Source organism: Pseudophryne corroboree, unplaced genomic scaffold (assembly GCF_028390025.1).
Source record: "Pseudophryne corroboree isolate aPseCor3 unplaced genomic scaffold, aPseCor3.hap2 scaffold_553, whole genome shotgun sequence".
NCBI lineage: Eukaryota > Metazoa > Chordata > Amphibia > Anura > Myobatrachidae > Pseudophryne > Pseudophryne corroboree.
The window spans coordinates 15,178-159,356 of record NW_026970153.1 but is presented as its reverse complement, the minus strand read 5'-3'; positions in this window follow the sequence as shown (position 1 = coordinate 159,356).

The window sequence follows — 144,179 nt, the reverse complement described above, 5'->3', positions numbered from 1 at the left end:
ACCAAGTTGGCATACTCCGCGGGACGCGATTCCGTGTAGCAAGCCATGAACACCAAAAACCCACGCAGCCACTGGTGAAAATTGCGAAACGCATTTTCCCCAATACCACCCGGTTTCTTGGCCGCGTCAAAACCCTGCCGCATTTCCTCTGTAAGGGTGAATATGTCTACATACTTCCCCTTACGTATTTTTTCCCGCATGCGCTTACGAACCCCTCTTGTCACTGCCGTGTTGGCGCAATGTACCATCTCGCCGTAACGGGGAGGGTCGGAGGGGACCACCTGCGCAGGAGCGGCCACCTTGTGCGCCTCCTTGGCCATTCGCCGCGCGATGAGCCTAGCTAATTTACGCGGGCGCCGCGGAGAGCCGGATGATACGCTGCTAGAAGACGAGGAACTACAAGTTGAAACGTGTAAAGGAATATTTAGCTCACCGGAGTTTGAAGGACCCGGAACCGCGTCGTCCGCTGCACCCGCCTCCGCTGATGGCCGTACCTCCACGTTCGCAGTCGCGCTTGTCCGTGACCTTCACCTCGTGACGGGCGTAGCCCCTGAATTAGACGGAACCTGCAAGGGAGAAAAAGAGGGGACAACCGGCACCGGGGGAACCAGAACATCATTAACACTTGTCCGCAAATGCGGAGGCGGAGAGCCCGTCCCCCCGTTCCGTGGCGGATGGCCGCCCGGCAGCTGCAGGGAGGGGGCCCCCGCCGAGGTGTACCCGATCGACTGCGTAAAGGCTGACCCGCTCACTGCACCGAAACTCGCGGGGTAAGACGGCCGCCACGCCGTATGCGGCGGGCAGCCGCCCGCCCCCGCCCATCCGTATGACGCCGGAAGGAACTGAGGGGGCGCCGCGAGAGGGGGCCAACTCTGTGTCACCTGATACCCACCGCCCGGTGCCTGCCCTGACTGCAGGCCCGCAAAGGCCGGCAAGGGCACCGCGACTCGGGGGCCACCGACCGACCACGTGGACTGCACGCCGGCGCCCGCGCTGGCCCCGTGCGGGGAAAACTGTGTGCCGGACACCGTCATGAAGCCCATGGAAGGCATGCTGGCGGCTAAGGGGAATGCTGGAGCCGGAGGCCACGCAAAACCCCCGGGGAAGGACTGGCTCCCCGCGAAGCCTTGCTGCGCTGCTACCGAAAGCGCCCCGCCGGGCGTCATATAAGCCGCCGAGACGGATGTCTGTGTGGACCCAAACTGAAAAGGACCGGGAAGGGCGTGGAGAGGGGTTTGAAAACCGACGAGCGGGGGCGCCGTTAATGGCGTCGGGGCGTCTGACACCCAGGAGGAGCCCGAGCAGGCCACCGAGGCCGGGGGAAAACCCTGCCATGTGACTGCCGCCGGGGCGGGTGTGGCGGCCGCCGCTGCCACGTCCCCCGCCCCGGCGACACTAGGCCCAAACGGCCCAATATTATTTAAATTGAGGTGCGGTGTGCTAAACCCCCCGCTGGAGGGGGGTAGTATGGGGCCCTGTATTGTCCCGGGGACAGCGGGAGCCGCTACCCGCTGCCCTGGGCTCATATCCCCCAGCTGCATATTGACCCCCCCCTCGCCCCCCGCAGCTCTGCCGCGGCCGTCCGGCACAGCTTGTGCCCACAGGACGCCGCCGAGAGCCGACCGCGGGGATGGAGGAGGAGGGCCGGAGGCACTTATGGAAGGAGGGAGGGAAGTCGTTTCGCCCGCGGGAGGCGCCGGGGAGCGCGGCCCAGCCGGACCACGCGCACCCGCGCCACGTGCAGAGCGGCCGCCGGCCGCCGGAGGGGAAGTGCTGCAGACGCCCGAGGCAGGAGGGAGAGGAGAGGCCCGTCCCGCTGCGAGCGCCGGGACGCGCGGCCCGGCCGAGCCGCGCGCATCGGCACCACGTGACGAGCGGCCGCTGGCCGCCCGTCTCCGTGCGGCAGGGGAGCGGGCTGTAACTGCCCGTCCCCGCCGCCTGTCTGAAACAGGGGGAAGTCCTCTCTGTGGCGCAACGCTCGGGGAGCGGGAGCGGAAGGCGCTCCCCGCATCCACGAGGCGCCGGGGGGGGGGAGCTGCACGTTTTGGACGAGGCATGGCAGAGGGGGGAGAATCTGCAAAAGTAGACAATGACACGCAGAGAGGGGGCACAGCACTGTATAATGCCCTAGAGAAGGCAAATGAAATTCAAAAAACAAAAAAAAACAAAAACAATTTACAGGCAGTGAAAATAAGCAATAGTACTTATCCTTCCTGGGGCATAAACTGAAAGGCAAGAGGGAGTCTTGCAAGATGGCCACCCCCTATATACTAACCTAAGACCCTCCTCTTCATCCTGATGCACAACCCCTTAAACCAATAGGAAAAAACCAACCGGGAAAACTGATCTGCCTAGCAACTGCTTAGTCATTTAACAACCAATCACAAAAAGTTGATCGCTTATATGGCCTCAGGCTTATGCAGCCTTCAGCTTATCAAAACAAACAATAAAAAAAAAAAAACAACAGGAAAAAACACAAAATCTCTCACTTTCTGATTCTCACACCCTATTACATTCCTCCCTATATATTTAAATGTTTCTATTACTGTATGTTCCCTCTTCCCTTCTCCAAACTATACACATCAACATTTTTTAGTATTTCCAGGTAAGTTTTGTGATGTAGGCCATGCACAATTTTAGTTGCCCTAATGTATTTACAGCCTTCTGGAGATATGGCTTCTGGAACTGAACACAGGATTCTAAATGTGGCTGTACCAAGGACCTATACAGTGGCATTACAGGTTGAGTATCCCTTATCCAAAATGCTTGGGACCAGAGGAATTTTGGATATCGGATTTTTCTGTATTTTGGAATAATTGCATACCATAACGAGATATTATGGTGATGGGACCTAAATCTAAGCACAGAATGCATTTATGTTTCATATACACCTTATACACACAGCCTGAAGGTCATTTTAGCCAATATTTTTTATAACTTTGTGCATTAAACAAAGTGTGTGTACATTCACAGAATTCATTCATGTGTCATATACACCTTATACACACAGTCTGAAGTTCATTTAATACAATATTTTTAATAACTTTGAGTATTAAACAAAGTTTGTGTACACTGAGCCATCAAAAAACAAAGGTTTCACTATCTCAGTCTCACTCAAAAAAGTCCGTATTTCGGAATATTCCGTATTTCGGAATATTTGCATATGGGATACTCAACCTGTATTACTTTTTTCTGCTACTGGTTCTTTAACCTATGCAAACAAGCATCTGACTTGCCTTTCCTATTGCTTTGTTACATTGCTCACCTGAAATAGTAATACTTAGATAGCTTTCCTCTTGCCATTATAATGCCCTTAATATTATAGTTAGCCTTTGCATTTTTGAGACGTGTATGATTTTGCATTTTTTGGCATTAAATGTTGCCATGTTCTTGACCATTCCTCTAGTCCAGGGGCAGAACTGCCAGAGACAACGGAGTCAGTTGCCGCCGGGCTCCAGCCCTGAAGGGGCTCCAGCCCTAAAGGGGCTTCCTCCATTGCCCCCCGGCTGTTACGTGCCCTTCCTACTAAATAGACAAAGGCGCTACCAGCAGGGTCTCGCAGTTTTTACATTCCATGCCGTAAAACCCTTCTTTCAACCTTTTTCAAGACCCAGCCCAGCAGCCTCGCCGCTGCCACCACCGCTAGCTGCAGCACTGCCAGCGGTGGGGTGCCCCTGCTTCTTCTCACACCACAGATAGCTGGGCAGCACTGCAACTGCCTGCCTGATTGCTCCGCCCCCTTCCGGCTCCCAAGCACCTCTGCTGCCCAGTGATCCAGGAGCCTGCTGCTAGGAAGAAGTGGCCGAGCTTCAGCAAGCGAGTCTGGACACTGGCGGAGGAAGCCATGATAACCAGATAATGGGGAGTGGAGAGCCAGTTCCAAGGTAATACTTTATACAGCTGGTTGAGATCCTGGTCGGTGGATATGGATTCCAAGAAAACCCTGGAGGTGCTTCCTTTCAAGGGAGACACTCTCTTTGGAGAAGACCTCAATAAGATTGTAGCTGATCTGGCTACTGCTAAAACAGCTTGCCTACCTCGTATGACTCCTACCACGCAGAAGGCTAAAAGTACTTTCCCTTGGCCCTTTCATCCCTCAGGTAAAGCGTACCCAAGGTCAGGCATACCCAAAGCAAGCTCATGCTTCCAAACCTGCCAAGCCCAGACTGAAGCAAGCCTGGGCTGCCCATCAGCCTGCTTCCAAAACGGACAAGCCTGCCGCATGACGGTACAGGCCTCCCTCTGGGGGATCCCAGGGTGGGGGGCCCGACTTCTAGGTTTGGCATAGAAAGGTATAATTCTAAGCTAGAGAATTCTGTTTGGAGCTCACCTTGTACTTTGTGAAGAAATAATCAGCATTGTGGCTGAGCAGATACATGTAGTGTGTGGCTGCAAACTGCATGGATCTGCTGCGTTGTAATGCTGATACTTTTTTTTTTGCAAAGTACCAATAGCTTCATATAATGTTCACAATTTTTATGCAGGATCAAATAGCTCAATAGGTAGGGTGTTTGATTAGAATTCAACAGGTTATAGGTTTGAATCCTGGGTATGGTAGTTTGAGATGTGTTATTTAATAAAGTATGTTGTTCTGACTGCTGGGATATCATACTAAATAAATGGAGTTGATCAATTTTTTTTTTTATTTTTTTTTAAACTAGGGACAATTTCCAGATACTTTTCTTTATAACTGAGATTGCCCCCTGGAACTTCACATCAGTTGACAACTATGCATGAGTGGGCAGTGCTTGCTCTGGATCTGCCCACCCATTTATGTGCCGTCATAAAAGAAAGCACAACTGACAGTTATCCTGGGCGTACACTACACAATTATCTGTCAGGCTATCTATCCAGTCTGGATGGGTGGAATGAAAATCTGGTAATGTATAGTAGCAAATGTCAATTAACCATTTGCTCCCAAACACTAGAAAAGTGGTCAAAAATGGTCATTACACAAATTGGTTAAACCCAAAATTTAACCAATTTGTTTAGGGGACCATGTTTGTCCATTTTCTAGTGTTTGAGAGTAAATCGTTGATGGTCATTTGCTCACATAGATAACCGGATTTCTATTCCAACCAGCCTGTGTTGGAGATATGGTCTGCCAGATTACATAATGCATACCAGAGCCATAACTAGACTTTTTGGTGCCCTGTGACAGAGAATTATATGCCCCCCCCCTCCCCTCCCCATTTTTGCAATATGGACAAAAGGCGCATGCCTTGTGGGGAAGGGGCATAACAAGATTGGGGTGTTTGTGCAAATGGCATATCAGCAGTCAGCACTAACTGGTGACATGCCATTTGTAAAAGTAAGCCATGTGTGACTAATATATAAACATACTTTATTAAATAACACCTCAAACTATCATACCCAGGATTCAAATCTATAACCTGTTGAATTCTAATCAAACACCCTACCCATTGAGCTACTTGATCCTGCATCTATTCTAACCTCCAAAAACAGATTCAGTTGCATTTTCCAGCGTGTTTTGTTTGCGCCTTTGCAAATGTCTTACATCGACAAACTTATTTAGTACTATTTTGCAAATAGGGTTACATTGTCGCAACATTGTGTTCCCTAATTGCTTGATTTTTTAAATGCAACAATTGATAAAGACACCTGATAATTGCTCTGTGGAGTGTTATTTTGTGTCTACTTCTTATCTACATTTAATTCCCTACCTCTAATCAAGGCATTTTTAAATGCTGGGGGCTGCCAGGACGTGAGGCCTACCTAGACTTTAGATCGGAATTTGAATGTACTTGTGAACTAACTTAATTTCCTACTTCTAAATTCATTCCTAAATTCACTACTTACATTAATCCTGTAGTTGGGCATTTTGAGCCTTCAATTGTGGGTATTGTTTTGTGTCCAGACCAGCAGCTGGTGGTGTGCATTTGCTGGAAAGGCATCGAAGACCTCCGATATGCTGCATCTCCTGATGTGTGTCTCCCTCAAGTGGCTGTCAGCAAATGCATGCTAGACACCCCATTCCAAGCTGATTGTGACATCACGGAACATGCATCATAGAACAGGCATGCTAGAATATGGGTCTTCAACCTGCGACCCTCCAGCTGCTGTGGAACTACATATACCAGCATGCCCTGCCTCAGTTTTAGCATACCTTAATAGCAAAACTGTGGCAGGGCATGCTGGGATGTGTAGTTTCACAGCAGCTGGAGGGCCACAGGATGAAGACCCATGTGCTAGAGCCAAGCCGCAGGTACATTGAATGCTAGCAAGCTGAATGTTTAAATCCTTTTTGTTCCGCAGCATTCCAATGCGGAAGATTCCATGGAACCAGAGATTATTCCATGGAGAAGGACATGCTGCCTGGATGACTGCACTGTGCAAATTAAATCACGGAGCCAGTTGGCTTGTGGGTGGCTCTGGTGACTGGGTGGTTGGGTGGGCGGTGTGTCAGAGGTGGAGCACATGCAAATGAATGTGTATCATCCTGCTAGTGAGAGTGAAAACTCATGCAGGAGTGTGCCTGCTTGTCAGTGGGTTATGCACCTTGCCAGGCGTCAAATCTACATGGAGCAGCTGGAGGGGACAAGAGCAGGTTTCCAAAATATAGATAGAAGAGCATATATGCTGGCGCATTCTCCATGATTGTGTCAGCTTATGTTTTGGTGCACTGCACTTTCCTCCACTAAGTTTTAGCCATTTTGGTTAAACGCAAGTGTAGTTGCTTCTCGCCCTTTTCGCTGTGATCTTGTATCGTGGTTGAAGAGTCTGCTGGAGGGATTGTTTTCTTCATTGACGAGAGACTGAAGATATTACAGGATGGACGGCTTGGGAACACTATCTGTTTTTCAGTTGTGGAAGAGTTGAAAGACAGCTTTTCCTTGCCAATATCTCTCTTTTGCAAAGAGCTACGCATTGGAAAATTCAGGGCTATACCGTGTAGATGAAGCACTAACAGGAGGCTTTAAAATTTTCATTCTAGTTTCCTTCGTTTGGGAGAAAAATGCAAAGGTACAAGACAGCTTTTCCTTGCCAATATCTCTCTTTTGCAAAGAGCTGCACATTGGAAAATTCAGGGCTATGCCGTGTAGATGATGGCCTAACAGGAGGCTTTAAAATTTTCTTTCTAGTGTCCTTCGTTTGGGAGAAAAATGCAAAGGTACAAGACAGCTTTTCCTTGCCAATATCTCTCTTTTGCAAAGAGCTACGCATTGGAAAATTCAGGGCTATACCGTGTAGATGAAGCACTAACAGGAGGCTTTAAAATTTTCATTCTAGTGTCCTTCGTTTGGGAGAAAAATGCAAAGGTAGCTTGTGCCATCGCCACTCTGCTCCTTGTGCCGCCTTGGCGGTTTACATGAGCCACTGCGGTGACGTTGTCTGACTGGATCAGAACCGGTTGGTCGCAAAGTAAGGTCTCCGCTTGACGTAGGGCATTGTATATGGCCCCTAGTTTCAGGATGTTAATGTGAAGACAAGTCTCTTGACTTGACCAAAGACCTTGGAAATTTCTTCCCTGTGTGACTGCTCCCCAACCTTGGAGGCTTGCATCTGTGGTCACCAGGATCCAGTCCTGAATGCCGAATCTGCGTCACTCGAGAAGGTGAGCACTCTGCAGCCACCACAGGAGTGATACCCTGACCCTGGGGGACAGGGTGATCAACCAATGCATCTGTAAATGTGACCCAGACCACTTGTCCAGTAGGTCCCATTGGAAAGTCCTCGCATGGAACCTGCCGAATGGAATGGCTTTGTATGATGCCACCATCTTTCCCAGGACTCGAGTGCAGTGATGCACTGACACAAGTTTTGGTTTCAATAGGTTCCTGACAAGAGTCATGAGTTCCTGGGCCTTTTCTATTGGGAGATAAACCCTCTTCTGGTCTGTGTCCAGAATCATGCCCAAGAAAGACAGACCAACTGCGACTTTGGGATATTGAAAATCCAGCCGTGTTGCTGTAACACTTTCAGTGAAAGTGATACGCTGTTCAGCAACTGCTCTCTTGATCTCGCTTTTATGAGATCGCTCAAGTACGGGATAATTGTGACACATTGCTTGCGCAGGAGAACCATCATTTCCACCATTACCTTGGTGAAAATTCTCTGGGCCGTGGAGAGACCAAACAGCAACGTCTGAAATTGGCAATGACAGTCCTGTACCGCAAATCTGAGGTACGACTGATGAGATGGATAAATTTGAGCATGAAGGTATGCATCCTGTACACAAATGCGGACAACAGGTGTCAAGCCGTGTGTTGCCTTTGTCAAGCTGTAATAAGTAGGGGTAAGGACGTTAACCACCTCAGAACATCCTCCCTTATACGTCACCTGCAGCACATTAATCATAAGTCAGTGACAAGTTCAAAAACTTTGGATGACAGCGGAAGCAGTCCACTGACCACTAAATCCCTTCCTCTTGTAACCAAGCTCCTGCAAACCACACCACCAACTCCCTCAGTGTCAATTTCCTCCTTAGACAGGAGAGCCAATAGTCCTGCAGGCCATGTCACTGGCAAGTCTGACGAGTCCTCTCCTGCCTGGGATTCCTCCGATGCATCCTTGAGTGTAACGCCTACTGCTGCTGGCGCTGCTGTTGTTGCTGCTGGGAGTCGATCGTCATCCCAGAGGGGAAGTCGGAAGACCACTTGTACTACTTCCAGTAGGCAATTGACTGTCCAACAGTCCTTTGCGAGGAAGATGAAATATCACAGCAGTCATCCTGCTGCAAAGCGGATAACTCAGGTCTTGTCAGCCTGGGTGGTGAGAAACGTGGTTCCGGTATCCATCGTTAATTCAGAGGCAACTAGAGACTTGATTGAGGTACTGTGTCCCCGGTACCAAATGCCATCTAGGTTCCATTTCTCTAGGCAGGCGATACCGAAAATGTACACAGACCTCAGAAAAAGAGTCACCAGTGTCCTAAAAAATGCAGTTGTACCCAATGTCCACTAGTCCACATGTCCGTGGTTAAGTGGAGCAGGGCAGACTCAGGACTATATGACTGTGACAGCCCACTGGGTAGATGTATTGCCTCCCGCAGCAAGAACAGCAGCGGCGGCACCAGAAGCAGCATCTCGCAAATGCCAACTCGTTCCTAGGCAGGCTACGCTTTGTATCACCGCTTTCCATAAGAGGCACACAGCTGACAACCTCTTACGGAAACTGAGGAACATCATCGCAGAATGGCTTACCCCAATTTGACTCTCCTGGGGATTTGTGACATCGGACAACGCCACCAATATTGTGCGTGCATTACATCTGGGCAAATTCCAGCACGTCCCATGTTTTGCACATACATTGAATTTGGTGGTGCAGAATTATTTAAAAAACGACAGGGGCGTGCAAGAGATGCTGTCGGTGGCCCAAAGAATTGCGGGCCACTTTCTGCATTCAGCCACCGCGTGCCGAAGACTGGAGCACCACCAAACATTCCTGAACCTGCCCTGCCATCCTCTGAAGCAAGAGGTGGTAACGAGGTGGAATTCAACCCTCTATATGCTTCAGAGGATGGAGGAGCAGCAAAATGCCATTCAAGCCTATACATCTACCCACGATATAGGCAAAGGAGGGGGAATGCACCTGACTCAAGCGCAGTGGAGAATGATTTCAACGTTGTGCAAGGTTCTGCAATCCTTTGAACTTGCCACACGTGAAGTCAGTTCAGACACTGCCAGCCTGAGTCAGGTCATTCCCCTCATCAGGCTTTTGCAGAAGAAGCTGGAGACATTGAAGGAGGAGCTAAAACAGAGCGATTCCGCTAGGCATGTGGGACTTGTGGATGGAGCTCTTAATTCACTTAACCAGGATTCAATCTGTTGAAATCAGAGCAATAAATTTTGGCCACCGTGCTCGATCCTAGATTTAAAACCTACATTGTATCTCTCTTTCCTGCAGACACAAGTCTGCAGAGGTTCAAAGACCTGCTGGTGAGAAAATTGTCAAGTCAAGCGGAACGTGACCCGTCAACAGCTCCTCCTTCACATTCTCCCGCAACTGGGGGTGCGAGGAAAAGGCTAAGAATTCCGAGCCCACCCGCTGGCGGTGATGCAGGGCAGTCTGGAGTGAGTGCTGACATCTGGTCCGGACTGAAGGACCTGGCAACGATTACTGACATGTCGTCTACTGTCACTGCATATGATTCTGTCACCTTTGAAAGAATGGTGGAGGATTATATGAGTGACCGCATCCAGGTAGGCACGTCAGACAGTCCGTATGTATACTGGCAGGAAAAAGAGGCAATTTGGAGGCCCTTGCACAAACTGGCTTTATTCTACCTAAGTTGCCCTCCCTCCAGTGTGTACTCCAAAAGAGTGTTTAGTGCAGCCGCTCACCTTGTCAGCAATCGGCGTACGAGGTTACTTCCAGAAAATGTGGAGAAGATGATGATCATCAAAATGAATTATAATCAATTCCTCCGTGGAGACATTCACCAGCAATTGCCTCCAGAAAGTACACAGGGATCTGAGATGGTGGATTCCAGTGGGGACGAATTAATAATCTGTGAGGAGGGCGATGTACACAGTGAAAGGGGTGAGGAATCGGAGGATGATGAGGTGGACATCTTGCCTCTGTAGAGCCATTTTGTGCAAGGAGAGATTGATTGCTTCTTTTTTGGTGGGGGTCCAAACCAACCAGTCATTTCAGTCAGCCGTGTGGCAGACCCTGTTGCTGAAATGATGGGTTCGTCAATGTTTTTCTTTTCAATCTAAGCCCCTGCAGTTTTCTGTAAGAATCTGCTTCGCTATGATGATCAACAAGTCACAAGGGCAAACACTCAGGGCTGGAGGCGTAGATCTTAGGACCAGCTGCTACAAGGATGGCAAAGGTGTCACTATCATTTGTGACACCCAGAGAGGCAGCGAGGGAGATTGTAATGCAGTGCGCGCAGATAAGCAGCGCAATGGTAAAATGGAGGCATGGTCTCATAGGTAGGGGTGTGGCCTGTTGGCCTGAATCTCCATTTTGTTGCTCCGGGTATCCCGGGGGTTGAGTGCTGCACCCGGGGACTAGTGTGTGAGTGGTGCTGGCTCCTGCACAGTGACAGAAACTGGGTGTTGCACGTAATGTCACAGTGAAACACCCATATTCTGTCACTGAAGAGGAGCCAGCACTTTGGTGTCACCCCCCTTGGCGGGTGACACTCGGGTGTGGGCCGCAACCCCGTTGTGATGCCACTGACCCATGGGAAGCTTTACGTGGCTTACCCATGTGTTAGTAGCCCCAAGCATCTTTTGTGTTAGTCCCTGAAGAAAAACTTCAAATATTTACAAATAAATTTTGTAATCAATGGGCCTAATTCAGTAAGGATTGCAAATTCTGCTAAGTAACAGAATTTGCAATCCTTTGGTTCGCATGCTGGGGCCACCCAGCATGCCGCCTCCCTTCTTGACCACGCTGAAATTGCAGTCGCAGTGCAGTTCAGCGTGATCATAAAAAATGGGTTAGCCTCCTGTTGGTGCAGACTGTATGTGTGCGCAGGAAGCCGCCACCATTTTTGTGATCGCAGCTGCTGCATGTGATGTCATGCAACCGCTCTGACCACGCCTCCTGTTTCTCCGTTGCCGACCCCATTTTGAAGCCCTGCCCACGCACCGCTCCATCTCCGACTTGGAAATGGAGTGTTGCTGACCCCCCCCCCCCCAGCACCGATTGACAGTCAGAGGCGATCGCATAAACTGCGGGGTGCCGCAGAAAATGCAGGCGCATGCGTATGCTCTTAGCAATTTTTGCAGTTGGACTGCTTATTGCGATTGCAATCCAACCTGAATCAGGCTCTATTACCTATCACAATGCACTGCAGGTAGTACAAAATGGGGTTAATATAAGAGAAAACCCCCCAGAGCTGTGCTCCTTAACTGTCCCTGGTGGCTAGTGGAGCAGCTGCCCAGTAATCAGTGTCCACGCCAGTGCGCACATGGCCCGCCCCCTACAGCCACGCTGGATCACGGTATAGTGTGGGCACAGAAGTCCCTTACCTCCCTTTCATCAGCGGCCTCGTGATCCCGGAGGGCGGTGTGTGTGTGACTGACCTTAGGAAGAAACCGGAGCCTCCGCTGCAGTGACCCAGCAACCAGGGCGCGGGAGTATACTGCGCCGCTGGGAGTTATGGAGCTGCAGTAAAGATGTCTATTAGACCTAGCCTGCTGCAGCCCTTGTAGATTCTTATAAAAAAAAGTTCTTCTTTTCTTGTCAAAATTAATAGCTAAGAATAGGCTGCCTGAGGCAGCCCCCTCTTAAGTGGCCTGCTACTGAAGGCACCAACTACAAACTGAGCTCCCTGTTCATGGAAGCGAGGTTATAGAGGAGGGGGCGCTGAGCATCTTGGGAACAGTCAAAAGCTTTGAGCCTGTTGGTGCCTCAGATCAAGATCCTACTCTACACCCCAATGTGAATCCTTGTGGAGTCCAGTGTACCCCACAGAAGAAATGAATGTGTCACACCCATTGGCAGCAACATTAGAATAGCTGCTGATGGGCACAATTGAGAAAGGAAGGGGGGAAAACATTTGAATCCAGCACATATATGTAATTTGAATATGTAATTTGTACCTTCCTACTTTAAAATGTAATGGATGAACCTCACCCTGTGAGAACTATCTTCATGATCAAGAGATCTCATACGCAAGAAAAGCATGTGCTGGGATAGGGCTGTGGAGGGCGGCTGCTCGGGCACACACCCGTCAAGTTAAGGAGATTCAACTGAGGAAGCACAAGGGAACTGCAGGGAGACCACATATTTTCAGATGAACATGAGAGGGCGGAAGGCTGCCTAATACTGAAGCACCCTCAAACATCAAACCATATGCAACAACTAGTACAAGCATTCCTGGGGAAAGGTCTGCAGCAGACGGATTTGCATACGGTGATGTCATCCAAGCAATGGGCATAGTTGGCTGCAACCCTCGTCTGCATATGAAAAGAGAAAATGGTCACGCAGGGCATGGCGGCCTTTGTGGGGTTGCGCTTGGATGACCCCTAGATCGCTTTATACACCCCAATCAGTGTGGGGCTCATGTTGGCCATGCCCAAGCCCCTGAAGCATTCAAGCTGATTTCTTGCAGCAGCTGGACCCAGTAACAGCTCCAGAGTTGCTCTACAAGACAAGTAAAAGGGTGTGAGCCCTGCAGCACCACCTGTAGTTTGCATACACACATATATAGGACAGCATCTCTTATATGCCCCAGGGGCAATAAAATAGTAGCCTTATCTAGGGTATCCGTCCATGCCGCTACAGCACTACACACCCAGGCCGACGCAATTGCCGGTCTGAGTAAGGTACCTGAATGTGTATAAATGGACTTCAGGGTAATCTCCTGTTTGCGGTCAGCAGACTCTTTGAGGGTAGCCGTATCCTGGGACGGGAGGGCTACCTTCTTGGATAAGCGTGTTAATGCTTTGTCCACCCAAGGGGAGGATTCCCATCGTAACCTATCCGTTGATGGGAAAGGGGAATCCTTTTGGAAATCTGCAGGAGATTCCCAAGCTTTTTCACATAACTCGTTCAGCTCGTGTGAGGGGGGAAAGGTTACCTCAGGCTTCTTTCCCTTGTACATATGTACCCTCTTGTCAGGGATAGGGGGCTCCTCTGTGATGTGCAAAACATCTTTTATTGCCATAATCATATATCAAATGTATTTTGCCAATTTTGGCTGTAACTTTGCATCATCGTAATCGACACTGGAGTCAGAATCCGTGTCGGTATCTGTGTCAACAATCTGGATAGTGGGCGCTTATGAGACCCTGACAGTCCCTGCGACATAGGATTAGGCATTGGTTGAGACCCTGACTGTCCCAAAGCTTCTGCCTTGTCTAATCTTTTGTGCAATGAGTTTACACTAGCATTTAAAACATTCCACATATCCATCCAATCAGGTGTCGGCGGAGACACCACGTTCATTTGCTCCCGCTCCTCTCTAATATAGCCTTCTTCCTCAGACATGTCGACACACGCGTACCGACACACCACACACACAGGGAATGCTTTTACTGAAGACATTTCCCCCACAAGGCCCTTTGGAGAGACAGAGAGAGAGTATGCCAGCACATACCCCAGCGCTATATAACCCAGGAATAGCACAGTAACTTAATGTTTGAACAATCGGTGAGGGGGAACATCTTGAAACCCCAGTTTGTACCCTTGGGACACTATTTGTAAAACACACGAGTCCATGTCCGAATGAATCCAGAACTGACTGAAGAGTTTTAGACGTGCCCCCACTGGTGCGGGCTCCTGCAAGAGAGCCCCAGCGTCATGCAGTGGATTTGGCAGAAGCAGAGGATGATCTCTGCTCCTGCGATCTTGAAGAGGATGCAGACCTCTTCTCTCTTCTCCTTCCTCTACCTGCAAAGAAAGGGGAATCTTAACTTCTTGCATATCTATTGGGCCGAAATGACTGCATCAGATAATGATGCGTCTTCATCCGTTGGGAGGGAACATAGGGCAAGAAGGTTGACTTACCTGCGGGAGCTGCCGAGATCAAATTAACTAGGCAGTCACCAAACAAGGCTTCACCTTCATAGGGAAGAGACTCCCTTTCTTCTTGGAGTCAGCATCAGCATTCTCTTGGTGAATCCACAATGCCCTCCTATCCGACACTGCCATGAAATTGGCCCGTGAACTCAAGAGTCCTATATCCCTTGCAGTCTCACGTAAGTATGCTGAAGTGTCCTTGATATGATACAACGTAAGGAGTATCCCATCTCTCCAGGGTATCTATATCGGATGACAAGGTATTCGACCAATTCTTGAATACTACTACTCACCCATGCACATGTAATGGCAGGTCTAAGTAATGTACCCGTGGTTACATAACTAGAAATAATGTAGCTTCCAGCATACGATCCGCTGGATTTGTGACAGGGCCCCGTGCAGAACAGGGGGTGACTCCCACTTTATTCTGTCCGCGGCGGGAAATGAATAAACAACCAGAATCCTTTTGGGGATTTGAAACCATCTTGTCGAGCTGGCCCAGACTTTCTCAAACAGAGATGGAGGAACGTTACATCAGCTTTCATTATATATCTATATATACATACATATAGACCCCTTTGTCAGGAACTGCAGGGTCTTCAGTGATTTTAATATGTCCTTAATATCCACAATCATGTACTGAATGCTCCTTGCCAATATTGGATCTAATCAGGAAACATTATGGTCGACATAAGTATCAGTATCCGTGTCAGTATCAGTGTGTAGTAACTGGGCAAAATAACATTTTTGCGACCCAGCGGGGCCTGAGGGAAAAGAAACATAGCCATGAATATCACATCTATTCTCTAAGTCTGTGTCTGGGACACAGATTTATCCAACCTTACTCTGATATTACTGAAACATTTACCCAGTCAGTTATTGGTGGTGCCAACAGGGCCACCATCATATGTCTGCATTCCTAATATAGTTTCCTCTTGGGAAAAACATTCAGCCACCGACATGTTGACACACATATACCAAGTACCCACAGACACACCGGCTTATGGGGGACAGACCGTCAGTAAATCTGTCAGAGGGACACAGAGGATTTTTCAGCTCACAATCCAGCGCCAAAAGTACACAGTCTGGGAAATAATAAACTCTATAGTGATAGACTTGTAATGCTCTAAAGATGTTCTGGTGAGGTGAGGAAGAAGCCCCGCCGCTGTAATGGCGCGTATCTGTCCCGCTCAGAAATAATTAATTACGCTAGCGGGGTAAGGACAGTGCCCAGGCACTAATGTCCACTTTTTCCAGCCTTTTGTGAGGAATTTATGCTGCCCAGGGTGCCCCCCCCCCCCCCCGTGCCCTGCACCCTGCAGTGCCTGTGTTTGTGTGGGAGCATGGCGCGCAGCGTTCCGCTCGCTGCTCGGTACCTCAGAATGCCGTCACTGGAGAAGAAGTCTTCTGTTCTTCTGCTACTCACCTGTCTTCTGGCTCTGTAAGGGGGTGACGGCAGGCTGCGGGAGTGTGCATCTAGGCGTACCCAGCGATCAGCACCCTCAGGAGCTAATGGTGTCCTGTCAGCCTGAAGCAGAGCCATTGAACTCACTAGAAGTTGGTCATACTTCTCTCCCCTAAGTCCCACGAAGCAGGGAGACTGTTGCCAGCAGCCTCCCTGAAAATAAAAAAAACTAACAAGTCTTTTCAGAGAAACTCAGTAGAGCTCCCCTGTAGTGCATCCAGTATCACTGCGCACAATACTAAAACTGGAGTCTGGAGGAGGGGCATAGAGGGAGGAGACAGTTCACACCCTTTGAAAGTCTTAAAGTGCCCATGTCTCCTGCGGATCCCGTCTATACCCCATGGTTCTTAATGTGACCCCAGCATCCTCTAGGACGTATGAGAAAACAAATAACGCACACACGAGGAGGAGAGAACTAAGGAAGCTATAAGGAGAAGAGGGGAGGGAGGGGGGGTTGAAAGGTAAGGTAGTAAAGGCATATTGGATAAACTACAACCTTATACATATTCATTAATGTACCAGTAGTTAGAAGTAGAAGAGCTCTAACAGAAACCACAAAGCTTATCTAAAGCCACACCACACTGGATATGCCCAATCTCATTTGATTTTTGAAGCAAAGCAGTATTGGACTTTGTTAATACATGGATGGGAGACTGCTTGGTAGTATCAGATTCTTTAGGTGTTTTTAAACTACCAACACCATTTTCTTGGTACATTTAATTTTTACATGTATTCTTTTATGTACCAGAAGTTAGAAGTAGAAGAGCTGTAACAGAAACCACCAGCTCATCTACAGCCACAGCACACTGGATTTGCCCAATCTCTCCTGATCATGGAAGCTGAGCAGTGTTGGTCCTGGTTTTAGTACTTGGATGGGAGACCACAAGGAAATACCAGGAGCTGTGTGTATTTTTACAATACTAACACCGTTCTCTTGATGCATTCCATTTTGAAACATTGGGGCAGATCTATTAAGCCTGGTGAACTGATAAAGTGCAAGGTGATAAAGTACCAGCCAGTCAGCTCCTAACTGTCATTTTTCAAACCCAGCCTGTGACATGGCAATTAGGAGCTGATTGGCTGGTACTTTATCACCATACAAATGATCATTTCACCAGGTTTAATAAATCGGCTGCTTACTCATTTATGTACGAGTAGTTAGAAGTAGAAGAACTCTAACAGAAACCACTAAGCTCATCTACAGCCACACCACACTGTATATGCCCAATATCACCTGATTTTAGGCCTGGTTTGTTCTTGGATGTGAGACCACCTGGGAATACCAGGTGCTGTAGGTAGTTTTATACTACCAACACCGTTCTCTTGATGCATTCCATTTTGAAACATTGGGGCAGATCTATTAAGCCTGGTGAACTGATAAAGTGCAAGGTGATAAAGTACCAGCCAGTCAGCTCCTAACTGTCATTTTTCAAACCCAGCCTGTGACATGGCAATTAGGAGCTGATTGGCTGGTACTTTATCACCATGCAAATTATCATTTCACCAGGTTTAATAAATCGGCTGCTTACTCATTTATGTACGAGTAGTTAGAAGTAGAAGAACTCTAACAGAAACCACTAAGCTCATCTACAGCCACACCACACTGTATATGCCCAATATCACCTGATTTTAGGCCTGGTTTGTTCTTGGATGTGAGACCACCTGGGAATACCAGGTGCTGTAGGTAGTTTTATACTACCAACACCGTTCTCTTGATGCATTATATTTTGAAACTTATTCATTGATGTACCAGTAGTTAGAAGTAGAAGTTAGAAACAGCAAAAATCATCTACAGCCGCATCACACTGGATATGTCCAATCTCATCTGATGTTGGAAGCTAAGCAGTGTTGTGCCTGGTTAGTTTTTGGATTTCAGGTCCTGCCTTCTGGTTTGGCCACGGCACCTCGGAATTTCACCAAGGTCATGGCCGTGATGACGACCCTTCACCATTGGTGGACCAGGGAGGAATCTCTCCTCCCGATAAACATTCTGGAATTGCGGGCAGTGTTCAATTCATTGACACTGGCCCTGCCTCTAGTACAGAACAGGCCTGTTCAAGTACAATCGGACAACGACACCACGGTAGTGTACAAAAATCATCAAGGCGGCACTCGAAATTGCATGGCAAAGCTGGAAGTATCAAAAATCCTCAGTTGGGTAGAACGTCATCTGCCAGCAATATCGGCAGTGTTCATTCCCGGAGTCCTCAACTGGGAAGCGGATTTCCTCAGTCGTCAGTACGTTCACGCTGGAGAGTGGAGAGGCCGCAGCAGAAATGTCTGCACTGGTGTCAGTAGGTGACTGAGGCAGGGATGACTGGGAGATAGTGGGTGACTGAAGCATGTATGACTGGGAGATAGTGGGTGACTGAGGCCGGGGTGACTGGGAAATAGTCAGTGACTAAGGCAGGGGTGATAGGGATATAGTGGATGACTGTGGCAGGGGTGACAGGGACAGTAGGAGACTGAGGCAGGGGTGACAGGGATAGTGGGTGACTGAGGCAGGGGTGATAGGGTGACAGTGGGTGACTGAGGCAGAGGTGACAGGGATAGTGGGTGACTGAGGTAGGGGTGATATGGAGATAGTGGTTGACTGAGGCAGGGGTGACAGAGATAGTGGGTGACTAAAGCAGGGGTGACTGGTATAGTGGGTGACTGAGGCAGGGGTCGCAGGTATAGTGGTTAACTGAGGCAGCGGTGACTGGGAGATAGTGGGTAACTGGGGCAGGGGTGACAGGGAAAGTGTGTGACTCAGGCAGGGGTGATAGGGAGATAGTGGGCAGCAGATCACTGCCTCGCTGACAGCAGCACATCCCTGCTTCACTGACAGCAGCACATCCCTGCCTCATTGACAGCAGCACATACCTGCCTCACTTATAGCAGCACATCCCTGCCTCACTGGCAGCAGCAGATCCCTGCCTCACTGGCAGCAGCAGATCACTGCTTCACTGACAGCAGCACATCCCTGCCTCACTGGCAGCAGCAGATCCCTGCCTTACTGACAGCTGTATATAGGGCCTAATTCAGACCTGATCTCTGCTGTGCATATTCACACAACAGGAGATCAGGTCTGAAGTGTGTGTGTGTGTGTGTGTGCGTGCTGGTGCCGCAGTGCGATCAGCATCTCTGCCCAGTGAGCGCCTCTGCCAACACATACTTATCTTGCATATGAGATCTCTTGATCATGAAGATAGTTCTCACAGGGTGAGGTTCATCCATTACATTTTAAAGTAGGAAGGTACAAATTACATATTCAAATTACATATATGTGCTGGATTCAAATGTTTTCCCCCCTTCCTTTCTCAATTGTGCCCATCAGCAGCTATTCTAATGTTGCTGCCAATGGGTGTGACACATTCATTTCTTCTGTGGGGTACACTGGACTCCACAAGGATTCACATTGGGGTGTAGAGTAGGATCTTGATCTGAGGCACCAACAGGCTCAAAGCTTTTGACTGTTCCCAAGATGCTCAGCGCCCCCTGCTCTATAACCTCGCTTCCATGAACAGGGAGCTCAGTTTGTAGTTGGTGCCTTCAGTAGCAGGACACTTAACAGGGGGCTGCCTCAGGCAGCCTATACTTAGCTATTAATTTTGACAAGAAAAGAAGAACTTTTTTTATAAGAATGTACAAGGGCTGCAGCAGGCTAGGTCTAATAGACATCTTTACTGCAGCTCCATCACTCCCAGCGGCGCAGTATACTCCCGTGCCCTGGTTGCTGGGTCACTGCAGCGGAGGCTCCGGTTTCTTCCTAAGGTCAGTCACACACACACCGCCCTCCGGGATCACGAGGCCGCTGATGAAAGGGAGGTAAGGGGCTTCTGTGCCCACACTATACCGTGATCCAGCGTGGCAGTAGGGGGCGGGCCGTGTGCGCACTGGCGTGGACACTGATTACTGGGCAGCCGCTCCACTAGCCACCAGGGACAGTTAAGGAGCACAGCTCTGGGGGTTTTTCTCCTATATTAACCCCATTTTGTACTACCTGCAGTGCATTGTGATAGGTAATAGAGCCTGATTCAGGTTGGATTGCAATCACAATAAGCAATCCAACTGCAAAAATTGCTAAGAGCATACGCATGCGCCTGCATTTTCTGTGACTGTCAATCGGTGCGGGGGGGGGGTCAGCAACACTCCATTTCAAAGTCGGAGATGGAGCGGTGCGGGGGCAGGGCTTCAACGGAGAAACAGGAGGCGTGGTCAGAGCGGCTGCATGACATCACATGCAGCCGTTGCGATCACAAAAATGGTGGCGGCTTCCTGCGCACACGTACAGTCTGCACCAACAGGAGGCTAACCCATTTTTTATGATCACGCTGAACTGCACTGAGACTGCAATTTCAGCGTGGTCAAGAAGGGAGGCGGCATGCTGGGTGGCCATGCCCTGTGATGGGTGGCCCCAGCATGCGAACCAAAGGATTGCAAATTCTGTTACTTAGCAGAATTTGCAATCCTTACTGAATTAGGCCATTGATTACAAAATTGTAAACAATATTTGAAGTTTTTCTTCAGGGACTAACACAAAAGATGCTTGGGGCTACTAACACATGGGTAAGCCACGTAAAGCTTCCCATGGGTCAGTGGCATCACAACGGGGTTGCGGCACACACCCGAGTGTCACCCGCCAAGTGGGGTGACACCAAAGTGCCGGCTCTTCTTCAGTGACAGAATATGGGTGTTTCACTGTGACATTACGTGCAACACCCAGTTTCTGTCACTGTGCAGGAGCCAGCACCACTCACACACTAGTCCCCGGGTACAGCCCCCAACCCCCGGGATACCCGCAGCAACAAAATGGTGATTCAGGCCACGCCCCTACCTATGAGACCATGCCTCCTTTTTACCATTGCGCTGCTTATCTGCGCGCACTGCATTACAATCTCCCTCGCCGCCTCTCTGGGTGTCACCAGTGATAGTGACACCTCTGCCATGCTTGTAGCAGCTGGTCCTAAGATCTACGCCTCCAGCCCTGAGTGTTTTCCCTTGTGACTTGTTGATCATCATAGCGAAGCAGATGCTTACAGAAAACTGCAGGGGCTTAGATTGAAAAGAAAAACATTGACGAACCCATCATTTCAGCGACAGGGTCTGCCACTCGACTGACTGAAATGACTGGTTGGTTTGGGCCCCCACCAAAAAAGAATCAATCAATCTCTCCTTGCACAAACTGGCTCTACAGAGGCAAGATGTCCACCTCATCATCCTCCGATTCCTCACCCCTTTCACTGTGTACATCCCCCTCCTCACAGATTATTAATTCGTCCCCACTGGAATCCACCATCTCAGATCCCTGTGTACTTTCTGGAGGCAATTGCTGGTGAATGTCTCCACGGAGGAATTGATTATAATTAATTTTGATGATCATCATCTTCTCCACATTTTCTGGAAGTAACCTTGTACGCCGATTGCTGACAAGGTGAGCGGCCGCACTAAACACTCTTTCGGAGTACACACTGGAGGGAGGGCAACTTAGGTAGAATAAAGCCAGTTTGTGCAAGGGCCTCCAAATTGCCTCTTTTTCTCCACCATTCTTTCAAAGGTGACAGAATCATATGCAGTGACAGTAGACGACATGTCAGTAATCGTTGCCAGGTCCTTCAGTCTGGACCAGATGTCAGCACTCACTCCAGACTGCCCTGCATCACCGCCAGCGGGTGGGCTCGGAATTCTTAGCCTTTTCCTCGCACCCCCAGTTGCGGGAGAATGTGAAGGAGGAGCTGTTGACGGGTCACGTTCCGCTTGACTTGACAATTTTCTCACCAGCAGGTCTTTGAACCTCTGCAGACTTGTGTCTGCCGGAAAGAAAGATACAATGTAGGTTTTAAATCTAGGATCGAGCACGGCGGCCAAAATGTAGTGCTCTGATTTCAACAGATTGAATCCTGGTTAAGCAAATTAAGGGCTCCATCCACAAGTCCCACATGCCTAGTTGAATCGCTCTGTTTTAGCTCCTCCTTCAATGTCTCCAGCTTCTTCTGCAAAAGCCTGATGAGGGGAATGACCTGACTCAGGCTGGCAGTGTCTGAACTGACTTCACGTGTGGAAAGTTCAAAGGGTTGCAGAACCTTGCACAACGTTGAAATCATTCTCCACTGCGCTTGAGTCAGGTGCATTCCCCCTCCTTTGCCTATATCATGGGCAGATGTATAGGCTTGAATGGCCTTTTGCTGCTCCTCCATCCTCTGAAGCATATAGAGGGTTGAATTCCACCTCGTTACCACCTCTTGCTTCAGATGATGGCAGGGCAGGTTCAGGAATGTTTGGTGGTGCTCCAGTCTTCGGCATGCGGTGGCTGAAGGCAGAAAGTGGCCCGCAATTCTTCGGGCCACCGACAGCATCTCTTGCACGCCCCTGTCGTTTTTTAAATAATTCTGCACCACCAAGTTTAATGTATGTGCAAAACATGGGACGTGCTGGAATTTGCCCAGATGTAATGCACGCACAATATTGGTGGCGTTGTCCGATGTCACAAATCCCCAGGAGAGTTCAATTGGGGTAAGCCATTCTGCGATGATGTTCCTCAGTTTCCGTAAGAGGTTGTCAGCTGTGTGCCTCTTATGGAAAGCGGTGATACAAAGCGTAGCCTGCCTAGGAACGAGTTGGCAATTGCGAGATGCTGCTACTGGTGCCGCCGCTGCTGTTCTTGCTGCGGGAGGCAATACATCTACCCAGTGGGCTGTCACAGTCATATAGTCCTGAGTCTGCCCTGCTCCACTTAACCACAGACAAGTGGACATTGGGTACAACTGCATTTTTTAGGACACTGGTGACTCTTTTTCTGAGGTCTGTGTACATTTTCGGTATCGCCTGCCTAGAGAAATGGAACCTAGAGGGTATTTGGTACCGGGGACACAGTACCTCAATCAAGTCTCTAGTTGCCTCTAAATTAACGATGGATACCGGAACCACGTTTCTCACCACCCAAACCTGAGTTATCCGCTTTGCAGCAGGATGACTGCTGTGATATTTCATCTTCCTCGCAAAGGACTGTTGGACAGTCAATTGCTTACTGGAAGAAGTACAAGTGGTCTTCCGACTTCCCCTCTGGGATGACGATCGACTCCCAGCAGCAACAACAGCAGCGCCAGCAGCAGTAGGCGTTACACTCAAGGATGCATCGGAGGAATCCCAGGCAGGAGAGGACTCGTCAGACTTGCCAGTGACATGGCCTGCAGGACTATTGGCTCTCCTGTCTAAGGAGGAAATTGACACTGAGGGAGTTGGTGGTGTGGTTTGCAGGAGCTTGGTTACAAGAGGAAGGGATTTAGTGGTTAGTGGACTGCTTCCGCTGTCATCCAAAGTTTTTGAACTTGTCACTGACTTATGATGAATGCGCTGCAGGTGACATATAAGGGAGGATGTTCCGAGGTGGTTAACGTCCTTATCCCTACTTATTACAGCTTGACAAAGGCAACACACGGCTTGACACCTGTTGTCCGCATTTGTGTACAGGATGCATACCTTCATGTCCCCATTTATCCACCTCATCAGGCGTAACTCAGATTTGCGGTACAGGACTGTCATTGCCAATTTCAGACGTTGCTGTTTGGTCTCTCCATGGCCCTGAGAATTTTCACCAAGGTAATGGCGGAAATGATGGTGCTCCTGTGCAAGCAAGGTGTCACAATTATCCCGTACTTGGGCGATCTCATAAAAGCGAGATCAAGAGAGCAGTTGCTGAACAGCGTATCACTTTCACTGAAAGTGTTACAGCAACACGGCTGGATTCTCAATATCCCGAAGTCGCAGTTGATTCCTACTACTCGTCTGTCTTTCTTGGGCATGATTCTGGACACAGACCAGAAGAGGGTTTATCTCCTGATAGAAAAGGCCCAGGAACTCATGACTCTTGTCAGGAACCTATTGAAACCAAAACAGGTGTCAGTGCATCACTGCACTCGAGTCCTGGGAAAGATGGTGGCATCATACGAGGCCATTCCATTCGGCAGGTTCCATGCGAGGACTTTCCAATGGGACCTACTGGACAAGTGGTCCGGGTCACATTTACAGATGCATTGGTTGATCACCCTGTCCCCCAGGGTCAGGGTATCACTCTTGTGGTGGCTGCAGAGTGCTCACCTTCTCGAGGGACGCAGATTCAGCATTCAGGGCTGGATCCTGGTGACCACAGACGCAAGCCTCCAAGGTTGGGGAGCAGTCACACAGGGAAGAAATTTCCAAGGTCTTTGGTCAAGTCAAGAGACTTGTCTTCACATCAACATCCTGGAACTAAGGGCCATATACAATGCCCTACGTCAAGCGGAGACCTTACTTTGCGACCAACCGGTTCTGATCCAGTCAGACAACGTCACCGCAGTGGCTCATGTAAACCGCCAAGGCGGCACAAGAAGCAGAGTGGCGATGGCACAAGCCACCAGAATTCTTCGCTGGGTGGAGAATCACGCAAGCGCACTGTCAGCAGTGTTCATTCCGGGAGTGGACAACTGGGAAGCAGACATCCTCAGCAGACACGACCTACATCCGGGAGAGTGGGGACTTCATCAGGAAGTCTTTGCACAGATTACAAGTCGGTGGGAACTGCCACAGATAGACATGATGCCGTCCCGGCTCAACAAAAAGCTACAGAGGTATTGCGCAAGGTCAAGAGACCCTCAGGCAGTAGCTGTAGACGCCCTAGTGACACCGTGGGTGTTCCGGTCGGTCTATGTATTTCCTCCTCTTCCTCTCATACCCAAGGTGTTGAGGATAATAAGACAAAGAGGAGTGAGAACAATCCTCATTGTTCCAGATTGGCCACGGAGGACCTGGTATCCGGATCTGCAGGAAATGCTCACAGAAGATCTGTGGCCTCTCCCTCTAAGACAGGACCTGTTGCATCAGGGGCCCTGTCTGTTCCAAGACTTACCGCGGCTGCGTTTGACGGCATGGCGGTTGAATGCCGGATCCTAGCATTCCGGTTGAGGTCATCCCTACGCTGATAAAGGCTAGGAAGGATGTAACGTTAAAACATTACACCGTATATGGCGAAATTATGTTTCTTGGTGTGAGGCCAGGAATGCTCCTACGGAAGAATTCCATCTGGGCCGTTTCCTTCACTTCCTACAAACTGGAGTGAATTTGGGCCTAAAATTAGGCTCTATTAAGGTCCAGATTTCGGCCTTATCCATTTTCTTTCAAAAAGAATTGGCTTCTCTTCCAGAAGTTCAGACTTTTGTAAAAGGAGTGCTGCATATTCAGCCTCCTTTTGTGCCTCCGGTGGCACCTTGGGACCTTAACGTGGTGTTAAGTTTTCTAAAATTACACTGGTTTGAACCACTTAAACAGTGGAGTTAAAATATCTCACATGGAAGGTGGTCATGTTATTAGCCTTGGCTTCGGCTAGGCGAGTGTCGGAATTAGCGGCTTTGTCACATAAAAGCCCATATTTGGTATTCCATGTGGATAGAGCGGAATTGCAGACCCGTCCTCAATTCCTACCAAAAGTGGTCTCATCTTTTCATATGAACCAACCTATTGTGGTGCCTGTGGCTACGCGTGACTTGGAGGATTCCGAGTTACTTGATGTGGTTAGGGCTTTGAAAATTTACGTGGCCAGGACGGCTAGAGTCAGGAAAACTGAAGCGCTGTTTGTCCTGTATGCAACCAACAAGATTGGTGCCCCTGCTTCAAAGCAGGCTATTGCTCGCCGGATTTGTAACACGATTCAGCAAGCGCATTCTATGGCTGGATTGCAGTTACTGAAATCGGTCAAGGCCCATTCCACGAGGAAAGTGGGCTCTTCTTGGGCGGCTGCCCGAGGGGTCTCGGCACTACAGCTGTGTCAAGCTGCTACTTGGTCGGGTTCACACACCTTTGCAAAATACTATAAGTTTGATACCCTGGCTGAGGAGGAACTCATGTTTGCTCAATCGGTGCTGCAGAGTCATCCGCACTCTCCCGCCCGTTTTGGAGCATTGGTATAATCCCCATGGTCCTTACGGAGTCCCCAGCATCCTCTAGGACGTTAGAGAAAATAAGATTTTAAACCTACTGGTAAATCTTTTTCTCGTAGTCCGTAGAGGATGCTGGGCGCCCGTCCCAAGTGCGGACTACTTCTGCAATACTTGTATATAGTTATTGCTTCAATAAGGGTTATGTTATAGTTGCATCGGTCCTGCACTGATGCTATGTTGTTTTTTCATACTGATAACTGGGTAGTTTATCACAAGTTATACGGTGTGATTGGTGTGGCTGGTATGAATCTTGCCCTGGATTAACAAAATCCTTTCCTCATACTGTCCGTCTCCTCTGGGCACAGTTTCTCTAACTGTGGCATAGAGGGAGGAGCCAGTGCACACCCAGAACTAAAGTCTTTCTTAAAGTGCCCATGTCTCCTGTGGAGCCCGTCTATCCCCATGGTCCTTACGGAGTCCCCAGCATCCTCTACGGACTACGAGAAAAAGATTTACCGGTAGGTTTAAAATCTTATTTTCTACTTTATTCTTTTCTATCCTAGTTTATTACGACCAACTCTCATCCAAGGAGTTTGATATTCTACTACCTGCATGCAATTTAAATTGCTTAAATTGTTTATATGGTTGATTTGTCCTTCACAATCCATAATCTGCAACTTGGATGTACTTGTGTCATTGAAAATCTTATAATAAAAATGTATATACAGATACTCAACCTGTATATTAAAAAAAAAAAAAAGTTATAAGACATATGCATTCAATATTTGAAGAAACAAAATAAAATAAAGCTATCTATTGGGTTTCACTAACAAGCACATTGGAAGACTTGACTACTGTTAAAAGACATGCATTACATGGTATAGAGCCACAAACCACAATGTAGTAAAATAAAAACAAACTTACATGTGTATCAAACCTATGTGAGGCTTACATTGATAGTGCAAGATCAACACTCTATCAACTGTGCAAACTAGACTGCACATAAATGCCATAAAATTTATCTGAGATTTTAGTAAATAAGGCCCGTTGCTGTCCGGGTCACGCAGCCGTCACGGCCCGCCCCCATACGGTCCGGTCATGTCTGCGTTGTCCTGACTGTGCCCCCAAAATGGCGGCACAACGCCGCTGGCCCGACTCCTCCTGCCCAGTGACCGCCTCTGCCTGTCAATCAGGCAGAGGCGCTCACTGGGCAGAGATGCTGATCGCATCTCTGGCATGTGCCGGTGCACTGCGGCACCAGCACACACGCACTTCAGACCTGATCTCCTGTTGTGTGAATATGCACAGCAGGGATCAGGTCTGAATTAGGCCCTATATACAGCTGTCAGTAAGGCAGGGATGTGCTGCTGCCAGTGAGGCAGGGATGTGCTGCTGGTAGTGAAGCAGTGATGTGCTGCTGTCAGCGAAGCAGTGCTGTGCTGCTGTCAGCGAGACAGGGATGTGCTGCTGTCAGCGAGGCAGGGATGTGCTGCTGTCAGCGAAGCAGGGATGTGCTGCTGTCAGCGAAGCAGGGATGTGCTGCTGTCAGCGAAGCAGGGATGTGCTGCTGTCAGCGAGGCAGGGATGTGCTGCTGTCAGCGAGGCAGGGATGTGCTGCTGTCAGCGAGGCAGGGATGTGCTGCTATAAGTGAGGTAGGGATGTGCTGCTGTCATTGAAGCAGGAATGTGCTGCTGCAGTGAGGCAGAGATATGCAGCCCACTATCTCCCTATCACCCCTGCCTGAGTCACACACTTTCCCTGTCACCCCTGCCTCAGTTACCCACTATCTCCCAGTCACCGCTGCCTCAGTCAACCACTATATCTGCGATCCCTGCCTCAGTCACCCACTATACCAGTCACCCCTGCTTTAGTCACCCACTGTCACCCTATCACCCCTGCTTCAGTCACCCACTATCCCTGTCAATCCTGCCTCAGTCACCCACTATCTCCCAGTCACCCCTGCCTCAGTCAGCCACTATCCCTGTCACCCCTGCCTCAGTCTCTTACTGTCCCTGTCACCCCTGCCACAGTCATCCACTATCTCCCTATCACCCCTGCCTTAGTCATTTATTATACCTGTCACCCACTTTCTTCCCATACTTACCCAACCCCTTCCTATCACCCCTCCCTCAGTAACCCACTATCTCCCTGTCACCCACTATCTCCCAGTCACCCCGGCCTCAGTCACCCACTATCTCCCACTCATACATGCTTCAGTCACCCACTATCTCCCAGTCATCCCTGCCTCAGTCACCTACTGACACCAGTGCAGACATTTCTGCTGCGGCCTCTCCACTCTCCAGCGTGAACGTCCTGACGACTGAGGAAATCCGCTTCCTAGTTGAGGACTCCGGGAATGAACACTGCCGATATTGCTGTCAGATGACTTTCTACCCAACGGAGGATTTTTGATACTTCCAGCTTTGCCATGCAGTTTCGAGTGCCGCCTTGATGATTTGTGTACACTACCGTGGTGGCGTTGTCAGATTGTACTTGAACAGGCCTGTTCTGTACTAGAGGCAGGGCCAGTGTCAATTAATTGAACACTGCCTGCAATTCCAGAATGTATATCAGGAGGAGAGATTCCTCCCTGGTCCACCGACCCTGGAGAAAGTGTTGCTCCAACACCATGGCCCAGCCCAAAAGACTGGCATCCATTGTCAGGAGGACACAGTTGGAGATCCAGAAGGGATGGCTCCTGCTCAACTGTTGGTCCTGTAGCCACCAGCTCAGTGTCAGACGAACCTCCGGAGTCAAGGAGATCATTTGAGACATCATCCGATGAGGCAGGCCGTCCCACTTGGAGAGGATTAACCTCTGCAGAGGGCGGTAATGAAATTGAGCGTACTCTACCATATCGAAAGCCGACACCATGAGGTCTAGTACTTGCATCGCCGTGTGTATCAACACTCTTGGGCGAGAGAGGACGATACTGTCCTGAATTTTCAGGACTTTCTCTGGAGACAGAAACAATTGTTGGCTGTGTGTGTCCAGCAGTGCCCCTAGGTGCACAATGTTCCGAGCAGGGACCAGCGAGGACTTTTTTCAGTTGATGAGCCACCCGTGGACTTTTAGGAATTGGACCGCCAGTTCCAGATAACTGTGGAGAACCTCTTGGGAGTTCACCAGGATCAGCAAGACGTCCAGATTTGGCAGGATCCTGATTCTCTGATGGTGAAGGGTCGTCATCACGGCCATGACCTTGGTGAATATCCGAGGTGCCGTGGCCAAACCAGAAGGCAGGACTTGAAATCCAAAAACAAACCAGGCACAACACTGCTTAGCTTCCATCATCAGATGAGATTGGACCAGTGGCGTAACTACTGCCCCCGCAGTCCTCGCGGTGGCTTGGGGGCGAGGGGCTGCGGGGGCGCCACTGATTTACAGCAGACTGACATGCGGACGAGCGTCCGCATGTCAGTCTGCAGTCTCCTTCCCTCCGCCGCTTTTTGGAGGGACACGGAGGGCACACAGCGCGCCTCCCTGTGTCCCTCCTGCTGCATCATCTCCGGCGGCCGCGGGTCTAATAGGGGGAAGTGCCGTCCGTGAGCTCTAATTGGCTCACGAACCGGCACTTCCCCCTATTAGACCCGCGGCCGCCGGAGATGATGCAGCAGGAGGGACACAGGAGAGACGAGCTGTGCCCTCCGTGTCCCTCCAAAAAGCGACGGCGGGGGGGGGGGGTAAATATCTGGCACTGGGGGCATATATGGCACGGGGGGGGAGGGAGGAATATCTGGCACTGGGGCATTTCTGGCACTGGGGGGAATATCTGGCACTGGGGGCATATCTGGCACTGGGGGGGATATCTGGCACTGGGGCATATATGGCACTGGGGGGGAATATCTGGCACTGGGGGCATATATGGCACTGGGGGGGGTATCTGGCACTGGGGGCATATATGGCACGGGGGGCATATATGGCACTGGGGGGAATATCTGGCACTGGGGGCATATATGGCACTGGGGGGGAATATCTGGCACTGGGGGCATATGTGTACCTGGCACATGGGGGGGACGACTATATTTGGCACTGGGGCATGTAAGTACCTGGCACCGTGGGGGAATATCTGGCACTGGGGACATATGTGGCACTGGGAGCACAGCCCTAGCAACAAGGACTACCTCCTAGCAACGAGCATGACACCCAGTGCATGAAACATCTGGCAACGAGCATGACACCCAGTGCATGAAACACCTGGCAACGAGCATGACACCCAGTGCATGAAACCCCTGGCAACGAGCATGACACCCTGAGCATGAAAACCCCTGGCACCGTGCATGGAACCAAGAGCATGAAACCCCTGGCAACGAGCATGACACCCAGTGCATGAAACCCCTGACAACGAGCAGGTAATTGAAAAGTAATTAGAAGCCTTACTGTAGGACTTAATGTGTAATGGGCATTACGGTGTGTGGCATAATGTATCACGGACATTGCGGTGTGTGTCATAATGTGTCGCAGGCATTACGGTGTATGGTATACTATATCGCGGGCATTGTGATATGTGGTATAATGTCTCAGGGTCATTGCAGTGTGTGGCATAATGTATCACGGACATTGCGGTGTGTGTCATAATGTGTCAGGCATTACGGTGTGTGGTATACTATATCACGGGCATTGTGGTATGTGGTATAATGTCTCAGGGTCATTGCAGTGTGGCATAATACATAACGGGCATTGCGATGTGTGGCATAGGGTATAACAGGCAGGGCATTGCGGTATGTGTCACAGGCATTACGGTGTATGGTATACTGTATCACGGGCATTGTGGTATAATGTCTCAAGGTCATTGCAGTGTGTGGCATAATGTGTCACAGGCATTGTATGTGCTATAATGTATCGGGCATTGCAGTGTGTGGCATAATGTATCACGGACATTGCGGTGTGTGTCATAATGTGTCACAGACATTGTATGTGCTATAATGTATCAGGGGCATTGCAGTGTGTAGCATAATGTATAACGGGCATTGCGATTCCTGTCATAATGTGTCACAGGCATTACGGTGTGTGGCATAATGTGTCACAGACATTACGGTGTGTGGCATAATGTGTCGGGGGCATTACAGTGTGTGCATATTGTGTCGTGCATTATTGTGTGCGGCATAATGTCTAAGGGCCATTGCAGTATGTGGCATAATGTATACTGGGCATTACTATAAGGAGGAAAAATGACAAATAATGTAAGGCGCATGAATCAGGATTATTTTTCTTTCCTGTGGTGGCCAACGTATGGGCGTGCAGGTTGCAAAACTGGGGTATAAGGTAGTCTTTTCCTGCAATGCCACGCCCCTTTATGCGAAACCACGCCCACTCCAACAAAACCACGCCCCTTTTTTGACGCGCGCGCCTTAGGCGCGCGCATATTTATCCCTTTCTTGCTCCCAATTATGGAGCATGAAGGGGGGGGGGGGGGCGCCGAAGAATTTTTTGGCTTGGGGGAGAAAAATTTCTAGTTACGCCACTGGATTGGACATATCCAGTGTGATGCGGCTGTAGATGATTTTTGCTGTTTCTAACTTCTACATCAATGAATAAGTTTCAAAATAGAATGCATCAAGAGAACGGTGTTGGTAGTATAAAACTACCTACAGCACCTGGTATTCCCAGGTGGTCTCACATCCAAGAACAAACCAGGCCTAAGATCAGGTGATATTGGGCATATACAGTGTGGTGTGGCGGTAGATGAGCTTAGTGGTTTCTGTTAGAGTTCTTCTACTTCTAACTACTCGTACATAAATGAATAAGCGGACGATTTATTAAACCTGGTGAAATGATAATTTGCATGGTGATAAAGTACCAGCCAATCAGCTCCTAATTGCCATGTCACAGGCTGGGTTTGAAAAATGACAGTTAGGAGCTGACTGGCTGGTACTTTATCACCTTGCACTTTATCAGTTCACCAGGCTTAATAGATCTGCCCCAATGTTTCAAAATGGAATGCATCAAGAGAACGGTGTTGGTATTGTAAAAATACACACAGCTCCTGGTATTTCCTGGTGGTCTCCCATCCAAGTACTAAAACCAGGACCAATACTGCTCAGCTTCCATGATCAGGAGAGATTGGGCAAATCCAGTGTGCTGTGGCTGTAGATGAGCTCGTGGTTTCTGTTAGAGCTCTTCTACTTCTAACTTCTGGTACATAAAAGAATATGTGTAAAAATTAAATGTACAGTACCAAGAAAAGGGTGTTGGTAGTTTAAAAACACCTAAAGAATCTGATAATACATGGATGGGAGACTGCTTGGTAGTAACAAAGTCCAATACTGCTTTGCTTCAAAGATCAAATGAGATTGGGCATATCCAGTGTGGTGTGGCTTTAGATAAGCTTTGTGGTTTCTGTTAGAGCTCTTCTACTTCTAACTACTGGTACATTAATGAATATGTATAAGGTTGTAGTTTATCCAATATCCCTTTACTACCTTACCTCCCCCCCCCCTCCCCTCCCCTCCCTTCCCCTCCTTATAGCTTCCTTTGTTCTCTCCTCCTCGTGTGTGCGTTATTTGTTTTCTCATACGTCCTAGAGGATGCTGGGATCACATTAAGAACCATGGGGTATAGACGGGATCCGCAGGAGACATGGGCACTTTAAGACTTTCAAAGGGTGTGAACTGTCTCCTCCCTCTATGCCCCTCCTCCAGACTCCAGTTTTAGAATTGTGCCCAGTGAGACTGGATGCACTACAGGGGAGCTCTACTGAGTTTCTCTGAAAATACTTATGTTAGTTTTTCTTATTTTCAGGGAGGCTGCTGGCAACAGTCTCCCTGCTTCGTGGAACTTAGGGGAGAGAAGTATGACCAACTTCTAGTGAGTTCAATGGCTCTGCTTCTGGTTGACAGGACACCATTAGCTCCTGAGGGTGCTGATCGCTGGGTACGCCTAGATGCCCACTCCCGTAGCCTGCCATCACCCCCTTACAGAGCCAGAAGTCAGAAGACAGGCGAGTAGCAGAAGAACAGAAGACTTCTTCTCCAGTGACGGCATTCTGAGGTACCACGCAGCGAGCGGAATGCTGTGCGCCATGCTTCCACACAAACACAGGCACTGCAGGGTGCAGGGCATGTGGGTGGGTGGGGGGGGGGCACCCTGGGCAGCATAAATTCCTCACAAAAGGCTGGCAAAAGTGGACATTAGTGCCTGGGCACTGTCCTTACCCCGCCAGCGTAATTAATTATTTGTTTCTGAGCGGGACAGAAGCGTGCCATTACAGCGGCGGGGCTTCTTCCTCACCTCACCAGCACATCTATAGAGCGTTACAAGTCTATCACTATAGAGTTTATTATTTCCCAGACTGTGTACTTTTGGCGCTGGGTTGTGAGCTAAAAAATCCTCTCTGTCCCTCTGACAGATTTACTGTAGGTCTATCCCCCATAAGCCGATGTGTCTGTGGGTACTTGGTACATGTGTGTCAACATGTCGGTGGCTGAATGTTTTTCCCAAGAGGAAACTATATTAGGAATGCAGACATATGATGGTGGCCCTGTTGGCACCACCAATAACTGACTGGGTGAAAGTTTCAATAATATCAGAGTGAGGTTGGATAAATCTGTGTCCCAGACACAGACGTAGAGAATAGATGTGATGTTCATGGCTATGCTTCTTTTCCCTCAGGCCCGCAAAAATATTACTACACACTGATACTGACTCGGATACTGATTCCTATGTCGACCATAATATTTCCTGATTAGATCCAATATTGGCAAGGAGCATTCAGTACATGATTGTGGATATTAAGGACATATTAACATCACTGAGGACCCTGCTGTTCCTGACAAAGGGGTCTATATGTATGTATATATAGATATATAATGAAAGCTGATGTAACGTTCCTCCATCTCTGTTTGAGAAAGTCTGGGCCAGCTCGACAAGATGGTTTCAAATCCCCAAAAGGTTTCCGATTGTTTATTCATTTCCTGCTGCGGACAGAATAAAGTGGGAGTCACCCCCTGTTCTGCACGGGGCCCTGTCACAAATCCAGCGGATCGTATGCAGGAAGCTACATTATTTCTAGTTATGTAACCACGGGTACATTACTTAGACCTGCCATTACATGCGCATGGGTGAGTAGTAGTATTCAAGAATTGGTCGAATACCTTGTCTTCCGATATAGATATCTTGGAGAGATGGGATACTCCTTACGTTGGATCATATCAAGGACACTGCAGCATACTTACGACTGCAAGGGATATAGGACTCTTGAGTTCACGGGCCAATTTCATGGCAGTCTCGGATAGGAGGGCATTGTGGATTCACCAAGGGAATGCTGATGCTGACTCCAAGAAGAAAGGGAGTCTCTTCCCTATGAAGGTGAAGCCTTGTTTGGCGACGGCCTAGTTAATTTGATCTCGGCAGCTCCCGCAGGTCCTTCTTGCCCTATGTTCCCTCTCAACGGATGAAGACGCATCATTATCTGACGCAGTCATTTCGGCCCAATAGATATGCAAGAAGTTAAGATTCCCCTTTCTTTGCAGGTAGAGGAAGGAGAAGAGGGAAGAGGTCTGTAGCCTCTTCAAGATCGCAGGAGCAGAGATCGTCCTCTGCTTCTGCCAAATCCACTGCATGACGCTGGGGCTCTCTTGCAGGAGCCCACACCAGTGGGGGCACGTCTAAAACACTTCAGTCAGTTCTGGATTAATTTGGACCTGGACTCGTGGGTTTTACAAATAGTGTCACAAGGGTACAAACTGGGGTTTCAAGCCGTTCCCCCTCACCGATTGTTCAAATCGGCCTTAGTCAGCAGGGAGAAGGTTTTTATTCAAGCCTCTTCGTGCTCCCGAAGCCGGACGGCTCAGTCAGACCAATCTTAAATCTGAAATCCCTCAATTTCTACCTAAAGAAATTCAATTTCAAGATGGAATCTCTCAGGGTAGGGATCTCCAGTCCGGAGGAAGGAGATTTCATGGTTTTGGTAGACATAAGGATGCCTAATTACATGTTCCCGTTTAGCCACTGCATCAAGCTACCTGAGGTTTGCAATTCAGGATTGTCATTACCAATTTCAGACGTTGCCGTTTGGTCTGTCCACGGCTCCGAGGATTTTCACCAGGGTGATGGTGGAAATGATGGTTCTCCTTCGCAAGCAAGGAGTCACAATTATGCCGTACTTGGATGATCTCCTGATAAAGGCGAGATCCAGGGACCAGTTGGTGCAAAAATCTACTCTCCCTGACAGTTCTTCAACAACATGGTGTTATGCACACCAGTGCCTGCAGGAAAGTACTGGTGTCAGAACTGTTATGCACTCCAGTGTCTGCAGGAATGTACTGGTGTTTGAACTGTTATGCAAAACAAATGGACTCACAGACAAACTGGGGAATATGACATAACGTACACAGAAGGTGATAGGGTAACAAAACACACACAAAGTGAACAGAGAAGCCCAGAGGCTAAGGAACTGGGTATCTCCCTTGTATTAGAACTGCTCAGATGGAAAAAAGCAAGATGTTGTGTTTTAATACGTAGAGAACCCGAAATGCTGTTGCTAAGGGCAACAGCAAAACCCTAAAGGGTTACCAACGGGTGTGGCAGTAAACTCCTTGGTCAGAGATGGAAAGATAGACACAAGGAGAATCTCCACAATCCTAATTCTCACTTGCAGTGTACAGGTTTTAGCTTACTGCCACTAAACTGACCCCTGACACCTAGCACAGTGAGACAGGATTAGACAGGCAAGTCTTAGAATACAGCCGCAAACTTGCTAAGTTCACAGAGTAGTAACAGAACCCCAGCAAGCTAAACGACTGACTCCAGTCTTACTGCTAGGTCTGGATTGGCAGAGTGTAATACCAAATCCCCAGGCCTATTTGCAGTAAGCAACAAACAAATACAAAGCTACACAGTACTGGCTAACTTTCATGAACTGACTAACCAACAAAGATTCAGCAGCATCTGCTCACCCTGAAAAGAGGCCCTATAAAGCAGGTGCTGTCCACGCCCCATTCAGACCTCACAGACTGTGAGCACAAAAACCAGCACCGGATCCCCTGCCGTGCACAGAGCCTATAACCACTGCACAGCAAAAGACCCGAACCGGAGTATCAGCTGCGCTCAGGTTACTCCACTAGCACTTGTCTTCCGGTTGCCATGACGACGTGGCAGCACAGGGCAGGAGACCCTAACAGTACCCCCCCTCTGACGAGGGGTCAAAGAACCCCTACCACCGGGTTTATCGGGGAACTGCGAGAAGAAAGAGCGTATCAGTCTGGGGGCATGAAGATCACAACTGCGCGCCCACGACCGCTCCTCCGGGCCATACCCCTTCCAGTGCACCAAAAATGACAGCCGACCCCGAACCACCTTGGAGTCAAGAATCCTTTCAACAACAAACTCCCTCTGGCCACGTATCAGAAGAGGGGAAGGTCTTCCACTGGAAGAAGGATTACTAATCGCCCGTTTTAAAAGGGAACAATGAAATGTTTTATTGATACCCAAAGAACGGGGCAGATCTAACTGAAATGCCACCGGATTGATAACCCTGGTGATCTTATAAGGGCCGATGAACCGGGGCCCTAACTTATGAGATGGCTGTCTCAACTTCAAATTCTTGGTAGACAACCAGACGAAGTCTCCTAATTTGAAGCTGCAGGGTCTTTTCCGCTTATCAAAAACCCTTTTGGTCACTAATGACACAGACACAAGGGCTTTCTTCACTTTCCGCCAAATACCTCTAAGGACCGAAACCACAGAGGAACCACCAGGCGTGGAGTCCAGGGGGTCAAAAGAATTGGCCTTAGGATGATGCCCATACACACAAAGGAAGGGAGAGATCCCTGTAGCAGAGTGAGCCGCGTTGTTATAGGCAAACTCCGCCATGGACAGATGAGCAACCCAGTCAGTCTGACACTTGGAGACATAACACCTGAGGAACTGCTCCAAGGACTGGTTCACCCTTTCAGTCTGCCCATTAGACTGCGGATGGTAGCCTGACGACAAGCTGACAGAAATCTGGAGATCGGAACAAAATGCCCTCCAGAATTTGGCCACAAACTGGGATCCGCGGTCAGAGACCACATCAAGTGGCAACCCGTGGAGACGCACAACATGCAGCATAAATAATTCAGACAGGCGTCTGGCTGATGGCAGCCCAACCAGTGGAACGAAGTGCGCCATCTTCGAAAACCTGTCAACGACAACCCAGATGGCTGTCATCCCCGAGGATTTGGGCAAGTCCACCACAAAATCCATTGAAATGTGGGTCCATGGCTTAGATGGGATAGAGAGTGGATGTAATGGGCCAACAGGAACCCCTCTAGGAGTCTTATTTCGGGCACAGATGTCACATGCCCGAACCCACTGATCCACATCCTTAGCCACCGAGGGCCACCACACCGCCCTAGATAGCAACTCCCGAGTTCTGGCAATACCCGGGTGACCTGCCGACTTCTTGGCATGGAATTCCAGGAACACTCGCTGTCTTAACCTAGGAGGCACAAACAAAAGACCTACCGGAAGGTCTGGAGGAGCCTGCTCCTGTGCTCTAAGGACTAATGATAAGAGGTCCTGGGTAATGCCCACTTTAATACATGATGGGGAAACAATGGGCAACGGCTCCTCGGTGGTCTCCTGGATTGGAGCAAAACTCCGCGAGAGCGCATCAGCCTTGATGTTTTTTGACCGAGGGCGATATGTTATCAAAAAATTAAAGCGAGCAAAAAACAAAGCCCATCGTGCCTGCCTGGCATTGAGACGCTTCGCTGACTCTAAATATGCCAGATTCTTATGGTCAGTGAGAATTGAGACCACAAACTTAGCCCCCTCAAGCCAGTGTCTCCACTCCTCGAGTGCATCCTTAATAGCCAACAATTCCCGGTTACCCACGTCATAATTCATCTCGGCAGGCGAAAATTTACGGGAAAAGTAAGCACAGGGATGAAGGCGATTATCAGACACTCCCATCTGAGAAAGCACTGCCCCAATACCCATCTCAGAGGCATCCACCTCCACCACAAAAGGACGCTCTGGATCTGGGTGTCGCAGCACCTTGGCCGAAACAAATGCCCTTTTGAGACGGGCAAAAGCCGCTTTAGCCTCACAAGACCAGTGAGCAACATCCGCCCCTTTCTTAGTGAGTGCCACCAAGGGCGCCACTATAGACGAAAATCCAGCGATAAATCGTCTATAAAAATTTGCAAAGCCCAGGAAACGCTGAAGCGCCTTCAAACTAGTGGGCTGCACCCAATCCAGGACTGCCTGTACCTTGGAACCCTCCATTTGGAAACCTTCTGGGGAGATAATATATCCTAGAAATGCGATTTGCTGAACTTCAAATTCGCACTTCTCCAGCTTCGCCCCAAGCCGGTGGTCTCTGAGTTTCTGGAGGACTAAGCGTACATGCTTCCGATGTTCCTCCAGGGAATGGGAGAAGATTAGGATGTCATCTAAGTATACAACTAAGAATCTATCCAAATATTCCCTGAGCACATCATTCATGAAATCCTGGAAGACTGCCGGGGCATTACAGAGCCCAAAAGGCATCACCAAATATTCATAATGCCCTGAGTGGGTATTAAAGGCAGTCTTCCATTCATCCCCCTCTCTTATTCGGATTAGATTGTACGCACCGCGTAGGTCAATCTTAGAAAAAATGGTGGCAGTACGAAGCTGGTCAAACAAGACCGAAATGAGAGGCAGTGGGTATGAGTTTTTAATCGTGATACGGTTCAATTCCCTGAAGTCGATGCAGGGTCGCAACGAACCGTCCTTTTTACCCACGAAGAAGAACCCCGACCCAACTGGAGACTGTGAAGGTCTGATAAATCCCTTAGCCAAGTTCTCCTGAATGTACTCTGCCATAGCCTGAGTCTCAGGACGTGACAGGGAGTACAACCTGCTCTTGGGAAGCTTAGCATTTGGCAACAAATCAATGGCACAGTCATAGGGGCGATGGGGAGGTAATACCTCTGCAACTTTTTTGGAGAACACGTCCGCAAAATCTGCATAACACCCTGGCAATCCTGGCAAACTTAGCTGCGAGAGCCTGACTGGAAGGCTCAAGCAACTCCTGAAACAATCAGTACCCCAACTAAGAATCTCCCCAGAAACCCAGTCAAATTGAGGATTGTGGGCCCTTAACCAGGGTAACCCCAACACCAATGGGGCAAAAGTACAGACAGTCACATAAAAGGACAATTTTTCAGAGTGTGTGGCTCCAATAAACAAAGAAATCTGGCTAGTGCAAGAGGTAATTTTACCTTGGGATAATGGTTCCCCGTTTAACCCACAAATCTCAATTTCCGATGCCAAGGGTACTAAGGGAACAGAGTGTTTCAGGGCGAATTGGCGGTCCATAAAAACCCCGTCGGCCCCACTGTCCACAAAGGCCTCAGTCTTGACAGTTTGACCGAGGATCTTCAAGGTCACCGGAATGATAAAAGTCTTCTTGGGAAATTCTGACTTCTGGCCTGACAGGATATTTCCCATCACCCTCAGGCCCTGAAGTTTTCCGGCTTTTCTGGGCATGATACTACCACATGACCTTTATTCCCACAGTACAAACACAACCCCTGCTGTCTCCTCCGCATCTTCTCACGCGAGGAGAGGCGGGTAGCCCCAATCTGCATAGGCTCCTCAGAAAATTCCTCAGAGTCTGAGGTTCCCTTGGGAAGGAAGGAAATCTCAGTCTCCCTTTCAAGCCTACGCTCTCTCAGCCGTCTATCCACCCGGATGGATAACTGCATGAGCTGATCCAAGCTATCAGGCAAGGGATATTGTACCAGTTGGTCCTTTATCTGGTTTGAAAGACCTCTTCGGTACTGGTGTCTCAGGGCTGGGTCATTCCACTGGGTATCATGGGCCAACCTCCGAAACTCCGTACAGTAAACCTCAACTGGCCTTCGCCCTTGCTTAAGGATCGAAATCTGAGCCTCGGCTGAGGCCGTCTTGTCAGGGTCATCATACAACATGCCCAGTGCCGTAAAAAAAGCATCAACACTTTTAAGCGACGGACAGTCAGGCTGCAACCCATATGCCCAGACCTGTGGGTCTCCTTGTAGCAAGGAAATCACTATCCCCACCCGCTGAATCTCCGACCCAGAAGACTGAGGCCTAAGCCGGAAGTATAGCTTGCAGCTCTCCTTGAAACAAAAGAACTGCGAGCGATCTCCAGAAAAACGATCCGGGAGATTTACTTTCGGCTCCTTAACCCCTGCAGGTGCTGCTGCTGCGGGAGCTCCGCCAGCAGCCTGGGAGGTGTGCATTTTAATGGACAAATCATTAAATTGTCGAGTCAGGACCTGCACCTGATCGACCACCTGTTGCAACGTATTTTGAGGGGTATGCTCCATATTCCCACAAAATTTCAACAGGAGTATTAGGCTGCTGAATATGTTATGCACACCAGTGCCTGCAGGAAAGTACTGGTGTCAGAACTGTTATGCACTCCAGTGTCTGCAGGAATGTACTGGTGTTTGAACTGTTATGCAAAACAAATGGACTCACAGACAAACTGGGGAATATGACATAACGTACACAGAAGGTGATAGGGTAACAAAACACACACAAAGTGAACAGAGAAGCCCAGAGGCTAAGGAACTGGGTATCTCCCTTGTATTAGAACTGCTCAGATGGAAAAAAGCAAGATGTTGTGTTTTAATACGTAGAGAACCCGAAATGCTGTTGCTAAGGGCAACAGCAAAACCCTAAAGGGTTACCAACGGGTGTGGCAGTAAACTCCTTGGTCAGAGATGGAAAGATAGACACAAGGAGAATCTCCACAATCCTAATTCTCACTTGCAGTGTACAGGTTTTAGCTTACTGCCACTAAACTGACCCCTGACACCTAGCACAGTGAGACAGGATTAGACAGGCAAGTCTTAGAATACAGCCGCAAACTTGCTAAGTTCACAGAGTAGTAACAGAACCCCAGCAAGCTAAACGACTGACTCCAGTCTTACTGCTAGGTCTGGATTGGCAGAGTGTAATACCAAATCCCCAGGCCTATTTGCAGTAAGCAACAAACAAATACAAAGCTACACAGTACTGGCTAACTTTCATGAACTGACTAACCAACAAAGATTCAGCAGCATCTGCTCACCCTGAAAAGAGGCCCTATAAAGCAGGTGCTGTCCACGCCCCACTCAGACCTCACAGACTGTGAGCACAAAAACCAGCACCGGATCCCCTGCCGTGCACAGAGCCTATAACCACTGCACAGCAAAAGACCCGAACCGGAGTATCAGCTGCGCTCAGGTTACTCCACTAGCACTTGTCTCCCGGTTGCCATGACGACGTGGCAGCACAGGGCAGGAGACCCTAACACATGGTTGGCTCCTAAACTTGCCAAAATCGCAGTTGGTCCCAATAACGCGGTTGTTGTTTCTGGGAGTCATACTGGACACAGAAGAGGCTTTCTTCCAGTGGAAAGGCTATGGAGTTCCAGAGTCTGGTCAAACAAATTCTGAAACCAGCAAGAGTGTTAATCCATCAATGCATTCTGTTGCTGGGGAAGATGGTTGCGGCCTACGAGGCCATTCAGTTTGGCAGGTTCCATGCCAGAGTGTTCCAGTGGGACCTGTTGGACAAGTGGTCCGGATCCCACCTACACATGCACCGGAGGATAATCCTGTCTTCCAAGACCAGAATCTTACTCCATTGGTGGCTGCACAGTTCTCACCTCCTAGAGGGGCGATGGTTCGGGATCCAGGACTGGATCCTAGGGACCATGGATGCAACCCTCCGAGGCTGGGGAGCAGTCACACAGGGGGAAAACATCCAAGGAAGATGGTCAAGTCAGGAAAGTTTTCTCCACATAAATGTTCTGGAGTTAAGGGCCATTTAATAACTGCAGACACAGTACGCACTGGGACGGGTGCCCAGCATCCTCTACGGACTAAGAGAAAAGGATTTACCGGTAGGTATTAAAATCCTATTTTCTCTAACGTCCTAGAGGATGCTGGGGACTCCGTAAGGACCATGGGGATAGATAGGCTCCGCAGGAGACATGGGTACTTTAAGAAAGACTTTAGTTCTGGGTGTGCACTGGCTCCTCCCTCTATGCCCCTCCTCCAGACCTCAGTTTGATACTGTGCCCAGTGGAGACTGGGTGCTTTTCAGGAGCTCTCCTGAGCTTTCTGACAGAAAGTATTTTGTTAGGTTTTTAATTTTCAGGGAGCACTGCTGGCAACAGACTCCCTCATCGAGGGACTGAGGGGAGAGAAGCAGCCCTACTCTCTGAGTTGCAAGGTCCAGCTTCTTAGGCTACTGGACACCATTAGCTCCAGTGGGATTGGTACGCAGGATCTCACCCTCGCCGTCCGTCCCAGAGCCGCGCCTCCGTCCCCCTTGCAGAGCCGGAAGATAGAAGCCGGGTGAGTATGAGAAGAAAAGAAGACTTCAGAGGCGGCAGAAGACTTCATGATCTTCACTGAAGTAACGCACAGCACTGCAGCTGTGCGCCATTGCTCCCATACACCTCACACACTCCGGTCACTGTAAGGGTGCAGGGCGCAGGGGGGGGGGGGGGGGCACCCTAGGCAGCAATATAAACATCTTTTTGGCAAAAATATAACACATATACAGCGGGGCACTGTATATATGTATGAGCCCCCGCCAATTTTACAGTTTAAGCGGGACAGAAGCCTGCCGCCGAGGGTGCGGGGCTTCTCCCTCAGCACTCACCAGCGCCATTTTTTCTTCACAGCACCGCTGAGAGGAAGCTCCCCGGACTCTCCCCTGCTTATACCACGGTAGACAAGAGAGTTGAAAAGAGGGGGGGGGGGGCACATAATTTGGCGCAAATTACATACAGCAGTACTACTGGGCAAACATTAAGTTACTGTGTATTCCTGGGTTATATAGCGCTGGGGTGTGTGCTGGCATACTCTCTCTCTGTCTCTCCAAAGGGCCTTGTGGGGAAACTGTCTTCAGAAAAAGCATTCCCTGTGTGTGTGGTGTGTCGGTACACGTGTGTCGACATGTCTGAGGAAGAAGGCTATATTAGAGAGGAGCAGGAGCAAATGAATGTGGTATCTCCGCTGACAGCTGATTGGATGGATATGTGGAATGTTTTAAATGCTAGTGTAAACTCATTGCACAAAAGATTAGACAAGGCTGAAGCTTTGGGACAGTCAGGGTCTCAACCCATGCCTGATCCTATGTTGCAGGGACTGTCAGGGTCTCATAAGCGCCCACTATCCCAGGTTGTTGACACAGATACAGACACGGATTCTGACTCCAGTGTCGATTACGATGATGCAAAGTTACAGCCAAAATTGGCAAAATCCATTCGATATATGATTATGGCAATAAAAGATGTTTTGCACATCAGAGAGGAACCCCCTGTCCCTGACAAGAGGGTACATATGTACAAGGTGAAAAAGCCTGAGGTAACCTTTGAGGGGGTCACACGAGCTGAACGAGTTATGTGAAAAAGCTTGGGAATCTCCAGATAAAAGACTGCAGATTTCCAAAAGGATTCTTATGGCGTATCCTTTCCCATCAATGGATAGGTTACGATGGGAATCCTCCCCTAGGGTGGACAAAGCATTAACACGCTTATCCAAGAAGGTAGCCCTCCCGTCCCAGTATACGGCTACCCTCAAAGAGTCTGCTGACCGCAAACAGGAGATTTCCCTGAAGTCCATTTATACACATTCAGGTACCTTACTCAGACCGGCAATTGCGTCGGCCTGGGTGTGTAGTGCTGTAGCGGCATGGACGGATACCTTATCTGAGGGGATGGATACCCTAGATAAGGATACTATTTTATTGACCCTGGGGCATATAAGAGATGCTGTCCTATATATGTGTGTATGCAAACTACAGGTGGTGCTGCAGGGCTCACACCCTTTTACTTGTCTTGTAGAGCAACTCTGGAGCTGTTTCTGGGTCCAGCTGCTGCAAGAAATCAGCTTGAATGCTTCAGGGGCTGGGGCATGGCCAACATGAGCCCACACTGATGGGGGGTGGGGGTGTATAAAGCGATTTAGGGGTCATCCAAGCGCAACCCCACAAAGGCCGCCATGCCCTGCGTGACCCTTTTCTCTTTTCATATGCAGACGAGGGTTGCAGCCAACTATGCCCACTGCTTGGATGACATCACTATATGCAAATCCATCTGCTGCAGGCCTTCCCCCAGGAATGCTTGCAGTAGTTGTTGCATTTGGTTTGTTGTTTGGGGGTGCTTCAGTATTAGGCAACCTTCTGCCCTCCCACATTCGTCTGAAAATGTGTTCTCCCTGCAGTTGTTGTTCCCAGATGAGAGTTCCCTTGTGCTTCCTCAGTTGAATCTCCTTAACTTGACAGGGGTGTGCCCGAGCAGCCGCCCTCCACAGCCCTATCCCAACACATACTTATCTTGCATATGAGATCTCTTGATCATGAAGATAGTTCTCACAGGGTGAGGTTCATCCATTACATTTTAAAGTAGGAAGGTACAAATTACATATTTAAATTACATATATGTGCTGGATTCAAATGTTTTTCCCCCTTCCTTTCTCAATTGTGCCCATCAGCAGCTATTCTAATGTTGCTGCCAATGGGTGTGACGCATTCATTTCTTCTGTGGGGTACACTGGACTCCACAAGGATTCACATTGTATATGTACACCAGAGTAGGATCTTGATCTGAGGCACCAACAGGCTCAAAGCTTTTGACTGTTCCCAAGATGCTCAGCGCCCCCTCCTCTATAACCTCGCTTCCATGAACAGGGAGCTCAGTTTGTAGTTGGTGCCTTCAGTAGCAGGCCACTTAACAGGGGGCTGCCTCAGGCAGCCTATTCTTAGCTATTAATTTTGGCAAGAAAAGAAGAACTTTTTTTATAAGAATCTACAAGGGCTGCAGCAGGCTAGGTCTAATAGACCTCTTTACTGCAGCTCCATCACTCCCAGTGGCGCAGTATACTCCCGTGCCCCGGTTGCTGGGTCACTGCAGCGGAGGCTCCGGTTTCTTCCTAAGGTCAGTCACACACACACCGCCCTCCGGGATCACGAGGCCGCTGATGGGGGCAGGCCGTGTGCGCACTGGCGTGGACACTGATTACTGGGCAGCCGCTCCACTAGCCACCAGGGACAGTTAAGGAGCACAGCTCTGGGGGTTTTTCTCCTATATTAACCCCATTTTGTACTACCCGCAGTGCATTGTGATAGGTAATGGGGCCTGATTCAGGTTGGATCGCAATCCAACTGCAAAAACTGCTAAGAGCATACGCCTGCATTTTCTGCGGCACCCCGCAGATAATGCGATCACCTCTGCCTGTGAATCGGTGAAGGGGGGGGGGAGGGGGGTCAACAACACTCCATTTCCAAGTCGGAGATGGAGCGGTGCGGGGGCACGGTTTCAAAATGGGGTCGGCAACGGAGAAACAGGAGGCGTGGTCAGAGCAGCTGCATGACATCACATTGGCCGGACTCTGCCAGTGGAGCCCCAGCGTCATGAGGTAGATTTTGTAGAGGCCGGGGAGGACTTCTGTTCCTGGGAACTAGCTGTGTTGTGCAGCTTTATTCCTCTGCCCCTACCTCTGGCAAGAAAGGACGCACCTCGCACTTTCTTGTTTCTTTGTGACTGAAAGGACTGCATTTGATAATGCGGAGCTTTCTTATGCTGTGAGGGAACATAAGGTAAAAAATTTGATTTTCCAACTGTAGCTGTGCGTGTTAATGCTTTGTCCATCCTACGTGAGGATTTCCATCGTAACCTATCCGTTGATGGAATAGGATACGCCATAAGAATCCTTTTGGAAATCTGCAGTCTTTTATCTGGAGATTCCCAAGCTTTTTCACATAACTCGTTCAGCTCGTGTGACCCCCTCAAAGGTTACCTCAGGCTTCTTTCCCTTGTACATATGTACCCTCTTGTCAGGGACAGGGGGTTCCTCTGTGATGTGCAAAACATCTTTTATTGCCATAATCATATATCGAATGGATTTTGCCAATTTTGGCTGTAACTTTGCATCATCGTAATCGACACTGGAGTCAGAATCCGTGTCGGTATCTGTGTCAACAATCTGGGATAGTGGGCGCTTATGAGACCCTGACAGTCCCTGCAACATAGGATCAGGCATGGGTTGAGTCCCTGACTGTCCCAAAGCTTCAGCCTTGTCTAATCTTTTGTACAATGAGTTTACACTAGCATTTAAAACATTCCACATATCCATCCAATCAGGTGTCAGCGGAGACACCACATTCATTTGCTCCTGCTCCTCTCTAATATAGCCTTCTTCCTCAGACATGTCGACACACGTGTACCGACACACCACACACACAGGGAATACTTTTTCTGAAGACAGTTTCCCCACAAGGCCCTTTGGAGAGATAGAGAGAGAGTATGCCAGCACACTCCCCAGCGCTATATAACCCAGGAATAACACAGTAACTTAATGTTTGTCCAGTAGCGCTGCTGTATGTAATTTGCGCCGAATTATGTGCCCCCCCCTCTCTTTTCAACCCTCATCTCTACCGTGGTATAAGCAGGGGAGAGTCCGGGGAGCTTCCTCTCAGCGGTGCTGTGGAGAAAAAATGGCGCTGGTGAGTGCTGAGGGAGAAGCCCCGCCCCCTCGGCGGCGGGCTTCTGTCCCGCTTAAACTGTAAAATTGGTGGGGGCTCATACATATATACAGTGCCCAGCTGTATATATGTTATATTTTTGCCAAAAAGAGGTTTATATTGCTGCCCAGGGCGCCCCCCCTGCGCCCTGCACCCTTACAGTGACCGGAGTATGTGAGGTGTATGGGAGCAATGGCGCACAGCTGCAGTGCTGTACGCTACCTCAGTGAAGATCATGAACTCTGTGGAGCCCGTCTATCCCCATGGTCCTTACGGAGTCCCCAGCATCCTCTAGGACGTTAGAGAAACTAGGATTTTAATACCTACCGGTAAATCCTTTTCTCTTAGTCTGTTGAGGATGCTGGGCACCCGTCCCAGTGTGTACTGTGTCTGCAGTTATTAAATGGCCCTTAACTCCAGAACATTTATGTGGAGACAACTTTCCTGACTTGACCATCTTCCTTGGACATTTTCCCCCTGTGTGACTGCTCCCCAGCCTCGGAGGGTTGCATCTGTGGTCCCTAGGATCCAGTCCTGGATCCCGAACCATCGCCCCTCTAGGAGGTGAGAACTGTGCAGCCACCAATGGAGTGAGATTCTGGTCTTGGAAGACAGGATTATCCTCCGGTGCATGTGTAGGTGGGATCCGGACCAATTGTCCAACAGGTCCCACTGGAACACTCTGGCATGGAACCTGCCAAACTGAATGGCCTCGTAGGCCACAACCATCTTCCCCAGCAACTGAATGCATTGATGGATTAACACTCTTGCTGGTTTCAGAATTTGTTTGACCAGACTCTGGATCTCCATAGCCTTTCCACTGGAAGAAAACCTCTTCTGTGTCCAGTATGTGTTATGATTCCAGCACTCTGGTCAGAGAAGATCTTATGGCAAGGACCGGAGCACTGGAACGGAATGCTGGGGAAGGGAGCAGGACAGGAAAATAGCCCCTGGCGCCCTAACTCTGTTGTCTCACCCGTGTTGTCAGAAATCCCCTGCGAGACTATGGTTTCTTGAGCCCTTGGCAGCCGCGTTTGAAGGGCGGATTATGTCTGCCCAACTTCGATGCCCCCCGGTCTTAATGAGAGACAAAGGGAAACCCGAGACAGGGTGATAACAAGAGGCCCTCTAACTAAACAACCAGGCCAGGGGATAAGCAAACTCAAAACTATAATATGTGCGGAGAAACCGCCAGGAAAAAGGACAACCAAAATATCCACTTGTCCAATTCTCCTACCCGGCACCGCCGAGTACCAGAGAGGACTTGTGGAAGCGGAACCCTCCGCAAATGCTCCAAACACAAAATATAAAAGGTAAAGCGGCTGAGCCGCAACACACGGCAAAGCCGCAACTCACGAACACCACTGGATATAAAACGGTGATCAGTCAGGACTCCAGGGAACCAAACGACCTCTTGGGATGAGATGACAACTCCCGAATACCGGACTTCTGCGGACTGGAATGACCGGATACAGCAGGACTGGAAACAGACTCTCAGCAAACAAAGGCAGCATGCAGGAAGCTATTACCGGCATCTGTGAGAAGCCCTGGGAGTGTATTTAACAAGGAGTACTCCAATCAGCTGCTAATGGCTGATTAGAATAAATGCCGTGCAGCTGCCTTGCTGCACGGCCAGAGAGCAGGTGAATATCTTAATTTCCTAAAGCCTAGCAACGGGGAACGCGGTCCGCCAGTGGCGTCCCCGTTGCTAGGGTCCGTGCGGCTCAGCGCGCCCGGCGTCTAGCGTTGCTAGGGAGCCGGCGGCTGTACGTGCACGGCATCTCTAGTTGCTAGGCGCCGGGCCGCGCAGACCATCAAGCGGACCCCGGCGCCTAACAGTACCCCCCCCTTGAGGAGGGGTCAAGGAACCCCTAAAGCCAGGTTTCTGAGGAAATTCCCGAAAAAATGCCCTCTTGAGCCTCGGGGCATGAAGATCCTTATCCAGGACCCAAGACCTTTCCTCCGGACCATAGCCTTTCCAGTGAACCAGAAAATACAGCCGATCCCGGGGGACAATTTGGAATCGAGAACCTTCTCTACCAAGAACTCCTGTTGTCCCTGTACATCCACTGGAGATCTACCCTGAGAGATCTTCCGAGGAAATCTACTGGAAGAAACGTATTGTTTCAACAGGGAACAATGAAACGTATTTCCAATCCTGAGAGATCTTGGTAAACGTAACCGAAAGGCAACTGGGTTGACTCTTTTAATAATAAGAAATGGCCCAATAAATTTGGGTCCCAGTCTAGCTGAGGATTGTCGAAGCCTGATGTTGCGAGTCGACAACCACACCCTATCTCCCACCTTAAAAGTGCAAGGACGTCGGAGCCTGTCAGAAAATTTCTTCTCTCGAAAGGCCGCTTTTCTGAGAGCAAGGTGCACCTTTTTCCAAATGGCTCTGAGATGGGAGGTTAAGGTAAGCGAGGAGACTGAGGAATGATGAAAAAAAGAATTAGCTCTGGGGTGAAAACCAAAAACTGAAAAGAATGGAGACTCTTTAGTGGAGGAATGACAAGAATTATTGTAAGCAAATTCAGCCAACGTAAGAAACTCGGACCAATCATTCTGGAGTTTGGCTGAATACAAGCGCAAATATTGTTTCAATGATTGGTTAACTCGTTCGGTTTGCCCGTTGGATTGTGGGTGGTAACCGGATGTTAACGACAATTTCATCTTCAATGAGGCACAAAAACATTTCCAGAATTGTGCGATGAATTGTGGACCCCGATCAGAAACAATATCAGTAGGCAACCCATGAAGCCTGAATACATGGCGGAGAAACAAAACTGCCAACCCTTGGGCAGAAGGCAATCGGGGAAGAGCAATAAAATGAGCCATTTTACTAAAACGGTCCACTACCACCCATATGACTCGGAATCCGGCTGAAAGGGGAAGGTCAACCACAAAATCCATGGAAATATGAGACCACGGCCTGAGAGGAACATTTAAGGGCATAAGTTGCCCGATGGGCAAGGAAAGGGGAACCTTATGCTGTGCACAAACCTGACATGAATAAACAAATTCCTTGACGTCTTTAGAAAGACCAGGCCACCATACTGAGCGAGAGACTAACTCCAATGTCTTAGAGACTCCTGGATGCCCTGAAACTTTGTTATCATGGAATTCCGTTAAAACAGTAACTCTCAAAAACTCAGGGACGTAAAGACGACCAGCAGGAGTAATTCTAGGAGCTTGGTGTTGAAGCTGTTTTAACTGGGTAAATAAATCTTGTGTGAGGCCCGCCCAGATGACCGAAGATGGAAGTATGGGGGTAACAGGATTGTTATTGTGAACCGGAAGAAAGCTATGTGACAGGGCATCAGCCTTAGTATTCTTGGAACCAGGCCTGAAAGTGATTATAAATTTGAAACGCGTAAAAAATAATGCCCAACGTGCCTGCCGGGCATTAAGCCGCTTAGCCGATTCAATGTATTGCAGGTTCTTATGGTCAGTCAATACCGAAATAGTATGTTTTGCTCCCTCCAGCCAATGCCTCCACTCCTCGAAAGCCCATTTTACCGCCAGTAACTCCCGATTACCAACGTCATAGTTGGATTCAGCGGAGGAGAATTTCCTGGACATAAAGGCACAAGGATGTAACTCCAGAGACTCCGGATCCTTTTGAGAAAGGATAGCCCCCACTCCAACCTCCGAGGCATCAACCTCCACCACAAAGGGCAATTCCGGATTAGGATGTCTGAGGACTGGAGCCGAAACAAAGGCTTGTTTCAAGGCCCGGAAGGACAACTCAGCTTCACGCGACCAGTTGGTAGGATCTGCTCCTTTCTTTGTCAGAGCTACAATGGGAGCAACCAGGTCAGAAAAAGAATGAATGAACCTCCTATAATAATTTGCAAACCCTAAAAAACGCTTAATTGCTTTTAAATTGGTGGGTTGCGCCCAACTAAGGATGGCCTGGAGTGTCTTTGGTTCCATGGAAAATCCCTGAGGGGAAATTATGTACCCTAAAAAAGATACTTCCGTGACATGAAACTCACACTTCTCCAGCTTGGCATATAAATGATTCTCACATAACTTTTGAAGAACCAGACGCACCTGGGTAACATGTTGTTCCATTGATTTAGAAAAAATCAGGATGTCGTCTAAGTAAACGACCACGAATTTCCCTAGGAAGTCACGGAGCACATCGTTAATGAGGTCTTGAAAAACTGCCGGAGCATTGGACAGGCCGAACGGAATCACCAGGTATTCGTAGTAACCCGACTGAGTACTGAAGGCCGCTTTCCACTCATCTCCAGATTTAATTCGGATGAGGTTGTACGCTCCTCTAAGGTCAATTTTAGAAAAAAATCACAGCAGAACGTAACTGATCAAAGAGTACAGAAATCAACGGCAAAGGATAGGTGTTTTTAACTGAGATCTTATTCAGGGCTCTAAAATCAATGCAAGGTCTAAGCGAGCCATCCTTTTTCTCCACAAAGAAGAAGCCTGCACTTAAAGGAGATTTTGATGGTCTAATAAATCCTTTCTCAAGGCTCTCCTTTACATAATCATTCATAGCCGCAGTTTCTGGCCCGGATAATGCATATAATCTTCCCTTTGGCAATGCGGCACCAGGAATTAACTCAATAGCACAATCATAAGGCCGATGGGGAGGCAGAATGTCCGCATTGCCTTTGGAGAAAACATCAGCAAACTCCTGGTATTCCACCGGAATGAGTTTATCCTTATTTTTTCCAGTGTTTCACTATCTCTCTGATGTAATGAGGATGTATGGTCTAGACGGATCAGTAATGCATTGTACTGTATAGAGGCGTCAGGGATGTAGCGTAGGGTATAGAGGCGTCAGGGATGTAGCGTAGGTTATAGAGGCATCAGGAATGTAGCATAGGGAATAGAGGCATCAGGGATGTAGCGTAGGGTATAGAGGCGTCAGGGATGTAGCATAGGGAATAGAGGCGTCAGGGATGTAGCGTAGGGAATAGAGGCGTCAGGGATTTAGCTTAGGGAATATAGGCATCAGGGATGTACTAGCAGGTATATAGAGGTCAGTGTACTGTATAGAGGGTAGAGATGAGCGGGTTCGGTTCCTCGGAATCCGAACCCGCCCGAACTTCAGGTTTTTTTACACGGGGCCGAGCGACTCGGATCTTCCCGCCTTGCTCGGTTAACCCGAGCGCGCCCGAACGTCATCATCCCGCTGTCGGATTCTCGCGAGGCTTGTATTCTATCGCGAGACTCGGATTCTATATAAGGAGCCGCGCGTCGCCGCCATTTTCACACGTGCATTGAGATTGATAGGGAGAGGACGTGGCTGGCGTCCTCTCCGTTTAGACTAGAGTACTAGAGAGAGACACAAATTTTGGGGAGCATATTATTAGGAGGAGTACTACTTGCTGCTGATAGTGTGACCAGTGACCACCAGTTTAATTAATCCGTTCTCTGCCTGAAAAAAAACGATACACAGTGTGACACAGTCACATACCATATCTGTGCTCAGCCCAGTGTGCTGCATTATATGTAATACTGTATATCATTATCTGACTGTGCTGAGTGCTCACTGCTCACACAGCTTAATTGTGGGGGAGACTGGGGAGCAGTTATAGCAGGAGTACATATTTTAAGTACAGTGCACACTTTTGCTGCCAGAGTGCAACTGCCAGTGTGACTGACCAGTGACCACTGACCACCAGTATTGTGATTGTCAGCTGACCACCAGTATATTGTGATTGTCTGCCTGAAAAAGTTAAACACTCGTCATGTGGTGTTTTTATAAACGCATTCTGCAGACAGTGTCCAGCAGGTCCGTCATTACATAATATATACCTGTCCGGCTGCAGTACTAGTGTGATATATATATATATATATATATATATTTTTTTTTTAATTTTATCTCATTATCATCCAGTCTATATTAGCAGCAGACACAGTACGGTAGTCCACGGCTGTAGCTACCTCTGTGTCGGCAGTCGCTCGTCCATCCATAATTGTATACCACCTACCCGTGTTTTTTTTTTTTTCTATCTTCTTGATACTAGTAGCTTACTTTAGGAGTCTGCAGTGCTGACAGACAGTATCCAGCAGGTCCGTCATTACATAATATATACCTGTCCGGCTGCAGTACTAGTGTGATATATATATATATTTTAATTTTATCTCATTATCATCCAGTCTATATTAGCAGCAGACACAGTACGGTAGTCCACGGCTGTAGCTACCTCTGTGTCGGCAGTCGCTCGTCATCCATAAGTATACTAGTATCCATCCATCTCCATTGTTAACCTGAGGTGCCTTTTAGTTGTGCCTATTAAAATATGGAGAACAAAAATGTTGAGGTTCCAAAAATAGGGAAAGATCAAGATCGATTTCCACCTCGTGCTGAAGCTGCTGCCACTAGTCATGGCCGAGACGATGAAATGCCAGCAACGTTGTCTGCCAAGGCCGATGCCCAATGTCATAGTACAGAGCATGTAAAATCCAAAACACCAAATATCAGTAAAAAAAGGACTCAAAAATCTAAAATAAAATTGTCGGAGGAGAAGCGTAAACTTGCCAATATGCCATTTACCACACGGAGTGGCAAGGAACGGCTGAGGCCCTGGCCTATGTTCATGGCTAGTGGTTCAGCTTCACATGAGGATGGAAGCACTCAGCCTCTCGCTAGAAAAATGAAAAGACTCAAGCTGGCAAAAGCACAGCAAAGAACTGTGCGTTCTTCGAAATCCCAAATCCACAAGGAGAGTCCAATTGTGTCGGTTGCGATGCCTGACCTTCCCAACACTGGACGTGAAGAGCATGCGCCTTCCACCATTTGCACGCCCCCTGCAAGTGCTGGAAGGAGCACCCACAGTCCAGTTCCTGATAGTCAGATTGAAGATGTCAGTGTTGAAGTACACCAGGATGAGGAGGATATGGGTGTTGCTGGCGCTGGGGAGGAAATTGACCAGGAGGATTCTGATGGTGAGGTGGTTTGTTTAAGTCAGGCACCCGGGGAGACACCTGTTGTCCGTGGGAGGAATATGGCCATTGACATGCCTGGTGAAAATACCAAAAAAATCAGCTCTTCGGTGTGGAAGTATTTCAACAGAAATGCGGACAACAGGTGTCAAGCCGTGTGTTGCCTTTGTCAAGCTGTAATAAGTAGGGGTAAGGACGTTAACCACCTCGGAACATCCTCCCTTATACGTCACCTGCAGCGCATTCATAATAAGTCAGTGACAAGTTCAAAAACTTTGGGCGACAGCGGAAGCAGTCCACTGACCAGTAAATCCCTTCCTCTTGTAACCAAGCTCACGCAAACCACCCCACCAACTCCCTCAGTGTCAATTTCCTCCTTCCCCAGGAATGCCAATAGTCCTGCAGGCCATGTCACTGGCAATTCTGACGAGTCCTCTCCTGCCTGGGATTCCTCCGATGCATCCTTGCGTGTAACGCCTACTGCTGCTGGCGCTGCTGTTGTTGCTGCTGGGAGTCGATGGTCATCCCAGAGGGGAAGTCGTAAGCCCACTTTTACTACTTCCACCAAGCAATTGACTGTCCAACAGTCCTTTGCGAGGAAGATGAAATATCATAGCAGTCATCCTGTTGCAAAGCGGATAACTGAGGCCTTGACAACTATGTTGGTGTTAGACGTGCGTCCGGTATCCGCCGTTAGTTCACAGGGAACTAGACAATTTCTTGAGGTAGTGTGCCCCCGTTACCAAATACCATCTAGGTTCCACTTCTCTAGGCAGGCGATACCGAGAATGTACACGGACGTCCGAAAAAGACTCACCAGTGTCCTAAAAAATGCAGTTGTACCCAATGTCCACTTAACCACGTACATGTGGACAAGTGGAGCAGGGCAGGGTCAGGACTATATGACTGTGACAGCCCACTGGGTAGATGTATGGACTCCCGCCGCAAGAACAGCAGCGGCGGCACCAGTAGCAGCATCTCGCAAACGCCAACTCTTTCCTAGGCAGGCTACACTTTGTATCACCGGTTTCCAGAATACGCACACAGCTGAAAACCTCTTACGGCAACTGAGGAAGATCATCGCGGAAGGGCTTACCCCAATTGGACTCTCCTGTGGATTTGTGGCATCGGACAACGCCAGCAATATTGTGTGTGCATTAAATATGGGCAAATTCCAGCACGTCCCATGTTTTGCACATACCTTGAATTTGGTGGTGCAGAATTATTTAAAAAACGAGAGGGGCGTGCAAGAGATGCTGTCGGTGGCCAGAAGAATTGCGGGACACTTTCGGCGTACAGGCACCACGTACAGAAGACTGGAGCAACACCAAAAATGCCTGAACCTGCCCTGTCATCATCTGAAGCAAGAAGTGGTAACGAGGTGGAATTCAACCCTATATATGCTTCAGAGGTTGGAGGAGCAGCAAAAGGCCATTCAAGCCTATACAATTGAGCACGATATAGGAGGTGGAATGCACCTGTCTCAAGCGCAGTGGAGAATGATTTCAACGTTGTGCAAGGTTCTGCTGCCCTTTGAACTTGCCACACGTGAAGTCAGTTCAGACACTGCCAGCCTGAGTCAGGTCATTCCCCTCATCAGGCTTTTGCAGAAGAAGCTGGAGACATTGAAGGAGGAGCTAACACAGAGCGATTCCGCTAGGCATGTGGGACTTGTGGATGGAGCCCTTAATTCGCTTAACAAGGATTCACGGGTGGTCAATCCGTTGAAATCAGAGCACTACATTTTGGCCACCGTGCTCGATCCTAGATTTAAAACCTACCTTGGATCTCTCTTTCCGGCACACACAAGTCTGCTGAGGTTCAAAGACCTGCTGGTGAGAAAATTGTCAAGTCAAGCGGAACGCGACCTGTCAACTAGAGATGAGCGGGTTCGGTTTCTCTGAATCCGAACCCGCCAGAACTTCATGTTTTTTTTCACGGGTCCGAGCGACTCGGATCTTCCCGCCTTGCTCGGTTAACCCGAGCGCGCCCGAACGTCATCATGACGCTGTCGGATTCTCGCGAGGCTCGGATTCTATCGCGAGACTCGGATTCTATATAAGGAGCCGAGCGTCGCCGCCATTTTCACACGTGCATTGAGATTGATAGGGAGAGGACGTGGCTGGCGTCCTCTCCGTTTAGACACTTGATTTACTAATTTTGGGGAGCATTAGGAGTACTCAGTAGTGTACAGTGCAGAGTTTTGCTGATAGTGACCAGTGACTGACCACCACTTTTATTTATAATCCGTTCTCTGCCTGAAAAAAGCGATACACAGCACACAGTGACTCAGTCACATACCATATCTGTGTGCACTGCTCAGGCTCAGGCCAGTGTGCTGCATCATCTATTATCTATATATAATATTATATATCTGTCTGACTGCTCAGCTCACACAGCTTATAATTGTGGGGGAGACTGGGGAGCACTACTGCAGTGCCAGTTATAGGTTATAGCAGGAGCCAGGAGTACATAATATATTATATAGTGAGTGACCACCAGACACACAGTGCAGTTTATTTAATATATCCGTTCTCTGCCTGAAAAAAGCGATACACACAGTGACTCAGTCAGTCACATACCATATCTGTGTGCACTGCTCAGGCTCAGGCCAGTGTGCTGCATCATCTATATATATTATATATCTGTCTGACTGCTCAGCTCACACAGCTTATAATTGTGGGGGAGACTGGGGAGCACTACTGCAGTGCCAGTTATAGGTTATAGCAGGAGCCAGGAGTACATAATATTATATTAAAATTAAACAGTGCACACTTTTGCTGCAGGAGTGCCACTGCCAGTGTGACTAGTGACCAGTGACCTGACCACCAGTATATATAATATTAGTAGTATACTATCTCTTTATCAACCAGTCTATATTAGCAGCAGACACAGTACAGTGCGGTAGTTCACGGCTGTGGCTACCTCTGTGTCGGCACTCGGCAGCCCGTCCATAATTGTATATACCACCTAACCGTGGTTTTTTTTTCTTTCTTTATACATACATACTAGTTACGAGTATACTATCTCTTTATCAACCAGTCTATATATTAGCAGCAGACACAGTACAGTGCGGTAGTTCACGGCTGTGGCTACCTCTGTGTCGGCACTCGGCAGCCCGTCCATAATTGTATATACCACCTAACCGTGGTTTTTTTTTCTTTCTTTATACATACATACTAGTTACGAGTATACTATCTCTTTATCAACCAGTCTATATATTAGCAGCAGACACAGTACAGTGCGGTAGTTCACGGCTGTGGCTACCTCTGTGTCGGCACTCGGCAGCCCGTCCATAATTGTATATACCACCTAACCGTGGTTTTTTTTTCTTTCTTTATACATACATACTAGTTACGAGTATACTATCTCTTTATCAACCAGTCTATATATTAGCAGCAGACACAGTACAGTGCGGTAGTTCACGGCTGTGGCTACCTCTGTGTCGGCACTCGGCAGCCCGTCCATAATTGTATACTAGTATCCAATCCATCCATCTCCATTGTTTACCTGAGGTGCCTTTTAGTTGTGCCTATTAAAATATGGAGAACAAAAATGTTGAGGTTCCAAAATTAGGGAAAGATCAAGATCCACTTCCACCTCGTGCTGAAGCTGCTGCCACTAGTCATGGCCGAGACGATGAAATGCCAGCAACGTCGTCTGCCAAGGCCGATGCCCAATGGCATAGTACAGAGCATGTCAAAACCAAAACACCAAATATCAGTAAAAAAAGGACTCCAAAACCTAAAATAAAATTGTCGGAGGAGAAGCGTAAACTTGCCAATATGCCATTTACCACACGGAGTGGCAAGGAACGGCTGAGGCCCTGGCCTATGTTCATGGCTAGTGGTTCAGCTTCACATGAGGATGGAAGCACTCAGCCTCTCGCTAGAAAACTGAAAAGACTCAAGCTGGCAAAAGCACCGCAAAGAACTGTGCGTTCTTTGAAATCCCAAATCCACAAGGAGAGTCCAATTGTGTCGGTTGCGATGCCTGACCTTCCCAACACTGGACGTGAAGAGCATGCGCCTTCCACCATTTGCACGCCCCCTGCAAGTGCTGGAAGGAGCACCCGCAGTCCAGTTCCTGATAGTCAGATTGAAGATGTCAGTGTTGAAGTACACCAGGATGAGGAGGATATGGGTGTTGCTGGCGCTGGGGAGGAAATTGACCAGGAGGATTCTGATGGTGAGGTGGTTTGTTTAAGTCAGGCACCCGGGGAGACACCTGTTGTCCGTGGGAGGAATATGGCCGTTGACATGCCAGGTGAAAATACCAAAAAAATCAGCTCTTCGGTGTGGAGGTATTTCACCAGAAATGCGGACAACAGGAGTCAAGCCGTGTGTTCCCTTTGTCAAGCTGTAATAAGTAGGGGTAAGGACGTTAACCACCTCGGAACATCCTCCCTTATACGTCACCTGCAGCGCATTCATAATAAGTCAGTGACAAGTTCAAAAACTTTGGGTGACAGCGGAAGCAGTCCACTGACCAGTAAATCCCTTCCTCTTGTAACCAAGCTCACGCAAACCACCCCACCAACTCCCTCAGTGTCAATTTCCTCCTTCCCCAGGAATGCCAATAGTCCTGCAGGCCATGTCACTGGCAAGTCTGACGAGTCCTCTCCTGCCTGGGATTCCTCCGATGCATCCTTGCGTGTAACGCCTACTGCTGCTGGCGCTGCTGTTGTTGCCGCTGGGAGTCGATGGTCATCCCAGAGGGGAAGTCGTAAGCCCACTTGTACTACTTCCAGTAAGCAATTGACTGTTCAACAGTCCTTTGCGAGGAAGATGAAATATCACAGCAGTCATCCTACTGCAAAGCGGATAACTGAGTCCTTGACAACTATGTTGGTGTTAGACGTGCGTCCGGTATCCGCCGTTAGTTCACAGGGAACTAGACAATTTATTGAGGCAGTGTGCCCCCGTTACCAAATACCATCTAGGTTCCACTTCTCTAGGCAGGCGATACCGAGAATGTACACGGACGTCAGAAAAAGACTCACCAGTGTCCTAAAAAATGCAGTTGTACCCAATGTCCACTTAACCACGGACATGTGGACAAGTGGAGCAGGGCAGGGTCAGGACTATATGACTGTGACAGCCCACTGGGTAGATGTATGGACTCCCGCCGCAAGAACAGCAGCGGCGGCACCAGTAGCAGCATCTCGCAAACGCCAACTCTTTCCTAGGCAGGCTACGCTTTGTATCACCGCTTTCCAGAATACGCACACAGCTGAAAACCTCTTACGGCAACTGAGGAAGATCATCGCGGAATGGCTTACCCCAATTGGACTCTCCTGTGGATTTGTGGCATCAGACAACGCCAGCAATATTGTGTGTGCATTAAATATGGGCAAATTCCAGCACGTCCCATGTTTTGCACATACCTTGAATTTGGTGGTGCAGAATTTTTTAAAAAACGACAGGGGCGTGCAAGAGATGCTGTCGGTGGCCAGAAAAATTGCGGGACACTTTCGGCGTACAGGCACCACGTACAGAAGACTGGAGCACCACCAAAAACTACTGAACCTGCCCTGCCATCATCTGAAGCAAGAAGTGGTAACGAGGTGGAATTCAACCCTCTATATGCTTCAGAGGTTGGAGGAGCAGCAAAAGGCCATTCAAGCCTATACAATTGAGCACGATATAGGAGATGGAATGCACCTGTCTCAAGCGCAGTGGAGAATGATTTCAACGTTGTGCAAGGTTCTGATGCCCTTTGAACTTGCCACACGTGAAGTCAGTTCAGACACTGCCAGCCTGAGTCAGGTCATTCCCCTCATCAGGCTTTTGCAGAAGAAGCTGGAGGCATTGAAGAAGGAGCTAAAAGGGAGCGATTCCGCTAGGCATGTGGGACTTGTGGATGCAGCCCTTAATTCGCTTAACAAGGATTCACGGGTGGTCAATCTGTTGAAATCAGAGCACTACATTTTGGCCACCGTGCTCGATCCTAGATTTAAAGCCTACCTTGGATCTCTCTTTCCGGCAGACACAGGTCTGCTGGGGTTGAAAGACCTGCTGGTGACAAAATTGTCAAGTCAAGCGGAACGCGACCTGTCAACATCTCCTCCTTCACATTCTCCCGCAACTGGGGGTGCGAGGAAAAGGCTCAGAATTCCGAGCCCACCCGCTGGCGGTGATGCAGGGCAGTCTGGAGCGACTGCTGATGCTGACATCTGGTCCGGACTGAAGGACCTGACAACGATTACGGACATGTCGTCTACTGTCACTGCATATGATTCTCTCAACATTGATAGAATGGTGGAGGATTATATGAGTGACCGCATCCAAGTAGGCACGTCACACAGTCCGTACTTATACTGGCAGGAAAAAGAGGCAATTTGGAGGCCCTTGCACAAACTGGCTTTATTCTACCTAAGTTGCCCTCCCACAAGTGTGTACTCCGAAAGAGTGTTTAGTGCCGCCGCTCACCTTGTCAGCAATCGGCGTACGAGGTTACATCCAGAAAATGTGGAGAAGATGATGTTCATTAAAATGAATTATAATCAATTCCTCCGCGGAGACATTGACCAGCAGCAATTGCCTCCACAAAGTACACAGGGAGCTGAGATGGTGGATTCCAGTGGGGACGAATTGATAATCTGTGAGGAGGGGGATGTACACGGTGATATATCGGAGGGTGAAGATGAGGTGGACATCTTGCCTCTGTAGAGCCAGTTTGTGCAAGGAGAGATTAATTGCTTCTTTTTTGGGGGGGTCCAAACCAACCCGTCATATCAGTCACAGTCGTGTGGCAGACCCTGTCACTGAAATGATGGGTTGGTTAAAGTGTGCATGTCCTGTTTTGTTTATACAACATAAGGGTGGGTGGGAGGGCCCAAGGACAATTCCATCTTGCACCTCTTTTTTCTTTTCTTTTTCTTTGCATCATGTGCTAATTGGGGAGGGTTTTTTTGGAAGGGACATCCTGCGTGACACTGCAGTGCCACTCCTAGATGGGCCCGGTGTTTGTGTCGGCCACTAGGGTCGCTAATCTTACTCACACAGTCAGCTACCTCATTGCGCCTCTTTTTTTCTTTGCGTCATGTGCTGTTTGGGGAGGGTTTTTTGGAAGGGCCATCCTGCGTGACACTGCAGTGCCACTCCTAGATGGGCCCGGTGTTTGTGTCGGCCACTAGGGTCGCTAATCTTACTCACACAGCTACCTCATTGCGCCTCTTTTTTTCTTTGCGTCATGTGCTGTTTGGGGAGGGTTTTTTGGAAGGGACATCCTGCGTGACACTGCAGTGCCACTCCTAGATGGGCCCGGTGTTTGTGTCGGCCACTAGGGTCGCTTATCTTACTCACACAGCGACCTCGGTGCAAATTTTAGGACTAAAAATAATATTGTGAGGTGTGAGGTATTCAGAATAGACTGAAAATGAGTGGAAATTATGGTTTTTGAGGTTAATAATACTTTGGGATCAAAATGACCCCCAAATTCTATGATTTAAGCTGTTTTTTAGTGTTTTTTGAAAAAAACACCCGAATCCAAAACACCCGAATCCGACAAAAAAAATTCGGTGAGGTTTTGCCAAAACGCGTTCGAACCCAAAACACGGCCGCGGAACCGAACCCAAAACCAAAACACAAAACCCGAAAAATTTCAGGCGCTCATCTCTACTGTCAACATCTCCTCCTTCACATTCTCCCGCAACTGGGGGTGCGAGGAAAAGGCTCAGAATTCCGAGCCCACCCGCTGGCGGTGATGCAGGGCAGTCTGGAGCGACTGCTGATGCTGACATCTGGTCCGGACTGAAGGACCTGACAACGATTACGGAGTCGGACATGTCGTCTACTGGCACTGCATATGATTCTCTCCCCATTGAAAGAATGGTGGAGGATTATATGAGTGACCGCATCCAAGTAGGCACGTCAGACAGTCCGTACTTATACTGGCAGGAAAAAGAGGCAATTTGGAGGCCCTTGCACAAACTGGCTTTATTCTACCTAAGTTGCCCTCCCACAAGTGTGTACTCCGAAAGAGTGTTTAGTGCCGCCGCTCACCTTGTCAGCAATCGGCGTACGAGGTTACTTCCAGAAAATGTGGAGAAGATGATGTTCATTAAAATGAATTATAATCAATTCCTCCGTGGAGACATTGACCAGCAGCAATTGCCTCCACAAAGTACACAGGGAGCTGAGATGGTGGATTCCAGTGGGGATGAATTGATAATCTGTGAGGAGGGGGATGTACACGGTGATATATCGGAGGATGATGATGAGGTGGACATCTTGCCTCTGTAGAGCCAGTTTGTGCAAGGAGAGATTAATTGCTTCTTTTTTGGTGGGGGTCCAAACCAACCCGTCATTTCAGTCACAGTCGTGTGGCAGACCCTGTCACTGAAATGATGGGTTGGTTAAAGTGTGCATGTCCTGTTTGTACAACATAAGGGTGGGTGGGAGGGCCCAAGGACAATTCCATCTTCCACCTCTTTTTTTCTTTCATTTTTCTTTGCGTCATGTGCTGTTTGGGGAGTATTTTTTTGAAGGGCCATCCTGCGTGACACTGCAGTGCCACTCCTAGATGGGCCAGGTGTTTGTGTCGGCCACTAGGGTCGCTTATCTTACTCACACAGCTACCTCATTGCGCCTCTTTTTTTCTTTGCGTCATGTGCTGTTTGGGGAGTGTTTTTTGGAAGGGCCATCCTGCGTGACACTGCAGTGCCACTCCTAGATGGGCCAGGTGTTTGTGTCGGCCACTAGGATCGCTTATCTTACTCACACAGCTACCTCATTGCGCCTCTTTTTTTCTTTGCGTCATGTGCTGTTTGGGGAGTGTTTTTTGGAAGGGCCATCCTGCGTGACACTGCGGTGCCACTCCTAGATGGGCCAGGTGTTTGTGTCGGCCGCTAGGGTCGCTTAGCTTACTCACACAGCTACCTCATTGCGCCTCTTTTTTTCTTTGTGTCATGTGCTGTTTGGGGAGTGTTTTTTGGAAGGGCCATCCTGCGTGACACTGCAGTGCCACTCCTAGATGGGCCAGGTGTTTGTGTCGGCCACTAGGGTCGCTTAGCTTAGTCATCCAGCGACCTCGGTGCAAATTTTAGGACTAAAAATAATATTGTGAGGTGTGAGGCGTTCAGAATAGACTGAAAATGAGTGGAAATTATGGTTTTTGAGGTTAATAATACTTTGGGATCAAAATGACCCCCAAATTCTATGATTTAAGCTGTTTTTTAGTGTTTTTTGAAAAAAACACCCGAATCCAAAACACACCCGAATCCGAAAAAAAAAATTCGGTGAGGTTTTGCCAAAACGCGGTCGAACCAAAAACACGGCCGCGGAACCGAACCCAAAACCAAAACACAAAACCCGAAAAATTTCAAGTGCACATCTCTAGAGGGGTCAGTAATGCAGTGATGGTTATAGAAAGGTCAGTGATGTAGTGTAGGGTATAGAGGGGTCAGTTATGTAGTGTGGGGTAAAGAGGGGTCAGTAAAGATACTAAGCTGAAGTACTTAGAACACTTCTTGAATTAAGACACAACCTGCAAGAAAAAGTATGCAATATGGGTGAAAAGGCAAATGTCAGAGGTCTGATACAAGTGACCAGCTCCACACCTTGCACCACATAGCGTTATGTTAAACTGGGATATGTTCTTTTTTGGTGTGTGTGTGTGTGGGGGGGGGGGGGGGGGTGCCAAAGGAAATTTTTGCCATTGGCTCCTTTGGTCTAGAACCAGCCCTGATCACAAAATATTTTTGTCTGAGCAGACTGGACACTGATCAGCGTTGGCTCATTCTCAGCCCCCCGCCCAGCCTCTGCTGCCAACAGACTGCTATTAGCTAGTTAACCTTCTGCCTTCCCTATCTATGACACAGACTGCTGCTAATGCTACCAGAATGTTCCCAGTGGCTTCACACCAACAGTGAATCCCAGCCGATGATGTAGGGCAGCGTGTGGGGGAGGGGGTCAGTTGCTGTGGCTCCAACATGGTAACCGCCAATGGACTGCAATGCTTTATCGAAAGGGGGGGCGCCAGTCCCTTACTTTGCCAGGGGCGCTTGGACCCCTAGCTACACCTCTGTTGACCCTAACCGATACCCCTAAACTAACCATAATTTCTGCAGTAAAAATCCATGTTTCTATGTATATAGGGGGTCATTCCGAGTTGATCGCTTGCTGCCGTTGTTCGCTGCATAGCAATCAGTTGAAAAAAAATGGCTAATCTGTGCATGCGCATGCTCCGTAATGTGCATGCGCATCGTACGGGTACAAAGTCCATTGTGGTTTTGCACTAGTTCTAGCGATTATTCCAATCACAGAACAGGCCACAAGGAGATTGACAGAAAGAGGGCGTTTCTGGGTGTCAACTGACCGTTTTCAGGGAGTGCTTGGAAAAATGCAGGCGTGGCAGAAGAAATGCAGACGTGGCTGGGCATTCGCTGGATGGGTGTGTGACATCAAAAGCCGTCCCTCGGTTGTTAGAATCAACGCACACGAAGTGTAACTACAGTGCTGGTCTTATTTTGAAACGATTTTGCAGGCGCTCTGCTACTCAAGTATTCGCACTTCTCCAAAGTGAATATACACTCTCCAGTGGGCAGCGACAATGCGTTTGCATGGCTGCTAAAAACTGCTAGCGAGCAATCAACTCAGAATGACCCCCATAGTGTATTGCAAGAAAATATCTGTAAATCCAATGGTACCGTAAGTGCGGTATATACTCGCACTTCTTTGCGGGGTGAGAACATCTCCCCTAAGTGAAGTCTGCCCTATGAATAGAGTTTGTGTGATCCCTGTGCAGCAGTCACAGAAAGGGTTCATCTCTGCAGTTTGTCACTCAAATTACATTGCTGCATTTTTTCTAGAAGTGGATCTGAGAGCTGTTACCCGCAGACCAGCTACAATAATTATCCTGGGTACTCACTAGACCAGTGGTTCTCAAACTGCACCCTGGGGTGCCTCAGGACACTTGCAGGGGTGCCTTGGATTGGTGGTCCAGGACCAATTCAAAATATTTATAGTTAGTGTTATAGGCAAAACCAGTGCTGTTGGCTGGCAATCATAACATATGTGCACAAGCAGAAGCAAATCCTGTCCCCTACCAAAGGGCCAGTGCTAGGGTGTTTGGCGCCTCCCTGCAAACTATTAATTTGGGCCCTCTCTCCAATACTTAATAAAGGGACAGTGCGAACCTTAAAAAAAGAAGGTGTGGTATCACAAGGAAGGGGCATGGCCACACAATAGCACCCCAAATCAAAATACGCCACACAGTAGCACTATCTTATTGTCATTACACCGCATGTAATAATAATAATAATAATAATAATAATACCCACAGTCGCAGTGCCCTTTATACACATAACCACCATATCAGTGCAGCTTACACACATAATGCCAACAGTAGCAGTGCCCCTTCTACACATGCCCACGGTGGCAATCCTTTACATGGCAAATATCAACCTGGTTTTGCCATGTAAAGGATTGCCACTTTAAAAACAAACAATCAAACAAACAAAAAAAAAAACAACAGGAAAAAACACAAAATCTCTCACTTTCTGATTCTCACACCCTATTACATTCCTCCCTATATATTTAAATGTTTCTATTACTGTATGTTCCCTCTTCCCTTCTCCAAACTATACACATCAACATTTTTTAGTATTTCCAGGTAAGTTTTGTGATGTAGGCCATGCACAATTTTAGTTGCCCTAATGTATTTACAGCCTTCTGGAGATATGGCTTCTGGAACTGAACACAGGATTCTAAATGTGGCTGTACCAAGGACCTATACAGTGGCATTACAGGTTGAGTATCCCTTATCCAAAATGCTTGAGACCAGAGGAATTTTGGATATCGGATTTTTCTGTATTTTGGAATAATTGCATACCATAACGAGATATTATGGTGATGGGACCTAAATCTAAGCACAGAAGGCATTTATGTTTCATATACACCTTATACACACAGCCTGAAGGTCATTTTAGCCAATATTTTTTATAACTTTGTGCATTAAACAAAGTGTGTGTACATTCACAGAATTCATTTATGTTTCATATACACCTTATACACACAGTCTGAAGTTCATTTAATACAATATTTTTAATAACTTTGAGTATTAAACAAAGTTTGTGTACACTGAGCCATCAAAACACAAAGGTTTCACTATCTCAGTCTCACTCAAAAAAGTCCGTATTTCGGAATATTCCGTATTTCGGAATATTTTGGATATGGGATACTCAACCTGTATTACTTTTTTCTGCTACTGGTTCTTTAACCTATGCAAACAAGCATCTGACTTGCCTTTCCTATTGCTTTGTTACATTGCTCACCTGAAATAGTAATACTTAGATAGCTTTCCTCTTGCCATTATAATGTCCTTAATATTATAGTTAGCCTTTGCATTTTTGAGACGTGTATGATTTTGCATTTTTTGGCATTATATGTTGCCATGTTCTTGACCATTCCTCTAGTCCAGGGGCGGAACTGCCAGAGACAACGGAGTCAGTTGCCGCCGGGCTCCAGCCCTAAAGGGGCTTCCTCCATTGCCCCCCGGCTGTTACGTGCCCTTCCTACTAAATAGACAAAGGCGCTACCAGCAGGGTCTCGCAGTTTGTACATTCCATGCCGTAACACCCTTCTTTCCACCTTCACAATGAAGCTATTGGTACTTTGCAAAAAAAAAATTATTAGCATTGCAACTCAGCAGATCAATGCAGTGTGCAGCCACACACTCCATATATCTGCTCAGCCACAAAGCTGATTATTTCTTCACAAAGTACAAGGTGAGCTCCAAATAGAATTCTCTAGCTTAGATTATACCTTTCTATGCAAGGGTAAATAGCTCAATTGTTTGACTGCAATGCCACAGGAAATGGTTTGGATCCAAGACAGTGTGACTGACTAATAAAGAAACCTTAAGATGAGTTCATGTATGTTGTATAAGTATTAGTGAGAGAAGGGGTCAGGAGCATGCTAGGCTGCAAAAAATAAGGTAGGCTGCAAGTGAAAGTAATGATCTCCTATATATTTTCCCAGATCTGTCACTCTGTGTGGCTAACTCTGGGGGAAGTCACAGCAATGGGCGGAGACGGCATCTGCAGGACGATACACCAGTGCCAGCAGCAGACCGTAACAAAGTGACAGATCAGGGAGAATATATAGGAGGTAGGGAGGTGGCCATGGTACATGGCTGGCCAAGGGACACTAGCTCATGTACCCCTTTACCACTGAGGCTGGCCACCAAGGATGGACCTGTCACCAGTGCACATGCAATAACCTCTTCTGCTGCCCTCTTTGCAACTCAGACTGCCCAGTGCTCCCCTTCGCTAACAGTCCACAAAGTTTCCCCATCTCACGATCTGCCTCCTCACCCCCACTTTCATCTCTACAGCACACGCGCATATCATACAAGATCCCATCATGCGTACGTAGGTCTGAAATGCAAGAGGGAGGTTGGGGGGAGATTGGCATGCGCCAGCAACACCACACAGCTCACTGTGACCACAGTGGAGAGGCGCTGCAACAGGACAATACACCAACCTCGGAGCAAGGAACTGCGTCGGTCAGGAGGAGAACTATTTCAATAGCATAAAAAGGTTAATGCGTCCCACCCTATGGACACCAGACTCATCAAGTCACTGTTGCCAGAGTCTCATACAATGACTCTGAACCTCTAAGCACACTATTTGACTGTCCACACCCTGCTGTGCCTATTACCCATCTCCTCCACCACCCTCAACACTGACCCACACATCATTCACCCACAGAGATACAATAAAGGTAGTTTGGATAAATTAGCTAAATGAAATGGATTTAACCAATTTATCTAAATGACCATTTTTGGATGTTTTCCAGTGTTTGTGAGCAAATGGTCAATTGTCATTTGCTGCCACATATTAGCATAATTTTGTTTCAACTAGAAAAAAAAAATTTGACAGATAATCTAAGTGTGGATCCAGTTTAAAGGTCCGTATTCACGGCCCGATTTTGGGGAGAGATGTGTGCTGAGCGAACTGCTCAGCACACATCTCTGCCCCCGCTCAGCACAGCGTGATATGTGCTGAGCGTACGGGGGGTGGGGGGGGGGGCGCTCATTTCACCCCCTGTGTAGGGCATTCTGTGTGTATCCAGTTTAACAGGTGTGAGCATCATACAACTACTGACTTGCGAGTAACTATACAGCAGCTCCATACCTTGTGACTTGAAGAAACACCAGTTAACCCCGGGAATGCTGCAGTCAAAGCAACAATTCCTCTTCTTACATTCCGCTGCACTTATTGTGGGGTAGCCGCAATCCCTTCTGCTGTACGGTTCCACATTACATTGTTTCTTGTCACTTCCTGTTGATGCAGTAAGGAAACATCCAGGAATTACAGCAGCTTAGTTTTTTTTTTTTTTAACTGGGGCAATTTAGCTAGATCACAGGGCAATTTAGCTCCTTTGGTCCTTTTTTAGGACCAGTTAATCAGACAGTTGAGCAAACTGAAAAACAGCTAACAGGAAATTTCCACTTAAATGGTATTTTCTAATCTTATCTGACCATGACTAAGAATAAAGGATACACAAGATAAACTCTTAGAGCCATGGACCTTATCCATGTTTAAGCTCCATCAAATCTGTAATCAATAGCACTACATGCTCCCACTTTACCACTGTACTATATACTCTACCTGTGTTTTTAAGGTAAAAACACCATTTAACCCCAGTGACACTTGAATTAAAGCAGCAGCCTCTGGAATAGCATTCCTTAGCATTAATCCCAGGAAATCTGCAATCTTCACGCTCTTTGATAGCCATGCTACATTGCTGTTTACTTGGATGGAGCAGAGAGCACAACATCAGGACATAGGAAATATTACAATGCATGATAAGAAAGGTGTGAGCTCTACAGCAAGGCCTCTAACCCTTTGCCAGTGCCAAATACATAGGGCTTAACTCAGATCTGATCACAGCAGCAAATTTATTAGCTAAAACCATGTACACTGCAGGGGGGGGGGGGTGTATAATATGTGCAGAGAGAGTTAGATTTTGGTGCGGTGTGTTCAAACTGAAATCTAAATTGCAGTGTAAAAACAAAACAGCCAGTATTTACCCTGCACACAAACAATATAACCCACCTAAATCTCTCTGCAAATGTTATATCTGCCCCCCCCCCCCCAACCCTGCAGTGCACATGGTTTTGCCCACTAGCTAACAAATTTGCTGCATCTGGGAATTACAGCAGCTTAATATTTCTTTTTACAGAAGGTTCAGCAAATTAAATTATTTAGTGAAATACTGTAATCATAACAGTTACAGGGATATTGTAGGTAGATTTATTGTCAGTGGATAAATGTAAAAATTAAACCCTTAGGCATAGTTCCAAAATGCTGTCATTGCAATCCAGATTTTAAGGATATCATGCTTGAGCACAGGTGACTTAATTAGAACTTCGGTCAATGTGAATTAACCATTGGACTCAACCATGGTTATCCTTAAAACCCAGGGGTCTATTTAAGATCGATCTTAATCGATGTTGGGCTTCCAGGTTGAAAAAAGAACACACATTTACTAACATTTTAAAATTTATATAAAAAATCATCTGTTCGTAAATGCAGTGCACATGGTTTTGCCCAACTGCTAACAAAAATCCTGCTGCGATCAACTCAGAATTACCCCCCATGGCCCTCATTCCGAGTTGTTCGCTCGCAAGCTGCTTTTAGCAGCATTGCACACGCTAAGCTGCCGCCTACTGGGAGTGAATCTTAGCATCTTAAAATTGCGAACGAAAGATTTGCAATATTGCGATAAGACATCTCTGTGCAGTTTCTGAGTAGCTCGAGACTTACTCTGCCAGTGCGATCAGTTCAGTGCTTGTCGTTCCTGGTTTGACGTCACAAACACACCCAGCGTTCGCCCAGACACTCCTCCGTTTCTCCAGCCACTCCCGCGTTTTTCCCAGAAACGGTAGCATTTTTTCCCACACGCCCCTAAAGCGGCCTGTTTCCGCCCAGAAACACCCACTTCCTGTCAATCACATTACGATCACCAGAACGATGAAAAAACCGTGAGTAATATTCCTAACTGCATAGCAAATTTACTTGGCGCAGTCGCAGTGTGAACATTGCGCATGCGCATTAAGCGGAAAATCGCTGCGATGCGAAGAAAATTACAGAGCGAACAACTCGGAATGACCACCTATGTGCACTGCAGGGAAGGCAGATTTAACATGTGCAGAGAGAGTTAGATTTGGGTGTGGTGTGTTCAATCTGCAATCTAATTTGCAGTGTAAAAATAAAGCAGTCAGTATTTACCCTGCACAGAAACAAAATAACTCACCCAAATCTAACTCTTTCTGCACATGTTATATCTGCCTCCCCTGCAGTACACATGGCTTTGCCCAACTGCTAACAAAATTCCTGCTGCGATCAACTTGGAATTACCCCCATCGATTGATGTTTTCACACTGCTCGTGTATATAAGACATAGGGCCTAATTCAGTTTGGATCGTAATACGCGTTCCAACCGCAAAAACTATGAAGAGGATGGGGGCATATACGCAGGGTCCATCCTGTGCGTGTGCCTACATTTTCTCCGGGTGCCCCGCAGAAAATGCGAATGCCTCTGCCTGTCAATCAGTAGAGGGCGTACCTTCGCAGGTATATCGCGATCATGAGCCATGTCTCCCATTTTTGTCATTATAGGTGCTCTGTGAGCTACTGGCCATGCCCCAGCCCCTCTGTCTCCCGTGAATAGACATTGAGGCTTATTCAGACCAGATCGCTTCAATTTATTTTCACCCAGCGGGCAATCTGGTTTGCACTGCACATGCGTATGCGCCACAATGCGTAAGTGCGACGGTCCGGAGATCACAAGAAGATTGACAAGAAGAGGGTGTTTGTGTGGGTGGCAACTGAATGTTTCTAGGGAGTGTCCGGAAAAACACTGGAGGGACCCGGCGTTTTGTGGGAGGATTTGTGACGTCACCTCAATGGCTGAGTAAGTGCTGAGCTGTGCAGCTCTTGTGCACATGTGATCACACACCTGCACAGCAAATTTTCCCTTCCGCTGTAGGCGACAACTACCTGATTACAGGGATGCAAAAAACACACCCTAGCGATCAGGTCTGAATTACCCACAATGTGCATATTTGTAGAGCAACAAGCTACAGGGAGCCTTCCACCCCCCCCCCCCCCCTTCCCCATGGGAAGGGGGGGGGGGGGTTGTTTGGGTTAGCTGGACATTCCCCATAAAAGTGACTGTCCTGCAAAAATTGGGATAGTTGGGAGGTATGTTCAAATACATTTATTGTTTTGCATGCAGGGTAAATACTGGCTTCTTTGACATTTAGCCACAAATGCTGCACAGCTGAATTACAGTATTACACTGCAATTAACAGTTATGCTAGGACATTCCCCCTCCCAAATCTACCTCTCTCTGCATGTTACATCTGTCCCACAGTGGCGTGCGGTGAGGTCAGTGGCTAGTGAGGCACTACAGCCATAATGTCCGCCGAATCCTGCCGATGACCCTTAGCCAATGCCCGCTACTGCCTCTGAGCCGATACCCGCTGCCACCGCCAATGGCTTACAAACTCGCCCACAATCAACTGACCCAGCCCTCCACCACTAATTTCTATCTCAGTCCGATGCCGCCAATGCCCGCTGCCTGCCTGCTCATTGTTCTCGTTATATATTATAAATTTTTAAAGAAAAAAAAAATGAGTGTTTGGGACTGGGAAGGGTGAGGGAGGAGGACATGAATGCAATTTTGTTGTCCAGGGCTTCCATTAACTTAAAGGAGAAGGGTCTGAATGGGTTAAAAAAAATGCGTGAGGTCCCCCCTCCTTAGTATAACCAGCCTCGGGCTCTTTGAGCCGGTCCTGGTTATTTAAATACTGGGGGAAAAATTGGACAGGGGTTCCCCGTATTTAGACAACCAGCACCGGGCTCTTAGACCGGTCCAGTTTCCAAAAATACATGGGACAATAGATGTAGGGGTCCCCCATATTTTTAAAACCAGCACCGGGCTCCACTAGCCAGAGAGATAATGCCACAGCCGGGGGACACTTTTATGTAGGTCCCTGCGGCCCTGGCATTACCCCTCCAACTAGTCACCCCTGGCCGGGGTTCCCTGGAGGAGTGGGGACCCCTTAAATCAAGAGGTTCCTCCCCTCGAGGCACCCAAGGGCCAGGGGTGAAGCCCGAGGCTGTCCCCAGCACCCCTGGGTGGTGGGTGTCGGGCTGATAGCCATGTGTGTAAAAAAAGAATATTGTTTTTTCGTTGTGGAACTACAAGGCCCAGCAAGCCTCCCCCGCTTGCTGGTACTTGGAGAACCTCAAGTACCAGCAGGCGGGGAAATAACGGGCTTGCTGGTACCTGTAGTTCTACAACAACAAAAAATACCCAAATAAAAACACAAACACACACAGCGTGACAGTAAAATTATTGAGACAGGCTGTAGCATGTGGGTGCATGTAACCCTATAAAAGTGATGGATTGGGTGACTATTACAATACCCACTGTTGCTGTCTGAAAAATGATGGATTTATAGATTGCTCTGCCGAGACATGTTTTTTTCTAAAATGCACCACAGGTATGGATGGATAGTATACTTGACGACACAGAGGTAGGTAGAGCAGTGGCCTACTGTACCGTACTGCTATATATTATATTATTTATTATTATTATTATCCTTTATTTATATGGTGCCACAAGGGTTCCGCAGTGCCCAATTACAGAGTACATAAACAAATCATCAAACAGGAAAACAGCAACTTACAGTTGACGACAATATAGGACAAGTACAGGGTAAATAAACATAGCTACATCAGCAGATGACACTGGAATAAGTACCAGGTGGCAGAAGACTGCTGAATTTGGTGCAGCTGAAGATTATTAAAGTAAGAAAAGAGTAAGCACATGAGGGAAGAGGGCCCTGCTCGAGAGAGCTTACATTCTAAAAGGGAGGGGTAGACAGACAGGGGTGAGACAGATGGGGTACATAGAGAGCATGGAACAGAGGTTTAGGATGAGATTTGGCTGGGTTTGGTGAAGAAGTGGGTCTTGAGAGCCCGTTTGAAGTTTTGTAGAGAGGTGGAGAGTCTGAGGGGGAGAGGTAGGGAATTCCAGAGAAGTGGTGCAGCACGTGAAAAATCTTGGAGGTAGGAGTGGGAGGAAGTAATCCGTAGGCAGGAGAGTCGGTGTGCATTAGCAGAGCGAAGAGGACGGGTGGGAGTGTAAAGCGAGATAAGATCAGAGATGTAGATGGGAGAGGAGTGGGTGAGGGCTTTGTAAGCAAGTGTGAGAAGCTTGAAATGGATTCTGAAAGGGAAGGGGAGCCAGTGAAGGACTAGTAAGAGAGGAGAGGTGGACGTAGTGCGTTTGGTGAGGAAAATGAGCCGGGCAGCAGCATTGAGGATAGATTGGAGTGGAGAGAGGTATTTGTCAGGAATGCCAGTCAGGAAGAGATTACAGCAGTCCAGTCTGGAGATGACCAGTGAGTGGATAAGAGTCTTAGTAGCATCCTGGGTCAGAAAGGGTCTGATCCTGGAAGTTTTTTTTAGATGAAAACGGCAGGTTTGTGAGAGGTGCTGAATGTGTGGTTTGAAGGAGAGGGAGGAGTCAAGGATTACTCCAAGACAGCGCGCTTGGGGGGTAGAGGAGATAGAAGTGCCATCAATAGATAATGAGATTGTAGGAGGTGAGATTATGCGGGAGGGAGGGAAGATGATCAGCTCGGTCTTAGACATGTTAAGTTTAAGAAAGCGCTGGGACATCCAGGAAGAGATAGCAGAGAGACAGTTGGAGATACGAGTGAGGAGAGTAGGGGAGAGGTCTGGAGAGGAAAGATAGATTTGAGTGTCATCAGCATAGAGATGATATTGGAAACCAAAAGAACTAATGAGCTTACCTAGTGAGGACGTATAGAGAGAGAAGAGAAGAGGACCAAGGACAGAACCTTGGGGTACCCCTACAGTTAGTGGAAGTGAGGGGGAGGTGGAGTCATGAGAGGAGACAGAGAATGAACGGTCAGAAAGGTAGGACGACAACCAAGAGAGGGCAGTGTTACGCAGACCAATGGAGTGAAGGATTTGCAGTAGGAGAGGATGGTCCACAGTGTCAAAAGCAGCAGAGAGATCAAGTAGAATAAGTAGAGAGTAGTGTCCCTTAGATTTAGCAGCATGGAGGTCATTGCATACTTTTGTAAGGGCAGTTTCAGTGGAGTGGAGAGGACGGAAGCCAGACTGGAATGGGTCAAGCAGTGACAATACGCTCAAGGAGTTTGGAGGCAAAAGGGAGGAGAGAGATGGGTCGGTAGTTGGAGAGAGTGTTTGGATCAAGGGTAGGTTTTTTAAGAATAGGAGAGATGAGAGCGTGCTTGAAGGCAGAGGGGACAGTGCCTGATGAGAGGGAGAGATTGAGAAGGTGGGAAAGATGGGAACAAGCAGAAGAAGAGAGGTGGCAAAGGAGGCGGGAGGGGATAGGGTCAAGTGGGGAGGTGGTGAGGGGACAGGAACGAATGAGGGCCATGACTTCCTCTCCAGATGCATGGGAGAAAGATGACAGAGTTGGTGCGAGGGATGGGGAGGGTTGGTAAGGGATGGGAGAAGGCTGGTTACTGATAGTCTGGTGTGATGTGATGTCCTGACGTATGGAGTCAATTTTGGATGTGAAGTAAGTGGCAAATTCAAGAGCAGAGAGTGAGGAAGGGAGACGAGGTGGAGGTGGGCAGAGGAGTGAGTTGAGAGTGGCAAAGAGGCGCCGGGGGTTGGAAGACTGGGAGGAGATGAGGTTCTTGAAGTATGACTGTTTAGCAAGAGAAAGGGCAGCACTGAGGATGAGAGCATAAGTTTGAAATGGAGGAAGTCTGCCTTAGAGCGTGATTTCCTCCAGTGTCGCTCAGCAGTACATGAGCATTTTTGCAGATATCTGGTGCATTTGGTGTGCCAGGGTTGAGGTGTTAATTTGCAAGGGTGAATAGTGGTTGGTGGAGCAACAGAGTCAAGAGCAGAAGTAAGGGAAGCATTGTATGTGGAAGTGGCTTGTTCAGGGCATGAGAGAGAGAGAATAGGAGAGAGAAGTGAGTCAAACAGAGAGGAAAGGAATGTGGTGTCAATAGCTTCAATGTTACGCTTAGTGATGGTAGCCTTAGGAGGTAGAGATGGGGAAGTCGAGAGAGATAGGTTGAAGGAGAGCAGGTGGTGGTCAGAGAGGGGAAATGGGGAGTTGGAAAAATCAGAAATATCACAGCGGTGAGTGAAGACCAGATCCAGTGAGCTCCCATTCACATGGGAGGGTGAGGAGGTCCACTGGGAGAGACCAAGTGAAGAGGTGAGGTTAAGGAGTTTAGAGGCAGGGGATTGTGTGGGGATGTCAATAGGGATGTTGAAATCGCCTAGGATAATGGTGGGAATGTCAGAAGAGAGGAAGTGAGGAAGCCAGGAAGCAAAGTTGTCGATGAATTTGGAAGCAGTGCCAGGGGGGCGGTAAATGACAGCTACTCTAAGATTGACTGGTTGGAAGAGGCATATGGCGTGGACCTCAAATGTAGAGAATATAAGGGATGGTTCTGGTGGTATGAGTTGGTAGGAGTAACTAGAAGGTAAAAGGACCCCAACACCACCCCCATGGCGACCCCCAGGTCGGGGTGTGTGTGTGAATGTAAGGCCCCCAGCAGAGAGAGCAGCAGCAGAAGTAGTGTCAGAGGGCATAATCCAAGTTTCAGTAATGGCTAGTAGGTGTAGGGAGTTGGAAATGAAAAGGTCATGAGTGGGGACCAGTTTGTTACAAACAGATCTGGCATTCCAGAGGGCACAGGATAGGGGGTATGAGTTTGTGGGAGAGATGTGAATTAGATTTTCAGGGTTGCTGTAGCGATGAGGTGGGATTAACTTTGAGGGCAGGGATGATGAGAGAGTAGTGATGGTACGGGTGCCTGAGCTAGGAGGGGAAACTGCAGGAGGTGGGCAGGGAGGGAGGTCAGTGTGATGTGGATGGGGGTGTGGGGAGGTGACAGGGAAGGGAGAGAGGGAGCAGGGCTGAGTTGTGGGGTAGCAGGACCATGGGGCAGAGGTGAATGAAAGTGGGGTAGCAGGAAAGGTGGGGGAAGGAAACAGAGGGATGGAGGGGAGACAGAGGAGGGGAGAGAGGAGGAGGTGGAGGAGACTAGTGGGGAAGGATAAAGATACATTATTAGGTAGACACTGAGTGATGTGGGGAGTATAAGAAAACCTTGACATAGTGTTAAGTAGGTAAATAGGTTGAAGTAGTGGAAGTAGGAGAGGAGACTGTAAGGCAATCCGAGCAGAAGAATTGCAGAAATGCAGGTGAGAAAAGCAGTGTAGGCTCAAGGGGTGTAGATTTAGTATGAAATGAGTCAAAAGCGTAGATAAAGTGGGTGCAGAAATGTATTTGGAGTGTAAGAAATGAAAGGATTGTGAGAGGTTTAAGAAGCAATGGTAATTATGTTAGATGTTTTAAGTGTTTGCAGGTAAAATTGCATTGGTGCAGCTGTGCTTATAAAACAAAATTACAATAATACAGATACAGGCATTTGTAGGTGAAATGGATGGTTTATGAAATGTCCAAGTAAGGTAGTTCTGTGCTATGTAATCAGATGCAACAATCAGGAGGTGAGTGATCTGAGGAGTAAGTGACTCACATTTGTTATTAGTTCTTCAGTTTTCTTTGTTTTGTTAGATTGGTGTGCTTCTGTTTTCCTTCTTTTTCACTTCGATTGAACGCTGATTGAACACTGCTGTTATGTGTCAATTTTATCACGCTTTGATAAAAATGCACGCTTAGATCAATAAATGCACAGCCAAATGGCTTTGCACAGCCTACACCATTGGACTTAAGTAGAAGACTATTACAAGTGAAACCAATAATTGAAATCTGTAACCACACCCCACCCCCTCAAATGCCAGGCAATAAATTACCTTAAAAACAACAACCAGGCATTCCACAAAGATTAAACTGGGTCTATATCATTCAAAACTTTAAAAAAGTACTTCAAAATCACATACTATGCAATAATGTTTCAATTTGCATAACCCAGCAGAATTAGCTTTGCATATATAGATATAGTGCAGCAGAATATATTGGTGGTTGTAGTCAATTGTAATTACCTGTAGGTGACAAGAAGAGAAGAAACGTCAATTCACAATCGATATCAGCTGAAGATAAATTAACGCTGATTGAACGCTGCTGTTATGTGTCAATTTTATCACGCTTTGATAAAAATGCACGCTTAGATCAATAAATGCACAGCCAAACGGCTTTGCACAGCCTACACCATTGGACTTAAGTAGAAGACTATTACAAGTGAAACCAATAATTGAAATCTGTAACCACACCCCACCCCCTCAAATGCCAGGCAATAAATTACCTTAAAAACAACAACCAGGCATTCCACAAAGATTAAACTGGGTCTATATCATTCAAAACTTTAAAAAAGAACTTAAAAATCACATACTATGCAATAATGTTTCAATTTGCATTACCCAGCAGAATTAGCTTTGCATATATAAATATAGTGCAGCAGAATATATTGGTGGTTGTAGTCAATTGTAATTACCTGTAGGTGACAAGAAGAGAAGAAACGTCAATTCACAATCGATATCAGCTGAAGATAAATTAACGCTGATTGAACGCTGCTGTTATGTGTCAATTTTATCACGCTTTGATAAAAATGCACGCTTGGATCCATAAATGCACAGCCAAACGGCTTTGCACAGCCTACACCATTGGACTTAAGTAGAAGACTATTACAAGTGAAACCAATAATTGAAATCTGTAACCACACCCCACCCCCTCAAATGCCAGGCAATAAATTACCTTAAAAACAACAACCAGGCATTCCACAAAGATTAAACTGGGTCTATATCATTCAAAACTTTAAAAAAGTACTTAAAAATCACATACTATGCAATATTGTTTCAATTTGCATTACCCAGCAGAATTAGCTTTGCATATATAGATATAGTGCAGCAGAATATATTGGTGGTTGTAGTCAATTGTAATTACTCAGCAGAATTAGCTTTTCATATATAGATATAGTGCAGCAGAATATATTGGTGGTTGTAGTCAATTGTAATTACCCAGCAGAATTAGCTTTGCAAATATAGATATAGTGCAGCAGAATATATTGGTGGTTGTAGTCAATTGTAATTACCCAGCAGAATTAGCTTTGCATATATATAGTGCAGCAGAATATATTGGTGGTTGTAGTAAATTGTAATTACCCAGCAGCAGCTCTACTGCACTCAACATCACCAGTGCTCACAATATATATAATGCTATATACTATGCCATAGTGGTGCTTACTATATAACACCTCCTACTGCGTTCCCCCTGGCAATGAGCATGACACCCAGAGAGTGAAACCCCTGGCAATGAGCATGACACCCAGCACGTGAAACTCTTGGCATTGAGCAGTTTTTGTAAAAGTAATTAGAAGCTTTACTGTAGGGCATAGTGTATCACAGATATTGTGGTGAGTGACATAATATGTTCCAAAGGGCATTAATGTGTGGGGCTTAACATGGTGGAAATTACTGTACTTTTTTCCCTGTGGTGGTCGAGGTCTGTTGGTGCAGGGTCAAGAACTGGGGTGTAAGGTAGTCTTTGCCTGCAAGGCTACGCTCATTTTATGGAGACCATACCCATACATTTAAGTGTGGCATATACCTGCGCTTGCTCGCGGGGTGAGAACATCTCCCTAATTGAATTCAGCGATATGAATAGAGGTTGTGCAGCAGCCACAGAAAGGGTTAATCTCTGCAGCTTGTCACTAAATTACATTGTTGCAATTTTAGCTGGGAGCTGCAATAATTACTCTAATACATAACACAGCCAACACTTCTATATTCACACAATATACTGCATGGTGAATATAGCAGTGGGTTGCAGAGAAAAAAAATATGCTGGCAAAAAAATCCAATTGAGTGATTAAACAGCTCTTCATTTTCTGGCTTTATTTTTATGCTAACAAATTTGTTCTCTGAAAAGTGTCCACAAAGCCAAGTATCTGATTAACACCTTTGTAGGGATGGTTTTTCACCTATTACTAAATTAAACTTGCTTCATTGGAAAGGCAGCAAGATGCATCGTCATTTCAATATCTACTGAAATAATACAGGTTGACACCAGGAAACATTAACGCCACTGCATCCTTGCTGCTTTCTCATGTGGAAGTCTGTTTAATGTGAAAACAAGGTGATATCTAATTAGCACACAGGTAAGGAATTAAGAAAATCTTTATTTAAGGGTGAAGATGTTTCTCACAAAATCGTTACCCCAATGCATCATTGAAATTCAAGCTGGAAAGATGATTTTAATATATCACTTGTACATTTTGTATTGCTCTTCTGGTGACAATGTAGTTTGTTTTTGTCAATTACCATTTTAATAATAGGGTAAAGAAAATTAAGTGAATTTTTGAAAGAAAACAATACTGTCAATATACTATTAAACAAATTAAAATGGTAAAAGTTATTGTACTTTAAGTAAAAATAAAAGAGCTAAAATATCAATCCCAATTTTGGATTACTTTAATTAAAAAAAAATGCATATAGCAGAGGATAGTTTCAATCTGCCTACCTCTGGGTTATCGGCCCAGCATGCTTCCATTGCAGTACTCTGCTGCACATGTAAGTGCAAGAGATCCTGAAGCACTCACTCATCATGGGAAAGTACCAATGTGTTTCTTCGTTGGTTGATGGAAGAAACATCTTACAAAAACTCTCCAGATTATTGACTTTTTAAAGTTTTTCTAGGAAACGTTCTAGATGAATGCTTATTAGCCTTTGTCAGTATGTACTTTTTGCAAAGTGTCTCTGTGGCGCAATCGGTTAGTGTGTTCGGCTATTAACCAAAAGGTTGGTGGTTCAATCCCACCCAGGGATGTAATTGACCTTGTGATCGGATTTTGGTGATATTTAAGTAGACAAGTCAAAATTTCAAACCCCCTGTTATGGTGTGGGTACCTGGCCTTCCCTGATGTAATCAGAGTTAGATTTGATTCAGTGATTTTATAAAAACAGCTAGGAAGCACAATTTAGCAGTAGGTTGCAGAGAAAAAAAATATGCTGGCAGAAAAATCCAATTGAGTGATTAAACAGCTCTTCATTTTCTGGCTTTATTTTTATGCTAACAAATTTGTTCTCTGAAAAGTGTCCACAAAGCCAAGTCTCTGATTAACACCTTTGTAAGGATGGTTTTTCACCTATTACTAAATTAAACTTGCTTCATTGGAAAGGCAGCAAGATGCATCCTCATTTCAATGTCTACTGAAATAATACAGGTTGACACCAGGAAACATTAACGCCACTGCATCCTTGCTGCTTTCTCATGTGGAAGTCTGTTTAATGTGAAAACAAGGTGATATCTAATTAGCACACAGGTAAGGAATTAAGAAAATCTTTATTTAAGGGTAAAGATGTTTCTCACAAAATCGTTGCCCCAATGCATCATTGAAATTCAACCTGGAAAGATGATTTTAATATATCACTTGTACATTTTGTATTGCTCTTCTGGTGACAATGTAGTTTGTTTTTGTCAATTACCATTTTAATAATAGGGTAAAGAAAATTAAGTGGATTTTTGAAAGAAAACAATACTGTCAATATACTATTAAAACAAATGAAAATGGTAAAAGTTATTGTACTTTAAGTAAAAATAAAAGAGCAAAAATATCCATCCCAGTTTTGGATTACTTTAATTAACAAAAAAAATGCATATAGCAAAGGATAGTTTCAATCTGCCTACCTCTGGGTTATGGGCCCAGCATGCTTCCATTGCAGTACTCTGCTGCACATGTAAGTGCAAGAGATCCTGAAGCACTCACTCATCATGGGAAAGTACCAATGTGTTTCTTTGTTGGTTGATGGAAGAAACATCTTACAAAAACTCTCCAGATTATTGACTTTTTAAAGTTTTTCTAGGAAACGTTCTAGATGAATGCTTATTAGCCTTTGTCAGTATGTACTTTTTGCAAAGTGTCTCTGTGGCGCAATCGGTTAGTGTGTTCGGCTATTAACCAAAAGGTTGGTGGTTCAATCCCACCCAGGGATGTAATTGACCTTGTGATCGGATTTTGGTGATATTTAAGTAGACAAGTCAAAATTTCAAACCCCCTCTTATTGTGTAGGGTACCTAGCCTTCTCTGATGTAGTTAGATTTGATTCAGTGATTTTATAAAAACAGCTAGGAAGCACAATTTAGCAGTGGGTTGCAGAGAAAAAGAAATATGCTGGCAAAAAAATCCAATTGAGTGATTAAACAGCTCTTCATTTCTGGCTTTATTTTTATGCTAACAAATTTGTTCTCTGAAAAGTGTCCACAAAGCCAAGTCTCTGATTAACACCTTTGTAGGGATGGTTTTTCACAAATTACTAAATTAAACTTGCTTCATTGGAAAGCCAGCAAGATGCATCCTCATTTCAATGTCTACTGAAATAATACAAGTTGACACCAGGAAACATTAACGCCACTGCATCCTTGCTGCTTTCTCATGTGGAAGTCTGTTTAATGTGAAAACAAGGTGATATCTAATTAGCACACAAGTAAGGAATTAAGAAAATCTTTATTTAAGGGTGAAGATGTTTCTCACAAAATCGTTGCCCCAATGCATCATTGAAATTCAAGCTGGAAAGATGATTTTAATATATCACTTGTACATTTTGTATTGCTCTTCTGGTGACAATGTAGTTTGTTTTTGTCAATTACCATTTTAATAATAGGGTAAAGAAAATTAAGTGGATTTTTGAAAGAAAACAATACTGTCAATATACTATTAAAACAAATTAAAATGGTAAAAGTTATTGTACTTTAAGTAAAAATAAAAGAGGCAAAATATCAATCCCAGTTTTGGATTACTTTAATTAACAAAAAAAAATGCATATAGCAGAGGATAGTTTCAATCTGCCTACCTCTGGGTTATGGGCCCAGCATGCTTCCATTGCTGTACTCTGCTGCACATGTAAGTGCAAGAGATCCTGAAGCACTCACTCATCATGGGAAAGTACCAATGTGTTTCTTCGTTGGTTGATGGAAGAAACATCTTACAAAAACTCTCCAGATTATTGACTTTTTAAAGTTTTTCTAGGAAACGTTTTAGATGAATGCTTATTAGCCTTTGTCAGTATATACTTCTGCAAAGTGTCTCTGTGGCGCAATCAGTTAGTGTGTACGGCTATTAACTAAAAGGTTGGTGGTTCAATCCCACCCAGGGACGTAATTGACCTTGTTATCAGATTTTGGTGATCTTTAAGTAGACAAGTCAAAATTTCAAACCCCCTCTTATAGTGTAGGGTACCTGGCCTTCTCTGATGTAATCAGAGTTAGATTTGATTCATTGATTTTATAAAAACAGCTAGGATGCACAATTTAGCAGTGGTTTGCAGAGAAAAAAAATATGCTGGCAGAAAAATCCAATTGAGTGATTAAACAGCTCTTCATTTTCTGGCTTTATTTTTATGCTAACAAATTTGTTCTCTGAAAAGTGTCCACAAAGCCAAGTCTCTGATTAACACCTTTGTAAGGATGGTTTTTCACCTATTACTAAATTAAACTTGCTTCATTGGAAAGGCAGCAAGATGCATCCTCATTTCAATGTCTACTGAAATAATACAAGTTGACACCAGGAAACATTAACGCCACTGCATCCTTGCTGCTTTCTCATGTGGAAGTCTGTTTAATGCGAAAACAAGGTGATATCTAATTATCACACAGGTAAGGAATTAAGAAAATCTTTATTTAAGGGTGAAGATGTTTCTCACAAAATCGTTGCCCCAATGCATCATTGAAATTCAAGCTGGAAAGATGATTTTAATATATCACTTGTACATTTTGTATTGCTCTTCTGGTGACAATGTAGTTTGTTTTTGTCAATTACCATTTTAATAATAGGGTAAAGAAAATTAAGTGGATTTTTGAAAGAAAACAATACTGTCAATATACTATTAAAACAAATTAAAATGGTAAAAGTTATTGTACTTTAAGTAAAAATAAAAGAGCCAAAATATCAATCCCAGTTTTGGATTACTTTAATTAACAAAAAAAAAGCATATAGCAGAGGATAGTTTCAATCTGCCTACCTCTGGGTTATGGGCCCAGCATGCTTCCATTGCTGTACTCTGCTGCACATGTAAGTGCAAGAGATCCTGAAGCACTCACTCATCATGGGAAAGTACCAATGTGTTTCTTCGTTGGTTGATGGAAGAAACATCTTACAAAAACTCTCCAGATTATTGACTTTTTAAAGTTTTTCTAGGAAACGTTTTAGATGAATGCTTATTAGCCCTTGTCAGTATATACTTTTGCAATGTGTCTCTGTGGCGCAATCAGTTAGTGTGTACGGCTATTAACCAAAAGGTTGGTGGTTCAGTCCCACCCAGGTACGTAATTGACCTTGTTATCAGATTTTGGTGATCTTTAAGTAGACAAGTCAAAATTTCAAACCCCCTGTTATGGTGTAGGGTACCTGGCCTTCTCTGATGTAATCAGAGTTAGATTTGATTCAGTGATTTTATAAAAACAGCTAGGAAGCACAATTTAGCAGTGGGTTGCAGAGAAAAAGAAATATGCTGGCATAAAAATCCAATTGAGTGATTAAACAGCTCTTCATTTTCTGGCTTTATTTTTATGCTAACAAATTTGTTCTCTGAAAAGTGTCCACAAAGCAAAGTCTCTGATTAACACCTTTGTAGGGATGGTTTTTCACCTATTACTAAGTTAAACTCGCTTCATTGGAAAGGCAGCAAGATGCATCCTCATTTCAATGTCTACTGAAATAATACAGGTTGACACCAGGAAACATTAACACCACTGCATCCTTGCTGCTTTCTCATGTGGAAGTCTGTTTAATGTGAAAACAAGGTGATATCTAATTAGCACACAGGTAAGGAATTAAGAAAATCTTTATTTAAGGGTGAAGATGTTTCTCACAAAATCGTTACCCCAATGCATCATTGAAATTCAAGCTGGAAAGATGATTTTAATATATCACTTGTACATTTTGTATTGCTCTTCTGGTGACAATGTAGTTTGTTTTTGTCAATTACCATTTTAATAATAGGGTAAAGAAAATTAAGTGAATTTTTGAAAGAAAACAATACTGTCAATATACTATTAAACAAATTAAAATGGTAAAAGTTATTGTACTTTAAGTAAAAATAAAAGAGCTAAAATATCAATCCCAATTTTGGATTACTTTAATTAAAAAAAAATGCATATAGCAGAGGATAGTTTCAATCTGCCTACTTCTGGGTTATCGGCCCAGCATGCTTCCATTGCAGTACTCTGCTGCACATGTAAGTGCAAGAGATCCTGAAGCACTCACTCATCATGGGAAAGTACCAATGTGTTTCTTCGTTGGTTGATGGAAGAAACATCTTACAAAAACTCTCCAGATTATTGACTTTTTAAAGTTTTCCTAGGAAACGTTCTAGATGAATGCTTATTAGCCTTTGTCAGTATGTACTTTTTGCAAAGTGTCTCTGTGGCGCAATCGGTTAGTGTGTTCGGCTATTAACCAAAAGGTTGGTGGTTCAATCCCACCCAGGGATGTAATTGACCTTGTGATCGGATTTTGGTGATATTTAAGTAGACAAGTCAAAATTTCAAACCCCCTGTTATGGTGTGGGTACCTGGCCTTCCCTGATGTAATCAGAGTTAGATTTGATTCAGTGATTTTATAAAAACAGCTAGGAAGCACAATTTAGCAGTAGGTTGCAGAGAAAAAAAATATGCTGGCAGAAAAATCCAATTGAGTGATTAAACAGCTCTTCATTTTCTGGCTTTATTTTTATGCTAACAAATTTGTTCTCTGAAAAGTGTCCACAAAGCCAAGTCTCTGATTAACACCTTTGTAAGGATGGTTTTTCACCTATTACTAAATTAAACTTGCTTCATTGGAAAGGCAGCAAGATGCATCCTCATTTCAATGTCTACTGAAATAATACAGGTTGACACCAGGAAACATTAACGCCACTGCATCCTTGCTGCTTTCTCATGTGGAAGTCTGTTTAATGTGAAAACAAGGTGATATCTAATTAGCACACAGGTAAGGAATTAAGAAAATCTTTATTTAAGGGTAAAGATGTTTCTCACAAAATCGTTGCCCCAATGCATCATTGAAATTCAACCTGGAAAGATGATTTTAATATATCACTTGTACATTTTGTATTGCTCTTCTGGTGACAATGTAGTTTGTTTTTGTCAATTACCATTTTAATAATAGGGTAAAGAAAATTAAGTGGATTTTTGAAAGAAAACAATACTGTCAATATACTATTAAAACAAATTAAAATGGTAAAAGTTATTGTACTTTAAGTAAAAATAAAAGAGGCAAAATATCAATCCCAGTTTTGGATTACTTTAATTAACAAAAAAAAATGCATATAGCAGAGGATAGTTTCAATCTGCCTACCTCTGGGTTATGGGCCCAGCATGCTTCCATTGCTGTACTCTGCTGCACATGTAAGTGCAGGAGATCCTGAAGCACTCACTCATCATGGGAAAGTACCAATGTGTTTCTTCGTTGGTTGATGGAAGAAACATCTTACAAAAACTCTCCAGATTATTGACTTTTTAAAGTTTTTCTAGGAAACGTTTTAGATGAATGCTTATTAGCCCTTGTCAGTATATACTTTTGAAATGTGTCTCTGTGGCGCAATCAGTTAGTGTGAACGGCTGTTAACCAAAAGGTTGGTGGTTCAATCCCACCCAGGTACGTAATTGACCTTGTTATCAGATTTTGGTGATCTTTAAGTAGACAAGTCAAAATTTCAAACCCCCTGTTATGGTGTAGGGTACCTGGCCTTCTCTGATGTAATCAGAGTTAGATTTGATTCAGTGATTTTATAAAAACAGCTAGGAAGCACAATTTAGCAGTGGGTTGCAGAGAAAAAGAAATATGCTGGCAAAAAAATCCAATTGAGTGATTAAACAGCTCTTCATTTTCTGGCTTTATTTTTATGCTAACAAATTTGTTCTCTGAAAAGTGTCCACAAAGCAAAGTCTCTGATTAACACCTTTGTAGGGATGGTTTTTCACCTATTACTAAATTAAACTTGCTTCATTGGAAAGGCAGCAAGATGCATCCTCATTTCAATGTCTACTGAAATAATACAGGTTGACACCAGGAAACATTAATGCCACTGCATCCTTGCTGCTTTCTCATGTGGAAGTCTGTTTAATGTGAAAACAAGGTGATATCTAATTAGCACACAGGTAAGGAATTAAGAAAATCTTTATTAAAGGGTGAAGATGTTTCTCACAAAATCGTTGCCCCAATGCATCATTGAAATTCAAGCTGGAAAGATGATTTTAATATATCACTTGTACATTTTGTATTGCTCTTCTGGTGACAATGAAGTTTGTTTTTGTCAATTACCATTTTAATAATAGGGTAAAGAAAATGAAGTGGATTTTTGAAAGAAAACAATACTGTCAATATACTATTAAAACAAATTAAAATGGTAAAAGTTATTGTACTTTAAGTAAAAATAAAAGAGCCAAAATATCAATCCCAGTTTTGGATTACTTTAATTAACAAAAAAAAATGCATATAGCAGAGGATAGTTTCAATCTGCCTACCTCTGGGTTATGGGCCCAGCATGCTTCCATTGCTGTACTCTGCTGCACATGTAAGTGCAAGAGATCCTGAAGCACTCACTCATCATGGGAAAGTACCAATGTGTTTCTTCGTTGGTTGATAGAAGAAACATCTTACAAAAACTCTCCAGATTATTGACTTTTTTAAGTTTTTCTAGGAAACGTTTTAGATGAATGCTTATTAGCATTTGTCAGTATGTACTTTTGCAAAGTGTCTCTGTGGCGCAATCAGTTAGTGTGTACGGCTATTAACCAAAAGGTTGGTGGTTCAATCCCACCCAGGGACGTAATTGACCTTGTTATCAGATTTTGGTGATCTTTAAGTAGACAAGTCAAATTTCATACCCCCTGTTATTGTGTAGGGTACCTGGCCTTCTCTGATGTAATCAGAGTTAGATTTGATTCAGTGATTTTATAAAAACATCTAGGAAGCACAATTTAGCAGTGGGTTGCAGAGAAAAAGAAATATGCTGGCAAAAAAATCAAATTGCGTGATTAAACAGCTCTTCATTTTCTGGCTTTATTTTTATGCTAACAAATTTGTTCTCTGAAAAGTGTCCACAAAGCCAAGTCTCTGATTAACACCTTTGTAGGGATGGTTTTTCACCTATTACTAAATTAAACTTGCTTCATTGGAAAGGCAGCAAGATGCATCCTCATTTCAATGTCTACTGAAATAATACAGGTTGAAACCAGGAAACATTAACGCCACTGCATCCTTGCTGCTTTCTCATGTGGAAGTCTGTTTAATGTGAAAACAAGGTGATATCTAATTAGCACACAGGTAAGGAATTACGAAAATCTTTATTTAAGGGTGAAGATGTTTCTCACAAAATTGTTGCCCCAATGCATCATTGAAATTCAAGCTGGAAAGATGATTTTAATATATCACTTGTACATTTTGTATTTCTCTTCTGGTGACAATGTAGTTTTTTTTTGTCAATTACCATTTTAATAATAGGGTAAAGAAAATTAAGTGGATTTTTGAAAGAAAACTATACTGTCAATATACTATTAAAACAAATTAAAATGGTAAAAGTTATTGTACTTTAAGTAAAAATAAAAGAGCAAAAATATCAATCCCAGTTTTGATTACTTAAATTAACAAAAAAAAATGCATATAGCAAAGGATAGTTTCAATCTGCCTACCTCTGGGTTATGGGTCCAGCATGCTTCCATTGCAGTACTCTGCTGCACATGTAAGTGCAAGAGATCCTGAAGCACTCACTCATCATGGGAAAGTACCAATGTGTTTATTCGTTGGTTGATGGAAGAAACATCTTACAAAAACTCTCCAGATTATTGATTTTTTAATGTTTTTCTAGGAAACGTTCTAGATGTATGCTTATTAGCCTTTGTCAGTATGTACTTTTTGCAAAGTGTCTCTGTGGCGCAATTGGTTAGTGTGTTCGCTATTAACCAAAAGGTTGGTGGTTCAATCCCACCCAGGGATGTAATTGACCTTGTGATCAGATTTTGGTGATATTTAAGTAGACAAGTCAAAATTTCAAACCCCCTCTTATTGTGTAGGGTACCTGGCCTTCTCTGATGTAATCAGAGTTAGATTTGATTCAGTGATTTTATAAAAACATCTAGGAAGCACAATTTAGCAGTGGGTTGCAGAGAAAAAAAATATGCTGGCAGAAAAATCCAATTGAGTGATTAAACAGCTCTTTATTTTCTGGCTTTATTTTTATGCTAACAAATTTCTTCTCTGAAAAGTGTCCACAAAGCCAAGTCTCTGATTAACACCTTTGTAAGGATGGTTTTTCACCTATTACTAAATTAAACTTGCTTCATTGGAAAGGCAGCAAGATGCATCCTCATTTCAATGTCTACTGAAATAATACAGGTTGACACCAGGAAACATTAACGCCACTGCATCCTTGCTGCTTTCTCATGTGGAAGTCTGTTTAATGTGAAAACAAGGTGATATCTAATTAGCACACAGGTAAGGAATTAAGAAAATCTTTATTTAAGGGTGAAGATGTTTCTCACAAAATCGTTGCCCCAATGCATCATTGAAATTCAAGCTGGAAAGATGATTTTAATATATCACTTGTACATTTTGTATTGCTCTTCTGGTGACAATGTAGTTTGTTTTTGTCAATTACCATTTTAATAATAGGGTAAAGAGAATTAAGTGGATTTTTGAAAGAAAACAATACTGTCAATATACTATTAAAACAAATTACAATGGTAAAAGATATTGTACTTTAAGTAAAAATAAAAGAGCCAAAATATCAATCCCAGTTTTGGATTACTTTAATTAACAAACAAAAAAATGCATATAGCAGAGGATAGTTTCAATCTGCCTACCTCTGGGTTATGGGCCCAGCATGCTTCCATTGCAGTACTCTGCTGCACATGTAAGTGCAAGAGATCCTGAAGCACTCACTCATCATGGGAAAGTACCAATGTGTTTCTTCGTTGGTTGATGGAAGAAACATCTTACAAAAACTCTCCAGATTATTGACTTTTTAAAGTTTTGCTAGGAAACGTTTTAGATGAATGCTTATTAGCCTTTGTCAGTATGGACTTTTGCAAAGTGTCTCTGTGGCGCAATCAGTTAGTGTGTACGGCTATTAACCAAAAGGTTGGTGGTTCAATCCCACCCAGGGACGTAATTGACCTTGTTATCAGATTTTGGTGATCTTTAAGTAGACAAGTCAAATTTCATACCCCCTGTTATGGTTTAGGGTACCTGGCCTTCTCTGATGTAATCAGAGTTAGATTTGATTCAGTGATTTTATAAAAACATCTAGGAAGCACAATTTAGCAGTGGGTTGCAGAGAAAAAGAAATATGCTGGCAAAAAAATCAAATTGCGTGATTAAACAGCTCTTAATTTTCTTGCTTTATTTTTATGCTAACAAATTTGTTCTCTGAAAAGTGTCCACAAAGCCAAGTCTCTGATTAACACCTTTGTAGGGATGGTTTTTCACCGATTACTAAATTAAACTTGCTTCATTGGAAAGGCAGCAAGATGCATCCTCATTTCAATGTCTACTGAAATAATACAGGTTGACACCAGGAAACATTAACGCCACTGCATCCTTGCTGCTTTCTCATGTGGAAGTCTGTTTAATGTGAAAACAAGGTGATATCTAATTAGCACACAGGTAAGGAATTACGAAAATCTTTATTTAAGGGTGAAGATGTTTCTCACAAAATCGTTGCCCCAATGCATCATTGAAATTCAAGCTGGAAAGATGATTTTAATATATCACTTGTACATTTTGTATTGCTCTTCTGGTGACAATGTAGTTTGTTTTTGTCAATTACCATTTTAATAACAGGGTAAAGAAAATTAAGTGGATTTTTGAAAGAAAACTATACTGTCAATATACTATTAAAACAAATTAAAATGGTAAAAGTTATTGTACTTTAAGTAAAAATAAAAGAGCAAAAATATCAATCCCAGTTTTGATTACTTAAATTAACAAAAAAAATGCATATAGCAAAGGATAGTTTCAATCTGCCTACCTCTGGGTTATGGGTCCAGCATGCTTCCATTGCAGTACTCTGCTGCACATGTAAGTGCAAGAGATCCTGAAGCACTCACTCATCATGGGAAAGTACCAATGTGTTTCTTCGTTGGTTGATGGAAGAAACATCTTACAAAAACTCTCCAGATTATTGATTTTTTAATGTTTTTCTAGGAAACGTTCTAGATGTATGCCTATTAGCCTTTGTCAGTATGCACTTTTTGCAAAGTGTCTCTGTGGCGCAATCGGTTAGTGTGTTCGGCTATTAACCAAAAGGTTGGTGGTTCAATCCCACCCAGGGACGTAATTAAACTTGTGATCAGATTTTGGTGATATTTAAGTAGACAAGTCAAAATTTCAAACCCCCTGTTATGGTGTAGGGTACCTGGCCTTCTCTGATGTAATCAGAGTTAGATTTGATTCAGTGATTTTATAAAAACAGCTAGGAAGCACAATTTAGCAGTGGGTTGCAGAGAAAAAAAATATGCTGGCAGAAAAATCCAATTGAGTGATTAAACAGCTCTTCATTTTCTGGCTTTATTTTTATGCTAACAAATTTGTTCTCTGAAAAGTGTCCACAAAGCCAAGTCTCTGATTAACACCTTTGTAAGGATGGTTTTTCACCTATTACTAAATTAAACTTGCTTCATTGGAAAGGCAGCAAGATGCATCCTCATTTCAATGTCTACTGAAATAATACAGGTTGACACCAGGAAACATTAACGCCACTGCATCCTTGCTGCTTTCTCATGTGGAAGTCTGTTTAATGTGAAAACAAGGTGATATCTAATTAGCATACAGGTAAGGAATTACGAAAATCTTTATTTAAGGGTGAAGATGTTTCTCACAAAATTGTTGCCCCAATGCATCATTGAAATTCAAGCTGGAAAGATGATTTTAATATATCACTTGTACATTTTGTATTGCTCTTCTGGTGACAATGTAGTTTGTTTTTGTCAATTACCATTTTAATAACAGGGTAAAGAAAATTAAGTGGATTTTTGAAAGAAAACAATACTGTCAATATACTATTAAAACAAATTAAAATGGTAAAAGTTATTGTACTTTAAGTAAAAATAAAAGAGCAAAAATATCAATCCCAGTTTTGATTACTTAAATTAACAAAAAAAATGCATATAGCAAAGGATAGTTTCAATCTGCCTACCTCTGGGTTATGGGTCCAGCATGCTTCCATTGCAGTACTCTGCTGCACATGTAAGTGCAAGAGATCCTGAAGCACTCACTCATCATGGGAAAGTACCAATGTGTTTCTTCGTTGGTTGATGGAAGAAACATCTTACAAAAACTCTCCAGATTATTGATTTTTTAATGTTTTTCTAGGAAACGTTCTAGATGTATGCTTATTAGCCTTTGTCAGTATGCACTTTTTGCAAAGTGTCTCTGTGGCGCAATCGGTTAGTGTGTTCGGCTATTAACCAAAAGGTTGGTGGTTCAATCCCACCCAGGGACGTAATTGACCTTGTGATCAGATTTTGGTGATATTTAAGTAGACAAGTCAAAATTTCAAACCCCCTCTTATTGTGTAGGGTACCTGGCCTTCTCTGATGTAATTAGATTTGATTCAGTGATTTTATAAAAAACAGCTAGGAAGCACAATTTAGCAGTGGGTTGCAGAGAAAAAAAATATGCTGGCAGAAAAATCCAATTGAGTGATTAAACAGCTCTTCGTTTTCTGGCTTTATTTTTATGCTAACAAATTTGTTCTCTGAAAAGTGTCCACAAAGCCAAGTCTCTGATTAACACCTTTGTAAGGATGGTTTTTCACCTATTACTAAATTAAACTTGCTTCATTGGAAAGGCAGCAAGATGCATCCTCATTTCAATGTCTACTGAAATAATACAAGTTGACACCAGGAAACATTAACGCCACTGCATCCTTGCTGCTTTCTCATGTGGAAGTCTGTTTAATGTGAAAACAAGGTGATATCTAATTAGCACACAGGTAAGGAATTAAGAAAATCTTTATTTAAGGGTGAAGATGTTTCTCACAAAATTGTTGACCCAATGCATCATTGAAATTCAAGCTGGAAAGATGAATTTAATATATCACTTGTACATTTTGTATTGCTCTTCTGGTGACAATGTAGTTTGTTTTTGTCAATTACCATTTTATTAATAGGGTAAAGAAAATTAAGTGGATTTTTGAAAGAAAACAATACTGTCAATATACTATTAAAACAAATTAAAATGGTAAAAGTTATTGTACTTTAAGTAAAAATAAAAGAGACAAAATATCAATCCCAGTTTTGGATTACTTTAATTAACAAAAAAAAATGCATATAGCAGAGGATAGTTTCAATCTGCCTACCTCTGGGTTATGGGCCCAGCATGCTTCCATTGCAGTACTCTGCTGCACATGTAAGTGCAAGAGATCCTGAAGCACTCACTCATCATGGGAAAGTACCAATGTGTTTCTTCGTTGGTTGATGGAAGAAACATCTTACAAAAACTCTCCAGATTATTGACTTTTTAAAGTTTTGCTAGGAAACGTTTTAGATGAATGCTTATTAGCCTTTGTCAGTATGGACTTTTGCAAAGTGTCTCTGTGGCGCAATCAGTTAGTATGTACGGCTATTAACCAAAAGGTTGGTGGTTCAATCCCACCCAGGGACGTAATTGACCTTGTTATCAGATTTTGGTGATCTTTAAGTAGACAAGTCAAATTTCATACCCCCTGTTATGGTTTAGGGTACCTGGCCTTCTCTGATGTAATCAGAGTTAGATTTGATTCAGTGATTTTATAAAAACATCTAGGAAGCACAATTTAGCAGTGGGTTGCAGAGAAAAAGAAATATGCTGGCAAAAAAATCAAATTGCGTGATTAAACAGCTCTTAATTTTCTTGCTTTATTTTTATGCTAACAAATTTGTTCTCTGAAAAGTGTCCACAAAGCCAAGTCTCTGATTAACACCTTTGTAGGGATGGTTTTTCACCGATTACTAAATTAAACTTGCTTCATTGGAAAGGCAGCAAGATGCATCCTCATTTCAATGTCTACTGAAATAATACAGGTTGACACCAGGAAACATTAACGCCACTGCATCCTTGCTGCTTTCTCATGTGGAAGTCTGTTTAATGTGAAAACAAGGTGATATCTAATTAGCATACAGGTAAGGAATTACGAAAATCTTTATTTAAGGGTGAAGATGTTTCTCACAAAATTGTTGCCCCAATGCATCATTGAAATTCAAGCTGGAAAGATGATTTTAATATATCACTTGTACATTTTGTATTGCTCTTCTGGTGACAATGTAGTTTGTTTTTGTCAATTACCATTTTAATAACAGGGTAAAGAAAATTAAGTGGATTTTTGAAAGAAAACAATACTGTCAATATACTATTAAAACAAATTAAAATGGTAAAAGTTATTGTACTTTAAGTAAAAATAAAAGAGCAAAAATATCAATCCCAGTTTTGATTACTTAAATTAACAAAAAAAATGCATATAGCAAAGGATAGTTTCAATCTGCCTACCTCTGGGTTATGGGTCCAGCATGCTTCCATTGCAGTACTCTGCTGCACATGTAAGTGCAAGAGATCCTGAAGCACTCACTCATCATGGGAAAGTACCAATGTGTTTCTTCGTTGGTTGATGGAAGAAACATCTTACAAAAACTCTCCAGATTATTGATTTTTTAATGTTTTTCTAGGAAACGTTCTAGATGTATGCTTATTAGCCTTTGTCAGTATGTACTTTTTGCAAAGTGTCTCTGTGGCGCAATCGGTTAGTGTGTTCGGCTATTAACCAAAAGGTTGGTGGTTCAATCCCACCCAGGGACGTAATTGACCTTGTGATCAGATTTTGGTGATATTTAAGTAGACAAGTCAAAATTTCAAACCCCCTCTTATTGTGTAGGGTACCTGGCCTTCTCTGATGTAATTAGATTTGATTCAGTGATTTTATAAAAAACAGCTAGGAAGCACAATTTAGCAGTGGGTTGCAGAGAAAAAAAATATGCTGGCAGAAAAATCCAATTGAGTGATTAAACAGCTCTTCGTTTTCTGGCTTTATTTTTATGCTAACAAATTTGTTCTCTGAAAAGTGTCCACAAAGCCAAGTCTCTGATTAACACCTTTGTAAGGATGGTTTTTCACCTATTACTAAATTAAACTTGCTTCATTGGAAAGGCAGCAAGATGCATCCTCATTTCAATGTCTACTGAAATAATACAAGTTGACACCAGGAAACATTAACGCCACTGCATCCTTGCTGCTTTCTCATGTGGAAGTCTGTTTAATGTGAAAACAAGGTGATATCTAATTAGCACACAGGTAAGGAATTAAGAAAATCTTTATTTAAGGGTGAAGATGTTTCTCACAAAATTGTTGACCCAATGCATCATTGAAATTCAAGCTGGAAAGATGAATTTAATATATCACTTGTACATTTTGTATTGCTCTTCTGGTGACAATGTAGTTTGTTTTTGTCAATTACCATTTTATTAATAGGGTAAAGAAAATTAAGTGGATTTTTGAAAGAAAACAATACTGTCAATATACTATTAAAACAAATTAAAATGGTAAAAGTTATTGTACTTTAAGTAAAAATAAAAGAGACAAAATATCAATCCCAGTTTTGGATTACTTTAATTAACAAAAAAAAATGCATATAGCAGAGGATAGTTTCAATCTGCCTACCTCTGGGTTATGGGCCCAGCATGCTTCCATTGCAGTACTCTGCTGCACATGTAAGTGCAAGAGATCCTGAAGCACTCACTCATCATGGGAAAGTACCAATGTGTTTCTTCGTTGGTTGATGGAAGAAACATCTTACAAAAACTCTCCAGATTATTGACTTTTTAAAGTTTTGCTAGGAAACGTTTTAGATGAATGCTTATTAGCCTTTGTCAGTATGGACTTTTGCAAAGTGTCTCTGTGGCGCAATCAGTTAGTATGTACGGCTATTAACCAAAAGGTTGGTGGTTCAATCCCACTCAGGGACGTAATTGACCTTGTTATCAGATTTTGGTGATCTTTAAGTAGACAAGTCAAATTTCATACCCCCTGTTATGGTTTAGGGTACCTGGCCTTCTCTGATGTAATCAGAGTTAGATTTGATTCAGTGATTTTATAAAAACATCTAGGAAGCACAATTTAGCAGTGGGTTGCAGAGAAAAAGAAATATGCTGGCAAAAAAATCAAATTGCGTGATTAAACAGCTCTTAATTTTCTTGCTTTATTTTTATGCTAACAAATTTGTTCTCTGAAAAGTGTCCACAAAGCCAAGTCTCTGATTAACACCTTTGTAGGGATGGTTTTTCACCGATTACTAAATTAAACTTGCTTCATTGGAAAGGCAGCAAGATGCATCCTCATTTCAATGTCTACTGAAATAATACAGGTTGACACCAGGAAACATTAACGCCACTGCATCCTTGCTGCTTTCTCATGTGGAAGTCTGTTTAATGTGAAAACAAGGTGATATCTAATTAGCATACAGGTAAGGAATTACGAAAATCTTTATTTAAGGGTGAAGATGTTTCTCACAAAATTGTTGCCCCAATGCATCATTGAAATTCAAGCTGGAAAGATGATTTTAATATATCACTTGTACATTTTGTATTGCTCTTCTGGTGACAATGTAGTTTGTTTTTGTCAATTACCATTTTAATAACAGGGTAAAGAAAATTAAGTGGATTTTTGAAAGAAAACAATACTGTCAATATACTATTAAAACAAATTAAAATGGTAAAAGTTATTGTACTTTAAGTAAAAATAAAAGAGCAAAAATATCAATCCCTGTTTTGATTACTTAAATTAACAAAAAAAATGCATATAGCAAAGGATAGTTTCAATCTGCCTACCTCTGGGTTATGGGTCCAGCATGCTTCCATTGCAGTACTCTGCTGCACATGTAAGTGCAAGAGATCCTGAAGCACTCACTCATCATGGGAAAGTACCAATGTGTTTCTTCGTTGGTTGATGGAAGAAACATCTTACAAAAACTCTCCAGATTATTGATTTTTTAATGTTTTTCTAGGAAACGTTCTAGATGTATGCTTATTAGCCTTTGTCAGTATGTACTTTTTGCAAAGTGTCTCTGTGGCGCAATCGGTTAGTGTGTTCGGCTATTAACCAAAAGGTTGGTGGTTCAATCCCACCCAGGGACGTAATTGACCTTGTGATCAGATTTTGGTGATATTTAAGTAGACAAGTCAAAATTTCAAACCCCCTCTTATTGTGTAGGGTACCTGGCCTTCTCTGATGTAATTAGATTTGATTCAGTGATTTTATAAAAAACAGCTAGGAAGCACAATTTAGCAGTGGGTTGCAGAGAAAAAAAATATGCTGGCAGAAAAATCCAATTGAGTGATTAAACAGCTCTTCGTTTTCTGGCTTTATTTTTATGCTAACAAATTTGTTCTCTGAAAAGTGTCCACAAAGCCAAGTCTCTGATTAACACCTTTGTAAGGATGGTTTTTCACCTATTACTAAATTAAACTTGCTTCATTGGAAAGGCAGCAAGATGCATCCTCATTTCAATGTCTACTGAAATAATACAAGTTGACACCAGGAAACATTAACGCCACTGCATCCTTGCTGCTTTCTCATGTGGAAGTCTGTTTAATGTGAAAACAAGGTGATATCTAATTAGCACACAGGTAAGGAATTAAGAAAATCTTTATTTAAGGGTGAAGATGTTTCTCACAAAATTGTTGACCCAATGCATCATTGAAATTCAAGCTGGAAAGATGAATTTAATATATCACTTGTACATTTTGTATTGCTCTTCTGGTGACAATGTAGTTTGTTTTTGTCAATTACCATTTTATTAATAGGGTAAAGAAAATTAAGTGGATTTTTGAAAGAAAACAATACTGTCAATATACTATTAAAACAAATTAAAATGGTAAAAGTTATTGTACTTTAAGTAAAAATAAAAGAGACAAAATATCAATCCCAGTTTTGGATTACTTTAATTAACAAAAAAAAATGCATATAGCAGAGGATAGTTTCAATCTGCCTACCTCTGGGTTATGGGCCCAGCATGCTTCCATTGCAGTACTCTGCTGCACATGTAAGTGCAAGAGATCCTGAAGCACTCACTCATCATGGGAAAGTACCAATGTGTTTCTTCGTTGGTTGATGGAAGAAACATCTTACAAAAACTCTCCAGATTATTGACTTTTTAAAGTTTTGCTAGGAAACGTTTTAGATGAATGCTTATTAGCCTTTGTCAGTATGGACTTTTGCAAAGTGTCTCTGTGGCGCAATCAGTTAGTATGTACGGCTATTAACCAAAAGGTTGGTGGTTCAATCCCACCCAGGGACGTAATTGACCTTGTTATCAGATTTTGGTGATCTTTAAGTAGACAAGTCAAATTTCATACCCCCTGTTATGGTTTAGGGTACCTGGCCTTCTCTGATGTAATCAGAGTTAGATTTGATTCAGTGATTTTATAAAAACATCTAGGAAGCACAATTTAGCAGTGGGTTGCAGAGAAAAAGAAATATGCTGGCAAAAAAATCAAATTGCGTGATTAAACAGCTCTTAATTTTCTTGCTTTATTTTTATGCTAACAAATTTGTTCTCTGAAAAGTGTCCACAAAGCCAAGTCTCTGATTAACACCTTTGTAGGGATGGTTTTTCACCGATTACTAAATTAAACTTGCTTCATTGGAAAGGCAGCAAGATGCATCCTCATTTCAATGTCTACTGAAATAATACAGGTTGACACCAGGAAACATTAACGCCACTGCATCCTTGCTGCTTTCTCATGTGGAAGTCTGTTTAATGTGAAAACAAGGTGATATCTAATTAGCATACAGGTAAGGAATTACGAAAATCTTTATTTAAGGGTGAAGATGTTTCTCACAAAATTGTTGCCCCAATGCATCATTGAAATTCAAGCTGGAAAGATGATTTTAATATATCACTTGTACATTTTGTATTGCTCTTCTGGTGACAATGTAGTTTGTTTTTGTCAATTACCATTTTAATAACAGGGTAAAGAAAATTAAGTGGATTTTTGAAAGAAAACAATACTGTCAATATACTATTAAAACAAATTAAAATGGTAAAAGTTATTGTACTTTAAGTAAAAATAAAAGAGCAAAAATATCAATCCCAGTTTTGATTACTTAAATTAACAAAAAAAATGCATATAGCAAAGGATAGTTTCAATCTGCCTACCTCTGGGTTATGGGTCCAGCATGCTTCCATTGCAGTACTCTGCTGCACATGTAAGTGCAAGAGATCCTGAAGCACTCACTCATCATGGGAAAGTACCAATGTGTTTCTTCGTTGGTTGATGGAAGAAACATCTTACAAAAACTCTCCAGATTATTGATTTTTTAATGTTTTTCTAGGAAACGTTCTAGATGTATGCTTATTAGCCTTTGTCAGTATGTACTTTTCGCAAAGTGTCTCTGTGGCGCAATCGGTTAGTGTGTTCGGCTATTAACCAAAAGGTTGGTGGTTCAATCCCACCCAGGGACGTAATTGACCTTGTGATCAGATTTTGGTGATATTTAAGTAGACAAGTCAAAATTTCAAACCCCCTCTTATTGTGTAGGGTACCTGGCCTTCTCTGATGTAATTAGATTTGATTCAGTGATTTTATAAAAAACAGCTAGGAAGCACAATTTAGCAGTGGGTTGCAGAGAAAAAAAATATGCTGGCAGAAAAATCCAATTGAGTGATTAAACAGCTCTTCGTTTTCTGGCTTTATTTTTATGCTAACAAATTTGTTCTCTGAAAAGTGTCCACAAAGCCAAGTCTCTGATTAACACCTTTGTAAGGATGGTTTTTCACCTATTACTAAATTAAACTTGCTTCATTGGAAAGGCAGCAAGATGCATCCTCATTTCAATGTCTACTGAAATAATACAAGTTGACACCAGGAAACATTAACGCCACTGCATCCTTGCTGCTTTCTCATGTGGAAGTCTGTTTAATGTGAAAACAAGGTGATATCTAATTAGCACACAGGTAAGGAATTAAGAAAATCTTTATTTAAGGGTGAAGATGTTTCTCACAAAATTGTTGACCCAATGCATCATTGAAATTCAAGCTGGAAAGATGAATTTAATATATCACTTGTACATTTTGTATTGCTCTTCTGGTGACAATGTAGTTTGTTTTTGTCAATTACCATTTTATTAATAGGGTAAAGAAAATTAAGTGGATTTTTGAAAGAAAACAATACTGTCAATATACTATTAAAACAAATTAAAATGGTAAAAGTTATTGTACTTTAAGTAAAAATAAAAGAGACAAAATATCAATCCCAGTTTTGGATTACTTTAATTAACAAAAAAAAATGCATATAGCAGAGGATAGTTTCAATCTGCCTACCTCTGGGTTATGGGCCCAGCATGCTTCCATTGCAGTACTCTGCTGCACATGTAAGTGCAAGAGATCCTGAAGCACTCACTCATCATGGGAAAGTACCAATGTGTTTCTTCGTTGGTTGATGGAAGAAACATCTTACAAAAACTCTCCAGATTATTGACTTTTTAAAGTTTTGCTAGGAAACGTTTTAGATGAATGCTTATTAGCCTTTGTCAGTATGGACTTTTGCAAAGTGTCTCTGTGGCGCAATCAGTTAGTATGTACGGCTATTAACCAAAAGGTTGGTGGTTCAATCCCACTCAGGGACGTAATTGACCTTGTTATCAGATTTTGGTGATCTTTAAGTAGACAAGTCAAATTTCATACCCCCTGTTATGGTTTAGGGTACCTGGCCTTCTCTGATGTAATCAGAGTTAGATTTGATTCAGTGATTTTATAAAAACATCTAGGAAGCACAATTTAGCAGTGGGTTGCAGAGAAAAAGAAATATGCTGGCAAAAAAATCAAATTGCGTGATTAAACAGCTCTTAATTTTCTTGCTTTATTTTTATGCTAACAAATTTGTTCTCTGAAAAGTGTCCACAAAGCCAAGTCTCTGATTAACACCTTTGTAGGGATGGTTTTTCACCGATTACTAAATTAAACTTGCTTCATTGGAAAGGCAGCAAGATGCATCCTCATTTCAATGTCTACTGAAATAATACAGGTTGACACCAGGAAACATTAACGCCACTGCATCCTTGCTGCTTTCTCATGTGGAAGTCTGTTTAATGTGAAAACAAGGTGATATCTAATTAGCATACAGGTAAGGAATTACGAAAATCTTTATTTAAGGGTGAAGATGTTTCTCACAAAATTGTTGCCCCAATGCATCATTGAAATTCAAGCTGGAAAGATGATTTTAATATATCACTTGTACATTTTGTATTGCTCTTCTGGTGACAATGTAGTTTGTTTTTGTCAATTACCATTTTAATAACAGGGTAAAGAAAATTAAGTGGATTTTTGAAAGAAAACAATACTGTCAATATACTATTAAAACAAATTAAAATGGTAAAAGTTATTGTACTTTAAGTAAAAATAAAAGAGCAAAAATATCAATCCCTGTTTTGATTACTTAAATTAACAAAAAAAATGCATATAGCAAAGGATAGTTTCAATCTGCCTACCTCTGGGTTATGGGTCCAGCATGCTTCCATTGCAGTACTCTGCTGCACATGTAAGTGCAAGAGATCCTGAAGCACTCACTCATCATGGGAAAGTACCAATGTGTTTCTTCGTTGGTTGATGGAAGAAACATCTTACAAAAACTCTCCAGATTATTGATTTTTTAATGTTTTTCTAGGAAACGTTCTAGATGTATGCTTATTAGCCTTTGTCAGTATGTACTTTTTGCAAAGTGTCTCTGTGGCGCAATCGGTTAGTGTGTTCGGCTATTAACCAAAAGGTTGGTGGTTCAATCCCACCCAGGGACGTAATTGACCTTGTGATCAGATTTTGGTGATATTTAAGTAGACAAGTCAAAATTTCAAACCCCCTCTTATTGTGTAGGGTACCTGGCCTTCTCTGATGTAATTAGATTTGATTCAGTGATTTTATAAAAAACAGCTAGGAAGCACAATTTAGCAGTGGGTTGCAGAGAAAAAAAATATGCTGGCAGAAAAATCCAATTGAGTGATTAAACAGCTCTTCGTTTTCTGGCTTTATTTTTATGCTAACAAATTTGTTCTCTGAAAAGTGTCCACAAAGCCAAGTCTCTGATTAACACCTTTGTAAGGATGGTTTTTCACCTATTACTAAATTAAACTTGCTTCATTGGAAAGGCAGCAAGATGCATCCTCATTTCAATGTCTACTGAAATAATACAAGTTGACACCAGGAAACATTAACGCCACTGCATCCTTGCTGCTTTCTCATGTGGAAGTCTGTTTAATGTGAAAACAAGGTGATATCTAATTAGCACACAGGTAAGGAATTAAGAAAATCTTTATTTAAGGGTGAAGATGTTTCTCACAAAATTGTTGACCCAATGCATCATTGAAATTCAAGCTGGAAAGATGAATTTAATATATCACTTGTACATTTTGTATTGCTCTTCTGGTGACAATGTAGTTTGTTTTTGTCAATTACCATTTTATTAATAGGGTAAAGAAAATTAAGTGGATTTTTGAAAGAAAACAATACTGTCAATATACTATTAAAACAAATTAAAATGGTAAAAGTTATTGTACTTTAAGTAAAAATAAAAGAGACAAAATATCAATCCCAGTTTTGGATTACTTTAATTAACAAAAAAAAATGCATATAGCAGAGGATAGTTTCAATCTGCCTACCTCTGGGTTATGGGCCCAGCATGCTTCCATTGCAGTACTCTGCTGCACATGTAAGTGCAAGAGATCCTGAAGCACTCACTCATCATGGGAAAGTACCAATGTGTTTCTTCGTTGGTTGATGGAAGAAACATCTTACAAAAACTCTCCAGATTATTGACTTTTTAAAGTTTTGCTAGGAAACGTTTTAGATGAATGCTTATTAGCCTTTGTCAGTATGGACTTTTGCAAAGTGTCTCTGTGGCGCAATCAGTTAGTATGTACGGCTATTAACCAAAAGGTTGGTGGTTCAATCCCACTCAGGGACGTAATTGACCTTGTTATCAGATTTTGGTGATCTTTAAGTAGACAAGTCAAATTTCATACCCCCTGTTATGGTTTAGGGTACCTGGCCTTCTCTGATGTAATCAGAGTTAGATTTGATTCAGTGATTTTATAAAAACATCTAGGAAGCACAATTTAGCAGTGGGTTGCAGAGAAAAAGAAATATGCTGGCAAAAAAATCAAATTGCGTGATTAAACAGCTCTTAATTTTCTTGCTTTATTTTTATGCTAACAAATTTGTTCTCTGAAAAGTGTCCACAAAGCCAAGTCTCTGATTAACACCTTTGTAGGGATGGTTTTTCACCGATTACTAAATTAAACTTGCTTCATTGGAAAGGCAGCAAGATGCATCCTCATTTCAATGTCTACTGAAATAATACAGGTTGACACCAGGAAACATTAACGCCACTGCATCCTTGCTGCTTTCTCATGTGGAAGTCTGTTTAATGTGAAAACAAGGTGATATCTAATTAGCACACAGGTAAGGAATTACGAAAATCTTTATTTAAGGGTGAAGATGTTTCTCACAAAATCGTTGCCCCAATGCATCATTGAAATTCAAGCTGGAAAGATGATTTTAATATATCACTTGTACATTTTGTATTGCTCTTCTGGTGACAATGTAGTTTGTTTTTGTCAATTACCATTTTAATAACAGGGTAAAGAAAATTAAGTGGATTTTTGAAAGAAAACTATACTGTCAATATACTATTAAAACAAATTAAAATGGTAAAAGTTATTGTACTTTAAGTAAAAATAAAAGAGCAAAAATATCAATCCCAGTTTTGATTACTTAAATTAACAAAAAAAATGCATATAGCAAAGGATAGTTTCAATCTGCCTACCTCTGGGTTATGGGTCCAGCATGCTTCCATTGCAGTACTCTGCTGCACATGTAAGTGCAAGAGATCCTGAAGCACTCACTCATCATGGGAAAGTACCAATGTGTTTCTTCGTTGGTTGATGGAAGAAACATCTTACAAAAACTCTCCAGATTATTGATTTTTTAATGTTTTTCTAGGAAACGTTCTAGATGTATGCCTATTAGCCTTTGTCAGTATGTACTTTTTGCAAAGTGTCTCTGTGGCGCAATCGGTTAGTGTGTTCGGCTATTAACCAAAAGGTTGGTGGTTCAATCCCACCCAGGGACGTAATTAAACTTGTGATCAGATTTTGGTGATATTTAAGTAGACAAGTCAAAATTTCAAACCCCCTGTTATGGTGTAGGGTACCTGGCCTTCTCTGATGTAATCAGAGTTAGATTTGATTCAGTGATTTTATAAAAACAGCTAGGAAGCACAATTTAGCAGTGGGTTGCAGAGAAAAAAAATATGCTGGCAGAAAAATCCAATTGAGTGATTAAACAGCTCTTCATTTTCTGGCTTTATTTTTATGCTAACAAATTTGTTCTCTGAAAAGTGTCCACAAAGCCAAGTCTCTGATTAACACCTTTGTAAGGATGGTTTTTCACCTATTACTAAATTAAACTTGCTTCATTGGAAAGGCAGCAAGATGCATCCTCATTTCAATGTCTACTGAAATAATACAGGTTGACACCAGGAAACATTAACGCCACTGCATCCTTGCTGCTTTCTCATGTGGAAGTCTGTTTAATGTGAAAACAAGGTGATATCTAATTAGCATACAGGTAAGGAATTACGAAAATCTTTATTTAAGGGTGAAGATGTTTCTCACAAAATTGTTGCCCCAATGCATCATTGAAATTCAAGCTGGAAAGATGATTTTAATATATCACTTGTACATTTTGTATTGCTCTTCTGGTGACAATGTAGTTTGTTTTTGTCAATTACCATTTTAATAACAGGGTAAAGAAAATTAAGTGGATTTTTGAAAGAAAACAATACTGTCAATATACTATTAAAACAAATTAAAATGGTAAAAGTTATTGTACTTTAAGTAAAAATAAAAGAGCAAAAATATCAATCCCAGTTTTGATTACTTAAATTAACAAAAAAAATGCATATAGCAAAGGATAGTTTCAATCTGCCTACCTCTGGGTTATGGGTCCAGCATGCTTCCATTGCAGTACTCTGCTGCACATGTAAGTGCAAGAGATCCTGAAGCACTCACTCATCATGGGAAAGTACCAATGTGTTTCTTCGTTGGTTGATGGAAGAAACATCTTACAAAAACTCTCCAGATTATTGATTTTTTAATGTTTTTCTAGGAAACGTTCTAGATGTATGCTTATTAGCCTTTGTCAGTATGTACTTTTTGCAAAGTGTCTCTGTGGCGCAATCGGTTAGTGTGTTCGGCTATTAACCAAAAGGTTGGTGGTTCAATCCCACCCAGGGACGTAATTGACCTTGTGATCAGATTTTGGTGATATTTAAGTAGACAAGTCAAAATTTCAAACCCCCTCTTATTGTGTAGGGTACCTGGCCTTCTCTGATGTAATTAGATTTGATTCAGTGATTTTATAAAAAACAGCTAGGAAGCACAATTTAGCAGTGGGTTGCAGAGAAAAAAAATATGCTGGCAGAAAAATCCAATTGAGTGATTAAACAGCTCTTCGTTTTCTGGCTTTATTTTTATGCTAACAAATTTGTTCTCTGAAAAGTGTCCACAAAGCCAAGTCTCTGATTAACACCTTTGTAAGGATGGTTTTTCACCTATTACTAAATTAAACTTGCTTCATTGGAAAGGCAGCAAGATGCATCCTCATTTCAATGTCTACTGAAATAATACAAGTTGACACCAGGAAACATTAACGCCACTGCATCCTTGCTGCTTTCTCATGTGGAAGTCTGTTTAATGTGAAAACAAGGTGATATCTAATTAGCACACAGGTAAGGAATTAAGAAAATCTTTATTTAAGGGTGAAGATGTTTCTCACAAAATTGTTGACCCAATGCATCATTGAAATTCAAGCTGGAAAGATGAATTTAATATATCACTTGTACATTTTGTATTGCTCTTCTGGTGACAATGTAGTTTGTTTTTGTCAATTACCATTTTATTAATAGGGTAAAGAAAATTAAGTGGATTTTTGAAAGAAAACAATACTGTCAATATACTATTAAAACAAATTAAAATGGTAAAAGTTATTGTACTTTAAGTAAAAATAAAAGAGACAAAATATCAATCCCAGTTTTGGATTACTTTAATTAACAAAAAAAAATGCATATAGCAGAGGATAGTTTCAATCTGCCTACCTCTGGGTTATGGGCCCAGCATGCTTCCATTGCAGTACTCTGCTGCACATGTAAGTGCAAGAGATCCTGAAGCACTCACTCATCATGGGAAAGTACCAATGTGTTTCTTCGTTGGTTGATGGAAGAAACATCTTACAAAAACTCTCCAGATTATTGACTTTTTAATGTTTTGCTAGGAAACGTTTTAGATGAATGCTTATTAGCCTTTGTCAGTATGGACTTTTGCAAAGTGTCTCTGTGGCGCAATCAGTTAGTATGTACGGCTATTAACCAAAAGGTTGGTGGTTCAATCCCACCCAGGGACGTAATTGACCTTGTTATCAGATTTTGGTGATCTTTAAGTAGACAAGTCAAATTTCATACCCCCTGTAATGGTTTAGGGTACCTGGCCTTCTCTGATGTAATCAGAGTTAGATTTGATTCAGTGATTTTATAAAAACATCTAGGAAGCACAATTTAGCAGTGGGTTGCAGAGAAAAAGAAATATGCTGGCAAAAAAATCAAATTGCGTGATTAAACAGCTCTTAATTTTCTTGCTTTATTTTTATGCTAACAAATTTGTTCTCTGAAAAGTGTCCACAAAGCCAAGTCTCTGATTAACACCTTTGTAGGGATGGTTTTTCACCGATTACTAAATTAAACTTGCTTCATTGGAAAGGCAGCAAGATGCATCCTCATTTCAATGTCTACTGAAATAATACAGGTTGACACCAGGAAACATTAACGCCACTGCATCCTTGCTGCTTTCTCATGTGGAAGTCTGTTTAATGTGAAAACAAGGTGATATCTAATTAGCACACAGGTAAGGAATTACGAAAATCTTTATTTAAGGGTGAAGATGTTTCTCACAAAATCGTTGCCCCAATGCATCATTGAAATTCAAGCTGGAAAGATGATTTTAATATATCACTTGTACATTTTGTATTGCTCTTCTGGTGACAATGTAGTTTGTTTTTGTCAATTACCATTTTAATAACAGGGTAAAGAAAATTAAGTGGATTTTTGAAAGAAAACTATACTGTCAATATACTATTAAAACAAATTAAAATGGTAAAAGTTATTGTACTTTAAGTAAAAATAAAAGAGCAAAAATATCAATCCCAGTTTTGATTACTTAAATTAACAAAAAAAATGCATATAGCAAAGGATAGTTTCAATCTGCCTACCTCTGGGTTATGGGTCCAGCATGCTTCCATTGCAGTACTCTGCTGCACATGTAAGTGCAAGAGATCCTGAAGCACTCACTCATCATGGGAAAGTACCAATGTGTTTCTTCGTTGGTTGATGGAAGAAACATCTTACAAAAACTCTCCAGATTATTGATTTTTTAATGTTTTTCTAGGAAACGTTCTAGATGTATGCCTATTAGCCTTTGTCAGTATGCACTTTTTGCAAAGTGTCTCTGTGGCGCAATCGGTTAGTGTGTTCGGCTATTAACCAAAAGGTTGGTGGTTCAATCCCACCCAGGGACGTAATTAAACTTGTGATCAGATTTTGGTGATATTTAAGTAGACAAGTCAAAATTTCAAACCTCCTGTTATGGTGTAGGGTACCTGGCCTTCTCTGATGTAATCAGAGTTAGATTTGATTCAGTGATTTTATAAAAACAGCTAGGAAGCACAATTTAGCAGTGGGTTGCAGAGAAAAAAAATATGCTGGCATAAAAATCCAATTGAGTGATTAAACAGCTCTTCATTTTCTGGCTTTATTTTTATGCTAACAAATTTGTTCTCTGAAAAGTGTCCACAAAGCCAAGTCTCTGATTAACACCTTTGTAAGGATGGTTTTTCACCTATTACTAAATTAAACTTGCTTCATTGGAAAGGCAGCAAGATGCATCCTCATTTCAATGGTAAGTCAACCTTCTTGCCCTATGTTCCCTCTCAACGGATGAAGACGCATCATTATCTACCGCAGTCATTTTGGCCCAATAGATATGCAAGAAGTTAAGATTCCCCTTTCTTTGCAGGTAGAGGAAGGAAAAGGAAGAGGTCTGTAGCCTCTTCAAGATCGCAGGACCAGAGATTGTCCTCTGCTTCTGCCAAATCCACTGCATGACACTGGGGCTTTCTTGCAGGAGCCCACACCAGTGGGGGCACGTCTAAAACTCTTCAGTCAGTTCTGGATTCATTCGGACCTGGACTCGTGGGTTTTACAAATAGTGTCCCAAGGGTACAAACTGGGGTTTCAAGACGTTCCCCCTCACCGATTGTTCAAATTGGCCTTAGTCAGCAGGGAGAATGTTTTTATTCAAGCCTCTTCGTGGTCCCGAAGCCGGACGGCTCAGTCAGACCAATCTTAAATCTGAAATCCCTCAATTTCTTCCTAAAGAAATTCAATTTCAAGATGGAATTTCTCAGGGCAGTGATCTCCAGTCCGGAGGACGGAGATTTCATGGTTTTGGTAGACATAAAGGATGCCTACTTACATGTTCCCATTTAGCCACTGCCTCAAGCTACCTAAGGTTTGCAATTCAGGATTGTCATTACCAATTTCAGACATTGCCGTTTGGTCTGTCCACGGCTCCGAGGATTTTCACCAGGGTGATGGCGGAAATGATGGTTCTCCTTCGCAAGCAAGGAGTCACAATTATCCCGTACTTGGATGATCTCCTGATAAAGGCGAGATCCAGGGACCAGTTGGTGCAAAACATCTACTCTCCCTGACAGTTCTTCAACAACATGGTTGGCTCCTAAACTTGCCAAAATCGCAGTTGGTCCCAATGACGCGGTTGTTGTTTTTGGGAGTCATACTGTTAGGCGCCGGGGTCCGCTTGATGGTCTGCGCAGCCCGGCGCCTAGCAACTAGAGACGCCGTGCACGTACAGCCGCCGGCTCCCTAGCAACGCTAGACGCCGGGCGCGCTGAGCCGCACGGACCCTAGCAACGGGGACGCCACTGGCGGACCGCGTTCCCCGTTGCTAGGCTTTAGGAAATTAAGATATTCACCTGCTCTCTGGCCGTGCAGCAAGGCAGCTGCACGGCATTTATTCTAATCAGCCTTTAGCAGCTGATTGGAGGACTCCTTGTTAAATACACTCCCAGGGCTTCTCACAGACGCCGGTAATAGCTTCCTGCATGCTGCCTTTGTTTGCTGAGAGTCTGTTTCCAGTCCTGCTGTATCCGGTCATTCCAGTCCGCAGAAGTCCGGTATTCGGGAGTTGTCATCTCATCCCAAGAGGTCGTTTGGTTCCCTGGAGTCCTGACTGATCACCGTTTTATATCCAGTGGTGTTCGTGAGTTGCGGCTCTGCCGTGTGTTGCGGCTCAGCCGCTTTACCTTTTATATTTTGTGTTTGGAGCATTTGCGGAGGGTTCCGCTTCCACAAGTCCTCTCTGGTACTTGGCGGTGCCGGGTAGGAGAATTGGACAAGTGGATATTTTGGTTGTCCTTTTTCCTGGCGGTTTCTCCGCACATATTATAGTTTTGAGTTTGCTTAGCCCCTGGCCTGGTTGTTTAGTTAGAGGGCCTCTTGTTATCACCCTGTCTCGGGTTTCCCTTTGTCTCTCATTAAGACCGGGGGGCATCGAAGTTGGGCAGACATAATCCGCCCTTCAAACGCGGCTGCCAAGGGCTCAAGAAACCATAGTCTCGCAGGGGATTTCTGACAACACGGGTGAGACAACAGAGTTAGGGCGCCAGGGGCTATTTTCCTGTCCTGCTCCCTTCCCCAGCATTCCGTTCCAGTGCTCCAGTCCTTGCCATAAGATTTTTTCTGACCAGAGTGCTGGAATCATAACATTATTACCGGCCATACCAAAACTTAAAATTAAACGGGGTTTAATTTTTTCTCATTCAGTTTTGTGAGAGTTTATCGGCCTCATGAATCCAACAGGTTTAGGGCCAAATCCTGGTCAGCTCTTAGTCAGCCAGATTCAAGAACTTACTCAGATGGTTCAGGATCTTTCTCTTCGGGTGAAGTCGCAGGAAGATCTTTTGCGAGCTTCCCCAAGGGTAGTCCCTGAACCAAAGATGCATTTGCCTGACCGTTTTTCTGGTGATAGAAAAGAGTTTTTTAATTTTAAAGAATCCTGTAAACTTTATTTTCGTTTAAGACCGACTTCCTCGGGTACTGAATCTCAGCGGGTCGGGTTTATTATTTCTTTGCTCCAGGGGGATCCTCAGACCTGGGCATTTGGTTTAAGAGCAGAGGATCCGGCATTGTTGTCAGTTGACGCTTTTTTTGAGTCTTTAGGGCTCTTGTATGATGACCCTGATAGAGAGGCGTCCGCTGAAAGTCAGTTGCGCGCTCTCAGACAGGGTAGAAATCCTGCAGAGGTTTATTGTACGGAGTTTCGCCGTTGGTCGAACGACTGTGGCTGGAATGACCCAGCCCTGCGCAGTCAGTTTCGCCTCGGCTTATCAGAGTCTATAAAAGACAGTCTCCTTCAGTACCCCGCTCCTGAGACTCTCGATAAACTCATGGAGCTTTCTATTAAGATTGATCGTCGTCTCAGAGAGCGGAGGGCTGAAAAAGGAGCACCTGTAAGGTCAAGTCCGTGTGTATATTCCATTCCTGAAGACGTAGAGGAGACCATGCAGATGGGTCTCTCCCGGCTGTCTCCTGAAGAAAGAGCCAGAAGGCAAAATTCTGGTCTTTGTCTGTACTGTGGGGGTAAGGGACATTTTGCTCGTAATTGTCCGAACAAGTCGGGAAACGCTTTGACCAGGTGAATTGTGAGGGGGTTCACCTAGGTCTGCAGCTTATCTCCTCGAATAACTCCCTTTTAGTCCCAGTTAAAGTTTCCTTTGGCAGCCTCAGTTCTTCGGTGTCGGCTTTTGTTGACAGTGGAGCTGCAGGAAACTTTATGGATTTAACTTGGGCTAAGGCCTTAGGCATTCCTCAGTTACCTTTGGGTAGGTGTGTCACCATGCATGGCTTAGATGGGAGTCCGCTGTCTAATGGGATTATTTCTCTCCGTACACCCCCTGTACTACTTACAGTAGGAGCTCTACATTCCGAGAAAATCGAGTTCTTTCTTACACATTGCCCAGCAGTTCCAGTTGTTCTGGGTCACCCTTGGCTGGCCTTTCATAATCCCACCATTGATTGGCGGTCGGGGGAGATTTCACATTGGGGTACTTTTTGTGATAAGGAATGTATCACGTTTCCAGTCAGAGTAGCAGCTATCATTCCAGAACTCATTCCGGTGGAATACCAGGAGTTTGCTGATGTTTTCTCCAAAGGCAATGCGGACATTCTGCCTCCCCATCGGCCTTATGATTGTGCTATTGAGTTAATTCCTGGTGCCGCATTGCCAAAGGGAAGATTATATGCATTATCCGGGCCAGAAACTGCAGCTATGAATGATTATGTAAAGGAGAGCCTTGAGAAAGGATTTATTAGACCATCAAAATCTCCTTTAAGTGCAGGCTTCTTCTTTGTGGAGAAAAAGGATGGCTCGCTTAGACCTTGCATTGATTTTAGAGCCCTGAATAAGATCTCAGTTAAAAACACCTATCCTTTGCCGTTGATTTCTGTACTCTTTGATCAGTTACGTTCTGCTGTGATTTTTTCTAAAATTGACCTTAGAGGAGTGTACAACCTCATCCGAATTAAATCTGGAGATGAGTGGAAAGCGGCCTTCAGTACTCAGTCGGGTTACTACGAATACCTGGTGATTCCGTTCGGCCTGTCCAATGCTCCGGCAGTTTTTCAAGACCTCATTAACGATGTGCTCCGTGACTTCCTAGGGAAATTCGTGGTCGTTTACTTAGACGACATCCTGATTTTTTCTAAATCAATGGAACAACATGTTACCCAGGTGCGTCTGGTTCTTCAAAAGTTATGTGAGAATCATTTATATGCCAAGCTGGAGAAGTGTGAGTTTCATGTCACGGAAGTATCTTTTTTAGGGTACATAATTTCCCCTCAGGGATTTTCCATGGAACCAAAGACACTCCAGGCCATCCTTAGTTGGGCGCAACCCACCAATTTAAAAGCAATTAAGCGTTTTTTAGGGTTTGCAAATTATTATAGGAGGTTCATTCATTCTTTTTCTGACCTGGTTGCTCCCATTGTAGCTCTGACAAAGAAAGGAGCAGATCCTACCAACTGGTCGCGTGAAGCTGAGTTGTCCTTCCGGGCCTTGAAACAAGCCTTTGTTTCGGCTCCAGTCCTCAGACATCCTAATCCGGAATTGCCCTTTGTGGTGGAGGTTGATGCCTCGGAGGTTGGAGTGGGGGCTATCCTTTCTCAAAAGGATCCGGAGTCTCTGGAGTTACATCCTTGTGCCTTTATGTCCAGGAAATTCTCCTCCGCTGAATCCAACTATGACGTTGGTAATCGGGAGTTACTGGCGGTAAAATGGGCTTTCGAGGAGTGGAGGCATTGGCTGGAGGGAGCAAAACATACTATTTCGGTATTGACTGACCATAAGAACCTGCAATACATTGAATCGGCTAAGCGGCTTAATGCCCGGCAGGCACGTTGGGCATTATTTTTTACGCGTTTCAAATTTATAATCACTTTCAGGCCTGGTTCCAAGAATACTAAGGCTGATGCCCTGTCACATAGCTTTCTTCCGGTTCACAATAACAATCCTGTTACCCCCATACTTCCATCTTCGGTCATCTGGGCGGGCCTCACACAAGATTTATTTACCCAGTTAAAACAGCTTCAACACCAAGCTCCTAGAATTACTCCTGCTGGTCGTCTTTACGTCCCTGAGTTTTTGAGAGTTACTGTTTTAACGGAATTCCATGATAACAAAGTTTCAGGGCATCCAGGAGTCTCTAAGACATTGGAGTTAGTCTCTCGCTCAGTATGGTGGCCTAGTCTTTCTAAAGACGTCAAGGAATTTGTTTATTCATGTCAGGTTTGTGCACAGCATAAGGTTCCCCGTTCCTTGCCCATCGGGCAACTTATGCCCTTAAATGTTCCTCTCAGGCCGTGGTCGCATATTTCCATGGATTTTGTGGTTGACCTTCCCCTTTCAGCCGGATTCCGAGTCATATGGGTGGTAGTGGACCGTTTTAGTAAAATGGCTCATTTTATTGCTCTTCCCCGATTGCCTTCTGCCCAAGGGTTGGCAGTTTTGTTTCTCCGCCATGTATTCAGGCTTCATGGGTTGCCTACTGATATTGTTTCTGATCGGGGTCCACAATTCATCGCACAATTCTGGAAATGTTTTTGTGCCTCATTGAAGATGAAATTGTCGTTAACATCCGGTTACCACCCACAATCCAACGGGCAAACCGAACGAGTTAACCAATCATTGAAACAATATTTGCGCTTGTATTCAGCCAAACTCCAGAATGATTGGTCCGAGTTTCTTACGTTGGCTGAATTTGCTTACAATAATTCTTGTCATTCCTCCACTAAAGAGTCTCCATTCTTTTCAGTTTTTGGTTTTCACCCCAGAGCTAATTCTTTTTTTCATCATTCCTCAGTCTCCTCGCTTACCTTAACCTCCCATCTCAGAGCCATTTGGAAAAAGGTGCACCTTGCTCTCAGAAAAGCGGCCTTTCGAGAGAAGAAATTTTCTGACAGGCTCCGACGTCCTTGCACTTTTAAGGTGGGAGATAGGGTGTGGTTGTCGACTCGCAACATCAGGCTTCGACAATCCTCAGCTAGACTGGGACCCAAATTTATTGGGCCATTTCTTATTATTAAAAGAGTCAACCCAGTTGCCTTTCGGTTACGTTTACCAAGATCTCTCAGGATTGGAAATACGTTTCATTGTTCCCTGTTGAAACAATACGTTTCTTCCAGTAGATTTCCTCGGAAGATCTCTCAGGGTAGATCTCCAGTGGATGTACAGGGACAACAGGAGTTCTTGGTAGAGAAGGTTCTCGATTCCAAATTGTCCCCCGGGATCGGCTGTATTTTCTGGTTCACTGGAAAGGCTATGGTCCGGAGGAAAGGTCTTGGGTCCTGGATAAGGATCTTCATGCCCCGAGGCTCAAGAGGGCATTTTTTCGGGAATTTCCTCAGAAACCTGGCTTTAGGGGTTCCTTGACCCCTCCTCAAGGGGGGGGTACTGTTAGGCGCCGGGGTCCGCTTGATGGTCTGCGCAGCCCGGCGCCTAGCAACTAGAGATGCCGTGCACGTACAGCCGCCGGCTCCCTAGCAACGCTAGACGCCGGGCGCGCTGAGCCGCACGGACCCTAGCAACGGGGACGCCACTGGCGGACCGCGTTCCCCGTTGCTAGGCTTTAGGAAATTAAGATATTCACCTGCTCTCTGGCCGTGCAGCAAGGCAGCTGCACGGCATTTATTCTAATCAGCCATTAGCAGCTGATTGGAGTACTCCTTGTTAAATACACTCCCAGGGCTTCTCACAGATGCCGGTAATAGCTTCCTGCATGCTGCCTTTGTTTGCTGAGAGTCTGTTTCCAGTCCTGCTGTATCCGGTCATTCCAGTCCGCAGAAGTCCGGTATTCGGGAGTTGTCATCTCATCCCAAGAGGTCGTTTGGTTCCCTGGAGTCCTGACTGATCACCGTTTTATATCCAGTGGTGTTCGTGAGTTGCGGCTCTGCCGTGTGTTGCGGCTCAGCCGCTTTACCTTTTATATTTTGTGTTTGGAGCATTTGCGGAGGGTTCCGCTTCCACAAGTCCTCTCTGGTACTCGGCGGTGCCGGGTAGGAGAATTGGACAAGTGGATATTTTGGTTGTCCTTTTTCCTGGCGGTTTCTCCGCACATATTATAGTTTTGAGTTTGCTTATCCCCTGGCCTGGTTGTTTAGTTAGAGGGCCTCTTGTTATCACCCTGTCTCGGGTTTCCCTTTGTCTCTCATTAAGACCGGGGGGCATCGAAGTTGGGCAGACATAATCCGCCCTTCAAACGCTGCTGCCAAGGGCTCAAGAAACCATAGTCTCGCAGGGGATTTCTGACAACACGGGTGAGACAACAGAGTTAGGGCGCCAGGGGCTATTTTCCTGTCCTGTTCCCTTCCCCAGCATTCCGTTCCAGTGCTCCGGTCCTTGCCATAAGATCTTCTCTGACCAGAGTGCTGGAATCATAACACATACTGGACACAGAAGAGGTTTTCTTCCAGTGGAAAGGCTATGGAGATCCAGAGTCTGGTCAAACAAATTCTGAAACCAGCAAGAGTGTTAATCCATCAATGCATTCAGTTGCTGGGGAAGATGGTTGTGGCCTACGAGGCCATTCAGTTTGGCAGGTTCCATGCCAGAGTGTTCCAGTGGGACCTGTTGGACAATTGGTCCGGATCCCACCTACACATGCACCGGAGGATAATCCTGTCTTCCAAGACCAGAATCTCACTCCATTGGTGGCTGCACAGTTCTCACCTCCTAGAGGGGCGATGGTTCGGGATCCAGGACTGGATCCTAGGGACCATAGATGCAATCCTCCGAGGCTGGGGAGCAGTCACACAGGGGGAAAATGTCCAAGGAAGATGGTCAAGTCAGGAAAGTTGTCTCCACATAAATGTTCTGGAGTTAAGGGCCATTTAATAACTGCAGACACAGTACACACTGGGACGGGTGCCCAGCATCCTCAACAGACTAAGAGAAAAGGATTTACCGGTAGGTATTAAAATCCTAGTTTCTCTAACGTCCTAGAGGATGCTGGGGACTCCGTAAGGACCATGGGGATAGACGGGCTCCACAGAGTTCATGATCTTCACTGAGGTAGCGTACAGCACTGCAGCTGTGCGCCATTGCTCCCATACACCTCACATACTCCGGTCACTGTAAGGGTGCAGGGCGCAGGGGGGGTGCCCTGGGCAGCAATATAAACCTCTTTTTGGCAAAAATATAACATATATACAGCTGGGCACTGTATATATGTATGAGCCCCCACCAATTTTACAGTTTAAGCGGGACAGAAGCCCGCCGCCGAGGGGGCGGGGCTTCTCCCTCAGCACTCACCAGCGCCATTTTTTCTCCACAGCACCGCTGAGAGGAAGCTCCCCGGACTCTCCCCTGCTTATACCACGGTAGAGATGAGGGTTGAAAAGAGAGGGGGGGCACATAATTCGGCGCAAATTACATACAGCAGCGCTACTGGACAAACATTAAGTTACTGTGTTATTCCTGGGTTATATAGCGCTGGGGAGTGTGCTGGCATACTCTCTCTCTGTCTCTCCAAAGGGCCTTGTGGGGAAACTGTCTTCAGAAAAAGTATTCCCTGTGTGTGTGGTGTGTCGGTACACGTGTGTCGACATGTCTGAGGAAGAAGGCTATATTAGAGAGGAGCAGGAGCAAATGAATGTGGTGTCTCCGCTGACACCTGATTGGATGGATATGTGGAATGTTTTAAATGCTAGTGTAAACTCATTGTACAAAAGATTAGACAAGGCTGAAGCTTTGGGACAGTCAGGGACTCAACCCATGCCTGATCCTATGTTGCAGGGACTGTCAGGGTCTCATAAGCGCCCACTATCCCAGATTGTTGACACAGATACCGACACGGATTCTGACTCCAGTGTCGATTACGATGATGCAAAGTTACAGCCAAAATTGGCAAAATCCATTCGATATATGATTATGGCAATAAAAGATGTTTTGCACATCACAGAGGAACCCCCTGTCCCTGACAAGAGGGTACATATGTACAAGGGAAAGAAGCCTGAGGTAACCTTTGAGGGGGTCACACGAGCTGAACGAGTTATGTGAAAAAGCTTGGGAATCTCCAGATAAAAGACTGCAGATTTCCAAAAGGATTCTTATGGCGTATCCTATTCCATCAACGGATAGGTTACGATGGAAATCCTCACGTAGGATGGACAAAGCATTAACACGCACAGCTACAGTTGGAAAATCAAATTTTTTACCTTATGTTCCCTCACAGCATAAGAAAGCTCCGCATTATCAAATGCAGTCCTTTCAGTCACAAAGAAACAAGAAAGTGCGAGGTGCGTCCTTTCTTGCCAGAGGTAGGGGCAGAGGAATAAAGCTGCACAACACAGCTTTTTCCCAGGAACAGAAGTCCTCCCCGGCCTCTACAAAATCTACCTCATGACGCTGGGGCTCCACTGGCAGAGTCCGGCCAATGTGATGTCATGCAGCTGCTCTGACCACGCCTCCTGTTTCTCCGTTGCCGACCCCATTTTGAAACCGTGCCCCCGCACCGTTCCATCTCCGACTTGGAAATGGAGTGTTGTTGACCCCCCTCCCCCCCCCCCCCTTCACCGATTCACAGGCAGAGGTGATCGCATTATCTGCGGGGTGCCGCAGAAAATGCAGGCGTATGCTCTTAGCAGTTTTTGCAGTTGGATTGCGATCCAACCTGAATCAGGCCCCATTACCTATCACAATGCACTGCGGGTAGTACAAAATGGGGTTAATATAGGAGAAAAACCCCCAGAGCTGTGCTCCTTAACTGTCCCTGGTGGCTAGTGGAGCGGCTGCCCAGTAATCAGTGTCCACGCCAGTGCGCACACGGCCCGCCCCCATCAGCGGCCTCGTGATCCCGGAGGGCGGTGTGTGTGTGACTGACCTTAGGAAGAAACCGGAGCCTCCGCTGCAGTGACCCAGCAACCGGGGCACGGGAGTATACTGCGCCACTGGGAGTGATGGAGCTGCAGTAAAGAGGTCTATTAGACCTAGCCTGCTGCAGCCCTTGTAGATTCTTATAAAAAAAGTTCTTCTTTTCTTGCCAAAATTAATAGCTAAGAATAGGCTGCCTGAGGCAGCCCCCTGTTAAGTGGCCTGCTACTGAAGGCACCAACTACAAACTGAGCTCCCTGTTCATGGAAGCGAGGTTATAGAGGAGGGGGCGCTGAGCATCTTGGGAACAGTCAAAAGCTTTGAGCCTGTTGGTGCCTCAGATCAAGATCCTACTCTGGTGTACATATACAATGTGAATCCTTGTGGAGTCCAGTGTACCCCACAGAAGAAATGAATGCGTCACACCCATTGGCAGCAACATTAGAATAGCTGCTGATGGGCACAATTGAGAAAGGAAGGGGGGAAAACATTTGAATCCAGCACATATATGTAATTTAAATATGTAATTTGTACCTTCCTACTTTAAAATGTAATGGATGAACCTCACCCTGTGAGAACTATCTTCATGATCAAGAGATCTCATATGCAAGATAAGTATGTGTTGGGATAGGGCTGTGGAGGGCGGCTGCTCGGGCACACCCCTGTCAAGTTAAGGAGATTCAACTGAGGAAGCACAAGGGAACTCTCATCTGGGAACAACAACTGCAGGGAGAACACATTTTCAGACGAATGTGGGAGGGCAGAAGGTTGCCTAATACTGAAGCACCCCCAAACAACAAACCAAATGCAACAACTACTGCAAGCATTCCTGGGGGAAGGCCTGCAGCAGATGGATTTGCATATAGTGATGTCATCCAAGCAGTGGGCATAGTTGGCTGCAACCCTCGTCTGCATATGAAAAGAGAAAAGGGTCACGCAGGGCATGGCGGCCTTTGTGGGGTTGCGCTTGGATGACCCCTAAATCGCTTTATACACCCCCACCCCCCATCAGTGTGGGCTCATGTTGGCCATGCCCCAGCCCCTGAAGCATTCAAGCTGATTTCTTGCAGCAGCTGGACCCAGAAACAGCTCCAGAGTTGCTCTACAAGACAAGTAAAAGGGTGTGAGCCCTGCAGCACCACCTGTAGTTTGCATACACACATATATAGGACAGCATCTCTTATATGCCCCAGGGTCAATAAAATAGTATCCTTATCTAGGGTATCCATCCCCTCAGATAAGGTATCCGTCCATGCCGCTACAGCACTACACACCCAGGCCGACGCAATTGCCGGTCTGAGTAAGGTACCTGAATGTGTATAAATGGACTTCAGGGAAATCTCCTGTTTGCGGTCAGCAGACTCTTTGAGGGTAGCCGTATACTGGGACGGGAGGGCTACCTTCTTGGATAAGCGTGTTAATGCTTTGTCCACCCTAGGGGAGGATTCCCATCGTAACCTATCCATTGATGGGAAAGGATACGCCATAAGAATCCTTTTGGAAATCTGCAGTCTTTTATCTGGAGATTCCCAAGCTTTTTCACATAACTCGTTCAGCTCGTGTGACCCCCTCAAAGGTTACCTCAGGCTTTTTCACCTTGTACATATGTACCCTCTTGTCAGGGACAGGGGGTTCCTCTCTGATGTGCAAAACATCTTTTATTGCCATAATCATATATCGAATGGATTTTGCCAATTTTGGCTGTAACTTTGCATCATCGTAATCGACACTGGAGTCAGAATCCGTGTCTGTATCTGTGTCAACAATCTGGGATAGTGGGCGCTTATGAGACCCTGACAGTCCCTGCAACATAGGATCAGGCATGGGTTGAGACCCTGACTGTCCCAAAGCTTCAGCCTTGTCTAATCTTTTGTGCAATGAGTTTACACTAGCATTTAAAACATTCCACATATCCATCCAATCAGCTGTCAGCGGAGACACCACATTCATTTGCTCCTGCTCCTCTCTAATATAGCCTTCTTCCTCAGACATGTCGACACACGTGTACCGACACACCACACACACAGGGAATGCTTTTTCTGAAGACAGTTTCCCCACAAGGCCCTTTAGAGAGACAGAGAGAGAGTATGCCAGCACACACCCCAGCGCTATATAACCCAGGAATACACAGTAACTTAATGTTTGCCCAGTAGTACTGCTGTATGTAATTTGCGCCAAATTATGTGCCCCCCCCCCCCTCTTTTCAACTCTCTTGTCTACCGTGGTATAAGCAGGGGAGAGTCCGGGGAGCTTCCTCTCAGCGGTGCTGTAAAGAAAAAATGGCGCTGGTGAGTGCTGAGGGAGAAGCCCCGCACCCTCGGCGGCAGGCTTCTGTCCCGCTTAAACTGTAAAATTGGCGGGGGCTCATACATATATACAGTGCCCCGCTGTATATGTGTTATATTTTTGCCAAAAAGAGGTTTATATTGCTGCCCAGGGTGCCCCCCCCCCCCCCTGCGCCCTGCACCCTTACAGTGACCGGAGTGTGTGAGGTGTATGGGAGCAATGGCGCACAGCTGCAGTGCTGTGCGTTACTTCAGTGAAGATCATGAAGTCTTCTGCCGCCTCTGAAGTCTTCTTTTCTTCTCATACTCACCCGGCTTCTATCTTCCGGCTCTGCAAGGGGGACGGAGGCGCGGCTCTGGGACGGACGGCGAGGGTGAGATCCTGCGTACCAATCCCACTGGAGCTAATGGTGTCCAGTAGCCTAAGAAGCTGGACCTTGCAACTCAGAGAGTAGGGCTGCTTCTCTCCCCTCAGTCCCTCGATGAGGGAGTCTGTTGCCAGCAGTGCTCCCTGAAAATTAAAAACCTAACAAAATACTTTCTGTCAGAAAGCTCAGGAGAGCTCCTGAAAAGCACCCAGTCTCCACTGGGCACAGTATCAAACTGAGGTCTGGAGGAGGGGCATAGAGGGAGGAGCCAGTGCACACCCAGAACTAAAGTCTTTCTTAAAGTACCCATGTCTCCTGCGGAGCCTATCTATCCCCATGGTCCTTACGGAGTCCACAGCATCCTATAGGACGTTAGAGAAAATAGGATTTTAATACCTACCGGTAAATCCTTTTCTCTTAGTCCGTAGAGGATGCTGGGCACCCGTCCCAGTGCGTACTGTGTCTGCAGTTATTAAATGGCCCTTAACTCCAGAACATTTATGTGGAGAAAACTTTCCTGACTTGACCATCTTCCTTGGATGTTTTCCCCCTGTGTGACTGCTCCCCAGCCTCGGAGGGTTGCATCCATGGTCCCTAGGATCCAGTCCTGGATCCCGAACCATCGCCCCTCTAGGAGGTGAGAACTGTGCAGCCACCAATGGAGTAAGATTCTGGTCTTGGAAGACAGGATTATCCTCCGGTGCATGTGTAGGTGGGATCCGGACCACTTGTCCAACAGGTCCCACTGGAACACTCTGGCATGGAACCTGCCAAACTGAATGGCCTCGTAGGCCGCAACCATCTTCCCCAGCAACAGAATGCATTGATGGATTAACACTCTTGCTGGTTTCAGAATTTGTTTGACCAGACTCTGGAACTCCATAGCCTTTCCACTGGAAGAAAGCCTCTTCTGTGTCCAGTATGACTCCCAGAAACAACAACCGCGTCATTGGGACCAACTGCGATTTTGGCAAGTTTAGGAGCCAACCATGTGTTAGGGTCTCCTGCCCTGTGCTGCCACGTCGTCATGGCAACCGGGAGACAAGTGCTAGTGGAGTAACCTGAGCGCAGCTGATACTCCGGTTCGGGTCTTTTGCTGTGCAGTGGTTATAGGCTCTGTGCACGGCAGGGGATCCGGTGCTGGTTTTTGTGCTCACAGTCTGTGAGGTCTGAGTGGGGCGTGGACAGCACCTGCTTTATAGGGCCTCTTTTCAGGGTGAGCAGATGCTGCTGAATCTTTGTTGGTTAGTCAGTTCATGAAAGTTAGCCAGTACTGTGTAGCTTTGTATTTGTTTGTTGCTTACTGCAAATAGGCCTGGGGATTTGGTATTACACTCTGCCAATCCAGACCTAGCAGTAAGACTGGAGTCAGTCGTTTAGCTTGCTGGGGTTCTGTAACTACTCTGTGAACTTAGCAAGTTTGCGGCTGTATTCTAAGACTTGCCTGTCTAATCCTGTCTCACTGTGCTAGGTGTCAGGGGTCAGTTTAGTGGCAGTAAGCTAAAACCTGTACACTGCAAGTGAGAATTAGGATTGTGGAGATTCTCCTTGTGTCTATCTTTCCATCTCTGACCAAGGAGTTTACTGCCACACCCGTTGGTAACCCTTTAGGGTTTTGCTGTTGCCCTTAGCAACAGCATTTCGGGTTCTCTACGTATTAAAACACAACATCTTGCTTTTTTCCATCTGAGCAGTTCTAATACAAGGGAGATACCCAGTTCCTTAGCCTCTGGGCTTCTCTGTTCACTTTGTGTGTGTTTTGTTACCCTATCACCTTCTGTGTACGTTATGTCATATTCCCCAGTTTGTCTGTGAGTCCATTTGTTTTGCATAACAGTTCAAACACCAGTACATTCCTGCAGACACTGGAGTGTATAACAGTTCTGACACCAGTACTTTCCTGCAGGCACTGGTGTGCATAACATATTCAGCAGCCTAATACTCCTGTTGAAATTTTGTGGGAATATGGAGCATACCCCTCAAAATACGTTGCAACAGGTGGTCGATCAGGTGCAGGTCCTGACTCGACAATTTAATGATTTGTCCATTAAAATGCACACCTCCCAGGCTGCTGGCGGAGCTCCCGCAGCAGCAGCACCTGCAGGGGTTAAGGAGCCGAAAGTAAATCTCCCGGATCGTTTTTCTGGAGATCGCTCGCAGTTCTTTTGTTTCAAGGAGAGCTGCAAGCTATACTTCCGGCTTAGGCCTCAGTCTTCTGGGTCGGAGATTCAGCGGGTGGGCATAGTGATTTCCTTGCTACAAGGAGACCCACAGGTCTGGGCATATGGGTTGCAGCCTGACTGTCCGTCGCTTAAAAGTGTTGATGCTTTTTTTACGGCACTGGGCATGTTGTATGATGACCCTGACAAGACGGCCTCAGCCGAGGCTCAGATTTCGATCCTTAAGCAAGGGCGAAGGCCAGTTGAGGTTTACTGTACGGAGTTTCGGAGGTTGGCCCATGATACCCAGTGGAATGACCCAGCCCTGAGACACCAGTACCGAAGAGGTCTTTCAAACCAGATAAAGGACCAACTGGTACAATATCCCTTGCCTGATAGCTTGGATCAGCTCATGCAGTTATCCATCCGGGTGGATAGACGGCTGAGAGAGCGTAGGCTTGAAAGGGAGACTGAGATTTCCTTCCTTCCCAAGGGAACCTCAGACTCTGAGGAATTTTCTGAGGAGCCTATGCAGATTGGGGCTACCCGCCTCTCCTCGCGTGAGAAGATGCGGAGGAGACAGCAGGGGTTGTGTTTGTACTGTGGGAATAAAGGTCATGTGGTAGTATCATGCCCAGAAAAGCCGGAAAACTTCAGGGCCTGAGGGTGATGGGAAATATCCTGTCAGGCCAGAAGTCAGAATTTCCCAAGAAGACTTTTATCATTCCGGTGACCTTGAAGATCCTCGGTCAAACTGTCAAGACTGAGGCCTTTGTGGACAGTGGGGCCGACGGGGTTTTTATGGACCGCCAATTCGCCCTGAAACACTCTGTTCCCTTAGTACCCTTGGCATCGGAAATTGAGATTTGTGGGTTAAACGGGGAACCATTATCCCAAGGTAAAATTACCTCTTGCACTAGCCAGATTTCTTTGTTTATTGGAGCCACACACTCTGAAAAATTGTCCTTTTATGTGACTGTCTGTACTTTTGCCCCATTGGTGTTGGGGTTACCCTGGTTAAGGGCCCACAATCCTCAATTTGACTGGGTTTCTGGGGAGATTCTTAGTTGGGGTACTGATTGTTTCAGGAGTTGCTTGAGCCTTCCAGTCAGGCTCTCGCAGCTAAGTTTGCCAGGATTGCCAGGGTGTTATGCAGATTTTGCGGACGTGTTCTCCAAAAAAGTTGCAGAGGTACTACCTCCCCATCGCCCCTATGACTGTGCCATTGATTTGTTGCCAAATGCTAAGCTTCCCAAGAGCAGGTTGTACTCCCTGTCACGTCCTGAGACTCAGGCTATGGCAGAGTACATTCAGGAGAACTTGGCTAAGGGATTTATCAGACCTTCACAGTCTCCAGTTGGGTCGGGGTTCTTCTTCGTGGGTAAAAAGGACGGTTCGTTGCGACCCTGCATCGACTTCAGGGAATTGAACCGTATCACGATTAAAAACTCATACCCACTGCCTCTCATTTCGGTCTTGTTTGACCAGCTTCGTACTGCCACCATTTTTTCTAAGATTGACCTACGCGGTGCGTACAATCTAATCCGAATAAGATAGGGGGATGAATGGAAGACTGCCTTTAATACCCACTCAGGGCATTATGAATATTTGGTGATGCCTTTTGGGCTCTGTAATGCCCCGGCAGTCTTCCAGGATTTCATGAATGATGTGCTCAGGGAATATTTGGATAGATTCTTAGTTGTATACTTAGATGACATCCTAATCTTCTCCCATTCCCTGGAGGAACATCGGAAGCATGTACGCTTAGTCCTCCAGAAACTCAGAGACCACCGGCTTGGGGCGAAGCTGGAGAAGTGCGAATTTGAAGTTCAGCAAATCGCATTTCTAGGATATATTATCTCCCCAGAAGGTTTCCAAATGGAGGGTTCCAAGGTACAGGCAGTCCTGGATTGGGTGCAGCCCACTAGTTTGAAGGCGCTTCAGCGTTTCCTGGGCTTTGCAAATTTTTATAGACGATTTATCGCTGGATTTTCGTCTATAGTGGCGCCCTTGGTGGCACTCACTAAGAAAGGGGCGGATGTTGCTCACTGGTCTTGTGAGGCTAAAGCGGCTTTTGCCCGTCTCAAAAGGGCATTTGTTTCGGCCAAGGTGCTGCGACACCCAGATCCAGAGCGTCCTTTTGTGGTGGAGGTGGATGCCTCTGAGATGGGTATTGGGGCAGTGCTTTCTCAGATGGGAGTGTCTGATAATCGCCTTCATCCCTGTGCTTACTTTTCCCGTAAATTTTCGCCTGCCGAGATGAATTATGACGTGGGTAACCGGGAATTGTTGGCTATTAAGGATGCACTCGAGGAGTGGAGACACTGGCTTGAGGGGGCTAAGTTTGTGGTCTCAATTCTCACTGACCATAAGAATCTGGCATATTTAGAGTCAGCGAAGCGTCTCAATGCCAGGCAGGCACGATGGGCTTTGTTTTTTGCTCGCTTTAATTTTTTGATAACATATCGCCCTGGGTCAAAAAACATCAAGGCTGATGCGCTCTCGCGGAGTTTTGCTCCAATCCAGGAGACCACCGAGGAGCCGTTGCCCATTGTTTCCCCATCATGTATTAAAGTGGGCATTACCCAGGACCTCTTATCATTAGTCCTTAGAGCACAGGAGCAGGCTCCTCCAGACCTTCCGGTAGGTCTTTTGTTTGTGCCTCCTAGGTTAAGACAGCGAGTGTTCCTGGAATTCCATGCCAAGAAGTCGGCAGGTCACCCGGGTATTGCCAGAACTCGGGAGTTGCTATCTAGGGCGGTGTGGTGGCCCTCGGTGGCTAAGGATGTGGATCAGTGGGTTCGGGCATGTGACATCTGTGCCCGAAATAAGACTCCTAGAGGGGTTCCTGTTGGCCCATTACATCCACTTTCTATCCCATCTAAGCCATGGACCCACATTTCAATGGATTTTGTGGTGGACTTGCCCAAATCCTCGGGGATGACAGCCATCTGGGTTGTCGTTGACAGGTTTTCGAAGATGGCGCACTTCGTTCCACTGGTTGGGCTGCCATCAGCCAGACGCCTGTCTGAATTATTTATGCTGCATGTTGTGCGTCTCCACGGGTTGCCACTTGATGTGGTCTCTGACCGCGGATCCCAGTTTGTGGCCAAATTCTGGAGGGCATTTTGTTCCGATCTCCAGATTTCTGTCAGCTTGTCGTCAGGCTACCATCCGCAGTCTAATGGGCAGACTGAAAGGGTGAACCAGTCCTTGGAGCAGTTCCTCAGGTGTTATGTCTCCAAGTGTCAGACTGACTGGGTTGCTCATCTGTCCATGGCGGAGTTTGCCTATAACAACGCGGCTCACTCTGCTACAGGGATCTCTCCCTTCCTTTGTGTGTATGGGCATCATCCTAAGGCCAATTCTTTTGACCCCCTGGACTCCACGCCTGGTGGTTCCTCTGTGGTTTCGGTCCTTAGAGGTATTTGGCGGAAAGTGAAGAAAGCCCTTGTGTCTGTGTCATTAGTGACCAAAAGGGTTTTTGATAAGCGGAAAAGACCCTGCAGCTTCAAATTAGGAGACTTCGTCTGGTTGTCTACCAAGAATTTGAAGTTGAGACAGCCATCTCATAAGTTAGGGCCCCGGTTCATCGGCCCTTATAAGATCACCAGGGTTATCAATCCGGTGGAATTTCAGTTAGATCTGCCCCGTTCTTTGGGTATCAATAAAACATTTAATTGTTCCCTTTTAAAACGGGCGATTAGTAATCCTTCTTCCAGTGGAAGACCTTCCCCTCTTCTGATACGTGGCCAGAGGGAGTTTGTTGTTGAAAGGATTCTTGACTCCAAGGTGGTTCGGGGTCGGCTGTCATTTTTGGTGCACTGGAAGGGGTATGGCCCGGAGGAGCGGTCGTGGGCGCGCAGTTGTGATCTTCATGCCCCCAGACTGATACGCTCTTTCTTCTCGCAGTTCCCCGATAAACCCGGTGGAAGGGGTTCTTTGACCCCTCGTCAGAGGGGGGGTACTGTTAGGGTCTCCTGCCCTGTGCTGCCACGTCGTCATGGCAACCGGGAGACAAGTGCTAGTGGAGTAACCTGAGCGCAGCTGATACTCCGGTTCGGGTCTTTTGCTGTGCAGTGGTTATAGGCTCTGTGCACGGCAGGGGATCCGGTGCTGGTTTTTGTGCTCACAGTCTGTGAGGTCTGAATGGGGCGTGGACAGCACCTGCTTTATAGGGCCTCTTTTCAGGGTGAGCAGATGCTGCTGAATCTTTGTTGGTTAGTCAGTTCATGAAAGTTAGCCAGTACTGTGTAGCTTTGTATTTGTTTGTTGCTTACTGCAAATAGGCCTGGGGATTTGGTATTACACTCTGCCAATCCAGACCTAGCAGTAAGACTGGAGTCAGTCGTTTAGCTTGCTGGGGTTCTGTTACTACTCTGTGAACTTAGCAAGTTTGCGGCTGTATTCTAAGACTTGCCTGTCTAATCCTGTCTCACTGTGCTAGGTGTCAGGGGTCAGTTTAGTGGCAGTAAGCTAAAACCTGTACACTGCAAGTGAGAATTAGGATTGTGGAGATTCTCCTTGTGTCTATCTTTCCATCTCTGACCAAGGAGTTTACTGCCACACCCGTTGGTAACCCTTTAGGGTTTTGCTGTTGCCCTTAGCAACAGCATTTCGGGTTCTCTACGTATTAAAACACAACATCTTGCTTTTTTCCATCTGAGCAGTTCTAATACAAGGGAGATACCCAGTTCCTTAGCCTCTGGGCTTCTCTGTTCACTTTGTGTGTGTTTTGTTACCCTATCACCTTCTGTGTACGTTATGTCATATTCCCCAGTTTGTCTGTGAGTCCATTTGTTTTGCATAACAGTTCAAACACCAGTACATTCCTGCAGACACTGGAGTGCATAACAGTTCTGACACCAGTACTTTCCTGCAGGCACTGGTGTGCATAACACCATGTTGTTGAAGAACTGTCAGGGAGAGTAGATGTTTTGCACCAACTGGTCCCTGGATCTCGCCTTTATCAGGAGATCATCCAAGTACGGCATAATTGTGACTCCTTGCTTGCGAAGGAGAACCATCATTTCCACCATCACCCTGGTGAAAATCCTCGGAGCCGTGGACAGACCAAACGGCAACGTCTGAAATTGGTAATGACAATCCTGAATTGCAAACCTCAGGTAGCTTGATGCAGTGGCTAAACGGGAACATGTAATTAGGCATCCTTATGTCTACCAAAACCATGAAATCTCCTTCCTCCGGACTGGAGATCCCTACCCTGAGAGATTCCATCTTGAAATTGAATTTCTTTAGGTAGAAATTAAGGGATTTCAGATTTAAGATTGGTCTGACTGAGCCGTCCGGCTTCGGGACCACGAAGAGGCTTGAATAAAAACCTTCTCCCTGCTGACTAAGGCCGATTTGAACAATCGGTGAGGGGGAACGTCTTGAAACCCCAGTTTGTACCCTTGTGACACTATTTGTAAAACCCACGAGTCCAGGTCCAAATTAATCCTGAACTGACTGAAGTGTTTTAGATGTGCCCCCACTGGTGTGGGCTCCTGCAAGAGAGCCCCAGCGTCATGCAGTGGATTTGGCAGAAGCAGAGGACGATCTCTGCTCCTGCGATCTTGAAGAGGCTACAGACCTCTTCCCTCTTCTCCTTCCTCTACCTGCAAAGAAAGGGGAATCTTAACTTCTTGCATATCTATTGGGACAAAATGACTGCGTTAGACAATGATGCGTCTTCATCCGTTGAGAGGGAACATAGGGCAAGAAGGTTGACTTACCTGCGGGAGCTGCCGAGATCAAATTAACTAGGCCGTTGCCAAACAAGGCTTCACCTTCATAGGGAAGAGACTCCCTTTCTTCTTGGAGTCAGCATCAGCATTCCCTTGGTGAATCCACAATGCCCTCCTATCCGAGACTGCCATGAAATTGGCCCGTGAACTCAAGAGTCCTATATCCCTTGCAGTCGTAAGTATGCTGCAGTGTCCTTGATATGATCCAACGTAAGGAGTATCCCATCTCTCCAAGATATCTATATCGGAAGACAAGGTATTCGACCAATTCTTGAATACTACTACTCACCCATGCGCATGTAATGGCAGGTCTAAGTAATGTACCCGTGGTTACATAACTAGAAATAATGTAGCTTCCTGCATACGATCCGCTGGATTTGTGACAGGGCCCCGTGCAGAACAGGGGGTGACTCCCACTTTATTCTGTCCGCAGCAGGAAATGAATAAACAATCGGAAACCTTTTGGGGATTTGAAACCATCTTGTCGAGCTGGCCCAGACTTTCTCAAACAGAGATGGAGGAACGTTACATCAGCTTTCATTATATATCTATATATACATACATATAGACCCCTTTGTCAGGAACAGCAGGGTCCTCAGTGATGTTAATATGTCCTTAATATCCACAATCATGTACTGAATGCTCCTTGCCAATATTGGATCTAATCAGGAAATATTATGGTCGACATAGGAATCAGTATCCGAGTCAGTATCAGTGTGTAGTAATATTTTTGCGGGCCTGAGGGAAAAGAAGCATAGCCATGAACATCACATCTATTCTCTACGTCTGTGTCTGGGACACAGATTTATCCAACCTCACTCTGATATTATTGAAACTTTCACCCAGTCAGTTATTGGTGGTGCCAACAGGGCCACCATCATATGTCTGCATTCCTAATATAGTTTCCTCTTGGGAAAAACATTCAGCCACCGACATGTTGACACACATGTACCAAGTACCCACAGACACATCGGCTTATGGGGGATAGACCTACAGTAAATCTGTCAGAGGGACAGAGAGGATTTTTTAGCTCACAACCCAGCGCCAAAAGTACACAGTCTGGGAAATAATAAACTCTATAGTGATAGACTTGTAACGCTCTATAGATGTGCTGGTGAGGTGAGGAAGAAGCCCCGCCGCTGTAATGGCACGCTTCTGTCCCGCTCAGAAACAAATAATTAATTACGCTGGCGGGGTAAGGACAGTGCCCAGGCACTAATGTCCACTTTTGCCAGCCTTTTGTGAGGAATTTATGCTGCCCAGGGTGCCCCCCCCCCACCCACCCACATGCCCTGCACCCTGCAGTGCCTGTGTTTGTGTGGAAGCATGGCGCACAGCATTCCGCTCGCTGCGTGGTACCTCAGAATGCCGTCACTGGAGAAGAAGTCTTCTGTTCTTCTGCTACTCGCCTGTCTTCTGACTTCTGGCTCTGTAAGGGGGTGATGGCAGGCTACGGGAGTGGGCATCTAGGCGTACCCAGCGATCAGCACCCTCAGGAGCTAATGGTGTCCTGTCAGCCAGAAGCAGAGCCATTGAACTCACTAGAAGTTGGTCATACTTCTCTCCCCTAAGTTCCACGAAGCAGGGAGACTGTTGCCAGCAGCCTCCCTGAAAATAAGAAAAACTAACATAAGTATTTTCAGAGAAACTCAGTAGAGCTCCCCTGTAGTGCATCCAGTCTCACTGGGCACAATTCTAAAACTGGAGTCTGGAGGAGGGGCATAGAGGGAGGAGACAGTTCACACCCTTTGAAAGTCTTAAAGTGCCCATGTCTCCTGCGGATCCCGTCTATACCCCATGGTTCTTAATGTGATCCCAGCATCCTCTAGGACGTATGAGAAAACAAATAACGCACACACGAGGAGGAGAGAACAAAGGAAGCTATAAGGAGGGGAAGGGAGGGGAGGGGAGGGGGGGGGAGGTAAGGTAGTAAAGGGATATTGGATAAACTACAACCTTATACATATTCATTAATGTACCAGTAGTTAGAAGTAGAAGAGCTCTAACAGAAACCACAAAGCTTATCTAAAGCCACACCACACTGGATATGCCCAATCTCATTTGATCTTTGAAGCAAAGCAGTATTGGACTTTGTTACTACCAAGCAGTCTCCCATCCATGTATTATCAGATTCTTTAGGTGTTTTTAAACTACCAACACCCTTTTCTTGGTACTGTACATTTAATTTTTACACATATTCTTTTATGTACCAGAAGTTAGAAGTAGAAGAGCTCTAACAGAAACCACGAGCTCATCTACAGCCACAGCACACTGGATTTGCCCAATCTCTCCTGATCATGGAAGCTGAGCAGTATTGGTCCTGGTTTTAGTACTTGGATGGGAGACCACCAGGAAATACCAGGAGCTGTGTGTATTTTTACAATACCAACACCGTTCTCTTGATGCATTCCATTTTGAAACATTGGGGCAGATCTATTAAGCCTGGTGAACTGATAAAGTGCAAGGTGATAAAGTACCAGCCAGTCAGCTCCTAACTGTCATTTTTCAAACCCAGCCTGTGACATGGCAATTAGGAGCTGATTGGCTGGTACTTTATCACCATGCAAATTATCATTTCACCAGGTTTAATAAATCGTCCGCTTATTCATTTATGTACGAGTAGTTAGAAGTAGAAGAACTCTAACAGAAACCACTAAGCTCATCTACCGCCACACCACACTGTATATGCCCAATATCACCTGATCTTAGGCCTGGTTTGTTCTTGGATGTGAGACCACCTGGGAATACCAGGTGCTGTAGGTAGTTTTATACTACCAACACCGTTCTCTTGATGCATTCTATTTTGAAACTTATTCATTGATGTAGAAGTTAGAAACAGCAAAAATCATCTACAGCCGCATCACACTGGATATGTCCAATCCAGTGGCGTAACTAGAAATTTTTCTCCCCCAAGCCAAAAAATTCTTCGGCGCCCCCCCCCCCCCCCCCTTCATGCTCCATAATTGGGAGCAAGAAAGGGATAAATATGCGGGCGCCTAAGGCGCGCGCGTCAAAAAAGGGGCGTGGTTTTGTTGGAGTGGGCGTGGTTTCGCATAAAGGGGCGTGGCATTGCAGGAAAAGACTACCTTATACCCCAGTTTTGCAACCTGCACGCCCATACGTTGGCCACCACAGGAAAGAAAAATAATCCTGATTCATGCGCCTTACATTATTTGTCATTTTTCCTCCTTATAGTAATGCCCAGTATACATTATGCCACATACTGCAATGGCCCTTAGACATTATGCCGCACACAATAATGCACGACACAATATGCACACACTGTAATGCCCCCGACACATTATGCCACACACCGTAATGTCTGTGACACATTATGCCACACACCGTAATGCCTGTGACACATTATGACAGGAATCGCAATGCCCGTTATACATTATGCTACACACTGCAATGCCCCTGATACATTATAGCACATACAATGTCTGTGACACATTATGACACACACCGCAATGTCCGTGATACATTATGCCACACACTGCAATGCCCGATACATTATAGCACATACAATGCCTGTGACACATTATGCCACACACTGCAATGACCTTGAGACATTATACCACAATGCCCGTGATATAGTATACCATACACCGTAATGCCTGTGACACATACCGCAATGCCCTGCCTGTTATACCCTATGCCACACATCGCAATGCCCGTTATGTATTATGCCACACTGCAATGACCCTGAGACATTATACCACATACCACAATGCCCGTGATATAGTATACCACACACCGTAATGCCTGACACATTATGACACACACCGCAATGTCCGTGATACATTATGCCACACACTGCAATGACCCTGAGACATTATACCACATATCACAATGCCCGCGATATAGTATACCATACACCGTAATGCCTGCGACACATTATGACACACACCGCAATGTCCGTGATACATTATGCCACACACCGTAATGCCCATTACACATTAAGTCCTACAGTAAGGCTTCTAATTACTTTTCAATTACCTGCTCGTTGTCAGGGGTTTCATGCACTGGGTGTCATGCTCGTTGCCAGGGGTTTCATGCTCTTGGTTCCATGCACGGTGCCAGGGGTTTTCATGCTCAGGGTGTCATGCTCGTTGCCAGGGGTTTCATGCACTGGGTGTCATGCTCGTTGCCAGGTGTTTCATGCACTGGGTGTCATGCTCGTTGCCAGATGTTTCATGCACTGGGTGTCATGCTCGTTGCTAGGAGGTAGTCCTTGTTGCTAGGGCTGTGCTCCCAGTGCCACATATGTCCCCAGTGCCAGATATTCCCCCACGGTGCCAGGTACTTACATGCCCCAGTGCCAAATATAGTCGTCCCCCCCATGTGCCAGGTACACATATGCCCCCAGTGCCAGATATTCCCCCCCAGTGCCATATATGCCCCCAGTGCCAGATATTCCCCCCAGTGCCATATATGCCCCCCGTGCCATATATGCCCCCAGTGCCAGATACCCCCCCCAGTGCCATATATGCCCCCAGTGCCAGATATTCCCCCCCAGTGCCATATATGCCCCAGTGCCAGATATCCCCCCCAGTGCCAGATATGCCCCCAGTGCCAGATATTCCCCCCAGTGCCAGAAATGCCCCAGTGCCAGATATTCCTCCCTCCCCCCCCGTGCCATATATGCCCCCAGTGCCAGATATTTACCCCCCCCCCCGCCGTCGCTTTTTGGAGGGACACGGAGGGCACAGCTCGTCTCTCCTGTGTCCCTCCTGCTGCATCATCTCCGGCGGCCGCGGGTCTAATAGGGGGAAGTGCTGGTTCGTGAGCCAATTAGAGCTCACGGACGGCACTTCCCCCTATTAGACCCGCGGCCGCCGGAGATGATGCAGCAGGAGGGACACAGGGAGGCGCGCTGTGTGCCCTCCGTGTCCCTCCAAAAAGCGGCGGAGGGAAGGAGACTGCAGACTGACATGCGGACGCTCGTCCGCATGTCAGTCTGCTGTAAATCAGTGGCGCCCCCGCAGCCCCTCGCCCCCAAGCCACCGCGAGGACTGCGGGGGCAGTAGTTACGCCACTGGTCCAATCTCATCTGATGATGGAAGCTAAGCAGTGTTGTGCCTGGTTTGTTTTTGGATTTCAAGTCCTGCCTTCTGGTTTGGCCACGGCACCTCGGATATTCACCAAGGTCATGGCCGTGATGACGACCCTTCACCATCAGAGAATCAGGATCCTGCCAAATCTGGACGACTTGCTGATCCTGGTGAACTCCCAAGAGGTTCTCCACAGTTATCTGGAACTGGCGGTCCAATTCCTAAAAGTCCACGGGTGGCTCATCAACTGAAAAAAGTCCTCGCTGGTCCCTGCTCGGAACATTGTGCACCTAGGGGCACTGCTGGACACACACAGCCAACAATTGTTTCTGTCTCCAGAGAAAGTCCTGAAAATTCAGGACAGTATCGTCCTCTCTCGCCCAAGAGTGTTGATACACACGGCGATGCAAGTACTAGACCTCATGGTGTCGGCTTTCGATATGGTAGAGTACGCTCAATTTCATTACCGCCCTCTGCAGAGGTTAATCCTCTCCAAGTGGGACGGCCTGCCTCATCGGATGATGTCTCAAATGATCTCCTTGACTCCGGAGGTTCGTCTGACACTGAGCTGGTGGCTACAGGACCAACAGTTGAGCAGGGGCCATCCCTTCTGGATCTCCAACTGTGTCCTCCTGACAATGGATGCCAGTCTTTTGGGCTGGGCCATGGTGTTGGAGCAACACTTTCTCCAGGGTCGGTGGACCAGGGAGGAATCTCTCCTCCTGATATACATTCTGGAATTGCAGGCAGTGTTCAATTAATTGACACTGGCCCTGCCTCTAGTACAGAACAGGCCTGTTCAAGTACAATCTGACAACGCCACCACGGTAGTGTACACAAATCATCAAGGCGGCACTCGAAACTGCATGGCAAAGCTGGAAGTATCAAAAATCCTCCGTTGGGTAGAAAGTCATCTGACAGCAATATCGGCAGTGTTCATTCCCGGAGTCCTCAACTAGGAAGCGGATTTCCTCAGTCGTCAGGACGTTCACGCTGGAGAGTGGAGAGGCCGCAGCAGAAATGTCTGCACTGGTGTCAGTAGGTGACTGAGGCAGGGATGACTGGGAGATAGTGGGTGACTGAAGCATGTATGATTGGGAGATAGTGGGTGACTGAGGCCGGGGTGACTGGGAGATAGTGGGTGACAGGGAGATAGTGGGTTACTGAGGGAGGGGTGATAGGAAGGGGTTGGGTAAGTATGGGAAGAAAGTGGGTGACAGGTATAATAAATGACTAAGGCAGGGGTGATAGGGAGATAGTGGATGACTGTGGCAGGGGTGACAGGGACAGTAAGAGACTGAGGCAGGGGTGACAGGGATAGTGGCTGACTGAGGCAGGGGTGACTGGGAGATAGTGGGTGACTGAGGCAGGGTTGACAGGGATAGTGGGTGACTGAAGCAGGGGTGATAGGGTGACAGTGGGTGACTAAAGCAGGGGTGACTGGTATAGTGGGTGACTGAGGCAGGGATCGCAGATATAGTGGTTGACTGAGGCAGCGGTGACTGGGAGATAGTGGGTAACTGAGGCAGGGGTGACAGGGAAAGTGTGTGACTCAGGCAGGGGTGATAGGGAGATAGTGGGCTGCATATCTCTGCCTCACTGCAGCAGCACATTCCTGCTTCAATGACAGCAGCACATCCCTACCTCACTTATAGCAGCACATCCCTGCCTCGCTGACAGCAGCACATCCCTGCCTCGCTGACAGCAGCACATCCCTGCCTCGCTGACAGCAGCACATCCCTGCTTCGCTGACAGCAGCACATCCCTGCTTCGCTGACAGCAGCACATCCCTGCTTCGCTGACAGCAGCACATCCCTGCCTCGCTGACAGCAGCACATCCCTGTCTCGCTGACAGCAGCACAGCACTGCTTCGCTGACAGCAGCACATCACTGCTTCACTACCAGCAGCACATCCCTGCCTCACTGGCAGCAGCACATCCCTGCCTTACTGACAGCTGTATATAGGGCCTAATTCAGACCTGATCCCTGCTGTGCATATTCACACAACAGGAGATCAGGTCTGAAGTGCGTGTGTGCTGGTGCCGCAGTGCACCGGCACATGCCAGAGATGCGATCAGCATCTCTGCCCAGTGAGCGCCTCTGCCTGATTGACAGGCAGAGGCGGTCACTGGGCAGGAGGAGTCGGGCCAGCGGCGTTGTGCCGCCATTTTGGGGGCACAGTCAGGACAACGCAGACATGACCGGACCGTATGGGGGCGGGCCGTGACGGCTGCGTGACCCGGACAGCAACGGGCCTTATTTACTAAAATCTCAGATAAATTTTATGGCATTTATGTGCAGTCTAGTTTGCACAGTTGATAGAGTGTTGATCTTGCACTATCAATGTAAGCCTCATATAGGTTTGATACACATGTAAGTTTGTTTTTATTTTACTACATTGTGGTTTGTGGCTCTATACCATGTAATGCATGTCTTTTAACAGTAGTCAAGTCTTCCAATGTGCTTGTTAGTGAAACCCAATAGATAGCTTTATTTTATTTTGTTTCTTCAAATATTGAATGCATATGTCTTATAACTTTTTTTTTTTTTTAATATACAGGTTGAGTATCTGTATATACATTTTTATTATAAGATTTTCAATGACACAAGTACATCCAAGTTGCAGATTATGGATTGTGAAGGACAAATCAACCATATAAACAATTTAAGCAATTTAAATTGCATGCAGGTAGTAGAATATCAAACTCCTTGGATGAGAGTTGGTCGTAATAAACTAGGATAGAAAAGAATAAAGTAGAAAATAAGATTTTAAACCTACCGGTAAATCTTTTTCTCGTAGTCCGTAGAGGATGCTGGGGACTCCGTAAGGACCATGGGGATAGACGGGCTCCACAGGAGACATGGGCACTTTAAGAAAGACTTTAGTTCTGGGTGTGCACTGGCTCCTCCCTCTATGCCACAGTTAGAGAAACTGTGCCCAGAGGAGACGGACAGTATGAGGAAAGGATTTTGTTAATCCAGGGCAAGATTCATACCAGCCACACCAATCACACCGTATAACTTGTGATAAACTACCCAGTTATCAGTATGAAAAAACAACATAGCATCAGTGCAGGACCGATGCAACTATAACATAACCCTTATTGAAGCAATAACTATATACAAGTATTGCAGAAGTAGTCCGCACTTGGGACGGGCGCCCAGCATCCTCTACGGACTACGAGAAAAAGATTTACCAGTAGGTTTAAAATCTTATTTTCTCTAACGTCCTAGAGGATGCTGGGGACTCCGTAAGGACCATGGGGATTATACCAATGCTCCAAAACGGGCGGGAGAGTGCGGATGAATCTGCAGCACCGATTGAGCAAACATGAGTTCCTCCTCAGCCAGGGTATCAAACTTATAGTATTTTGCAAAGGTGTGTGAACCCGACCAAGTAGCAGCTTGACACAGCTGTAGTGCCGAGACCCCTCGGGCAGCCGCCCAAGAAGAGCCCACTTTCCTCGTGGAATGGGCCTTGACCGATTTCAGTAACTGCAATCCAGCCATAGAATGCGCTTGCTGAATCGTGTTACAAATCCGGCGAGCAATAGCCTGCTTTGAAGCAGGGGCACCAATCTTGTTGGTTGCATACAGGACAAACAGCGCTTCAGTTTTCCTGACTCTAGCCGTCCTGGCCACGTAAATTTTCAAAGCCCTAACCACATCAAGTAACTCGGAATCCTCCAAGTCACGCGTAGCCACAGGCACCACAATAGGTTGGTTCATATGAAAAGATGAGACCACTTTTGGTAGGAATTGAGGACGGGTCTGCAATTCCGCTCTATCCACATGGAATACCAAATATGGGCTTTTATGTGACAAAGCCGCTAATTCCGACACTCGCCTAGCCGAAGCCAAGGCTAATAACATGACCACCTTCCATGTGAGATATTTTAACTCCACTGTTTTAAGTGGTTCAAACCAGTGTAATTTTAGAAAACTTAACACCACGTTAAGGTCCCAAGGTGCCACCGGAGGCACAAAAGGAGGCTGAATATGCAGCACTCCTTTTACAAAAGTCTGAACTTCTGGAAGAGAAGCCAATTCTTTTTGAAAGAAAATGGATAAGGCCGAAATCTGGACCTTAATAGAGCCTAATTTTAGGCCCAAATTCACTCCAGTTTGTAGGAAGTGAAGGAAACGGCCCAGATGGAATTCTTCCGTAGGAGCATTCCTGTCCTCACACCAAGAAACATAATTTCGCCATATACGGTGTAATGTTTTAACGTTACATCCTTCCTAGCCTTTATCAGCGTAGGGATGACCTCAACCGGAATGCTAGGATCCGGCATTCAACCGCCATGCCGTCAAACGCAGCCGCGGTAAGTCTTGGAACAGACAGGGCCCCTGATGCAACAGGTCCTGTCTTAGAGGGAGAGGCCACAGATCTTCTGTGAGCATTTCCTGCAGATCCGGATACCAGGTCCTCCGTGGCCAATCTGGAACAATGAGGATTGTTCTCACTCCTCTTTGTCTTATTATCCTCAACACCTTGGGTATGAGAGGAAGAGGAGGAAATACATGGACAGACCGGAACACCCACGGTGTCACTAGGGCGTCTACAGCTACTGCCTGAGGGTCTCTTGACCTTGCGCAATACCTCTGTAGCTTTTTGTTGAGCCGGGACGGCATCATGTCTATCTGTGGCAGTTCCCACCGACTTGTAATCTGTGCAAAGACTTCCTGATGAAGTCCCCACTCTCCCGGATGTAGGTCGTGTCTGCTGAGGATGTCTGCTTCCCAGTTGTCCACTCCCGGAATGAACACTGCTGACAGTGCGCTTGCGTGATTCTCCACCCAGCGAAGAATTCTGGTGGCTTGTGCCATCGCCACTCTGCTTCTTGTGCCGCCTTGGCGGTTTACATGAGCCACTGCGGTGACGTTGTCTGACTGGATCAGAACCGGTTGGTCGCAAAGTAAGGTCTCCGCTTGACGTAGGGCATTGTATATGGCCCTTAGTTCCAGGATGTTGATGTGAAGACAAGTCTCTTGACTTGACCAAAGACCTTGGAAATTTCTTCCCTGTGTGACTGCTCCCCAACCTTGGAGGCTTGCGTCTGTGGTCACCAGGATCCAGCCCTGAATGCTGAATCTGCGTCCCTCGAGAAGGTGAGCACTCTGCAGCCACCACAAGAGTGATACCCTGACCCTGGGGGACAGGGTGATCAACCAATGCATCTGTAAATGTGACCCGGACCACTTGTCCAGTAGGTCCCATTGGAAAGTCCTCGCATGGAACCTGCCGAATGGAATGGCCTCGTATGATGCCACCATCTTTCCCAGGACTCGAGTGCAGTGATGCACTGACACCTGTTTTGGTTTCAATAGGTTCCTGACAAGAGTCATGAGTTCCTGGGCCTTTTCTATCAGGAGATAAACCCTCTTCTGGTCTGTGTCCAGAATCATGCCCAAGAAAGACAGACGAGTAGTAGGAATCAACTGCGACTTCGGGATATTGAGAATCCAGCCGTGTTGCTGTAACACTTTCAGTGAAAGTGATATGCTGTTCAGCAACTGCTCTCTTGTTCTCGCTTTTATGAGATCGCCCAAGTACGGGATAATTGTGACACCTTGCTTGCACAGGAGCACCATCATTTCCGCCATTACCTTGGTGAAAATTCTCAGGGCCATGGAGAGACCAAACAGCAACGTCTGAAATTGGCAATGACAGTCCTGTACCGCAAATCTGAGTTACGCCTGATGAGGTGGATAAATGGGGACATGAAGGTATGCATCCTGTACACAAATGCGGACAACAGGTGTCAAGCCGTGTGTTGCCTTTTTCAAGCTGTAATAAGTAGGGATAAGGACGTTAACCACCTCGGAACATCCTCCCTTATATGTCACCTGCAGCGCATTCATCATAAGTCAGTGACAAGTTCAAAAACTTTGGATGACAGCGGAAGCAGTCCACTAACCACTAAATCCCTTCCTCTTGTAACCAAGCTCCTGCAAACCACACCACCAACTCCCTCAGTGTCAATTTCCTCCTTAGACAGGAGAGCCAATAGTCCTGCAGGCCATGTCACTGGCAAGTCTGACGAGTCCTCTCCTGCCTGGGATTCCTCCGATGCATCCTTGAGTGTAACGCCTACTGCTGCTGGCGCTGCTGTTGTTGCTGCTGGGAGTCGATCGTCATCCCAGAGGGGAAGTCGGAAGACCACTTGTACTTCTTCCAGTAAGCAATTGACTGTCCAACAGTCCTTTGCGAGGAAGATGAAATATCACAGCAGTCATCCTGCTGCAAAGCGGATAACTCAGGTCTGGGTGGTGAGAAACGTGGTTCCGGTATCCATCGTTAATTTAGAGGCAACTAGAGACTTGATTGAGGTACTGTGTCCCCGGTACCAAATACCCTCTAGGTTCCATTTCTCTAGGCAGGCGATACCGAAAATGTACACAGACCTCAGAAAAAGAGTCACCAGTGTCCTAAAAAATGCAGTTGTACCCAATGTCCACTTGTCTGTGGTTAAGTGGAGCAGGGCAGACTCAGGACTATATGACTGTGACAGCCCACTGGGTAGATGTATTGCCTCCCGCAGCAAGAACAGCAGCGGCGGCACCAGTAGCAGCATCTCGCAATTGCCAACTCGTTCCTAGGCAGGCTACGCTTTGTATCACCGCTTTCCATAAGAGGCACACAGCTGACAACCTCTTACGGAAACTGAGGAACATCATCGCAGAATGGCTTACCCCAATTGAACTCTCCTGGGGATTTGTGACATCGGACAACGCCACCAATATTGTGCGTGCATTACATCTGGGCAAATTCCAGCACGTCCCATGTTTTGCACATACATTGAACTTGGTGGTGCAGAATTATTTAAAAAACGACAGGGGCGTGCAAGAGATGCTGTCGGTGGCCCGAAGAATTGCGGGCCACTTTCTGCCTTCAGCCACCGCATGCCGAAGACTGGAGCACCACCAAACATTCCTGAACCTGCCCTGCCATCATCTGAAGCAAGAGGTGGTAACGAGGTGGAATTCAACCCTCTATATGCTTCAGAGGATGGAGGAGCAGCAAAAGGCCATTCAAGCCTATACATCTGCCCACGATATAGGCAAAGGAGGGGGAATGCACCTGACTCAAGCGCAGTGGAGAATGATTTCAACGTTGTGCAAGGTTCTGCAACCCTTTGAACTTTCCACACGTGAAGTCAGTTCAGACACTGCCAGCCTGAGTCAGGTCATTCCCCTCATCAGGCTTTTGCAGAAGAAGCTGGAGACATTGAAGGAGGAGCTAAAACAGAGCGATTCAACTAGGCATGTGGGACTTGTGGATGGAGCCCTTAATTTGCTTAACCAGGATTCAATCTGTTGAAATCAGAGCACTACATTTTGGCCGCCGTGCTCGATCCTAGATTTAAAACCTACATTGTATCTCTCTTTCCGGCAGACACAAGTCTGCAGAGGTTCAAAGACCTGCTGGTGAGAAAATTGTCAAGTCAAGCGGAACGTGACCCGTCAACAGCTCCTCCTTCACATTCTCCCGCAACTGGGGGTGCGAGGAAAAGGCTAAGAATTCCGAGCCCACCCGCTGGCGGTGATGCAGGGCAGTCTGGAGTGAGTGCTGACATCTGGTCCAGACTGAAGGACCTGGCAACGATTACTGACATGTCGTCTACTGTCACTGCATATGATTCTGTCACCTTTGAAAGAATGGTGGAGAAAAAGAGGCAATTTCGAGGCCCTTGCACAAACTGGCTTTATTCTACCTAAGTTGCCCTCCCTCCAGTGTGTACTCCGAAAGAGTGTTTAGTGCGGCCGCTCACCTTGTCAGCAATCGGCGTACAAGGTTACTTCCAGAAAATGTGGAGAAGATGATGATCATCAAAATTAATTATAATCAATTCCTCCGTGGAGACATTCACCAGCAATTGCCTCCAGAAAGTTCACAGGGATCTGAGATGGTGGATTCCAGTGGGGACGAATTAATAATCTGTGAGGAGGGGGATGTACACAGTGAAAGGGGTGAGGAATCGGAGGATGATGAGGTGGACATCTTGCCTCTGTAGAGCCAGTTTGTGCAAGGAGAGATTGATTGATTCTTTTTTGGTGGGGGCCCAAACCAACCAGTCATTTCAGTCAGTCGAGTGGCAGACCCTGTCGCTGAAATGATGGGTTCGTCAATGTTTTTCTTTTCAATCTAAGCCCCTGCAGTTTTCTGTAAGCATCTGCTTCGCTATGATGATCAACAAGTCACAAGGGAAAACACTCAGGGCTGGAGGCGTAGATCTTAGGACCAGCTGCTACAAGCATGGCAGAGGTGTCACTATCACTGGTGACACCCAGAGAGGCGGCGAGGGAGATTGTAATGCAGTGCGCGCAGATAAGCAGCGCAATGGTAAAAAGGAGGCATGGTCTCATAGGTAGGGGCGTGGCCTGAATCACCATTTTGTTGCTGCGGGTATCCCGGGGGTTGGGGGCTGTACCCGGGGACTAGTGTGTGAGTGGTGCTGGCTCCTGCACAGTGACAGAAACTGGGTGTTGCACGTAATGTCACAGTGAAACACCCATATTCTGTCACTGAAGAAGAGCCGGCACTTTGGTGTCACCCCACTTGGCGGGTGACACTCGGGTGTGTGCCGCAACCCCGTTGTGATGCCACTGACCCATGGGAAGCTTTACGTGGCTTACCCATGTGTTAGTAGCCCCAAGCATCTTTTGTGTTAGTCCCTGAAGAAAAACTTCAAATATTGTTTACAATTTTGTAATCAATGGCCTAATTCAGTAAGGATTGCAAATTCTGCTAAGTAACAGAATTTGCAATCCTTTGGTTCGCATGCTGGGGCCACCCATCACAGGGCATGGCCACCCAGCATGCCGCCTCCCTTCTTGACCACGCTGAAATTGCAGTCTCAGTGCAGTTCAGCGTGATCATAAAAAATGGGTTAGCCTCCTGTTGGTGCAGACTGTACGTGTGCGCAGGAAGCCGCCACCATTTTTGTGATAGCAACGGCTGCATGTGATGTCATGCAGCCGCTCTGACCACGCCTCCTGTTTCTCCGTTGAAGCCCTGCCCCCGCACCGCTCCATCTCCGACTTTGAAATGGAGTGTTGCTGACCCCCCCCCTCCCGCACCGATTGACAGTCACAGAAAATGCAGGCGCATGCGTATGCTCTTTACAATTTTTGCAGTTGGATTGCTTATTGTGATTGCAATCCAACCTGAATCAGGCTCTATTACCTATCACAATGCACTGCAGGTAGTACAAAATGGGGTTAATATAGGAGAAAAACCCCCAGAGCTGTGCTCCTTAACTGTCCCTGGTGGCTAGTGGAGCGGCTGCCCAGTAATCAGTGTCCACGCCAGTGCGCACACGGCCCGCCCCCTACTGCCACGCTGGATCACGGTATAGTGTGGGCACAGAAGCCCCTTACCTCCCTTTCATCAGCGGCCTCGTGATCCCGGAGGGCGGTGTGTGTGTGACTGACCTTAGGAAGAAACCGGAGCCTCCGCTGCAGTGACCCAGCAACCAGGGCACGGGAGTATACTGCGCCGCTGGGAGTGATGGAGCTGCAGTAAAGATGTCTATTAGACCTAGCCTGCTGCAGCCCTTGTACATTCTTATAAAAAAAGTTCTTCTTTTCTTGTCAAAATTAATAGCTAAGTATAGGCTGCCTGAGGCAGCCCCCTGTTAAGTGTCCTGCTACTGAAGGCACCAACTACAAACTGAGCTCCCTGTTCATGGAAGCGAGGTTATAGAGCAGGGGGCGCTGAGCATCTTGGGAACAGTCAAAAGCTTTGAGCCTGTTGGTGCCTCAGATCAAGATCCTACTCTACACCCCAATGTGAATCCTTGTGGAGTCCAGTGTACCCCACAGAAGAAATGAATGTGTCACACCCATTGGCAGCAACATTAGAATAGCTGCTGATGGGCACAATTGAGAAAGGAAGGGGGGAAAACATTTGAATCCAGCACATATATGTAATTTGAATATGTAATTTGTACCTTCCTACTTTAAAATGTAATGGATGAACCTCACCCTGTGAGAACTATCTTCATGATCAAGAGATCTCATATGCAAGATAAGTATGTGTTGGCAGAGGCGCTCACTGGGCAGAGATGCTGATCGCACTGCGGCACCAGCACACACACACACACTTCAGACCTGATCTCCTGTTGTGTGAATATGCACAGCAGAGATCAGGTCTGAATTAGGCCCTATATACAGCTGTCAGTAAGGCAGGGATCTGCTGCTGCCAGTGAGGCAGGGATGTGCTGCTGTCAGTGAAGCAGTGATCTGCTGCTGCCAGTGAGGCAGGGATCTGCTGCTGCCAGTGAGGCAGGGATGTGCTGCTATAAGTGAGGCAGGTATGTGCTGCTGTCAATGAGGCAGGGATGTGCTGCTGTCAGTGAAGCAGGGATGTGCTGCTGTCAGCGAGGCAGTGATCTGCTGCCCACTATCTCCCTATCACCCCTGCCTGAGTCACACACTTTCCCTGTCACCCCTGCCCCAGTTACCCACTATCTCCCAGTCACCGCTGCCTCAGTTAACCACTATACCTGCGACCCCTGCCTCAGTCACCCACTATACCAGTCACCCCTGCTTTAGTCACCCACTATCTCTGTCACCCCTGCCTCAGTCAACCACTATCTCCATATCACCCCTACCTCAGTCACCCACTATCCCTGTCACCTCTGCCTCAGTCACCCACTGTCACCCTATCACCCCTGCCTCAGTCACCCACTATCCCTGTCACCCCTGCCTCAGTCTCCTACTGTCCCTGTCACCCCTGCCACAGTCATCCACTATATCCCTATCACCCCTGCCTTAGTCACTGACTATTTCCCAGTCACCCCGGCCTCAGTCACCCACTATCTCCCAGTCATACATGCTTCAGTCACCCACTATCTCCCAGTCATCCCTGCCTCAGTCACCTACTGACACCAGTGCAGACATTTCTGCTGCGGCCTCTCCACTCTCCAGCGTGAACGTACTGACGACTGAGGAAATCCGCTTCCCAGTTGAGGACTCCGGGAATGAACACTGCCGATATTGCTGGCAGATGACGTTCTACCCAACTGAGGATTTTTGATACTTCCAGCTTTGCCATGCAATTTCGAGTGCCGCCTTGATGATTTGTGTACATTACCGTGGTGTCGTTGTCCGATTGTACTTGAACAGGCCTGTTCTGTACTAGAGGCAGGGCCAGTGTCAATGAATTGAACACTGCCCGCAATTCCAGAATGTTTATCGGGAGGAGAGATTCCTCCCTGGTCCACCGATGGTGAAGGGTCGTCATTACGGCCATGACCTTGGTGAATTTCCGAGGTGCCGTGGCCAAACCAGAAGGCAGGACCTGAAATCCAAAAACTAACCAGGCACAACACTGCTTAGCTTCCAACATCAGATGAGATTGGACATATCCAGTGTGATGCGGCTGTAGATGATTTTTGCTGTTTCTAACTTCTACTTCTAACTACTGGTACATCAATGAATAAGTTTCAAAATATAATGCATCAAGAGAACGGTGTTGGTAGTATAAAACTACCTACAGCACCTGGTATTCCCAGGTGGTCTCACATCCAAGAACAAACCAGGCCTAAAATCAGGTGATATTGGGCATATACAGTGTGGTGTGGCTGTAGATGAGCTTAGTGGTTTCTGTTAGAGTTCTTCTACTTCTAACTACTCGTACATAAATGAGTAAGCAGCCGATTTATTAAACCTGGTGAAATGATAATTTGCATGGTGATAAAGTACCAGCCAATCAGCTCCTAATTGCCATGTCACAGGCTGGGTTTGAAAAATGACAGTTAGGAGCTGACTGGCTGGTACTTTATCACCTTGCACTTTATCAGTTCACCAGGCTTAATAGATCTGCCCCAATGTTTCAAAATAGAATGCATCAAGAGAACGGTGTTGGTAGTATAAAACTACCTACAGCACCTGGTATTCCCAGGTGGTCTCACATCCAAGAACAAACCAGGCCTAAAATCAGGTGATATTGGGCATATACAGTGTGGTGTGGCTGTAGATGAGCTTAGTGGTTTCTGTTAGAGTTCTTCTACTTCTAACTACTCGTACATAAATGAGTAAGCAGCCGATTTATTAAACCTGGTGAAATGATAATTTGCATGGTGATAAAGTACCAGCCAATCAGCTCCTAATTGCCATGTCACAGGCTGGGTTTGAAAAATGACAGTTAGGAGCTGACTGGCTGGTACTTTATCACCTTGCACTTTATCAGTTCACCAGGCTTAATAGATCTGCCCCAATGTTTCAAAATGGAATGCATCAAGAGAACGGTGTTAGTATTGTAAAAATACACACAGCTCCTGGTATTTCCTTGTGGTCTCCCATCCAAGTACTAAAACCAGGACCAACACTGCTCAGCTTCCATGATCAGGAGAGATTGGGCAAATCCAGTGTGCTGTGGCTGTAGATGAGCTGGTGGTTTCTGTTACAGCTCTTCTACTTCTAACTTCTGGTACATAAAAGAATACATGTAAAAATTAAATGTACCAAGAAAATGGTGTTGGTAGTTTAAAAACACCTAAAGAATCTGATACTACCAAGCAGTCTCCCATCCATGTATTAACAAAGTCCAATACTGCTTTGCTTCAAAAATCAAATGAGATTGGGCATATCCAGTGTGGTGTGGCTTTAGATAAGCTTTGTGGTTTCTGTTAGAGCTCTTCTACTTCTAACTACTGGTACATTAATGAATATGTATAAGGTTGTAGTTTATCCAATATGCCTTTACTACCTTACCTTTCAACCCCCCCTCCCTCCCCTCTTCTCCTTATAGCTTCCTTAGTTCTCTCCTCCTCGTGTGTGCGT